This window comes from Ochotona curzoniae, unplaced genomic scaffold (assembly GCF_017591425.1).
Source record: "Ochotona curzoniae isolate NIBS_2020 unplaced genomic scaffold, NIBS_Ocur_1.0 contig_50, whole genome shotgun sequence".
NCBI lineage: Eukaryota > Metazoa > Chordata > Mammalia > Lagomorpha > Ochotonidae > Ochotona > Ochotona curzoniae.
The window spans coordinates 4,402,635-4,536,023 of NW_024466446.1; the positions used below are offsets into that span (position 1 = coordinate 4,402,635).

Below are 133,389 nucleotides of genomic sequence, written 5' to 3' on the forward strand. Positions count from 1 at the left end.
TTTTCTAAACATTGGTAACCTGCAGCCAACTAAAGACATAAACAGCTGGGTTTGTGTATTTGTGTTCCTCCTGTTGCCCATGTTGTAAGAGGCTGTATCATGCACAGTTTTAGCACTACATAAATAAACCCTTGTTGGAGCCATTCACTTAGTTTGCGAACAGCAGAACACCAAAATTGTTTTGTTCCAACTACAGCCCCAATTATTGCTTTTAAGGAAGTACACTATTTAATTAGCACCATTGGATCCCCCCGCCCCCTGCCCCAGATGGATGCAATGCCTCATGTAGCAATTAGTACTTTGAAAGTATGCTCTAATTTTTGCTGTGCAAAATTAACCTAGCTTGAGATCACAGGTGTTCTTTTGAGGTATTTTTAACCTGGTTTCTTTAAAGTTAAATGTAAGTGCAATTTCTTTCAAAAGCCTGGCAAGAAAGACCCTTCTTTTAGAACTCTCTGAGTGCTTCAAGTCAGGGTTTAGGATGGAGGTGGATTTGGATTCTGGTCTTGTTTTCACTCTGCATGACTCCCTGAGCCCAAATTCCATCATTTATGAAAGAAGATTATGAATGCCTACATTTGAGGGTTGTTGTGGGGATTGAAAGCAATACAAGGATATTTTTTTAAAGTTTGAGCAAAATGGAGTAAAATGTTGCAAAACTGTTTTCAAAATCCATACTTTTTTGTGTAATGCAATTTTTATGAGACTTCTGAAGATATCTCGTATGCACAGATGTATTACTCAGTGTTTTGGTACTAAAACAAAAATATCCAAGAGGAAGTTCTTGTGAAAGGAAAGGTTTATTTTGGTTTGCAGTTGAGATGTTCATAGTTCAGGATCAGCCGAGCCCATTAGTTCAACATCTGGGAGAGCCTGAAGGGAACAGAGGAACTATCACACACACAGCAGACAGACTCTAGAGCAAATTCAGCTGAAATGTTTACCTTCTGAGGGCACACTCCCAGGGAGCTGTAGACCACCCACCAGACATACTTCTGAGACACCACAATTAGGACAAGTCCATCAAATCTCAACAGTAAGACCCTAAAGAAAACAAGCAAATCGATTTAGATTTCAATACACAGTGATTTCAATACTGATTTCAATACACAGTGACGAATTTCAATTTTTGTCATCAAAATAAAAATTCTTGATTACATTTTTCACAGACTTCTTTAAACAATTTTCACTTTCGTTTGAGAGTGGAGGTGGAGAGGGACCTTCTGTTAGCAGTTACATTCCTCAGATGATTGCACCAACCACAACTGGGCCAGACTGCAACCAGGAGCCTAGAACTACATGAGTGGCAGAGACCTCAGTACTCAAAGTATGACCTACTACTTCCCAAACTATACGTTAGTAGAAGCGTGATTAGAAGCTGAGTACCAGAACTTGAATCAGACACACTGACATGTACTGGAAACTTCCCAAACAGAAAATTAAACACTATAACAGACACCTATTTTTCCACAAACTTTTTGAAGCACTCTCATATTCTTTGTCACTGAACTGACCCACACTATGCCTTGTTAGCATGGTTCATGATACAGCATTCTTGCTTCCCTTGTATTCCAGGTTCTCTTGAATTTAGGGGACTGTTTTTGAAAACTTTGAGCAAGAGAGGAAGAGACAGAGAGAGCTCACACCTTCTAGTTGACTTCCCAAATGCTTGTAGAAACTTAATCCTGGTTTCCCACAGCAGTGGTAAGGACCAGCCCTTGCTTTATCATCACTCTCTTCCAGTCAACAGGAAACAAGAATCAAGCAAGGTGGAGCTTGGCATTGAACTCACTCTTCTATGGAATACAAGCATCTTAACATGTATTTCAACTACTAGGCCAATTGTTCACCCCTTAAAAGTCTTGCATTTATTATTTGAGCTATGACCAGGCCTCTAGTAATCATTGCTTGATGTTACTTCCCTTCAATCTTACGGCAACAAATTGTGTCAGAGAGGAAGGGATGTGAATACAACTATAACTCTGCAACTGACTAGTAATACTAATATTGATGACACCTGATGGCAAAGAGAGCAGCCAGGACATGAACCAGCCTTCCTATGGGATGCTGCGCATGCAAGGCAAGGCTGTTAGTCACTAGGCTATTGTGCCAGAACCCAATTAATTTAGTCTTAATCGACAGAAATAGTCAAACCATAGACAGTTCTTACTGACAAATTCTTACTCCTTATGCCCTAAGTAAGCTGAATATAGAATACTCGGGGTCTATCTATTTAGCTTAATCTACATCATTTGCAGTTGTACCACTCTTACCAGAATGTGGAAATTACGCTAAATCAAAGCAGGGTCCAGGGTTATGCCGCAGTGAATGAAACTGCTACTTAGGACACTGGCAGCATAGCGGAGTGCTGATTCAAGTCCCGTTTGTTCCTGTTCTGAACCAGCTTCCTGCTATTGTGCCTTGGAAGACAACGGAACACAGTTCAAGTATTTGGGTCTCCGACACACAAGTGGTGTACCAGGGTCCCGGCTTCCGCCTGCACCAGCCCTGGCTGTTGGAAGCCATTTAGAACGTGACCTTTCTTCAGCTGGATTTTTCTCTGTGTGTCCCACCCAGTCTGTCACTCTGCCTTTCCACTACATACATCTTTTAAAAAGAGAGAGTTAACCATGAATACTATGTGATACACTGTGAAAGTAAATATACAAAATTATGAACATACACAGACACATGGAAAGTTTTAAAGATAAATTTAGTTTTTATTGCAAGTGAGCATGTATTATAGTGTCATAGCTCATCAAAATCTCACATGTCATTTTAACACAACAGAAGTTAGCCTACAAAATGAATGAAAGCATGAATGACTCATCCAGGAAGGCAAACCGGACACTAATTTTTCTTTACTAAGACATAGGAAGCTGGAAAATTATTTTCATTTTCTTTAAATAGAGCTCTTAAAGTCACACATTAGAGGTTGAAAACTAAAGCTGCTTAGAGCTGTAAAAATTTGCTTAGAGCACTGATGCCCTCGTGTGGGAAAAAAAAAAAAACAGTTAACACAGATTGTTAACTGTCAGAAGCCTGGCACATTTGGGGGAATTCCGTCGTGCTTCATGCTGGCAGCAGGTGAGGCCACTGCTGTGACACCAGCATAGCCTGAGAGCGGTATTGTGTTCCTACTATCTCACTTCAGATCTAGCTCCCTGTTGATTTGCCTGGGAAAGCAACAGAAATGAGCCACAAGTGTTTGGCGTAGCCTGCCACCGACTTGGGAGGCATGGAAGAAGGCCTAGGCTCTTGGCTTTAGCTTGGTCCAGCCATGGCCCATGCAACCATTTAGGAAATGAACTATCAGATGGAAAATTTCTCTCCCTCTCTCTTCCCCCCGCAACTTAGCTTTTCAAATAAATAGATAAATCTTCAAATAAATAATACTTGATGAAATGTGTAACTGTGCATTTAGAATATTTTTTCATTCATGTTCTAGAGATACCTCTGTTTAAAATTAGAGGCTATTCCAGGCTAATGGAAAGACAAAACAGCTGCTGTAGCCATTTTCATAACAGATAATATAGACTGTGAACAAATGGATAAAGGAAATGAACAGACTTTTTTTTTTCAGAAGAATAAGTAAATGGCTAACAAGCATATGGAAAAACGCTCTGGCCTCCCAGTTATTAGAGAAACACAAATAAAAGCCACATGGAGGATCTACCTAGCTCCACTGATATTGGCCTAACAACTCCTGCTCTCATAATGTGGGTGCCAGTTCATGTCCTGGCTGTTGCACTTCCCATCCAGCTCCCTGCTTGTGGCCTGGGAAAGCAGTGGAGGACAGCCCAGAGCCTTAGGACCCTGCACCCACATGGGAGACCCAGAGGAATCTCCTGCTTTGGACATAGATGTAAAGTGTCTACAATGCCTTCCATCGTTCCTACTTGGGCTGAGCAGTGTCCACCCTGATTCTATTTCACCACAGTTGAGCCTTTTCTGACCCCTGGGTATCATCAACCCCACTTCTGCCTCTGCTTTTCCACCTCTGTCAGAGAGATTCTCCAAAGCTGCTAGTCCATCCTGTTGGCTGTTCAATCAGTTCTCACAATTTTGTTTTAGCTCCCCTGTACTAAAGTTCATTTAGTTAACTACATGGTGTCAGCTATTTTCCTGGCTTCATGTTGAATCCTTTAAACTGTGTATCATATCACATAGGAAACTAGCTACAACTAACCATGTATTATATAGTACACATCCTATGGGACTACAGAAATATAGCAAGGGTGTGTCGGGGTGAACAGCACATTGAGTAGTCTGCCTAGAACTACATGTTGGAAGAAATGGGGGGAAAAAAGATGTAATTTCGTTGGATATAAATGCATACCTATAGGAGAACACGTTGGATGATGAGACAAAGGGCAGAAATATGTAACAATATCATGTACCTGTTACAATTTGGGGGGAAATTGATTTATTCAATGTTATTACTACACTCACTAAAAAGTGGACCAAATAGGGAGAAAGCTCTGGAAGCATCCCAGACCATTCTTGCTACAACACAGACTGAAGAAGGAAGTCCCTTTGGCATTTCATGATAGCCTGCATGGGGCTCCCCAGCCAGACATGCCCTCAGAAGGAGGTGGGGTAGGGGGCAGAACCTTTGCTGTATAATGAAGAAAAAGCAGCTAAGACTTTGTCCCAGGTCTCATCTAAATTAGCAGTTAAGTTGGGGAAAGAAAAAAAAAAACAGCCCAGCAGGCATCCTGTGCCCTATCTAATGACTCGGGACTGGTTTGTAACTGAAGGGGCAGGAGTCTAGATGTGCAGCTGTAAACCAGTGGTGACAGAAAGGCACGTTAGGAAATGAAGAGCTCCAAAGCCCCAAGGTCTCATTCTCACTCCGATTATTACACAAATCGCCAGCCAATTCAGGAGCAGTGGAGCAAAGCAAAATCAAAATGACAGAACGTTGTTTTCTTTGGAATAGAACTTCAGGGTCCCACTCCACAGGTTCCATTTTCTCTTTCCTATGAAATGGCACGATCCTTTCTTCCATGTCTCATAAGCACTTTATCGGAAAATCCACTTTCTCAGCACCGGAGCAACACTTTTTCTCTGATAACTTTGAGATAATTCTTTTTCAGACACACCAAAATATGCATAGGCTGGATTTCTGTACTGAGTGTAACCATACATGATTGCTCCCAAAATTCCGTATACTTCTTTATCCTCTAGCTCCTTTTTTTTTTTCCCCAGGCTGTCTTAAGCCTGTCCTCCACTTTGCTGATTTAAATTTTGGCCATAGAGATCCATTATTGCTTCTGATTCCTTTTGAATTTCTCTGATGTCAGCACTTTCTGTATCGGCGCTTCCTCTGGATCTCATTTTTGGCTGTCTTTTGCCATAGAAATTATACGGTGTCTCTGTTTTTAATCTTTTTGTGTTTTTCATAGCATCTTTGTCTATAATAATGATGTTAACATTGCTATCCACATTTTATTTATTTATTTAGAAATTCAGAAAAAGAGAGAGAGAGAGAGAGAGGGACATCTCTTCCACTGTTTCACTTCTCAAATGCCCACTCTGAGGGCTGGCTTGGGCAGAAGTTAGGAACTGGGCGTTCAATCCACACTTCTCCAATGGGTGGCAGGAATCCAAATTCTTGAGTCAGTCACTGCTGCCGAGAGTGTGTTAGTGAACAGTTAGTGAAAAGGAATCAGGCACGGGCTTGAAGCCGTGGAACTACTCCAGTTATGGACTGCAAGTGCGCCAAGCCCTGGTTTAACTGCTGCACCAAATGTTACTCCATGCTATCGATTTCTGATTAGTCATCTTTGAAAGATTTACATGTCTACCAAACTTTCCTAGCGTCATTGTTATTTCTTGTTTTTCTTGAAGTACTGACCAGTGTAATTAGTTGACAAAGATCAGGCATTTAATTTTAATAAGAAAATGAATACCGTGTTATTTTCAAATAAAATCATTATATGTCCAGAAAATCACCTAGGAAGTACTCAGAAAAGTGATAAAATTAGCAAAAAAAAACACAAAAAGATAAAATGTTTATTTTCCAAACCAGTTGGAAATATACAATATCTCACTTCTAATCGCCCTCTTCCTAATGCCCTATGGGAAAGATGAGCTCTTCTTTAGCACTGAACAAAAGTTTTAGGCGTCTCTTGATTGACCACAAACTTTTCAACAAGTCACTAGGACTATGGGAATTCCATTATTTTTGGCCTGGATTGGTTGTCTGTTCTGAATCTGTCTCTGTAGGATTGCACAGAATTAGTCTTATCTCGAGTTAAGGATGCAAGCACAGATCATATTGTTTCTTCATGATGCGATAAGGAGGCACAGTTGATGATGATGATGGTGATACTGATAATGACAATGAAGGTGACAGGATGCTGATGTTGATAGTACCAGGAACAACAGCAGTTGGAGTGTATTGAGTATTTAACATGGATTTTTCATTGTGCTAACTACATTTTTATCAAATATAAAATCATTACTTTTCTATAGATTACAGAGCACTCCTGTTATCATAGAAAGTTCTGTTGGACAGAGTCATGGAAGACAATGATTTGGGGAAATGCATGACTCTCTAACCCAGGCACAAGCCCCCAGCTCCACACTCCATACTCCTCTGGACCATGTGTCCTACAGAGCACAGCTATAACGGCTGGGAGCCTTGCACAGTGTTGGGATCTGAGAACTCACTTCTTCTAACCCACTCACGTTCATGAGGCACAGGCTTGGAGTCAGTAGTTTTGCTGTGTTTTTCTGATGACATTAGTGAGTCATTTGCTGTGGTGGCTTAACTTACCCACTCATGACTAAGCTATGTGTGGCAAGTGGATGAATAGCTATAACGAGAAGTATGACAATTGGGTAGTATTGACAAAGCAATTGTAAAATGCAAGATATTATAATAACAAACTTAAAAGACAAGCAACATTTTGGAAAAGATTCATACAGGACAATATTGTGATATTTTAGATATTAGCTGCAGAACTGCAACGGGAAAGCGTACACGCATAAGAAGACAGATCAGTGAAAGAGAATGGATGTGAAACTCCATGAAAGTTTAGTGTGAAACAAAGGTCTTGTTTCTAATTGCCTGTGTTCACTCCTGTCTCCCTGTAGTGCTAACCAGAGTCTTGGAGATGTAGGCACTTTCTCTCCTGGCTCTCTGAAGGCTTGCCCCTGATAGAGCCATCCGTCAGCTGGCTCCATCAATACAAGGCACCTTTATAGTTTTATAATCCCTTGATCCCATTCTCAATGAAGTCTACCTCCACCCTGTTTTCTCCTTAATTGTAATTGCCTCAGGCATTCTATTAACTTATTGTCTGTTATCAATTCCTCCAGAGTCTTACACACAAGGACAATCTTATTTGATCAACCTCACAGTTCACAATTTTTGAATGAAGCTGGAACTAATGCCTCATTAGCACAATGCTCTGTCACTCTTATAAACTTATATTTTATTCTCATAAATCTGAACCCTTCTGTCTAAAGTTATTAATTTCTCTATGCCACTGGAAAATTATGTCTCATTGAAATGCTGTCTCATTAATGTTAATTTATAACTTTTTTCCAAGTATTTCTTTATTCACAATTACACATACCAAATAACAAATATTATACTCATATAACAGTAAAGATCTTGTTAGCAGGTATGATACAGTCTCAAATGATTGCTGGTCCCCAATTGTTTTGGCATCATCTAATAATTAATGATGTTTTCCAGTCCAAACAATATCTGAATGTCCATCTGTCTTTCATTTTCCAGTGTTTTATTTGGATAAATAAAATAGCTACTTCTTGGGAGGAAAATGTGAATATTTAAAAAAAAAGCACCAGCATTACTAAATGTGTAAATGAGGTAGTCAGATATACAGAGAGAAAGAAAGAGAGGAAGATCTTCCGTCTGATGGCCAGAACGGCAGGAGCTGTGCCAATCCGAAGCCAGGAGCCAGGGGCTTCTTCCAGGTTTCCCACATGGGTACAGGATTCCAAGGCTTTGGGTCTTCCTCAATTGCTTTCCCAAGCCGCAGGCAGGGAGCTGGATGGGAAGCAGGCCTACCAGTACTATAAGCAGCACCCATGTGGGCTCCTGATGTAGTGTGCAGGCCAGGACATTAGCCGCTAGGATACCACACTGGGCCCTTGATTTCCATTTCAGTGCCATTAAAGACATCCCTGTTTGTAAGAACTTAGCTATGAATTACTTTAAAATTTTGAAAATAATTCTTCAGTATTGTTATCTACCTCCTTTGTCTTATTGCTAGTCTAATATATATTTAAGGCAGACTTCATAAAAACCCAGGAGTACATTGTCATTAGCCAAAAACAATGCTTCTTGGGGTAAGAGTCATATATTAACATATAATCAAAATCAATGGTCTATGTGGTTAAATAGCCAAATTCTAGGCTTGGCAATAGTTAATTCCAAACTATTTCATTAATACTAGTAATATAAGCGTATTAACTAATAAAGACTAGCATACATTCACATTTCCAAAGCCTTTAATAGTTAATCATTATATATTTGATTCCACACTTTTCTACATAGAATTTGGTCAACACGTTAGCATTTGCCACGAGCAGCCAGTTTTTCTGTAGGTGTTTTACAAATGTTAAATAATCGAGTACATTGTACTCTGTGACCCACTGACAACCGTGTGCAACTGCGACCTTGGACTCAGATTAGGAGCTGAGCATTTGTTCTCCATGTACACGGGGATGCTTCTTGCTCATTTTTAGCTCTTTGGTTATGGTCCCTTCACTCTCAGCTGTCTTTGCAATTCTAGTGTGCTCTATAATTAGAAGCCAACCCTGCATCAACTACTTCCTCTGGGCAGGATTGTGCCTTAACACCTCACGGTGACCTTCCATGCTAATTAAACTACGAGCGAGAATAAAGAACATTGGTACTTAACCGAAATAAAAAGCAATTAAGTGGAAACATTTGGAGACGGTTGTATGTTAATAAGAACTCTTAATCAATGTGTATACCTAGGAGACCAACAGAAGCACCTTGTAAGAATTAGCATTTTCTAATCAAACAAAATATAAACTTCTTTTGTTTCCTCAGATGAGCAAAAGCTCATGAAAGCTTTTGGTTTGCTTTATAGACAGAAGGACAAGTTGCTGTTTTTTTCTATTCTCTTCATAGTTTTCTGGAAATTACTGAAATATCCCCTTAAGCAACGTTTACTTTGTCTAATATATTAATGTAGAAAACCCTTCATTTTATCCAACACATCTAATTTTGGATTTTTAATCTTTCTGGATTTTTAAAAACACATTTGTAATTTGCCTTTAACAGTACAGAAATCCAATATGTTAAATATAGAATGTTGATTTGCTGTTCCTTTTCTGTGCACCCAAGGTTCTAGAAACAGGTGTCACATTTTTAAAACAACTGTTAATTTTTTTCTAGAAAAGTAGTGTATGTGGTCAGCAACATATGTCAAGAGCCACTATTAAGGAACATGTGGTAACCTACATGGAGATGATACTCCGGATTGGAAATACTAATACCAGTTGAAACACATCTAATCTGGACATTTGAAATCTGGAAAGCTGAAAAACCCCAGTCGTGTGGAGCACTGATATGATACCACAGATGGAAAACTGTGATGGTGCTGATCAAAACACAGACACAGGGGAGACATATTGTCCAAATCCCCCTTCATGACACATGCATGCAATGTGTAGGATGCACCGATAAATTCCATGTTTACACGAGATATTTCATTAGGCATATACCAATATTCCAAAATTAAAAAAATAAAATTCAAAATCTGCAGAACTTCTGGTTCCAAGCATTTTGCATAAGCAACACTCCATCTGTATACAGTGTAAGTACCTAAAAACAGCATGATTCCAAGCAAAATAGATTTAAACTTTTAAAACTGCTGAGTGGCCCCAGTGGTCTCCAGCAAAGCCCGTGTAAGAACAGGACTGGAGACAGACTGACCCTCTCTAAAAATGAAGTAGAAAATAATGTTTAAAACATTATTCTTTATAATACCTTACAAATCTGTTACTGTACAAATTATTTTAAACTTGAGAAAAGTTGTTTTCTCAGGCATATTTTCTGCACCGTCCTTAGCATGAGAGTCATAGCCGATAAAACTCCAGTCAGGACTCTAGAACAGTCAGTTGGGACACATGCTTAAACCACAAGCTGGCTTGTAATTTTAAGGCCGTGGGACACAATGACAGTGAAGGGATCTTATAAATGATTAAGAATTTCAAAAAGAGACAGTGAAACATTAAGTGAAGCAGGACCCTTCTTCCCTGTGCAGGGCCCTGTACCACTACACTGCTTAAACACAAATGTAGATCTGACAATGAAGACAGCTTCAACAACCACCATGAATCCAAGATGAGATAATTTTTTCAGGGCCCATATCCAGGCCTGTCCTGGAAGCAGACCCAGTGGACCTTTTGCCTTCCTACGTTCATTGCCATTGTCTCCCATTTATTTTCATATCTTCTACTTCAGACACTGTCCAGTTAGACAGTTAACCTTCACTTATTCAGAACTTGTGTTTTGCTCATCATTTCAGCATTTATGTGGATTTCCTCAGCTACTCCAGCAGGTGGCTCACTTTCCAGGGCCAGCCACCAAAAAGGATGGAACTGGCCATAGAGGAGCCTCCTGGCATGGGCATGTTGATGAGGGTAGGAAAGTGGGAATGAGGGCAAAGCCAGCTACTCTCCATCCAAGGAGAAAGGACTGGATGCTTGAGATGTGATCCTGAAAGAAGACAACGTGGAGAAAGCAGGAAACAATCTTTGTGATGTATTTTTCCCCCAATCCCTAGAACTACCAGGAAAATCTATATACCAAGAATTAGAGAAACTCTGGAGAAAGAAGAAACTGAATGCCACCTTGAGTCTCTGGCATAGGAAAGTGGGTACCGGTGAAAAGAACTGTGTGTTACTGGATGAATCTTGACAATAAGCAGACTCAGAAAATAGCTAAAAATCCTAAAAGGAGGGAGGAGAGGAGGAGCTTTGGACTGCTACAGGTCATGTACTCAGGGGAACCATATTCCTATTTCGTTAGTTCGGTAGGTTAAGGGTGTTCCCAGCTTCTAAATGACTCTCATGGCAGGAATAATGCCGCATTAGCTACCTGCCACTCTTTCAGTCAACTGTATTTGCCTGTAGCACAATACCACAGGCTATAAAGAAAACATTTGCGTTCCACAGCTGTGGAGACTTGGACGTCCACCTGCAAGGTGTTGGCATCCGGTGAGGGGCTTCTTGCAGCAACATACCATAGCACATGCCATCCACTCTCTGGTATGAGAGTGTGTGAGCTCAAGGTTCTGTTCTTCTGCTTCTAAGGGTACTAACGTCACCTTTGGGAATCCACACTCATGAACTCATCTGCCCTAACTGCCTCCCAGAACTGTATTTCAAAAGAACATTAACGTGTGAATTGGAGGACTGAGTTTCCGATGAAAGAATCTTGGAAGCCATTCCAAGTATAGAAGGTAGCTACCGCCATGGTCACCATTCCCCAAATGCCAACTCAACTATTCATTCCAACCACACTATAAGTTTATCACTTTGCAGAAGAAGAAAATAAGATGCAAAGAGGCCACTGGATTTTCCTAGGATTGGACCCCTGCTAAGTATTAGGGCTAGGACTGAAACCACTTTCCAATGATCCTGCCCACTTCAAAATCTTGCCTCCCTACATTATGTCAGGTAATGTCCATAGTGGTTCACCAAGAGAAGTTTGTATGACAGAAAAAAGATCGAAACAAGACCAACTTCCCGTGTTTACTTTTCATCTAACCCCATTTGCCTTAGCTGCCAATAGAGGTCAGTTCAGATGCCTATACAACCAAAGCAAAGCAAGCCACTTCAGCTGCAAGAGCCATGCTTTGCTCAGACACAGTGTTTCTATAACTACTTGTAAGAATGATTCTGGTAGAATCTGAGACGGGTGCCGCAATGCATTCTATACATATAATAAATACTCCTATAAGATAAATGTCACTGGTATTTTGGAATTCTGGGACTGTCCTTGTAATAGTTTTCACTCCTCTATTTGTCAGTAATCACCACGGAGAAAGGGAAGAGATGGATCTTTTTAAACAACGTTAATTTCATCCCACCGTGTTTGATTATTCCTGCTTCTGAATGATCTAGTCTCATTACATTCAGTCATCTGCTCTAAATGCTTGGCAGGTATCCAAACAGTTATTTGTTCAACTCAGTAATCTAAGTTTATTGTCCTAAATAAATCACACCTGACAAAGAGCTCATGTTTTAAAATGATCTTTAAAAGTGGATGCTGAAGTGACGTTGTTGGTGCCAAAAATCACATATGATTTTAACGTTTTTTAATAAAATAGCTTAAATTTTTGACATTTTAATTTATTGCTGTACCACTTCCTATAACTTTGATTGGTTTCTCCTACTTACTAAGCAATAATTTATTTCATGTGAAATATAATTTACCCTTTCAAAAGAGAAAAGCCCAAAGCACTGTGCACATAAGCAATATTAATGTAAAACTCTTTTTGAGGGACCAATGCTTTGCTTCATTTAATTTTCACACTTTAAAAATGTTCATATGAATGGCCACACATATAAAAAGCTTGATATATTTAAATTCCATAAAAATATATTAGAAATTCATTTTTACAATTTTGAGAGTACTTTGAGTCATGTGGAGAATAAATTTCTAATTAAACATCATAAAAATGAAAGAATAATATGATCCCAGTTATCACACATGCTGGACTTGAGACATTATGCTGGAAGGAGAGAATGCTATGAAATAGTGTCAAATCAATATATTACAGTAATGTGACACTAGAATCAGTCAATACGGTATTCAGGAAGATTTTATAATTATAATGAAGTCAAAGTTGGATATTTTACAGCGAAACTATAGCTATGACTAACTCAGGAACATCTATCATCTAAACGATTTATATTAAATACATGAAGTGCTTTGTACTTCATTTGAACGTAAGTTTTGGGACAACTGAATTTTGTGCACTTATCATATCACAGTCAAATAATCCCAAAAGGACAAATATCATAGGTTCACACTAATATAAGACAACCTCTACTGAAAACATACGACAAAAACTAAAGGTAAACATATCCTTGTTATCTCACAAATGGAGGGTGTAATGGAGGCCAGAGTACCAGGAATCAAAAAGATGGACAGCATGCATCGCTGATACTGAATAAAAGCTGACTTCCAATGAAACTTTTAAATATACCTAGACAACAAAATGTTGAACTTTTTACCATTGCCTATGCCAGCAGTGCCATGACCCACATTAAGAGCAGGAAGTTAGAGTCAAGACTGTACCTGATAGACTATTTTACTACAAAATACAGGGGACAATGCAGGGGCGAAAAGGGAATTGGGGGAAAGGAGAGAGGAGACCTTGCACCTGCTAGGAAGAAGCTGCAAACACTCCCTCTTCATCCCATCACTCAGCACAGACAGTGATGGGACAAAGGGTGAAAGTGCTCCACTGGTGACCAGAAAGGTAGAAAGGGAGAGTGTGTACTGTGTGTCACAAGGTGCTTGGTGCCACTTTCCAATCTGTTCTTACATTTCCAACTTATTTGCATGATGATTGTCAACGCGGGTCATTTTACTGAATAAGCATAGTAACTTCACCATAATAGGTAGGACATAAATTCCCAGTTTGCAAACAAAGCTTATTCAATTGAAGACCATAACGTATTGAGTTTTCAAGAGACCACTATTACGCATAACCACAGGACCCCAATGTGGAAAATACTAGAAGCCAAATTTAAATATAAATTCAGATGTTTGGATTTTAATCAGTAAATGCTAGCAAATGCAAGCATATAACATACATATAAATTTAACTGCTAATGAATAGGAGCATTATTAGGCATGTAGAATGTTCTATGAAAACATATGGGAAAATTTGGCACATAATAGGAATAATCAGACAAAATATGAATGTATCCACCTGTCGGAAACAACTGATTTTTCAAAAATATGCTTAGTACTATCTTAAGGAACAAGACAGTGTAAAAAAAGACTGCAGTAGAATTAACCCGTTGTTAAAACACCTTAACCAAGCGAATTTTTCTGTTAAGCTATTGTGAATAACACTGTTTTACCAAATTCATCTGATTTTCTTTTCATTGATTCAGTCATTAGGGATAAAACATATCTTTAAAATAAAAGATAGAGTGATCTGAAAACCAATAGGTCAGATTTCTATCCCATGCAATGCCCTTCTTAGAGATAGACAACAACTCATCCATTTAGTAAGTTATAAAAATTACATGGGTTCTCAAAGGTTCCTTTCTGAACATTTTGCATAAATAAATTGAGATATTATTTTGACTTATTCATGCAGGAAGAAATGAAAAGTTTGGTGTTTGCAATTTGGTTCGTTAAATTATTACACAATTGAGCATTGTTTCCCAGAAATCAGAAAGTTGAACTGTAGTCAATTACAGACTGTATTTTCCAAAATCGACTTCTAAAAAAAACTATGCAAGCTGAATAATGACAAATGACTAAGAATACTTCAGTAATGGGGAAAGCATATCTTGCCACAATTTTTACAGAGAACTTATTACATTTAGGATGTAAATGCTTACCTAAATTTAGATATCTCAGACAAAACAAATGGAAAATTCTATGTAGTTAACATGAGACTTAGAGACAGCATTGTGTCATAAAGTTAATATATTGCTTACAGCACTGGTATGCTATAAGAGTGCTGGTTCAAGTCCTAGCTGCTCTACTTCTAATCACCTCCCTGGTAACGCTCCCGGGAAAGCAGGGGAAGACACCCCATGTCTTTGGGACCATGCAGCCATGTGGGATACCTGGATGAAGTTCTTGGCTCTGGCTTCACCCTGGCCCATCCCTAGTCCGTGAGACCATTTGAAACTGAACCGATACATTGATCTCTCTCCCTCACCCCTCCATAACAGAGATTCAACTGTTCTGATTTGATCTGATCTCAAGTATGTAACTATATGTGTGTATATGCAGGAACATGTACACAGTGTGTGTGACAACACAGCAAAAGAAGAGAGGAGAAAAGAAGCCTTAATTGAAAAATTGGTGGGAATGCTAGAAATGACAGTTATTTTCCTTTAAGACTTAAATAAAATCAATTCAAGAAACATCTAACAGCTTACTCATTACTTTTTAATTTATTCCAATAATGCCTAAATATAATTCCTTAAGCCAGAATATCACAGTACTCATTTTTGCATGCATCCATAGACTCTCATGAGGTTTTAAAAGCTCATTAGCTAATGAAGTTGCACTGAATCAGGAGGCTCACTAATAAAATTCTCTAGTGTTTAACTAGCAAATTGTGCTTGATAATTGGCTCTTCTTAAGTTGTACTTTGATGGACCTTGTCCACCTCTTATGAGCACTTGACAGAAGGAAAAAGTCTAACTATGTGCGTGTGTTGACTCATTATATATCCATTTAAAATACAGTGTCTATAGATTTAGGTTATGAAGTTGCTGAAACACTACTTTCTAGACAGCAACTTTTTAAAGTAAAGCTCAATTTCAAGGCACACAAAGGTATCTGCGTAAAAGTATGCCTTTTATTGTTTGGATGCTAAGTGAGTTTCACTGACGTTGAAGGGATAAAGTTAAGCGTTTGCTGTGCCCCAATAACAACCCTTACCCACCTGGAAAGCTTGAGAGATGGACAAGCTATTTCTTTGTTGTTCTGACATTTTATTCAGCTTCACTAATTTATACACATCTATTGCAATCTTACTTTAAAAATCAAAGTGTTTCATTCCTACATTCATGGAGATCTAGAAATTTTGAAAAGTGTTCTTAATTTTTCTTCTCTTCACTCAATGTCACCTTCATTGAGGGGCACTAAAAGAAAAATTTTAAAGGATGTTATTAAAAATTCTTAAAGCATAAAGTAGCATATGTAGTTAAGTGTTACGTTGTTTTTGTGAAGAAATAGAAGTTGTACATCTGAACTTATGATTTGTTATGACTGAAATTTTTGGGACACTGTATTTTTATTTATCACCATAATGTGAACGAAAGGAAAATTGCATTTGTCATTTGTTTTTCTAGTGGTGGGACAAATCAAATCAGGCTATCAGAATGTGTTAGGCAAAAGGAGACACTTAAGCAGGTAGAGAAGTATTATTGTTTTGAATACTTACCTTGGTAAATTGATTGTAAAATCATCTTTATGAATTAACAAGTATCTTTCAAATGAATCACAAAAACTATCATAAATGTCAATGGACATGAAATTCTGTAGATTTAATCAATATTATACTAACTTTATATGCCAAATTACATAGAACTACCATCTGTTAAACAATGTGTTTCATCCATTAATATTGTACCATTTACTTGGGGGTTCTTGGGGGAAGCTAAGCACACAAAGTCACAGAGGAGAGAAGCCTGCCCTTGGTGAACTCCACATGGCTTCTGAAGGGAAATTAGCTTAGATCCGATGGAGCCTATTGGATTACATGAATATGGTGGCTAGCTCAGTGAATCTGAAAAGATCAAGACATAAAGAGGGGGAAGTAGAAAGCGTGGAAACAAAGTGATGAATCCTAAAGAAGAAGAAAGCAAGGTATTCTCTGGCATTAAAACCAAGGGTAGGGAATAGATGTGCTCTGCAATTCACCTGTATTATTCCAAAGCCTTGGGGCATAAAAGCACTTTCAGCTTTCACAGTCTCCTTAAAAGAGGTATTATGATTCAACTGTTAAGGAAAGTGATGTTTAGAGGGCTGTGATAAATCGCCCAAGGCTTTATAACGACTAAATGGTTATAGGGAATCAGTATTAAAACTGAAGCTTGCATGATTCTGAAGTAAAAAATATTAAAAGAGACAGTCACAGAATGAGAAAGAGGAATTAATCCAAGCTCCTATTGGAAAGATAATCCAGCAGAAAGAGAGGATAATTTCTATGATGTTAACACAGCTCTCTGCTGAAATGTTGGGAGGGAATTGCTTACTGTTCTCTGCCACTGTAATTAGATAATTTGCTAGTCTACATAACTCCTCAACGATCCTTCACTTTTAAAGCTAAAAAAAAATTTTTTTTTTAATTCTAAATTCTTAAAGTGTGGCCCCAGATTGCTCTTGCAGGCCTTATTTTCACTTGGGAACGTACAGTTAGAAATGTACATTTTTAAGCTTAAATTCACACCACTAAATCAGACGCTCTGGAGTTGGGGGGTCAGCAATGTCTGATTTCTGTTATTTAACTTATAGCACACATCAACCCCAATGTATTTTATTTATTTCTGTGTATTAGGCATCTGACATGTGTCTCAGCGAGCGTCCAAACGGATGTGACACTTTACGGAAGCTGGGGGTAATTTCGTTTGCCAGCATCTTTGGGACTTCTAGGAAACTCCTGCTTTCCTTACTCACATCGCGACGTCTTTCATTTTCAAACCGACAGCAGAGGGTCAAGAAGTCCTGCCGGTATGTCAGCACTTTTCCTTTTTTAAGCGCTCTTGGGTTCCATGATTACCTTCCTATGCTAAGGTGAATTCTCTTTTGCTGCCCAAGATAATGTATTCACAGTTCTGCACCTGAGGATTTGGCCAACATTAGCAGCCAAGCGCTCATGAGCCCTGAAGGTGCCGCTGATGACTCTATAGTCGGACATTTAGACCACAGCACCTGCCAGAGATTTGGTCCCTATGCACGTCCATAATCACATGGCTATAGCAGTCCTAGGACCTGAACGAACTCAGACTATCGCTAACAGGCGTATGTACAAATGATCATTTTTTAGGGGGAAAAAAAAAGCTCAACATCACCAGAGACAATATTGAACTTTCTCACACTACTGAAGTTTGTCACCTTCAGAAACATCGTCATTAAGGATGTGGGTGATATTTAAAAGCTGATATAATTTACTAAGGACCAATCAAACGGAGCAGGCTTAAAAGGAGCTGTTCTAACATGAGCATTTTTCATTTTAATGATGGAGCTAAATAGAAAAAGAACCAACTCCTTATCTAGTCTGGCTGAGCAAAGTCTTATCTCGAATGCTTTTACGTTGAAAGCATCAAACCTAAGATAATGGGCAGTTGATCTTATGTCATTGAACGTTTATTTTCTTACTATTAGCAGAATCAGAGTTTGGACTTAAAAGTAGAAGGTTAAGATCCCTGGTAATACTGTGTTTTGGCCAAAATTTTTTTAAAAAGAAAAAAAAAACAGTCACTGTGAACATTTCCTCAATAAGATTGATTTGTTACACTTTTTTGTACTTTCCTCTCTTAAACTTGAACTTGACCTCATGTTCACCTTGATATTATTTAACACTGAGTGGTATTTTTTCTTTCTTCCTTTCTTCTTTAATATCAGGTGTTCATAAGAACATGTTTTAGGAGTTGTATGTAGGCAAAAAGGTTAGTAAAACCAAATTAAAGCAAATTAGTACAAGTGAAAAAGGAGTAAGTAAAGTATTTCATTAAAACAATATATTCTTATTAAGTATTATCATGCGCTTACTACAAGACTCACTGTATATTACCATGTGTTATTGCTGTTCATATTTGGGTTAGGAAAATAATGAAAATAATCTTTCACCATACAACTATAAAGCAGTTTTATGGACAAACTTTGAGTGGGGAACAGTAAAAGCAAAAGGCAAACCTGATTATTTCTGAAGCAAAGCTAAAGTTGGTAGGGTTCAGGGTAGGGCATGGAGGAGATGAGGAAGAAAATAGGTAAGGGGGGAAAAAAATGAAGAAATTCTGATTTATTGGCAAAGGATCGGATTTGTGATGGTTATAACCAGACAAGGAACTTACGTTGTGGTAAACCATGATTTATGTTACTGAGGGAAAGAACAAATAATGAACCTGTCATGGTATGTACATTCACTGCTGTTAGGTGGAAGACACCCCCCGGAGAAGGAGAGTGTGCTAAAATGAAGCCAAAGGGAGTGATGGGCATCTCGTGTGGATGAAGAAACAGGGTGGGTGAAAAACTCTAGACAAATAAAAGTGCTACAATCAAACAGACCTAACCAATGGTGAGAAGAGGAAGTCAGCTGGAAGGTTTTACGTCAGTAGGGCCACCTATCAATTTTTGTATTACAGTCTGAAGCAAAAGAGTGCCTGCTTAAAATGGCTAAAGGAACCATCATATAACACATTCGAGTTGTTTAGGAACTGGGGGAGAGTGTGAGACACATGGTCATACAACACAACTTCCACACATTCTGACGAAATGTGGACAGTATATGAATCACACGTTCAGCACACCAAGGTATATTGCCTTCATTTGTTCAGTTTAAACGACTAGAATATAATTCACTGTGAAGTTGCTATGAAGAAGGAAAGCGGATAGATTAACCTTTTGGTGCCACACCTGGTCTCTGGATTTCCCAACGTGTTAATGAATTTCCTGAGATGGGAGCATCAGAGCTGCTGGCAGTACATTAATCTGAGGGAGCACGAAGTAATACATCCTCCAGACTCCAAGGTGGGTGAACTAATTTAGAAAATGTTAAATCAAATCCAAGCCATTCCCCAAAGACAGTACCAACCTGCAAAGCACAAAGACATCTGGAAAAATCACCCTTGCACAGCTCACTCAAAACTGAAGCTGAGTCCTACCTTCAGTTCTTTACCTGTGTCTGGAAAACAAAGTAGGCGAAAATAAAGTATGCCTCGCTCTGAAATTCCTTCACAAATAAAAACATTGATCAGGAACCTAAGATAACAACAAGCTATCTCTCCAATGTATCTACACACAGAGACCAATCTGTTCAATATTTCTGTCAGTCCATGTACTTGCTACAAAAGGATTAGCAATAAAATAAAATGGTTTTTAAAAACCATTAAAATGGCGGGGAGGGGGTCCTAGTGTCTAAATCTTGCGTTTCATCTGCTGGGATCCCATATGGACACAGGTTCATATTCCGGCTGCTCCACTTCCCATCTAGCTCCTTGCTTGTGGCCTGGGAAAGCAATGGAGGATGTTCCAAATCCTTGACACCCTGCACCCACATGGGAGACCTAGAAGTGGTTCCTGGTTCCTGACTTCGGATCAGCTCAGCTCCTGCCATTGCAACCACTTGGGTGTGAACCCAGCGAACAGAAGATCTTTCTCTCTGTTTCTCCTTCTCTCTGTAAATCTGCCTTACCAATAAAAATAAATGAAATAAATAAAAGAAGCTATCTTGTCATTCTAAGAATTGCATACTGAGACTAAGACTGTACTTGGCAATGTGCATTTAAAGTAGCTGCCATTAACAGACCTCTTACCACGATAGGGAGCAACCCAGAGCAAGCCAGAGAAAGATACCCACTGGCATACACATGGCATAGGTGGGGGGCAGGCTGTGCTGAACCCGTTCACATCACCCGCTGGCGAATCTGAGCACCAGAATAGAGTGTAGGTCGGGCTGGGTTCAGTCGCAACAGGGCACATTACAGAATGCCAAGGTGGGGGGGCTGTACCAGATGTGGTCACAGCGCCCAGACAGCCCACGTGAGAACCAGGAAGGGAGGCCAATCAGTCCAGCCTTCTTCCCACTACTTTTCCTTTACTTATTTCCTGAGTTCCACTAGCTCATAGTTCCATTCCTGTTTCTTTTTTTGTTTTTTTAAAGATTTATTTTGTTTCACTTGGAACCAGAGTTATAAAAAGAGAGAGACAGAGAAAGATCTTCCATCTACTGGCTCACTCTTTAATGGCAGCAATGACTAGAGTTGGGCTACTTCAAAACCAGAAACCTGGAGTTTGTTCCAGGTCTCACACATGGCTGCCTACGTCCTTGGGTCATTTTGTCATGCTTTGCCAGGCCATAAGCAGGGAGCTGGATCAGCAGTGGAGCAGCCAAGACATGACCCAGTGCACACATGGGATTCTCTATGCTTCAGGCAGAGAATTAGCCTGTTACAACATCATGCAGGTCCTATATTTTATTTTCTCTTATTGGCTTGACATCATTTTCCAGAATTTTCGCTTTGACTCATGTGGTTTCAAAGAAGCAACCGGTTCATAAAATATTTTAATTCATGTTGAACAATTTATTCATAACTTTCCTCTGTTCCCAGGTAGCATTCTTTTTTCCTCAGGACTAATTTTTGTTTCTAAATTGCGTTGTCAATTCTTACTTTTTGTTAAAACAGTATTGTAGATACCCTGGAGGTTTTTCTATTGCTCACTATTAAGCGAGCTGGGATTTTTACAGATGAATCACATACAAGGAATTTCCATAGGTTAGGAGAAGCAAGAGTAGCACCCCAAGCTAGATGCCTCTCCCATGGCAATGTGTCCCTTATTTTCAGCTGTCACAAAATAGAACAATTGTTTACAAGTAATGTTGATCTGCGACGTTTTGTAGAACAGATATTTATTTATTTATTTGAAAGAGATATGGAGAAAGAAACAGAGGCAGAGAGAGAGAGAGAGAGAGAGAGAGAACTTCTCTCTGGTTTTCTCACTCCATAGATGATGGCAATGGCCGGGACTAGGTCAAGAAAAAGTCAGGAACACAGTGCTTCTTCTGGTTCTCCTGTATGGGTGCAGGAGCCCACGCATTTGGACCATCTTCCACTGCTCTCCCAGGCACATTAGCTCTGAGCTAAACTGAGAGTGGGGCATCTAAGTCTCAAATCGGTGCGCATACAAGATGCCGTCACCGGAGGCAGCAGCTGTATCCACTATGCCACAATGCCGGCCCAAATCTGTGAGATTTTTGTATGCTGTATGGTCCCTGGTACTCTCGGTTCTCTCGGTTCTCTCTCTCTCTCTCTCTCTCTCTCTCTCCCCCCCTCCTTCTCTCTGTTTCCCTCTCTTTCTTCTCTCTCCTTTACTTCTCCTGTATTATTATAAATATTTCCAATGTTTCTTCATAAATCCAATGATTGTGGCACTCTTTACACATTCATTTATATTTTCTTCTAATTTCTGAAAAAATGCAGTGTATATGTACGTGTGTCTCACATTTCCTTGTTGCTTGCTTTTGCTTAATTTTCTACAGTGTGTACACATTTACAAGGTTGTACAGTCCTCTTCATCCTGGCAGCTTTGCCCGAGAAACTACACATCTTGTGGTTGGAAGATAGTAGATGGACTCTATGGTTTGCGCAGGCCAATGACTTGGTAAATGCCCCAATCCTGCTCTGCCTTATTCATCTCTGTAACATGAGCACCACAAAAATGTGACAGTTCTGAGTGTGACTGGGCTGGGTGCAGCAGAAAGAGCTGTGGACCAGGAAGAGACCTAATTGTTAAAAGAGCAAGATGGTTATTTATATGACCTAAAATCCAACGAACTTGGATGAAGTGATCAGCAACGCTCCTCTTTTCTTTTGTAAATATTATGTCCAATTTGGCAGCACATCAAATTTTAGGACATAGTAACCTGGGTTGTAATGATTCGTACTGAATCACCTTCTCAACGTGTCCTCAGTTGACCTTCCCTCTCCTTGTTGTGTCTCCTGGGAGAGCCAAATTTTTTATTTTGGCTTTTGCAAAAATAAACATAAATTGAAAGTAAAGGGCTGTAGTTTTCCTTTTACCTACACTTGGCATTTTCATTATTAAATGCCTTTCCAAATTAAAGTGCGTAAACCATAGCTTTGCCTAATAATTTGATTTGGAAAACAAATTACATGTAATTTCCCTGACAATCTGAAATCTATAAACCACTGAAAGTGAGCCAACTCACTAAGCAGCATGATAATCAATGCTCATAATGAAATAATTATATTTTACATTGGAAATGCCTAAAGACTCATGGTAATTCTGTATATCTTTCTGCTTACTGACATTAGGGAAATAGATCAAGTTTGCTTCATTTCAAAAAAAGCAAATGAATTATTTGCCTAGTGATTAAGTCCCATTGAAAGGCTGAAGATTCTTATATTCAATTTGTAAAAACTATTGTCTTTTTTAAAAAATGTATTTAGGGCCCGGCGCGGTGGCACAAGTGGTTAAGGTCCTCGCCTTACACACCCGGGATCCCATATGGGTGCCAGTTCTATCCCAGCAGCCCCGCTTCCCATCCAGCTCCCTGCCTGTGGCCCGGGAAAGCAGTTGAGGACGGCCCAAAGCTTTGGGACCCTGCACCCGCGTGGGAGACCCAGAAGAGGCTCCTGGCTTTGGATCGGCATAGCATCGACCCATTGCGCTCACTTGGGGAGTGAATCATCGGACAGAAGATCTTCCTCTCTGTCTCTCCTCTCTGTATATCTGCCTTTCCAATAAAAATTTTAAAAAAATAAATAAAGAAATAAAAAATGTATTTAATGATTTGAAAGACAGAGTAACAGAGAAAGAAGAATAGACAGAGAAAAAGAGAGAGAGATCTTCCATGTACAGGTTCACTCTACAAATGGCCAAAAGGCCAGGAATAGGCTGGGCAAAAGCCAAGAACCAGTGACCTTGTACAGATTTCGCACTGTATGACTCAAGTCATTTTCTGTTGTAGCTCAGGCGCATCAGCAGGGAGCTGGATTGGAAGTGAAGCAACAGAAACGGAACCAGTGCCCGAATGGGGTGCTGACATTGAAGGCTGCAGCTACCCAAACCCCCAGCCTTATCCTTCTTAATAAAACTGCCAAAGTTAAGACCAAGAGTTACATGTGATGCAGGTCAAAATGTTATTCTCCCAATGAAAGACCTGGGGAAGTGTTAAGTCTACTCACTGGGGAACAATCTAGTAAGTGTACACACATGAACATCAGTTACTAAATTCTACCATCACGTACTTTATATTGGATTATCAACTTACTGATATCAAAGATGGCTTATTAGGTAACAAAATACTGCATTTAACTTATTTGCTAAAGAACTCCTATTAGAACATTAAAGATGGAAATAGTCTTAAATACCAACCTGTCCTAGTGCCAGAAATACACATTTTCTCACCCTGCTTCATTTATTATTCATAATTTTGAAAATTCAACTTCCATGAAGTCTATTTTTTTCAGTTTGTTTTAAAAAGTAGGTATGTTACAGAAGCTACTGGATAAGGGTTCCTCAGCATTGTTTTTAATTCTTGGAGCAGCCTTTCAGCAGAGATAAAGCCATCCCATGTGGCAGATGTGAGATTCAAGAGCTGAGGAGATGAGGTTGAGCTAGGGAGCGTGGAAGTGATGTTTCCCTCTAGAGCTACCTGCTGTAGTATGCATACATTTAAGCATCTCCTGGGGAGAGAAGTATTTCCCTGAACTGTAATTCTACAGCTGGAATTTCACGAAGAGCACACACAGTAAGGTTTCAAGGTGTCTTCCAGGACAGACGATATCACTTCCTCTTCTGTTTCATTCATCAGAACAAGCCGTATGACCGTACCTGACTGTAATGCGTTCAGAAAGAGGAGGGATAACAATTCTTTGGTAGGCGGCACTGATGAAGATGCTATCTGGTCTGGTGGTCGCAACTGGGGATTATCAAGTTCCTGAAGCCAGCCTATATTTAGTGTTGAAACACTCTGAATCGCATTCCTTGGAAGGTCACGGATCATCTCAGGCTATGGGATACGACCAGATGCCCTAAGGTGTTGAACAGCAGTCTGAAATCACTCAATGCGATGCACTGTGCCACTGTGCCACTGCCTCAACAGCTATTGTTCCCAACCAATCCAACTCAGGGTTTTTGTTTTTTTCTTACTCCACAAAGCAGAACCTGCTGCACGCTTCCCCAAGCCAGTTTGTCACACCTAAGACTGGCCGAAGGATATGATCTTTTAACACTAAAAGGAGAAACTATTATCTGGCTGAGGGTGAAGAGTCCTGCTGAAGACCACTCGAGGTGAATTGTAGCTGCACACAGCGGGAGGGTGACGAAGGCTCTCCAGAGAAGAGCAGGCTGACCCAGGAACAGGTACAATTGCACGGCTGTGTAATTGAACTTGTTCTTTTTATTTAGTGGCTGAACTTTAGAAGCTCCCCAGGCGAGGGCCCCGGGGTGGTCGGTGTTGTGACTGAGAAATATGCTGGTTTCTCACACCTGAAAGCAGAGGAGGCTTCAGGGCGGCCAGACTCAGGCTTCAGTTCTCAGGAGAACTAGCAAGGGTCGCATGAGAGCCACCTTAAACCCTTCTGAGAGTAAAATCTAACAACTTCCCAATAAGCGCCCAGTACCAGCCTTTAACACATGGGTGCTTAGGCGAGGAGACGCCCATGCTGTATCCCAACCATAGCTGTGGCATACCCCACACACTCCAAGGGCTTCTGCTGTTGATTCCCAGCCTGTAATACAAAAAGTACAAAAATCTTAAAGCAAATAGGCTTGCTGACACTTCCACTGGAAAAAGAAATGCATTCCAACTCCATAGAACACCTGAAGAATTCCTCCATCTGGCCTATGTGTAGCATTACAAGTAGTTGATTCATTATCCAGAACATTGGTCTCACAATCGGGAAATCTGATTTTCATCATTTGTTTCAAACTCTGCCCCCAACGGAACTTTAACCTGAACTGCCAAGAATAACAGAATTGACAGATTTGTAATTCAACTCTCCATTTCCCCTTCCTGTTTGTTTGATGGATGTGTAGATTAGCAGTGAAATGGCCCAAGACTAGCAAGAAAATGAGGGGAAAAAATCCAGGCATGATCTGCTCATAGAACTTTGCCACGATGCCTTGCCAATCCCCTCCATCTATAGTTTTACCTCAAATATATTCATTTACCTCAAATATAGCCATTCATATGTACTCATGTGCAATGCACATACCCACGCATTCACTCTAAAAGCACTCTATGATGCTATGTGTTGTATTTTTGTTCATTCTTAATAGAAAAACAGGAATCAATTTCTTACACGTTTAACATACTTTTACCTGCATTCATTCATTTGTGCTTAAAAAACTCAGGGAGTCTTTTCCAAAAAAGTGTTGTCTTTCATCTCCGCATTTTTCTCACCATTGCAATGTGAGGAACCACTGCTGATTCCTGCACTTCATGCAATGACCTCTCACCCTTTGCAGATCCCCCGTACAATTACTCACGTTCCCTCCTGAGCACCCACGTTGAGCAACAGCCCCAGACATTGCTGTTGGCACATCATGGTGGATTCTTAAACGCAAAAACCTTAAATGTCACCTTTCGTCTAGTTCTCATTGCGCATCTCCACCCCACGTCAGCAGACCATGTGACCACATTGTGAAATCCTAGCTATAGAATTCTTGGATGCAACTCCCTCCAGTGTCTCCACTTCTAGACACCGCTTTTATCATTTCCTTTCTTCTTTTCTGATTCTGACACTTCTAGCATCTCTCTTTTTGTAATATTCATGCTATGACTGTTGGATCTTTGAATTCTTCTTTGCCTCCTGGATAATCAGAGATGCTCTTCTGAATTCACATAGCGTTCAGATTGGCCTGGACCCAAATGGCCTTCGTTTTCACAAGCTGCTCATCACGACTCGAGCTTGTCTCCTAGCATTCTGCTACCTCATTGTCAAACACTCTCATCGCTTTGCTTTCTTTCCGTTGATGGGCTCGTTCCTGGTTGATAAGCACTTCGTGAAATGTACTTCAACAATGCAACTTTACTTTGTGAATTTTCAAGGACTCCCGGGGATCTTTTTTTTTTTTTTTTTTTTGTCTCCTGGATCATTTTCACGCCTAGAACGGTGATTTCAAAACTTCCTCATTCTTTTCAACACCTACACACAACTTCATTGGGACAATCCCTCAATCTCACTGTTCCCAAAATTCAGATATAAACTTCATCAACATCCCTCCACTGAGCCTCAAATCATCTCTGTTGTATTACCTGACTCTAACACTTCCTCTTTCGCTCCATGTTGTGTTCCTTGACTGTACCGTATCTCAATCTCCGTGTCTGGACCCTTCAATTTGTTCAGTTGCATGCTGAGTTTTCTCACATCCTAAAACACTTCACTCCAATCAGGCTAAGCTTGCCCTGCTTAGTTGCCCTTGTTTGGATTTTAACTCTCCTTCATAACTCTGTACAGATTAGGTTTAACTTCTAGGTATCAAAAGCACTGTGTAGAATTGTTTTCTACAATCATTAAAATAATTTAAATTCCCAAGCCAGTTTTTAATGTGCTTACAAAATCACTTCAATATTCTTAATTCATAAATGTATGAATTCCTTGGATTTCCTTTTGAACTATCCTAACATCTTATTAGTTCCCTCAATTGAAGAAAATATTTGAGATAGGGCCTGGCATGGTAGCCTAGTAGCTAAAGTCCTCACCTTGCATGTTCCATGATCCCATATGAATGCGGGTTCTAATCCTAGCTACCCCGCTTCCCATCCAGCTCTTGCTTGTAGCCTCGGAAGGCAGTCGAAGATGGCCCAAGCCTTAGGACCCTACAACCACATGGGAGACCCGGAAGAGGCTCCTGGCTCCTGGCTTCGGATCGGCACAGCTCTGGTCATTGAGATCACTTGGGGGGTGAATCATTGGACGGAAGATCTTCCTCTCTGTCTTTGCTCCTCTCTGTATATCTGACTTTGCAATAAAAAAAAAATCTTAAAAATATATATTTGAGATTTAGTCATTTTATATAGGTTTGAGAGTCAAGCTTTCATCTCTTTTGGAAAGTACTCTTTTATTAAATGAAGATAGCTTTATCATGCTGACCGCAACCACTATCAGGGACAAAGAGCGTCAAATCTTGCTGCCAGCATGTGCAACGTTAGTCATCACTGCGAACATGCAAGAGAAACCCTACCAATACCAGAAAGGTTGTACCACTGTCCCAAGAACCAACACCCACTGCTCTGCAACTTCTAACATGTCCAGCATATGACATGAACCCTGCAAAGACTCTGGATCAGTGTAAGGACAGATGATCTGTGACTAGGAAATCCCAGGTGCCCTGCCACAGCCTCTCCCAGAGCTACTCAAGGCCTCACCACGCTAGCAAAGGACAGAGCCAAATGCCCGGGGAACTATCTATGCTTGCTGAGGAACAAGTCTGCTGGGAAGAGCTACTGCTACAGTTGAGCAGAAAATAAAGCACGACTGCACCATGCCTGAGCAAAACAGTCGGTCTGAAGGAGTGCTTCAAGTGCTTGCCATTCACCGGTCGAACTACCAGCACTCTCCCCTGACCCGACAAGCCAGGAGACAGGGCGCATCTCTGTAAGTCCTCCAAAAGGTCTCCAACATTCCCTAAAATTTGGCCAGAAACAGACTGGAGAGAGTGCTCTGTATTGGCCTTTTTTAACTGCCTTACTCTTTATCTGATTAGAACAACCGCTCTCTGGGTACAGCCCACACATATGCCTCTTCCAGCCTCATCAGCCGCCAAGGATGCTGTCAGCAAGCCCAGTTTTAGAGGTTACTCCAGAATTATACAATCTGACGCTCCTCATGTTGTGTGTCCCTCAAAGTCATTTAATTCCTCCCCTGCCCCTTTCCTTTTAATTCACATTATGAAAACATTATTCTAGTTTAGGTGGGATTTCTTTCTGCTTCATTACACTTGCCTGCCTTTTTTTTTTTTCCTTCTTCTTCTTGCACTGCCCTCCCCAATATCGGCAATGAGTACACAGCACCTCCCTTGCAGCCTCTGTGCTTTTAGCAATAATTTGCACATCATGGAACAGCCAGAGGGGATTTGATCAATGACCTCTGTCTCGGAGATGCTGTTCCTAGGGAAACACATCTGCCAACATAAAGTATTGGAGCAATCGCAGCTCAGTGAACGCAGTAATAAGCAACTGTTACCCTGGCGCCATCAGTCATGTTCAGTTACAGACCTGAGAGGAAATGGCACCTCGGGGAGCAATGTCCTTCCATAAATTTGGGCAACAATGAAGAATGATTTGCAATCAAGTAATAAAAGGCCCCCCAAAAAAGGTCCACCATGCATACTAACATCCAGTACAGCTGACAAAGGAAATAAAAAACCTTGGCATTGTTTGCTCGTTTATGTAAACTACACAGCTGTCCAAGCAATTAAGATATGATTTTGGGAATTCTCTCGTAAAAATTTGCTAACAGTGCTTCCACTTGTGAAAGTGACATTCTTCTTTATCGGTAAAGTGCATTTCATTAAGGTAATGCAGTTTCATCAAGCTTAATAGTAGGAATTGCTTAACCTTATGGCGAGAGTACATAAACAACATAAAATTAATGTCGCTCCTCATGCGGGGGTAGATTTGCATTAGTGACAGCACTGATCAAGTAATAAAGAAAGCCGATTTACAGCCGTCAGGTCCAGCGTCTCCGGGGGCAAACAGCTGCTCTCTTAATGTGCTGGGAATCTGTGCATGGCAATAAAACAGTTAAGTGTTAACCTCCACGCAGAGCATGCATTCAAAAGGAAGGGGCAGATCCAATGACTGCAAATGTGTTAGGGAAATACTTGACCTACAGACAAAACAGGGCGCCTACCTTAATGAGAAAGGCGCACAGGCCGGGGATGGGGGAAGAAAAGCAAAAGAAATGTCACAGCAGAACTGACTTGTGTTGACCCGAGTGACAAGTGTCCACTTCCACCTGTTTTTTATAACCCCCTAGCCAATATCCCTAGCTCTCCTCCTTAGGAACAGGGCTATGGCAGGGAAAAGCAAGTCCCCATAGCACACAGTTCCATTTGGTCCCTTTATTTCCTCCATTTCAAATCAAGTCAGGTTTTCCATCCTGAAGCAAATGATGTTGTAGAGTTTTAAAAACAGAGTTTGTGCTTGAACGTGATTGGCAATGAAAGAAAGAGCCCTTCCTCTGCTATCCTGAGTCCCAAAACATGGCTTACCCTTGAACAGTTTTTTTTTTCCTCAATATTTGCTGATACCTGAACAATTTGTGATAAATACAGCTGAAGCATTTTAAATTTCCTCCTCTAGTCTTCTACTCACAGTAAGGGTGGGTGGGTGGGTCGGAGAGCCAGACCAAATGGTTCAGATGATTCCCATGTTGTATTATTAACTATCATATGACTGCTTGCTCCTCCTGCAAGCACACCCACCCACCAGCAGGACATATACACCACTCACCCTCCTTTGCCTGTGGACTAACTTTCAGATCTGAGACAGATGGAGACCCCGTCTTCAGGGAGCAAGCAGCCTGGAAAGAAGGACAGATGCACAAGAAAGAGGAACCGTGATCAAATCAAACAAGTGACACTTCAGTACAATGTCAAAGACAAAAAGGAAGGCAAGTCTTCGTGAGGTAGGGGCCATCAATACAAGATCATATACTTCAAAAACTTGGCGGCAAGTTGAACTAAAAGGTAGGTTTATTTTGATGCAAAAATTTCAGAATTTATCCGCTGCTTTTCAAAAGAATTTTTTGACAAGGTATCATATGCATGGATTTTTTTTTAGAGCTCTGTTTGCCTTGTTCCAAAATAAACTTAATCTTTTAATTTTCTGCAAACATTTTGGAGTATCCTGGCCCGTGAACAGGGCAGCATTTTTCGTGTCTGAATGACACCTTCAATAAGGATGTGGAGTAACAACATGAATTGCTTGGAGAAGTACAGACTTAGGTGAGGGCCAGCACCATGGTGTGGCTGGCTAAGCCTTCATCTGTAGTGGCCGTATTTCATATGGATACTACTTTCAGTCTCAGCTGCTCCACTTCTAGTCCAGCTCCCTGTTTATGGCCTGGGAAAGCAGTAGGAGGATGGCTCCAGCCTTTGGGCCCCTACAGCTCAGCTTCAGTTGCTGGGGCTATTTAGGAAGTGAAACAGTGGATAGAAGATCTGCGTCTCTCCCTCTCTCTCTGTTAGTCTGTCTTTCACACAAAAAAATAGTGTAGATCTCATAAAGGAAAAAGATGATGGAGGAGGAGGAAGACAAAGAGGAGGAGGAGAAGAAAGATGATGCAGAAGAATGCACAGGATGGAAAATCAGCTTTTAAAGTTTTAATTTTTAAACTTAAAACCTGAAAGAACTTTGGTTTAATTATTTGTTGTTTACTTAAGTTATTATATTAGCTTTGCTGAAGATTTTCATCAAAATCACCTGGATACTCAAAAGTTAATGCTTCCGCCTTGGTCTGTGACTCTACATAATGTGTAGCTAAACACCCTTCACCCACTAGTGTTCTTAAGGCCGTTGGTGGAAGATTGGAGATGGACATTAACAATTGAGCTTTGGGAAATGATTACACAAATGCATTTACTAAAGATGAGACGTACTAGAATCACGGAGCTTTGGAAGCTTTTGGTCAGACATCTTCAACCAACTATTTTAAATTCAACATCTGTCCTAAACCCCTATGGTCACCTTGACCATGGCAGTCATCTTTCACAATGGCTCAACCACTTTGCCTGCAAGTAGAACAGACTACGCTGAGTTAACTCATTCAGTGCTCCCCATTTGTGTGAGCAAATCATCAAAAATATCAACTTCAAAACAATGCATTTATTTCCATTCCTAGAGTCATAGATCTAACATCAGGGAGCTGTAATCCTTCAAGAAGCTTCCAACGGAAGCTCTTTTCTTGTCCTCCCTCAACCCTCAGTTCACAGTCCCTTCCTTTGCACACCCAGTTCTTCACTGGTTTCAGCACTCTTGATATTATTTCTGGCTGAAATCCTTTTGACTTCCTCTAACAAGGACCTAGTGGTTATTCTGGGCCCATCTGCCTTGTCCTAGAATAATCTCACACACGATTTAGAATTTCACCACTACCTTATGCATTAGCATGTTCACACATTCTGAGATTTGGGTTATGGGCACCTTTAGACACCATCATCCCAGCACAGCAGTGTGCTTTAGATTAGGAAGCTGGTTAAGGGTCTCTCACAGAAGGTATCAGAGCACCACCTAGCGGGGCTCTTTCTGTAAGTCAGGCTGCCAGCAGGAAAATAACAAGTTTGTGCAATCAGGAGCCTCACCTCCACAACCAGGACAGAGAGTGCCAAGGGTTCTTAACAGAAAGAGCCAGGGAGATGAGCATCTTGGAGGACCTTAACCGGGCCTTTGGAACTCAAGTCCGAAGGAACTGACTGATCAATTTAAAAGCCATCTCCAAGGAAATGACTCCAGATGAGATCATTGAGGATCCTATTGATAACCACTGTCTTGGCTGTGCCATGTCATCCTTGGTCAACACAAACTAGCAAGTCAAGGATGTCCTGTAAGGGCACCGCAGTATTAGGTCTCATCATCCAACATATACAAGATTTTCAGCAAGCACGCAAAAGATAACTGAGTCGATGTTATTCTGGAAACTTTTTTCATAATTACATAAGTAATACTTTATTAGATGTGTGATATTTTCAACTTCCAGAAGTGAAAAATTTGATTTATAACTGAGACAAGTAGCCATCTAATGAATTTATCCTTTATCTCCTAGGGTAATGAATATTCTCTCTCTCTCTCTCTCTCTCTCTCTCTCTCTCCTCCCTCCCTCTTTATATGTATCTGTGAAAGATACCTGAAAAGTTCACAGTAAATGTAATTAAAGGCTAAATTTATTTTGGTACAAAATATTTTTTAAATCCTTGTATAGTCTTTTCATAAGATGAAGATTCCATAAACTTTTGAAGGTCTTCACTCTCAGCATTTTTTTTGTCATTACTAGGAACCACAGAATGCCTAAATCCTGCTTTGTATGAAAAGCATGAATTTGTCTGCATATAAATGATAAGTGTTACAACCTGCCACTGGCCCCCGTGTGATATCCTAATGGTTAAGTCTTCGCTTTGCAACTGCCGGGATCCCATATGGGCGCCGGTTCATGTCCTAGCTGCTCCACTTCCCATCCAGCTCCGTGCTTGTGGCCTGGGGAAGCAGTCGAGGATGCCCAAAGCCTTGGGACCCTGCACCCATGTGGGAGACTCAAACTCCAGGCTCCTGGCTTCAGATCAGCTCAGTTCTGGCTATTGCAGCCACTTGGGGAGGGAATCAGAGGATGAAAGATCTTTCTCTTCATCCCTCCTTCTATCTGTAAATCTGACTCTCCAAAATAAATAAATAAATAAATAAATTTTAATTTAAAAAAAAACTGTTTTTTTTTTAAAAAAGGAAAGCAAACCCTCACATCCAGAGGGCAGGGTAGCACTGGATGCAGGAATGAGACAAGGATGGAAAGCCGAAGTGCTGAATGATTCTTGTACAATATGGACCAAGTTGGTCTCTGACAGTATTCATGTCACAGGGTTCTGGAAAGGATATTTACTAAGTCAACCGCTCTGTTGGCCAACTAGAACATCCAAAGAAGACCTGCGTGACCGCTGGGAGCAGCACTGCTCTTCTTCCACCGTAGGAGGCGCCGGAGAGCTTCAGTTCACACCGGACATCCCGTGACTCTACAAAGAATCCCCTCCGGGTGGAAAACAGCAGTTACAGTGAAGCTCCAAGACAGGTGATTAATTTTTTTAAAGCAACAAACTAATAACTCTAGGAGAAAACAATCTAATCTGTATTGCCTAATGACCCACAGCTAAAATGCTAGTGATCTATTATATGGGAGTAGAAGTAGAAAATAATGAAACTTGTTTAATTACGACAATATAATATCTGCAAGGTAATAAAGACCATCGGGTAAAACAATTACTGGGGTGTTGTGTGTACATGGGCTGTGAAACTTACTCGTAGTATTATCAATTTATCTAATAATACAAAGCTAGGAATTATACTTTTTGAAAGATTTATGTTTATTTTTATTGGAAAGGCAGATATACAGAGAGGAGGAGAGACAGAGAGAAAGATCTTCCGTCTGATGGTTCACTCCATAAGCAGTTGCAACAGCCAGAGAGCTCAGCCGATTTGAAGCCAGGAGTCTCTTCTGGGTCTCCCACGCAGGTGCAGGGTCCCAAGGCTTTGGGTTGTCCTTGACTGTTTTCCCAGGCCACAAGCAGGGAGCTGGATGGGAAATGATAATGCCGGGTTTAGAATGGCACCCATATAGGATCCTGGCGCATTCAAGGCAAGGATTTTTAGCCGCTAGGCTATTGCACTGGGCCCAGAATCATACTTTTTGATGGCAGAATCACTTAAGGGTTTTTTTTTTTCTTGAAATGTCACAACCCAGAGCATTCACAAGGTTTTAAATCATGATCAATGTTACTCTGCATTTTTCAAAGTCATATACGTCATAAAGCCACAATGAATGCTTTGAAAATATGCAATTAAATACCAAATCATCCCAGGTCTATATAACTAATGAAGAAAACAGTTGATTCTTGGGGATGGGGCGTTATTAATAAAAAAATATTGCACTCGAATCATGTATTCATTAACAAATCATTTTGAGTCTCTGCTCTCCTTAAAGGAGTAATTTAAACCAAAAGATGACATTTTTCTTTTCCACAATGTTAGGAAATCTCTCCTACCGTGTCTTTTTATTTATACGAGATAAGTTGGACTATAGAAAAACTAAGACTATTTTTCTTAAACAGTTAATTTTTCAACAATGCAGACCTCACCTTTGGCTATAATTCAGTCTTTTCAACTCATTTGGCATTTACATAAATCCTGCTACTAGTTTTTTTTCCCCACCTCTGAGGAAGTGGCTAAGTTTTTAATAAGAAAATGCTTCTGCCCAAAGCCTGTTTCACATGCCAGTGCCTACCCCTTCCAGCCATTGATGTGCCATTAGCTTTTCATCTCCAAACACATAGCTGTAGCCAAAGTAGAGCATTTACAAAATATTTTATTATTATTTCTTTTTTTTTTTTTTTTACCAATAATCACTCCTGAACAACTTGATCCTGGGGGAACATGTTTTATCTTAAAAGAGATAAAAATTGAAACCAAAGCCAGAGCAGGAATCACATAGAGGAAGATACAGATTCAAGTACTAAAACTTAAACACACACACGCAATACAAAAGAAATCAATTAATATGTCAGAGAATTCTGCCAGGGTTTTGCAGCCTGACGGGGTTTCTTGGCTAGAAGGAAGCAGGTTGGATGCTTAGAGCGCGGCCCCTGCCTCCCCGCTTGGGCTGTTTCCCTTTGTTGACAAGTCCCTGCCATCCTTCTTTGTGAATTGAATGCTAAACGCTCTCCGGAGGGATGTTATATTGCACACAGGATGCCTCGGCAGATGCTGCTTCCTGCGGTACCAGAAGGCTGTGATTCTACCTGAACTCTTCAAGAACTCGACACCAAAAAATAAGATCAATGGAAGTCTTGAGAAGTTCTCTCTCTTACTAACCAGCAAGACGCACCACACCTCCTCTGCCCAACATCAAGTAGAGGCAAATCTCACTGTTTCCCACCTCTCCAAACCCATAACCCTCGCTTGTAACGGGCTTAGGCAGCCCATCAGCAGGGTTTGTTTAAGGATCGTTCAAAGTGTTGCTCATTCGGATGCCTGGTCACTGCGCGTGCGGAGAGTCGGACACCCCATTACACACAATGAAGCACTGAGAGCAGGTCTTCATCAAGGATTGTCTATAAAAGCAAATTGAAGAATTGAGAAGGCCACCTGGTGCCAAAAGTCCAAGGCTTCATAGAAATTTATCTCCGCACATTTGAAGAGAAGTTGTCCTTTTCAAAGAACTCTCACGCATGCTCTCGGCGCCAGGACTGTCTGCTCAGACACTGAACAGCCCTTCTTGGCGAATCTCAAGGACTTCTCACTTTAACCGGGGAGCTTTTTTAGATTTTTTTTTCCTCTTTCTAAATGTCCCTCATGCATTTCCTGCTGCGATTTGGTTAGGTCCTTGGCCAAAGCAAAGGGTAGTTTTCTTGCATTTGTCCAACTCTCTCTGCATATAAAGATAAAAGTATAATCACACTAATTCATAAATAATAATAAACAAAATAATTCTCATTAAAAATGAATTAGAAAAATAGGCAACACTGGTTTTTTTTTAAGCCCTATGTATGTATTTGACAGGCAGAGAGAGGCAGAGAGATATTTTTATATTAACTGGTTCACTAATGGACTTAACAGCTCAGCCAGAGCCGGGAGCTAGGATCTCACATATAAGGAGTAGAGACTCAAAATTTTGTTCTTAATATTTATTTTTTTTTTTTTGCCTGACAGGCAGTTACACACACACACACACACAGAGGCAGTTACACAGAGAGAAAGAGGTGGCACGGGACAATTAGAGAGGTCCTCCATAGTCTGGCTCACTTCTTAAACAGCCCCAGAGGCTGGAGGCTGGCCATTCCGAAACCGGATGCCAGACGCAGCTTCTGGAACAGACCCTTTTAAATATTTTTTTAGGTAATGAAAAGTTTGCCAAAATGTATAATGTCTGTACATTTTCTTGGCTTCTCGTATGTCTGGTCTTATCATATACTTTAATGTTACACTGAGAATATGTTGAAATTAAATGTTCCATTTTTTACAGGCCAATAAAATTTAGTCCCTTGCTTATAACTTCTACTCATCTTCATAAAATAAAAGGCTTAACTTTTCACCTTTTCCTCCTGCTAAAAAATGTAGATCGGATCAATACGCTTGTGTTGTCATTAGAGACAAAAGATAATTTTTTAAAAGAAGCTTATTAATAATAATCAGGAACAGTGTAGACGCGAGACTCTGGGATCTTCCAACTTGGAAATTAAAGACCAAAAGGAAGACTTTCTGGGAATACTGGAAACTTTTCTCCACACTAGCTCAGTTCCTTCTGTTCCATGATTCATGTGTGCTACTGACTGATAAACATCTCTGGGTTTGCTCTCCAGCGAGGAAGGACTCAAGTTAAAGCATTTGTATGTCTCTAAGCTACAGGATTCTGCTACGTAGCTACATAATGGAGAAGCCAAAGGGGGATTGAAGAATAATGACAGAGAGCAAGAATGAGTAGAAGAGAAGGAAATGAAAATAAGACGTGTAAAACAAGAGGCCAACTGAGACGCACGACAGCTCTAACGTAAGCTGCAGCTCTAATCTAGCCAACAGCGTTATCTTCCCACATGAGTGCAGGAGCCCATGCACTTGAGTCATCCTCTGCCGCCTTCCCAGGTCATAAACAGGGAGCTGGATTGAAAGTGGAGCAGCCAGGACACAAACCGGTGACTTCATGGGAGCCAACACTAACAGGTGGAGGGTGAGCCTGTTGACCCACTATGCCAGTCCCAGTGTCACACAGTCTTAAGCAATGCGCAGGGGACCCAGTCTTCTTTTTTTTTTTTTTAACTCTCACAGTAAAACTCTGACTTTTGCACAGCCTTTTTATAAAATATTTATTGGTATAATCCTTATTCTAGTTCATCTTCCAGTAATAGGATTATTGCGTGGACTAGTAATCTTTCCTCTTTGAAGATGTGTACTAACATATAATATAATGTAATATAATGTAATGTAATATAATATAATATAATATAATATAATATAAGGCCCGGAGCGGTGGCGCAAGTGGTTAAGGTCCTCGCCTTGCACCCCCGGGATCCCATATGGGCACCGGTTCCAATCCCTGCAGCCCCGCTTCCCATCCAGCTCCCTGCCTGTGGCCCGGGAAAGCAGTTGAGGACGGCCCAAAGCTTTGGGACCCTGCACCCGCGTGGGAGACCCAGAAGAGGCTCCTGGCTTTGGATCGGCATAGCATCATCGGCCGTTACGCTCACTTGGGGAGTGAATCATCGGACGGAAGACCTTCCTCTCTGTCTCTTCTCCTCTCTGTATATCTGACTTTCCAATAAAAATAAATCTTTAAAAAAAAATATATATATATAATATAATATAATAGCGACCGGTACCCTGGAAGTCTCAGTAACAACATTAGAAAGGCTGGAGGGACAGAAAATTTGCAAATAAACATAGTATTTGAAATCAGTTGTCATTTGTGAAATGTTGAAGTCAAATTATTTTTGCACAACATATTATAATTTCTACTAAAATAACCTCCCCTCCTTTTTTTAACTCTAAAAGCTTGCCATGTACTCAGGATGATAATTTTGTATAAATAATACAGTGAGACTCAAAGCAAGAAATTCAAGCCTTAATCATTGAAAAATAAAATCTTGTTGTCCCTTTCTTCTTAGGCTTTTGAGTATGCAGACACAGCTTCTTTTAAAGCTCTTGAAAGGACACTAATTTCTCGAGCAAAGAAAGATTCTAATTCGGACGACCTAATCATTCAATAGCATGCATATGTGTGTACCACAATATTAAAAGGGAAGACAATGCTGATACATGGAATCAAGGCAGCAGTAGCCCAGCAATTGGGACACTGGTTGGGAAGCCCGCATTTCGTATCAGAGTGGCTGATTTTGCATCCCTTCTTGGTTTCCAATTGTAGCTTCTGGTTGGAGTGCCTGGCAGGAGGCAGCCTGTGAGGGCTCAAGTGGATGGTTCTCTGTCTTGCACTTGGAAGAACTGGATTCCATCACCACTTCCCACCTGTGAGTACTTGGGCAGTGAACTAGAAAGGAACATCTTTGCTTGCCTGTTTCTCTCTCTCGCAAATAATATTAAACAAATATCTGATACTGAAAGGAAATACATGGAGCAGTGCTGAGTTTAAGCGTGCACACATGATAACACTGCCACTCTTCTCCATTTCCTTTTTCAGTAGGTCTCATTCAGGAGAAGTTCACACCGTGACACCTAGTGCGGCTGGCAGGGTTACGACAGACTGCAAGAATGAGTGAGACAAGCTGCCTGACAAATTCCAGTTCTAATTTCAGCTAAAATAAACTAATTCAGTGAAGCTGAAAGGCTCACATTTGGTCGCAGGCACCAATGTACACGCATATCCTAATTATCATTGGAATTTATTTTAAAATGTATCATGCTTATGGACCATAATTCCAGCTCAGTTCATTTCCTACCAGTTAGAAACGCTGGATCATTAATATCCATAATGAAGCAGAACTGCAATTAAGGGACTCGGGCTTCCAAGATGGGCTTGGTAGTCGGTGAGCTTTTCTTTGCTAGCAGTTCTTGATGGTTGCACATTGAACATGCCACCGGAAAGGCTTCTGAGTTCTGTGACAAGACCCCTCCAGAGAGCAGCAGAAGCTGTTTGTGTCCTCCTTAAGATGGACCAGCTCAAATGAACCAAGGGCATACCGTCTCAAATACCCACACACAGATCCTCCCACAGAGTAAATGTGAGGGGACATTGGGCTCAGTGAGGTTTTTTGTTATATTTTTTAAGAGCTTCCATTGCTGAAGGGAAAGTGTTCGGTGTAGCAGTTAAAAGCACCTGCTGAGATACCCATGTCCCATATTGGAGTGCTTGAGTTCACGGCCTAGATCTGCTCCAGATTCCAGGTTCTTGCCATCTCATACATACCCTGGGAAGCAGAAGATGATGACTGAAGCTGCTTTGTCCCTGTCACTCATGTGGGTGACCTGAATTGTGCTTCTGACCCCGCGTTCAAGTTGGTTCCAGCCCCTACTCCTATGGAAAGTTGTTGAAGGGAGATCTCAGTCTCCTTTCCGCTCCTCTCCTCTCCTCTTCTCTCCTCTCTTCTCCCTCTCTTCTCCTCTCCTCTCCTCTCCTCTCCTCTCTTCCTCCATAATTCAAATAAATACATGAATAATTTAAAGAATTATATAACTTTTAAGTTGCTTTTAAAAGAATGTAACCTGGAAGTACAATCATTTTTTAAGATTTATTTATTTTTACTAGAATGTCAGATTTATATAGAGAAGGAGAGACAGAGACAAAGATCTTCAATCTGCTGGTTCTCTCCTCAAGTGGCCGCCATGGAAGGAGCTGAGCCAATCTGAAGCCAAGAGCCAGGAGCCACACCATACCAGGTGTCCCACACAGGTGCAGTGTCTCAAGGGCTTGGGTCATCCTCTACTGCTTTCACACTCTTTGACACATCACACTAACATGTTTGGAATCTACTTCAAATAAATAAAAAAAGTCTATGTAAAAACATACTTACTGCAGCATAATTCATAATGGAAGAATGAAAACATTATGAGCTACATATCCAATTTGAGTGGATGTTTAATCTAATAGAATGACAGGCTATACATCCTAGTATTCTGCTCTAAGTCCTTGGGGTACCCTTGAGTTTACTAGGAAAACACGGCAGAGTTTCTATCATAACAACTTCTAGACACAGTGACCGTCCAAAGACCTGGATTGAGAAAGAGTCCAAAAGCATGTCGAAGGTCACGTTCAGCAAGAAGAAATGCTGCGCTAGATTAGTGCTGTCTGCCTAGGAGGAGAAATGACCGTCATTGGGTCATGTCTTTGTTTTTTTTCTACAATGTCAAGTAAAGTTGTACAAACAACTTACCTGTCATTCTAGTCAGGTGCAAATCCACTTTACAAGGAGCTCTCAGTTTCAGTGGGATTGCAACCCTCAGAACAGTGTTGGAAATTCTGTTTCCTAAGCTCACCCCTCTCAACTCACTCAACCATCTCTCTTTTCAAAGTTGTTCCTTGAATTTGGTCTTCATTACCCATCTTTGAAAGGTACACGAACCTCTTCCTTCCCCTGCAGCATCAGAAGTCCTGGCTCCAGTTCTGAAAATGTTCCTTCTATGCATGAATTATGGAATGAGACACATTCTGCAAAGGCAAAGAACTTTTGTACAAAGACAAAAAGAAAAAAAAAAGTATCATTTGCCACCAAAAGGAATATTACAACATTCTCTCCTCAAATTATTCAGAACTAATTTTTTGACTTAATTAATGCCAACCCTGCCCTAGAGCTCACTGCCATCTGCCACGAGTCATTTTCCGGGCAGAAAGGTCACGACAAAAGCATCAGGGGACAGGCTGGTTCCAGGCTTCCCTCCTCAGCATCACTCACCTTGTCTGGCCCCAGCACCAGCCAATACCGGCATCACTGTCAGTGTCAGACCATCGCCTCTCGTCAATTAGAGAAGGGAAAAGCTCAACAACTTCTCAACTTGGCTTGAAAAGGAAAGCATCCAGATGCTTACGCCCATTTGGCAAACACTTACTAAACTCCGTGTGAAGGAAAGCACATCTTTTCCAATTAGGATGAAGTCTGTTAATGTAGCGAGCAAAATTATCCATTGAGAGAAAGTCCATTATTAGCAATTCCATATGGTTCAAACGACTGGAGAATAAACAATTATCGGCACCAGGATTGGTATTTACTGATCTTGGGCTTGAACTGTAAGCTTGAAACCTGCACCATGTGCATACCAGTGACATCAACTGTTTCAGAAATGTTTCAGACTGTGTCAATTTCCATAAGTGAGGAAATGTTTTGATGCCATATAATTGCATTTTTATTGTCTATATCAATCATAGGCTATTAGATCTATATTTTAGTAGGCAAGAGAGCCTACAATAAGAGAGAAGCCACAGAAGCACTTCAACCCACCCAGTCAGACTGGAGGGGTAGACTCTTAGAGAAGAGCTTATATTGACCAGATTTTCAAGGTTGAGTAGGAAGAGCCAAATTGAAGCCCTCCATTCAAAGAAATAAGGGCAGAGGGTGGTAAAAAGTAGGACCAATTTCTAGGCAGTCCAGTTTCAAAAAAGTTGAGCATAAAAAAATCTCCATTCACAGTATCCCTGCCTTTCTCTAGCTATTCCAATTCATGATAGCCTTGTCTTTTCCAACCTTAACCAGAGCCCGTGGTTGCCATGAATGAATAGCAGTATTAAAATGCCATCAGGGAAGATTCATCATGCACAGTATCTAATTGAAGAGGAAAAATGTCTTTAAGCTTCATAGGTGTTTCTGTTTTGTCTGAGGACAAACATCATATTAATTGACTAGATAAGTACTTAGCTCAATCTTTCTGCCAATATTTAAATTCTCAATCTCATCCAAATTTTGCACCATCTCTGGCCACTAAGAATAGTACTAAACAGATTTAAAATCCACTGTCAGAAACAGAGGATACATGCAAGGCATGATATCCAATCCATGAAAAACCTTCCTATGCAGGAGTTGCAATTGCACATTGCTGCTCTGTTGGTATTTGATTATTTACAGCAAGGGAAGCCAGCTCTCTTTCTAATTCAGCTGCAGCGCAGCCCTTACTCCACTGTAGAATGACATTAAGGGCATTGTCTGCTGTGGCTGGGAAAGACCATTGGACTGTGAGTAAAGAAAACAAATAGCAACCTACACAGAGAAGCTGCCAAACACGTGTATCATTCATATTGAACTACTTGTTGCCCCAAGATCTCCTGCCCGACCTGCAGCCTCATATCCTCCATACCCATGAACTCCAGTGAGCATTCAGCTGCTAAAACCAGGAAAAAATGACAAGTACTTTACATCATTTTCAGGGCAAAAGATCATTGTAACGGCCCAATTTCACTGATATAATCAATTCAATGCATTGTTTTCGTTGTGGTTGTTGCTGGTAAGTTGGCATTTCTAGGACTGAAACTGAATCTGTTTTCCCCTTGGCTTCAATCTCCCATCTCTGCAGTTACAATTGGGGTCTCCTGGTCTGAGCAGCTCTATGAAGGCTTATCCAGACCCTCCCTGCTCCCGTTCTTGATGTTTGTGCTCATATGTCTGCTCTTGCAATCTTTCCTATCTTTGAGACCTCAATAAAGGAGCAGACAGGTCTAACTTTGTCAGCTAAAATGCCGAGATTTACACGTTTCTTCTTAGATGAAGATTTCATTTTGGTGAGGAGTAGTGGAGGTGAGATGACTGGCATAGCAGGCACTGGACTGTTTCCCAACAGGAAAGCTTAACGCAGAGAAAGAGAAGGTGCAAACCATATGAGCACGGTGACTACCTCTGTGGGACCAGCACCCAGAGGACATTGTCCTAGGGCCGCTATCTTGACTCCTAACACCACCAATTTCCTTTCCCTAAAATTAGGATAACTTTAAGATCCTAGGCATTATGCGGGACAATACACACTAACCAGCACTATCTTTGACAAACACAGATGTTTGCCTAAATATCCATCACATTTTGCCTGTTTTATGCTGACCCCTGTTCCAACACCTGCTACATTCTGCACAGTTGACAAATGGGCAACAAGCCTGCTGCAAGAGGTCAATCTCACATCAGGTTCGTGTTTTTCTCCAAGGACAACACAGAGGCTGTCTTAAGCTGTCAGGTGCAGGTGAAGGATCCAAAACTCCTCTATTACACCTGTGTTTGCCAGTTCCACACCCACAGAATCCAGCTAGACAGAGAATGCATGCTCTAATCTCCATCCTGGACTAGTCAGGGGTTACTCTGGAAGAAGCTCTTCCATCCCTCCAGACTCTACGGAGGACACACACACCCACACACACACACACACCCACACACACACACACATTCTTTTTCTTTTTCCATTTCACTGCCTCCAATCTGGGCAAAAACAAAAGGATACCTTTCCATGCCCCCAACCCCCCACCCTTCCTTGCACGCACTGTTTGACCTGCAGGCAAATGAAGCCATTCTAATATTTGCTAGTCATGTCATCTGTTCCCGTCCGACCTTGCCATTCCTGTCATGCCCCGCATGTCAGTTGAAAACATCACGTCATTAATACCCCCAGCGCACTAATGGATGCGTCACACATGAACGCATTAATGAAATGTGTTATTGTCTTCCCTCACAGGACATTAACAATCTACCTCATGCTGCGTGTCTCTGAAGCCCCGCGGAGCTGCTGAAAACCACTAGCTATCAAATGAACCCTCATTTCCGTCTCAGTAACTTTAAGTCCAAGTTTATCACTGAAGCGTCACTCATGTGAGAAGAAGATACAAGCCTTGGAGGGCTTTGGGGCCCAGCCTCAATTACCATAAAGAATAACAGGCAGCATATAGCTGCAGCGAACAAGGAGAAGAGAGAGCAAGGCACTGAAACCAAGCCTTGTCAAGATGAGATAGGAAAGATCGGGGTGTCACCACAATGATTTGTTTCTTGTTCTTTCCGCTTTGTCTGTGGGCTGCTGGTTTGAATAATGAAATTGGTATTGGTTTTCTTCTCCAGTACATCAGCACAGGAGGTCTGCTGTTGTGACAACACAGCTGACATATTAAGAGGGATTAAAGTTTCTGTACACAGACCATGTTCACATTAGCTTCCTCAAGCCCCAAAGAAATCTTTCCATCTGATTTGCAGAATGAACCCCAGTGCTGCTTTGCACCACCCAGCCCAGGTTGCTGCAACAGGAGTGCGTGGTGCTCTGTTTGGCCAGCTGTTTTGCAAAATCAGAAGAAAAAAGAAAGGTAATTCCCTTTCACCATGGCTTCAGCCAGTATTTCTTCTGTAATTAAAATTGAAAGCTTTCCCCAACAGGTTCTCGGAGGCTCTCCAGGAGAAACTGATTTCTCTTTTCCTGTGTAATTAAGCGCAAATTGTAAGGTATGGTGCTGGATAGGAGAGGAGCAATGAATGGTCAAAGGTGTTCTGTACTGGGCTGGGGGGCTTTTGTGTTTGGTTAGCGGTTAGGAAACGCTAATTGCTTTTTCCCTGGCCATTAGGCACTAATCCCCCACTGTGATGGAAATTTTGCACAGGCTGGGGGCCAGAAAGGTGAAGGCAAATGGGCAACATAAATGCCACAAAACAGAATCACCTAGGCCTGTGAATTGCAGTATGGCCAGGAAGACGATTGCATACCCACTGTTTGTACCAACAACTTGTCCCTCTGTGCTGGAGTGCAGGCTTAAGAGAGCCAGCACTAAATGTGGTCCCTGCATGTTTCAGGTCACTCAGCCAGCACCCTAAACACAAATCTTTGATCACAATGAAGCATCTAATCAAATACTGCTGGCTAGGCAACAGAAGTCAGGGCCATGTTGCAGATGCATTGCAAGGCGTTGCTGCACTGTAGGAACAGCCCAGGGTGGTTGCTACTGAAAACTTCTTGCTAAGGCAGCAAGGCAGAAAGGAGAGAGAGTCACATGACCCCTTACCAGCTTGTCCTTGGCAAGTCACCCTGGGAACAGCCATTAAAGACACAACAGAATCCAGAGGAGACAGGGTAGGGACTCACAGCCAGGGCGAATTTATTAAAGAGAAATAAATTCTCAGATGTGATCAACTGCTGCTGTGCCTGTGGAGTAAGGATGTGGCGGAGGCAAGGACGTAGTTCCAAGCCGATCTGATAAAACATAGGACAGGTTGGGACCATGGGGTGAGGGAGTGCGGGTGCAGTGTAGAGCTGAATCAGATCTTCAAGCGTTTCGCAAACTCAGTGGGGCTTCCTCCCTGGTGTCTAGATGCAAGGTGGGAAGCAATACTGCTTGTGAGAACTGCTTTCGTGTGTTTTGAAATGTAGGGGCAAGAGATTTGCTCTATTCACAGGCTGGAAATTATCATGGCTGAGGAGCTAAAATGACTAAGGTTTATGTTCCTTTAACATCAACCCTCACCCTGAGTGTAGCGAGGGAGATAGTGCTGTTGGTCTAAGTTTGGGCCAGATATTTATTTCCTAGGTTCTTGCTCTTACTTAAAATGCCCTTTAATCACAGGCACCAGCATTGCTTAAGCAAGTGGTAAAATGTATTCAGAGAGTGAGAGAGCTATGCTAACAGAGGTGCCCACTTTCACTCTCCCTCCTGGTCACGCCCAGGTAACAGTCTGTCTCCCTCACCCTTCCTCCACTGGGCACACTCCCTGAACAAGACCCGCATGTGTTCTGTATTCCTCATCTTCTGAATAAATCTTCTCATGTCCCTAAGCCATGCCTATACACACATGCATACAGCATGACTTTCAGGGGGATTTTCACACTCTCCTGTTCCAGCTGAGGATTTGACCTCTGCCTGGTAATCCTCTCTCTCTCCAGGTTCGCCACCCACCCTTCTCAGGAGATCTGCCCTGCATGGATAGTCTACAAGCTTCTTGATCTTGGTGCTCCAGACAATGGAAAGTACAAGACGGATCAGAAAGAGTGAAGAGGAGAGTGCAGTCAAAGGTATGTGTTTGCCTGGCTGTCTTCTCGCTAGATAACTTCATATTAGACTACGACCCTCCCCTCAGCATTCTCTAAGGAGGCCAATGTTATAAGAACTTCTTGAGCAGTCCAAAAACTAATCCTTCCCTTTCTCCCCTTTGGGTACAGAGGTTGTGTCAGCCCGCCTGCTACTGTCCCTTGTTTGAGAACTGCACTCACACCTTTGTAAATAGTTTTGTGTGCCATCTGTTTTCTGGTAGGTCTCTAACTCTCCACCCTCTTTGTTAAACACAACAGCACACAGTGAGCATGAGCAGAGAAGGAAACGTGGTGCTTCTCCCTCTATGCACAAACAGTCACGACGCCTCAGCTACACCCTGGGTAAATCCTAACCTGGACACAACATGGACAGGTGGTAAAGAAAAGAAAGACTTGGGGTTAGAGTATCATCCAGATACTTATCCCCAACCCGCTTCCCTTTGCTAATAGACACTCAGCAAGCTGAGAGTAAAGTCTTTTTCTGGAAGGCTTGAATTTTCACAATAACTCCTGTCTTGTGGTTTAGCCCCGTGCAAAGCTAAAGGTCAGTGCTGAATCATTGCTGTAGCACACTACTCTGCAATTGCCTAAGCACAAGCATTTGTCTCCTCCACCCTGTGAACAATTCAAGGGAAAGAGTTTTATCTCATTCAACTTCGCATTGCTAACATTTAGCATGGATGCTGTCACATAACAGACACACCATGAATGTATTTAAATTCATAAAGGCATGCTTGAATGAATGAAGGCTAGTGGAGCCAGTGCGTTCCATAATAGGAGCTCTAACCAGAGAACCTTCTTACTTTCTAGTAGTCACCATCTAGCTTCCCGTAGCAGCACAGAAATCCAAATATGACCTTGATACCACAGAAAGAGAGCCTTTCTCATCTGAGTGGCTCCCATCTGCCTGGCTACAACCAACATAAGGTCTTGAGGCTGAGACACACCTTCATTTGTTAAAGGGGGAGGGTGGAGCAGATGGTAAATGAAGGTACTAAAGCTCATTAATTCCTAATGGAGGCTTCCTCCTGGATGTAATTAGGACAAAATGGAAGAAGAGCCAAAGGAGGAGTGTTTGGGAAATAAAGCAGGCAGCTGGAAGAGTTTTATGAAAGGTATAAACCCTCAGGGAGCTTTCCATTAGAAACGATAATAACATCCACACCGCACAATTACACTTTTTAATTTTTTTACAACCGGCCAAACACTTTTGCACACATTATTCCAGTGGACTCTTGGGAAATGATTGTGACACAAGGAGAAGAGTTGTTATGTTCTTAATGATATAGTCACTCAGTGGCACTGGGAAGGGTGAGCGTCAGGCCAGTTCTAAATATTAGTCCCTCCAGCTCAGCCATCACACGTTAGACTCTCCTTTCTGTTAATTCCATTTCCAGTCCCTTAAAGATCCTTACCTCCCATGTCTTTCTCAGAATTATTTTTTTATTTATCAACCTGCAAAGCAGAGTGATACAGAGGGAGAGAGCACTTCCATCCACTGGCTTACTCCTCACATGTCCGCAATAGTCACATCTTGTCTAGGCTGATTCCGGGAACAAAAATACCATGCTGGTCACTGACATGGGTGGTAATGTCCCAAATACTTGGGCCATCTTCCACTGCCTGCCTGTGAACATCCACAGGAAGCTTCAATGAGCATCTCTCGTTTTTTAAATTCATATTTTTATCTTAAATCCACTTGAATACCATAATTTTTATACTATCTAATGGACATGCCAATATGGAAGTGATTAAACCTTAAGGGGTGATTTAGCCTGCTGGACCACAGAGTCAGCTTCCTGATGGCCTTCTATTTTGATTGACAAGAGTGACACAGAGGTGCATAAAAACCTTTTTTTTTTTTAATTTTTCTATGTCTGCAAGGGTAACTGTGTTCTAGACAGAATTTCAAGTCAAGAAAAAGAAACTATTCCTAAAGGGCATGGTTAATGTTATTCCATTGCTTCTCACCGTTCCCAACATGTGTTCACACATACAGTTTCACAGAAATTGAACATTAAGTACTGTGCTTTGATATTCTAAGGTGTGTGACATACAAGTCGGAGCTTTCAGCATTAAATATGGAGACTTTGTTATGAAGGGTTTCATGGTAAGCCTGGGTATTCATATGTCATGTCATTCATTCAAAAAGAAGCACATTATGTGCCAAGTGATGTTTTGTGTTAAATTTGCTCCTTGAAGAAGATTTCAACCTCTCTCCAAACTCCGTCACTGACCCAGTTCATAAGTGAGTGGTACAAAGACAAAGGAGGTTGTTTTCCTTAGCCAGTGTCAATAGCCTGTCGCTGTCTAAACCTCAGCATCTCTCTCCTGCCATGGAGGCAATCAGCCAACATTTTTATTGAACGCATGCAGAAATATACTACATTAATACATGCAACTACCTCTGGTGGCGTTCTCAAGGCATTGTCATTCATGAGCACAGAGAACACAAATGTATTTCTAGAAATATTGTCACTTGTATTATAAAGGTATTTTCATAAATTGTAATTTCAGGTGAATCGTAGAGTTTGGGGCGTCTTTTGTTATTTCAGTCATTTTCATTTCACCATATACCTTGTCGTTTGTTTATAAGTGTCGTGTAATTACAATGGACTCTAGTGACCTGGGTCTTTGGTGTTCTCAGCAGATTGGAACAAACATTTGATTATATGTGACCTAGAAATCGTACTGGACCTCTTTCTGCTCTTTCTGACATGCGAGTCTCTTTGACTCAAGCTTCTTTCTTCCTGAGCTGTATTCTGACACAGCTAGAGGATTCTGGACTATGATTTATTTCTGATATTATAAACTATTCAGTAATAAAACAAAAACAAGTCATTTTATTTTCAGCATGAAACCTTTCCATTTTTAGATTTTTGACACAGAATACAATCTACCTAGTTATTGATTTAGTTGTGTTTTTTTCCTAAAACAAAAATAAAACCAAACCAAACCCTCATCAATACCTCAGCATAGTAACGAGAGAATTCTTTACCTAAATACTTTCTCATTTCAAACCAATTATAAAGTGACAGCTTTCCACCCAAAGTTTCCAAGAAACAGAATAGTAAACATACCGTTTTGGAGGAGGTGTTTGGATAAACAAAGCATTATTCACAAGGAGGAAGGATGTACTTTCATCTACTGCACCGTTTTTGAAAGCAAAAGAGGAAAATAATGGATTATAATATCCTGAATTGAAGATGGTCTAGGGCAAAAATATCACTCTGTCATTTTCTTATGGTCTAGATCCTGTAATTCCAGTTTCTTTGAAGAAAGAGTGATCTAGGGGTAAATGTTGCTGCAGTTATTATCAAATGAAATCATATAAAAAGCAATATGGATGTGTAGCAGGAAAATTAATCTACGGCTCTAATTAAGAGTAGAAGATTAACCAGAAATGCATGTATACCTCATCAAAGCTTTCCAAGTTCAAAGAGGAGGAAAGTTTGCACACGCCAATAAGAGCTTTCTGAAAAGGTTTGAGCCTTCAAACCACAGAATCTATTTGGCCCTTCTTTTCTCTTCAAGGTCAGACTGGCACAATCTTGTAAATAAGAGAGAGAAGTATACTCTAAGGAATTCTCATATAAAAGGAACTTCAGCTTTTAAAATTTGATCATGTTTCTTTTATGTGATTCGTGTTTGCACGGCCACAGTTACCATGCTAAAAATAACATCCACTTTTTCTTGATTTTAGCTGGAATATATTCTTTCCTTCAATAATTATCTATTGTGTGTCTCTTCTATGCCAAGGACTGGTTTTGCAATTCAACAGAGAACAGAAGAGGCAAAAGCTCTTCTAACGGTCTTTATTATTCAACTCTCAGTACCAACCTCATTTCTTGTAAGAAATTGGGTCACCTTTTTTGATCGAAGCTAGTTCTGTTGGAATTTAATTTTTAACAAAAATATTCAGCTACATGAAAACCAACATTCTCAGAATTTGACAGCAGTTTTGTTATTCCTTTTCTACTCTTGATCATTTCCACGTTTCCTGGAAGTCTACCTTAAAGTGAAGAAGACTTTTCCTCTTCCCTAAAAGATACTTTATTCACTCTGTGTCCTTGGCAGGACATGCAGTGAATGTGAACAAGCCGACCATGTCTAATCAACCCTGGGGGAAAAAAGTGGAATTTCCTTAACTTTATTAACAGAGGACATAAGAAGAGATAAAAATAACAGCCAATTGTCTAGATCTCCAGCCTTGCTACTGCCCTAGTGTCCTGTGGCTTCACAGATGTTAGATCCCTTAGTCTCCACAGATGGGGACCAGAGGAGTAAGCCAAGGGTTTAGTGACCCCTCTACCATGAAAAGCATTGGCAAGTAGTGGTTCAAGGATCCATACTGGTGTCTGATGAAATGGAAGACCCACTTACCTGATGAAGCACTAGAGGGAGATTATCATAGCCCACAGCACACAGGACACAGGACACAGGTTTTGAATACACATCCAAGCTTGCAATCCTTTTCTGAGTCTTATCCATTTGTACTCAAACATATACACCTGTAACAGGGAGACCTTATCGTTCATGTCTGTGCAGATTAAACTTTAAAAGAAAACAGTGGTCAGGGCACATGTCGAATCATAAATCTTAGGGAAAGTAGCTAGAAATTCTTCTGCTGCTGAAGACAGAGAAATTAAGACAGCGAGGAAGTCCATTTCAGTTTCTTCTAGAAAAAAAAATAAAGACTTGATCTGAGAATAAAGAAGCAGACCTTGTCAGGACATTTGATGCTAATGAAATAAGGATGAAATTGCTTCACAATGTAACTAGACAAAACTAGCTAGGAGTAATTGAGCAGGAAAAGTTCAAAGGTAATGATTATCATCAAGATATCATTGTTGCTGTAGACATAGTTGATTCATGGGGTAATTCTATTTTCTTTTCCTTATTAAATTTAGGATCTTTTAGCTTATCAGCACAAATTTGATAAAAGAACAAGTTCATTTAGCATTATTTTGATAATGAAACATCTTTTGTGAAGACATAAGTATTTTGAATCTGAGTCCACCAGTTCCCTTGGCATCTGTACAAAACTGCCTCTGTCTAATACGGAGTCCCAGAAATGCCACCTTGCTAAACACAACAAAACAAATGCAAGTCATGCACTGGTCGTGATATGAGTGAGGCCCTAGCCCACAAGCCAAAACTGCCATGGAACCGCCCCAAGACAGTACAGTGTGAGCTAAACACCTGCTCCTATGTTTCCCAGAATCCTCAAAGGGTAGTAGTCATCTTTTCAAGTAAAACCAATAAAAGCTTAGTGACAATTTTCCATGTAACGGATTATTTAGGGATCACTGGATGAATAGATTACCAGACTCAGGTCTCTATCCCAGAAGAAAAGAGAGGGACCACATATGCATATAATCCTGATATAAAGTAGTAAGTTCTGGGATAGAGAAAACGTGCATGTTTTGAAGAGTAGCGTAAACACGGCCATCTTACACACCCTCTGATTTATTACAAATCATTGGAAGCCAGAAGTTTACATTTTCCAGAATTTTTGCACATAATGAGTCATGGAAGCAATAACCTTTTTCATCCAGGGACAGATACCCAATTCCAGTTAGGTTAACAAATGTTGATTTCTATATTTTTAACTTTAAGCATAGCTTAGGCACAATTGGATCAGGTTTTATAAGGACATAAAGCATTTTGTCTGTCTCATAGCTTTGGCTTACTCTGTAATGGCTTGCTCTCCAAAGACTCTCCTCTCCTGGAATTAAAAATAGCCCCAGAAACATTGCACTGGTGGATAACAAGAGCAGAAAACAGACCTTCTCATTACAACAACGTTAATGAGAGTCATGTATTTTATTCACAGTGGGTTACTTTAGGTTGGATTTCCATGGACACTTGAATCCCTGACAGGAGTGGAAGATGCTGATCAGACTAAGACATGCATTCATCACTGGAGCAGGTAGGGGGTCCAAAGCAGGTGACCGAAAATCACGAGAGAGTTCCCAAAGGATGTCTGAAATGCAGTTACTGCGTGGAAGAGGAATGGTTTCCAGGCAAGACAAACACCACCTGACTGTCACAAAAAGTGCTTAGTAAATGTTAGTTCATGGACAGATCGATTAGTAAGCCCGAATACATGAGATGATGGTAAACATGTTATATGAAGGAAACATAGCCAAGAAAAACTGTCAAATGAAGCTGGAGAGATGGGGAGTTTCCTGCAAGCCCTACTGGAAATGAATCAGCAGCAATTGAGCTAATCTCAATTGTTTGTACTGCTTAAGAAGAATGAGTCTGCCATCAGCAAACAAACTCTGCAAAGTCTGGCTTCTTTAGTAAGCAAATAGTGTCATAGGTCAGAAACAAAACATGATTCGCCGTGATGACTACAAGACAAGAAAGCAAAACAAAGTAAGGGAGACGCTTTATAAATCATTTCCTGGACCGCAGCACTTAATGTAATGAAAACTAGACCAGAAAATACCTATTAACCAAGCATTCCTGTATTATATAAGTAAAACTACACTCAATGGCCACAATAAAAACGACCTTCTATTTGAACTATGGAATTATCTGAATTCACAATATCAGAGGGATATTTTAAAAGCTCACATGATGAACTTACTTTTTGTCACGTCGCTAATTGCATTTGAGATTCATCCATGTCCTTATTTCCTAATGCCCCAATCAATATACAAAACCCTAATTTCTGGTCATTTAAAACTTTGCTCCATGAATAAGAATGAGCGGGCAAACATATAGCCATTTGTTCTTTGATGTTCCTGACAATGGGGAAAAACTCGGGATAATGAAAATCTATTCCTTCTCTGACCACCTCGTTCAATATTAAGTTAATATCCAAGCAAGGGAATCAAACAGACACTTAATAGAAGTAGTAGACCATTGCATAGAGTTTCTTACACCCCGAACTTTGTTCAAGAGTGTTCTACCCACATTCTTAACTCTATTGTTCTTTCGACATGGTATACGTAATCAGTTTTGCTAAATTTCTTCTCACAACTTCTTGTCTGACATTGTTAATGGAAAGCCATTGCCATATGTAAAAGACAACTACGGAAAAAAAAAACATGTAAAATTGTAAACCTCTACCTGCGAGCCCATGTGTCGCTCCAAAATCATCCAGAGTTCTTGAGTCTGAAGGTTCGCCTGCATATATTTTGAAAACACTATGAAAACAATAGATGTCCTTGCCCAAGCAAGGTCAAGCTGGCATCATTCAGCAACAAGTCCCCTCCATCAGCTTAAAGTTGACATGTTGTTTATATCTTGCTGTTTCAGATAAGAAGAAAAAGAAGAAGAAGAAAGCAAAATTTTGGCCCCCAAGGAAAGGATTTATTTGCTAAAGGTCACATCCTTGTCATCACGCTGGTATGTACTTTTTATAGATTTGAGGGTGGAAGGAACGTGGCTAGTTAAGAATCCTGTTTCATAAGGAAATGCGTTACTGAAATCTCTGCTAAGTGATGGTCAGTCTGCCCTTTGACAAAATGGTTGCCCTTTACGATGTTAATCATCTTGTCTGTTTGAATGGGACTAACACGCTTGCTTTGCTTCCTGTTTAATAAAGCCATCAAAAGGATTAATGTAAGAAAACCTCTAGAACACTCTGAAGCCACTCCAAGAAGGCAGCAGTAAAGCAGCATGTGCTGCTTGTGAACATACATTTGTCTTCTTCCTATGAACTCATCTTGAAGGACACCAGGCTTCCAACTTGCATGTAACTGGTTCGTTATGTTGTCACTCCTGAGCTTCTTGCCAAGTTACAGGGAAGAGGTTTTTTTGGAAGCCGTAGTTTCCAAACTTTCTCCAGCTATGCAGTTTAATTACATCTAACAAAATGACAAGAGAGCCATAATTAGCCTGGAGATGAATGAATGCAGAATCGGTCCAAACATCACAGATACCAAATTCAGCACAGGTGCTTAGGCAAAGGGAAAGGAGTTTTCTCAATACCCAACAGAAGGTGGACAAGAAGAGGCGCTTTATAATTTACCTCCCATGAGTTTAAACATACAGCTTGCGTAAAATGCCTTGTGTCCTTATAACCAGAATGTCCCTAACTACTTAAAAAAAAAAAATTCGGCAGTGAACAATTCTAAGTTGTGTACTTAGAAATTTGGTGAGAAGTTATATCTTGGTCCCAGCATAATCGCACAATTGGCTAATCCTCCTTTGCAAGTGCTAGAACCCCAAGTGGGCACTAGTTCACATCCCAGCTGTTTCATTTCCCATCCAGCTCCCTGCTTGTGGCCTGGGAAAGCAGTGGAGGATGCCACAATGCCTTGGGACCCTGCACCCATGTAGGAGACCTGAAAGAGGATTTGGGCTTTAGGTTGGCTCAACTCTAGCCATTGCAGCAATTTTGGGGGTAAACCAGTAAATAGTAGATCTTTCTACATCTCCTCTCTGTAAATCTGCCTTTACAGTAAAAATGAATGAGTCTTTTTGTATAAGGAGGTATATATTATATTAGCTATTCTCAATCATGTTATTCTAAATAAGAGGAAAAATGCTTGTATTTTGTGTACATCTTGTGATGTCTAAAATTCATATATACCCATATACACTGTATACCCTGACCAGGTGATGAAATTTTGCTAGTTCAAAGACTCAAAAGGCAACAAGTACCCACCTGGGAGCATCTAAAGTATCTCTGAGAAAAAAAATCAGATTAGCAAGAAAGATGCAAGCAAGTTGCTCCCATTTACAAATGTTGACCATTTCTTCTTGCTTTGATTTACTTACAAATCATTTGGGATAAATTTTATTTTCATATATATATATATATTTAAATTTTATTTTTGATGATGTTTAATGGTTGGTTAGTGGGGGAAGATCCAGCATTAGGGAAAAGTGGGTGAGACCATTGTACCCAGACTTTCTTTTTCTTCTACCTGTATCTTGGGGTAGCAGGGGAGGGACATAAGTAGAGAAATCACACCCCTGTCTCCCAACTGCCTCAGTACCCAGAGATGGGGAACAGCCACCCGATGTCATCCCAGCGTCCCTGCCATGGAGCATGCTCCAAGGGTTCTGCTCAAGTGGTTTCGATAATTCTGAAATGCTGTTGATCTCACCAGAGATGAGGAAATCCTTCCAAGGTCTCCTGGCTGACACAGCCCACCTCAGAGATTCCATTCACTCAGATACTTGCTGTCAACACTTGGCTGGGGCAGTCGACCAATTTGTTCTGCCCTCCTTCCTCTGCTATGGTACCAGATGTCTTTTACAGGCCCCAAGGCACTCCAATATTTCCATGTGAACTTGGGCATGCCGTCCACTGCTCTAACTAAGCCACTGAGGAGGCTGGTTCCCCAGCCCTGGTCCCTGTGCTTACCAATTTGTCCCACATCTCATTCAGCTCTCCTACACTTCAATGGGCACTGGAACCTAGCTCAAACCAACCAGCTCCGCTATCGAACCCACACTCATGCTGTCAGTTGCTCACTTAGTGAGAGTTGTAGAACATCAAACAGGTGCCCACAGTCTCCTTACTGAGCCCAGTCTCAGATCTTGCACTCTCCAATAGCTCTGCAGTCTAGTTTGACCCCAGCCCCAGAGCTTGTTAGCTGATGCTGCATCAAAGCCCAACCATTCAGCTTTACTGTGGCCTGTGCATACACCAATGGGTACAGTCAGTTACCCCAACCTGTCTTTCTCCCTAACCCAGTTCAAATCCAGGCAACAGGTATTGTAGCCCTGCCCAGTTCTCATGCTCGCCAATGGAAGCAATGGCCCAGGAAGGAAGCTTCCCACAGCCTGGGCTTGCACACCACCCCAGGTATCACATGTGCTGGTGGGTGCTGCGGCCCGATCTGGCATGGCCTGCCTCATCTTGGCATTTGCCTGGCCTGACCTGGCCTATCCCCAGTTCTAGCTCATGGGTGCTATACCCCAGGCCAGCCCAGACCAAAGTCCAGGCCCTAATGTGGACTGGCTGGTATTGTGGCCCAATCCAGCCTGTTGTGCACTGCGTCTTTGTTCAGTTCCTAAGGCTAGCATCACTGCCTTTCAGGGTCTGCATCAGCAGGCAGCTGGAATCAGAAGCAGGAGCTAGGGATCACACTGAGCTGTGCAGAATGAGTGCTTCGACCACCCAAACAAATGCTAGCTCCCACTTTACGTGTCGCTGCTGGCTTCATTTTATGATTTTCTGTTTTGGAAGGTTGTTTCTTTTACTCTTGTTAAATGATTCTAATACAGGCCTCCCCCCCCAAAAAAATGTATTCATAGAGCATGCAAGGAAAAACCATAGGAAGGAACAAGAAATTGAAATCTGGAGAAGACCTTGGTGAAAGATTTAAATAAAAGAAATAGATGTACATTCGTAGGCCTCCTGACTGTGTGCTTACCTCCACCAGGATATGAAGGATGCCGCTGAAAAGCCATTTGCTTGCACAAGACTGGAGGAGCGCAGACATGGCTGCCAGGAGAGGAATGTTGTCAGAGCAACTTCAGGAGGAACATAGCCCAGTTCTTCAGTGCCGGGAGGACGACCACTGTGCAGCCAGCCGTACCACCATCTGTCCGGGCTGCCTGCTCAGCACTGAGCCAAGCCAAGGCTGATGTTCCCACTCCCTCCAGAGGGAAGCAAGCCTTTAACACACTGGAATGGAGCATGGTAAGCAGAGGCGTGGGGGGGAAGAGATCCCAGACACAAAGCCCCTTTTCCGTGGGCTGGGACACTTCTTATGTAGCTGTACGTGTTTGTCATGGTGGATATGATGTGCCATGAGAATACCTTCCTTGTTCCTTTGCTACTCAAAGCTCTCCAGTTGCCCAGACACAATTGTTCAGATCCGTGTGGCTTAAAGCAAGAATGAATCGGATCTATAGATTACTTGCCAGTTGATCATTGCCAAATTATTTTGTTTCTGTGAGCCCCACTGTCCCCATTGGTTCCTGAAGGGAGTGGAGAAATGTAAGCACTCATCTGATGAATGTCATTTTGTGTCTGAAGAAATTAAGAAGCAGAAAATACAAAGGAAATTTCCAACTTCAGCCAGTAATGGACAGTTCTGCAGAATCGACACCCAGATGCCTGGCTTGAATCCACTTTTCTTTCCCGGAAGTTTCCTTGTGCTTCCATGTTCCTCATAATTCCTTAAACAGAGGCACTTAAGGAGACGGTAAGAAATTATGTTTCAAGATGGTTAAAATTCTACACAACTGGGCCCGGCACAGTGGCCTAGTGATTAAAGTCCTCGTGTTGATCACGCCACAGGGATTCCATATGGGCACTGGTTCTAATCCCAGCAGTCCTGCTAGTGGCCTGGGAAAGCAGTCCAGGACAGCCCAAAGCTTTAGAACCCTGCATCCACATGGAAGACCCAGAAGAGCTCCTGGCTCCTGGCTGCAGATCAGCACAACTCCGGCCGTTGTGGTCACTTGTGAACAGAAGCTCTTCCTCCCTGTCTCTCCTCTTCTCTATATGTACCTGGCTTTGCAACACAAATAAATAAATCTTTTTTAAAAAAGAAATATTCTGCACAAATCACCTCCACTACTGCCCGAAGCCCACCAGACAAAAGCAAAGAGTTTAAAATGAGAAAGGAAGAAAAAAGAAAGGCACCAGCAATGAGCCATAAATTTTGGACAAATCCTGGAAGATAGAAAACACATTGAGATTAAGTTGATAGAGAAAAGCTTTCAAAATCAAAAAAAATAAATTATTTGAAGTTATAAAAAGTATCCTCATCAGTTAAAACTTTGTTGAACATGCTATTAAAATATGAGGTTACTTCAAAAAGTTCCTGAAAAGCAGAACTAAAAATTACCCATTTTGATGAAAAAAAAAATTGAAATGCATGCATGTAAAGGGTCATAAAAAAAAAAGGTGTTTTTTAAGATTTATTTCTTTTTCTTGGAAAGACAGATCAGATTGATGGAGTGAAAGAGAGATAGAAAGATCGTCCATCGGGGGGCACGGCGGAACGGGAAGGAAACCGGGGGTCTGGCACGCGCGTGGTGGTCCCGGCTGCGCCGTGGCGGGGAAGGCCGGCTCTCCTCGGCCCCAGGGTTGGGCGGGTGGACGCCCGGCCCTGTCCCGCGCTGTGCAGTGGCCGTGGGACCCCGGCGCTGTGCAGTGGGCATGGGCGGTGGGGCGGCTGGCCCTTCGCTGAGCCCTGGCTGAGGTGGCTGAGGAGAAACCGGTGCACGGAGAAGTTTTCTGTTGATTCAGACGCGTTTCCGTGCTGTCAGCAAGAGGGGACAGCCCAGACTTTTTTTCTTTTTGAAAGAGAGACCAGAATCTTGCATCTCCGAGTTCACTGCCCTAGATGTGTCCAGTGCTCGGGCTGGTCAGGCCCAAGCCAGGAACCCCGGGATGCAAGGGCCTCAGTTGCTTCTGTCAGAGTGCGCCTTGGTGGTGCTGGGCTGGACCCCCTGCACAAACCTGGGATGCTGGTGTCCCAGGGGAGCTGCAGCAAAAGCCAGGCCACTTCACCCCGCCCCTTTCCTGTGTGTCTGCACTTCTCTAGTGGAAGTTGCTATTTGCCTGCCTGCTGTTTGTGGTCCTTATTGGCTGATAAAAGAAAGGAACCATACAGACTTTTGACTGGCACTGAGTACATCGTTGGAAGGAAAAACTGTGCTATTCTAATTGAAGATGATCAGTCAATCAGTCGAAATCATGCAGTGTTAACTGCTAATTTTGCTGTGACCAACTTGAGTCAAACTGATGAAATCCCTGTATTGACAATCAAAGATAATTCTAAATATGGTACCTTTGTTAATGAGGCAAAAATGCAAAATCACCTTCCCCAAACTTTGAAGACAGGGGATAGAGTCACCTTTGGAGTGTTTGAAAGTAAATTCAGGGTAGAGTATGAACCTTTGGTTGCCTGTTCTTCTTGTTTAGATGTGTCTGGGAAAACTGCTCTAAATCAAGCTGTGTTGCAACTTGGAGGACTCACTGTAAACAACTGGACAAAAGAATGTACTCACCTTGTCATGATGTCAGTGAAAGTCACCATGAAAACAATTTGTGCACTCATTTGTGGATGCCCCATTGTAAAGCCAGGGTATTTTACTGAATTTCTCCAAGCAGTTCAGTCCAAGAAACAGCCTCCACAAATAGAAAGTTTTTACCCACCTATTGATGAACCAGCCATTGGAAATAATAATATTGATCTGTCGGGGCGGCAGGAAAGAAAAGAGATCTTCAAAGGAAAAACATTTGTATTTTTAAATGCCAAGCAGTATAAGAAACTAAATTCAGCAGTTGTCTTTGGAGGTGGAGAAGCTAAGTTGATAACAGAAGAAAATGAAGAAGAGGATAGCTTCTTTTCAGCTCCTGGAACATGTGTTATTGATATTGCAATAACCAATACACAAATGGTACTTCCTGACTCTCAGAAAAAAATGGATTCACTCAATTATGGAGATGCTTCAGAGACAGGGTCTTCGACCTATTCCTGAAGCAGAAATTGGATTGGCAGTTATTTTCATGACTACAGAGAATTATTGTGATCCTCAGCACCAGCCCAGTTTAGGAGCAAAGACAACGACTCCAGGGCCAAGCCTTTCACAAGCCTTATTGGTTGATGAAAAACTAAGGCCAAGTCTCCCAGTGAACACTACAACGTATGTCGTTGACACAGAGTCAGAGCAAGTAGATACGTGTATGGATTTGAGTGAAAGGCCAAAAGAAATCCAGATGTGCAGATTGGAACAAAAGTCTGTAACACTTGCACGGGAAAGATCCATTGTAAAGGAACCTCCCCAAACAGGTTCTCATAATCAAGTATCAAATACTCTGGAAAGGAAGCAAATGTCAGACTCTCAAGGTTCACCAACAAAGTTTGCAGGTGAACATAAAGGTAGAAAATGGGCTTCTCAGCAGCAGACTGACTCCATCAAAAGCTACTTTCAACCATTGCCTAGAAAAAGGGAAAGAGATGGAGAAGATCAAGAAATGTCTTCATCCAAGTCAGCACGAACAGAAATGTCTTGTTCTCTTCTAGAACAAACCCAACCTGCCCCAGTCTTAATATGGGAAAACACACAGCAGCATCTATCTCAGAATGAGCCTCTTGACAAAGAAACAGATAACTTGATTCTAGTGAACAATTTCAAAACTGATGTGAAAAATTCTGCTCATCAGTCTCTTTGCCCGGAAAAGCTAATAACTAAAAAGAGAAAAGAAATGGATGAAATGGATAGAAGATGAAGTCTTGGAAGAGTTATTCAAGAACAGAAAACCAGAGTTGGAAATGCAAGTGAATGTTCATAAACAAGAGGACAATGTCAATATGAGAAAAAGGACCAAGATGGATCTGGAAACAGGCAGCACTCGCAATGATGAAACAGCACCAGAAAGAGACAAAGGTTCTCAAGAAAGTGAAATTGGGAAGAAGTTTAATCTCAAGCAAGAATCACTGTGGTCAGTCAAAGAAGTGTCCCTCAAAGAAGAAGCTTGCAATGGTGATGAACTTCGGGAAGATGGCGAGGAGCTTCCAAAGAAGCTGTTACTGACTGAATTTAGATCATTGGTGGTGATCTCCACTTCCAGAAATCTGTCGGATATAAATATTGATTATGGTCAACGGAAGAATTTCAAGAAATTCAAAAAGGCTTCAATGGCTAAAGCTGAGCTTGATCCGAAGCCAGGAGCCAGGAGCCTCCTGTAGGTCCCAAAGTTTTGGACCATCCTCTTCCTCTTCCCAGGCCACAAGCAGGGAGCTTGATGGGAAGCAGAGTAGCCAAGACACAAACTGTTGCCCAAATGGGATCCAGGCACTTGCAAGATGATAATTTAGCCATTGAGCCATTTCACCCGGCCCGTGACCACCATTCTCAGTCAAGTGACATTAAGCTGTTTGGGTAGAAATATTTCCCATCATTCTTTTGCACAGGTCTAGAATTTCCAGTTTGACAGAACATACGCTTTTATACGTTAGCATAGATTTCACAGACAGGATACTGAGGCTTGAGGAAAGGATATAATGAACTTTAAAACCAAACAACCATGACAGACAAGAGCAACAAGAAAGGATCTTTCCAGAAATCCATTTGATCACATGGCAAGTTTACTTACTGTATGTATACATTACACCTCTTGAGCAGAAATTTTCAGAGACCTTACTGCTACAGAATGCCACCAAGAAAAAGTGCTTTTAAATGAAATTTCTTTGCACAAATGCTGTTCAATAAAGGATAAAAGACACAAGAACAGAGGAAAGAGGGGGAAAGTCCTCAACATGCCCTTTTAAAATTGCTATGAAGTTACTGGGGGAAATTACTTGTTTTTAAGAACAAACTCTCACTCTGAATGAGTTCCAACTGACCCTCAATATTTTACAATTTAACTGAATCTCCATTGTAATTTAGTATTCCTGTCATATGGGATGTGGTGAATAATAAAATGGTAAGTTAATTTCAATTCCTCAATCAATTTTTAAAGAATGAAATTCAACCACAGTATTTCTTCTCTTACCAGCTATCCAGGAACAACTAATGCAGAGTTGGTCTCCAAAGAGAGTGAGGATAAAAAGGATTCAAGAAAATGGATGATATTTCTGGACTCAGAGATAAGTAATGGATTTTATATTTCCAAAGAGTTCATTTCTAAGCTATATAAAAATGCATTTAAGTTCATTTATGACTACTTAAAATCATATCTGATGTTCATGTTACTACCCATATTTAAGGTATGGAATATCTAAAAATAATACACTCCACTCATGATCCATCTTTCCTGAGAGCATGCAGAGTAACTTCAAATGTTAGTTAAGTCTGCTTGATTCCTTGATTCCCCTCCTTAAAATACTTGAATGAATCATTTTAGTCTAAGACTTTATAATGGTCATCATATATAAATTTGTTAAGCCCTAAATTTGTGTCAGGCGGTCATTCAGGCTAATGACATACACTCATTTGTTTCATTTTTTAAAGTATTCTCATTGTGTTTGAAAGACAGATTGACAAAGAAGAATCTGAGAAAGATAAAGATGAGAAAGAATAGAGAGAAGAGACTCATCTCCCGTCGTACAGTTTGTTCCCCAGATGTCCCTAACAGGCAGGGTTGGGTCGGTCTGGAAGGACACCATCCTGGTGTCCAACAAGAGAGACAGGGCTTCAGTTCTCAAAAGATCACCTGGTACCTCCAAGAAGACACATTCCTAGGAAGCTGGCATTAGGAATGAAGGTGTTGGAGCTCAAACCATGCAAACGGATGCCAGCTGCAGGCATTCCAAGGGATGTATTCATTGCTGCCCCAAACCATACCTCTTCCTCCTCCATTTCACTCTCAAACAAGCCTGTGATCTTGATTTTATAGATGAAGAAACTGGGGCACATGGGAATTAAAGACCGATTTTGAGCATCTCACAGCATGCAGATGTAGAGGTAGGAAATGAGAGTGAATCAACGGATTAAAAAAAAAACTCTCTCTGACTTTCAAAAATTCAAAATCTAAATAAATAAGTGGAAAAAAGTTGGAGAAAACTGTGGCTGACTTAAGTAAAATCTACAAAAATCAATTTCAGTGCATATATGAATGAATAAGTATTTGCATACATGATAAAGAGTTGACATGGCTAACCATCGTCTGAGTTGATCATTAACTCCACCTCCTTAGGTTTTCATTCGCACTAACAGGAAATCGTGACTAGAAGCGATTCTGTCCAAGATGATTCTCCAGGCCTTTCTCCTGCTGCTAAAGGCGTCTCTTTATAAACTTATTCATAACCAAGGAATCAATTGCAAAATTCCAATTCCTTCTTAGTGTTATACAAATTCCCGTCTTTAAAGGGAGTGCTTTGTTACCTGAACTCTAAAAGGCCTGCGTGGTTTTTAGCTCTCTGGTCTCCACAAGCATTCTGTTTATAACGTTCCCAGCCTCCAGGCCCTCTGTCAATGCCTGCTGAGAGCTTATGAAGACACTGTGCTCAATGGTGTCCTTGGCTTCAGCTCCACTCAATTCCAGGGCTGTTCCTAGATCAGCTCATGTATATACAAGTCACCTACAGATCTTACTGACCTGTAGACACTGACTCCACCCCTCGCTGGCCTGAGATTTTGCGTTTTGAGCAATTTACCAAGGCTGCTCGTGCTGTCTAAAATGGCAGAGTCTGCATAGCAAGAACCGAGATGCTTGTCATTTCTTCCTGACCTGTGTCTTGTATATCAGTGCTCCAGCATCCTCCCTCCACTTTCTGCCCCAGTAACCAAGCCCAGGTTATATTTACACAAGCAATTAATGTGGGCTTATTTGCATGTTGTTGGGTTTTTTTTCTCCCTGTTTTTGTGGTCACCATCATATATATATATCTATGTCCTCCTAAGGTCAAGATAATCTAGAAAATTTTCAAGGTAGCAAATTCAGGGCAATGGAAAAAGAGAGAAAAACACCAGCAGTTTCCTTTAGAAAGATTTAATCCATAAATACATAGGCTGTGAAGTTGTCTTCTTCCCAGCTTGTATTTATTCTTTTCTCGCAGGTGAAAATAGAACTCTGAGAAAATGGAAAATAGATGAGATAAAGCCTTTGCCCCAGAGAGCTTTCATCAGTAAAATACTAAAGTAATTACTGCACCTGACAAATTCCTACTCCTTGTTTTAGCCCAGTTTTAATAAAATAAAGATTCAACAATAGTTTATATTACCTGGCGTTGGCTTTAATTTCATCAAGCTTCAATATGAAGACTTGCAACATTTATACGAAAACTGCTTTTGCTCTGAAGTTCATTTATGAAGGGAGCCGCTGGGGCTTTAATCATCTTCTCTTCAGTCTTTCCCATCTAACACACTGTGATTGATAACGGCTCTGCCAAGCCTCCCACCTCAACCCCCGCAACCAAAAGGCAAATCTATCAGATTCAGCCCAGGCAGTCACTGGTAGAAAAAAAAAGCATCCTCTAATTAAGAATGGAAAGGCCATTTCAAATAGTCTGGCTATAAAGTGTTCTCATTTTATATTCGGGTACCTTCCAAGGTAAGGTCCGCTACCTTACTGGACTGGGCTATATTTCACCAAGGTTGGGGGTGGCAGGCACATCCTTGGCATTTTAGAAGTTCTGTGAAGATCCGTAGTAATGAGTTGCTGCTCATGTTGGAGAGCTCAAAGCCCTTAGAACAACCTTGTCAGTACTAGGCAGACTGAAAGAGTGCCGCCATGGTGTGAAGCAGCACTTAAGAAAATCTTGAAAATATTTTATTCTTCCAGGATAACACTTCTAGCGATAATGTTACTCAAAAAGTTCATTTTCGATGACTTTCCCTAAACACCCATAGGCAGCAAGCTTATCCCTTTCGCAGGATTTAAGAAGAATCTTAAAAAAAAAAAAAAACCCAGGGGAATTCTTGCATAAGATATTATAAAACTTTGCGGAAGTATGAGTCAGTGACTGAAATGCATTTGAAATGTGTCTTCCACAGTATCTGTGAAATAAAAGGGCTCGAAAGCCCCTCCTTCCTCCATGCTTGCCAACATCAGAATGGAAACAAATGCTTCCGATCCCTTCAAAGTATTGAGCTCAAAAACCCGCACAATAAGGAAAGAAATGAATCCACAAAGTGCTTAACCCTGACCAGGGCAGATATAAACCTCGCTATCTCTTAGATTTGAGAACAGGTATTGGAGCAAAATACCAAAGAATGTGATAGGGGAAGCCAGTAAGGAATCTTCAGAGAGGCCTGTGCCGGTGAGGAGGGAAAGAGTATAGAATGGTACTACACTGCCAGCATGGTAGAAGAGGGGTGGCAAGAGCTTCTGTGGAACTAATCGTTGCCTTTTAATCAAACAGAGAAGACCAAGAAAAACCCAGTGTTTAGTATATTTAGCATGTCTAGTTGGCCAATACATCTCTCAACTTTGTAAAAAGCTTGAATTGCCCCAGGATTCACCTGTCTGGGGCCAGAATTCAGCACTAAAATTATCAGTAAGCAAAAAATTCACATAGTGACTCTCCACAGCTTTGTCACTGACCTCGCACTTGGCCCTACGCACACTGGTTACACTCTTGATGTGTGTTCCTTCAACTGGAACATGAAACCATCACAGTCAGGGTTCCTCATCTTCAGGGCTGTGAGAAAGGGTTGTAATGAATTCCTTCTCCATGCTCAAAACTAGAATGTGAGAAATGAAGACACAGATGCTTTCGGGTCCTTCAGCTGAAGTTAATTTAGCTTCCAAATGCAATGGCAGACATATTTCAAATCGTGCGTATTACCAAACCTTAAGATGGAACAGAGGCGCTTCTGCAGCCACGTGCTTGGTAAGGAGCCTGGGGAGTCTTGACCTCACTTCTCCTGCCATCTCATCACACACTCGGTGCGTGAGCTCAAGAAAGACATGGACCCTGCCAATCTTTCCCTTTTCCCTTCTTCAAAACGCTGAGTTGGATTCACTGTGGCTGAGTTCCCTGCCAGGCCAGAAGTTCAAGCATTTTTACCATGGTGAAGGATCTGTCCCTGTTCTGTGATCAGGCATTCAGTGGTCAACTAGAATAAAGTTCTATATCCACCAAATTTGCAGACAGCATTTTTGGAAAGCAAATAGCTATCTTGTTTGATCATGATAAAATGAATTCCAAAATAAAGTCACATGGACGTATTTTCGGAAAGGGGCAGTAATCTAATCCCTTCTAGTCGGCAAGTAGCATCTATTTTAGTTACTACATTATATTCTGCTAAAAGTTTGTAGGATAATACATACTTCCTTTTGATGTACTTACATATTTGCATGTAATTCTGACATACATACACTTATATACTTCCTTAATCTAACCTGCCTCACCTAAGAGTTCCTGTTCATATATCTATATCTTTGTACACAAGAATGGCTGTTGTAGACTGATGAGCCTAAGAGAGGAGCTTAAAATGGTCATTTCAGAGGTGTTTCGGTACGCTTCACAAGCCAAGTTGCCAGCATGCACTGCTTATTAGCACAGCAGAACATGCTGTCCTGTAAGGCGGATGAGGTGTGTCTGTAAGTTATCATGTGTAATGAAAAGATAATTAGCCATTTGCCTCAGACCGATAATATGTCCTGAAAAAATGTCTGATGCCTCTGTTTGTTATAAATATTCATTTAAAGACATCACGTGTCCTAATCAGTTTGTCTGCATCCCCATCACGCAGCTGCACTGAGGCACGAGGGCGATCTAGGCAGCGGAGCGGAAGACCACTCTATTACATGGATAAATGCCCCAGGGTTACTGAAGCAAGACAAAAACAATCACACGGAGTTCAGAATCTGTGGAAGCAACCATGCTGGAGCGGGGGCACCGAGGGTTGCTCATAAACAGGAAAAACAGGAAAGCATTGTTTTCGCACGGTAGTAGCTAGCTGGTTTGATTCAGGCCAATTGTCCTGCGAGGCACTCTGCCTATGCTGTTTTAAATCCGTCGACAAGCCGTGTGCTTTCGCAGATAGGTATAGGATGATTTAGAAGACGATTTTCTTTTAATCACTCAAAGGTCTACGAGAGTGGTTGACCTGCTTCCCTAATAAAATTTAAATAGCTTTTGCTTCAGGTCAAAGTGAAGTCCTCTTTCCTAAGTTCAACTGTGACATGCATAATAGCTGCCCAGTCTCAAGAGGTGATTTGAGATGACTGCTTCTGTCAGGAAAAACAAATAAATAATAGCAACACACACACACACACACACACACACACACACACACACACACAGAGGCAGTGCAGGACCTAGTTTCCCACCCAAAGCAAATTTCCGTTCATATCTGCATCTTGACTTTACTAAGTCCCCAGGGAGCAGCACAAGCACCTCCTGCAACACCACTCTTCCAGGGAGTCATGGAAGATAGAATTGATGCCTATATTGCCCCGAACAATTTGAAATCCATGAGTTTTTTCCAAAGTGTTGGCATTTTCTAGGAACTCTTGAAGGTCTCCTAGCATGTGCTCCTGGCTCAGTGGCCATTACAATTTCCTCTGTGTCCACTAGAGGGAGCAGAGTCGCTCTGGGGGAAAGGAAGCAGCTCGGGGACCACTGGCAGGCTCCATTCTCACCCTACAAGCTCTCAGGCAATGACCTTCAGACTTGACCCTGTTCTCTCTCGACTTGATTCATGCCTCTGCTTAGTTTTTTTCCTCGGCCTTAGCAGTGCTTTCAGCCGTGAGTTCGGGAATCACCACTCCGGAGGCCTTTCTCACCGATGCCGTATCTCCATCCTGTAGAAGACTGACCTTACAAAGCTGAAGAACTGAGCCGTGCGTGTGACATCCAAGTCAACAAATGTGTCTGAACGTGTGCGGACGCGCTTTCCTGCTTGATTTCACGAAGTAAAGCTCAAAAGATTTCCCCAGGACGTGTCTTCTCTTTTCCCACGTCTTGAATCTGTTTTCTCCCTAGGGGCATTGTTAGTATCCTCATGGTGTCAAGACAGTTAGGGTAGCTCAAGCTCAGCAGGAAAAAGTCTGTCCCTGAATTCTCAGAACACAATGGGCTCTATTTTACTGCCTTTCAATCTGTCTCAGGATGAGCACTAATGAATTCTCTGAGTGATCAGACTCGCTCTAAATTTGTATGGCAAGGATTTAAATGAGGAAGTAATTTAACTAAATAATTCCAAGCGCAAAATCAGGTGGTAGGAAGTCTTAGCAATTACCTGGTTACAGTAGGCTGTTGAAATTGTGCTGAATTCATAAACTAGCAAATCCAGGAAATTTATTACACCTCAGTTTCTCGGGACAGACCCCTGGACCAATGCTGTCAGCATGTGCATTTTATAAGACTTCTTTATGTATGATAAAGTTAAAAAAATCAATGATACAGATTAAGCATGCAACTTATAGTTCTGGAAACCTGGGCGAAGCAAATGAACAATCTTGCCCCCAATCATTCAACTATTAAGGAAAAGAACTGGTGCCAGAAAGGCTGGGCATGTACAGAGGATACCGTGCGAGCTGGCAACCCTCTGTGCCGTGGCCTCGCCTGTTCATCCAAGTATGTTCATTCTGTTATCACCAGAGGTTTAGAATTGTAATGTATAACCCCACAGAATCGTGACTCAGATATACAGCTGTGCCCTCAAAGAGGTCTGAATTTCAATCTGACCTCCAGTATTTCCCACCTCGAAAATGTGGACGGGTGAGGCCAGCATGGTGGAACAGCAAAGTTAAAGCCACCTGCTACAACAACAACATTCCTCACACTCGCAATCCTGTTCACTCCTAATGCACCTGTGAAAGCAGAAGATGACTCAAGCCCTTGTGCCACTGGAAGACCTGTACGGAGCTCCTGGCTCCATGCTTCAGTCTGGGCCAGCCCTGGTCTTTCCAGCCCTTTGGACGGTGAAACCAAACAGGTGGACGATAGCTCTCTCCTCTCTTCTGTAACTCTGCCCTTCAAATGAGTAATAATGACATTAGCATAAGGAGAATAAGGCCCCACAGAGCCCGCCCTAGGATGGGAGCCTAGCAGCTCCTCGAGGTAAACCAATGAAAGCAGTTCTGGAGGAAGGAACGTGCATGTGGAGTTGGCTACCACTGGCTCTCCAGATTACGAGCACCAACCAGAAGCTCAGCGTCACGCAAGGCAGAGCTGAGAGCGATGTCTGAGGGAGGCTGTGGGTTTTACGGTAATGACCATTTGTTTGCCTCAGAATTCCCATTCAAACTGGACTGCCACAGTGATTTCATTTGCTAATTCCTGGTGGCCATTGCTATCACCAAACCTAGTTAATAAATCCTGAATACATCCTAGACTTGTATGATGAAATTTCTCTCTCACCCTACAGGAGGGACAGAAGTAAGGAGCCTACGTTCCAGGATGCAACATAGCAGAGAAGACTCGAGAACACACATTCCACGTAGCAGCCCTTCAACGACACCATCAGACAGCCTGCAGTGCAAGCTAACCTGGTCCTGTGAGTGGTAAATCCCTCGGAACCTGGCCTGGACCAGCCCCGTTTCATTCCACAGCCAGGCACAGGGAGACCCCGGGAGGAGAGCCGGGCTTGTTGCTAAACCTTTCCACTAAACCTCAGTCTCCAATCACGATTCTCCTGCTCGCAAATCAGCCACTTCTAATAAGGACACCCAACCTGATGCGGCTGATGAAATGGCAATATGCCGCTGGGTCACAGAACACTTCAGGATGACTGAGCTACGAACAGCCTGAAGCAAAACAAATCCATCTGTGTGTCCCTGCATGCTGCTTCCGAGCCACCCAGAGGTCTGAAATCAGACTTCTGAGGAAGAAATCGGCTACAAGGCTGAGTCCCAGAGAGCCGCTTTTAACCTCTAGCAAATTTTCACAGCTGAGTAGCAAACTCCTCCCCCGCCCCAACAACATTTCTAATGGGAGGCTGACAGACTTCTAACACAAGCAGTTCCAATGTGCCACTATAATAACCTACTTCTTTTGATTGCATTTATTTTTAATGATTATTTTCCCCCCTCGCATGCCAATCCAACCTGTTCTGCTAACCCAGAAAGCGGGGGAGGGGAGGAGGCCGCGGATGGATACTGTTGTGTTGGGCTGCACTGCCCCCTAGAGGTGGCACTGAAGGATTGACCTGCTGTCAGCCACAGAAACTGTTGATTGAAAATGAGACCTTTCTTCTTGGTGCATGGCATTGGATAAAAGAACTGAAAATCTTTGGGAAAACCGGCAAAGTCACAAAAGTAAGGGAGAAAAGCATTTTGCAGCACAAGTGTCCCACCGTTCTTGGAATACACGCTCAGTTGCAATGGATAAAGCTAGCCACAGTCCACTGTTGACATTTTTAGATATTTGGTATGGTCACCACATCATCCCAACGCTTGAATCACTCAGTCCTCCGACCGTACTGATGGAGGGTACTATCATATTCCCGTTTTGCCGATGTTCCCGGAGTCTGTGCGGGGAACTACTGCAGCTCCCAGCGCCTTCGTGATGAACTTGTCTAGAACAAGTGAAGAAACTCGTGATTTTTTCCCTGTGTCATTAGTGGAGTGACTGTCTTCACTGAGTGCGAGTTAGTTGATACCAGAAGCTACCGGGTGCAGATTCCAGGTCGGGACAGGTCACGTAGCAGGTAACAGATTCCACGGACCCTGATCGTTCTTTTGACATCCCATCATTTCTGCGGCCAGAGCTTCCTCCAGGTGGAACTGTCACTCCAGCAAGAATTTTCTTTTCCCATTCCGTGTTCGCAAGTGCTTCCGCCTCCCAGGCTTTCCGAGGCCAATTAATGTACCATGTCTGAGGTGGGTGTTCAATAAATATTTGAATAGGATCGATGGAGGCGTTTCCGGAGCTTAATCAAGCCAGAGACATGTTCAATGTTGATGGAGTTCGCGACAGCACTTCTAGCCCCACTCAGCATCCCTGGTGTTGAAGACGGAGTGTGGTCAATTGCCTACAGGCTTTGCTTGTTCCTCCCAAGATTCCCTGTGGGAAAACTGTAGTACGAGAAACTCCAAGAATAAGAATTTCAGTGGCTCAAAAAAGATCAGCGAAGGCAAATAAGGCTCATCTGCAGAGGCCATTAAACTAAATGCCTCTTTGTTGTAGCTTGTAGATCATTCCCTCGGCTGAAGGTGAAATTAAGGTCTTTGTGACTGCCAGAGCTGTTGCTACTCGTGCAGTATCTTCATTTAGAAGCCGATTTGATGATTAAATCTCATACTATCAGGATACAATGAAATCTAAATCATCCATGGAATTAGACAAAAAAAAAAATAGAGCCGTGGGGCTCTCAGGGCACATTCCTAAATATAAAATTTCACCGGTCTTTAGCTTGTGATTCTCTGGGTTACAAAATGGAATGAACGGATGAATGAAAAGAATCAACCTATCAACCAACAAAGACAACTGATTATGAAAAACCTATATGGGATCCCAACACCTGCAAGGCAGGGTTTGATTAACCAGTTAAGCCAATACACAAAGCCCCCATGTGTATGATGCATCTTCAAAAAGTTGGTGGAAATTGTAAGTTAAAAATGACATGGGATTTTACATTTTTGCTAAATTAAAAAAGATATATTCATTGGAAAGGCAGACTGAGAGAAATAGGGACTCAGACATGCACACAGATTTCTCTTTCATTTACTGGCTTGCTCCCCGCATGACTAGGACGACTAAAGCTGGATGCGTTGAAGCCATGATCTAGGAACTCCTTCTGCAAGCTGGTAACCTGTTGTCTGTTCCTTCCAAGTGTGTTAGCAAGAAGGTTCAGAACAGTTGATCCAAACCAGCACTCTGCCACATGTGCACACTGAGCCACGGTGCCACCTCCCAGGCTTATAACTTCATTTTGCCATGAGCTTCTTGAGGTGCCCTCATGTATTGGCTGAGGCAGAGTGTCAGTGCAGACTCAGACTGAACTAGCTTCGAATTCCTGCTCTACCATTTATCCTTGATTTAATTGAGCTGAACCACTCTCAACCATGTCTGTTTTCCCATTTTAATTATTTTTTTAAGATTTATTTATTTCTATTAAAAAGGCAGATAGAAGGAGAGACAGAGAAAGATTTTCCATCCACAGGTTCACTCCTCAAGGGTGGCAATGATCAGAGCTGAGCTGATCTAAAACCAGGAGCCAGGAGCTTCTCCCAGGTCTCCCATGTCGACGCAGAGTCCCAAGGCTTTGAGTCATCTTCCTCTGCTTTCCCAGGGCACAAGCAGGAGAGCTGGATGGGACGTGGAGCTGCCTATATGAACTGGTGCCCATTTAGGACCCCCGATCTTGCAAGGTGAGAATTTAGCTAATTGAACCATTGAGCCTGGCCATGTTTTCTTCTGTTGAAACAGGAGCTGTTGGAAGAATCAAATGTGAAAATGTGTATAATGCTTATAAGGCACAGTAGATGATTCGGGAGTAGCCTCCTATCTGAAAGAAGAAATGTGTGTGTCCTATTTATGTCTTGCCAGAATGTGAGCTAGCCAGAAGTTTGACTGATGCCTCGTTGGTATTCCCCAGCAGATTTCTAGAATCTTTTATGATAGACCCTCTGCATACCACCAGTTGTACATGCTTTGATGTGATTTTTGCCGGTCTGTCTCTGAACTTGCTCTGTGCTTCCAGTGAAATTCTATTGATTCTAACATCTCAGGAGTTATGTATTCCTAAAGGGCCAGGTGTGTGTAAAGCTATTTAAAAACTTCGCAATGCATAAGAAACACAGAGTACACCTGAACCCAGAGTCGGGGACGGAGGGTGAAGAATATTCCTATTGGAATATTCTGTCAGTTGTTGGGATTTATCAATGGTTCCATTCCCCCGCCCCCGCCGCCATTTCAGTGTCTTTAACAACTAAATGACATGTTTTTCAGAAATATGCAACACATATTTCTGCTTTTTTTTACTTTCTCCCAGTCTTTCAAAGAGTTTTCTTCCTAGTCAGCACTGTGCAAATGTTCAGACAGACTGCAACTCTACGTCAGGTTGCAGTCATTTGGACAGGTTCATTTATGAAGCGATAAGTCCATTTTCTTTTCTCAATGGGCAGTTAGACATTTAAAAAAAATCAGCAGCACACCTCACAGATTTTGGCTGCGTACATGTTGACAAAGTTCATAGATTAAAAGGAAAAGTATGCTTTAAAAAGTATTCTTCCTTTTCAAAATTAAAATCCTCCAATAATTGAAAAGTATGCAGAGACAAAGATAATGGTTAATTATAGACCATACAGTCTGAGAAAAAGCAGTGTTGCTCGTGTAAGCATCTCTCGAGAGAGTTCTACTTCCCACTGACACAATGTGGGGTTTCATGTAAAGAAATAGGGTGTTTAGATACTTCTAGGGGAAAAAAATGATAATTGCCTACCACAGGGCCTGTGGTCGGATTTTCCAATGTCTTATTAGTTAAGGTATTTTAAATACTTTTGTGGAGATCAATGTGTCTTTAGGGATTGAAAATAGAAGCAATGGCTGGAATGTTTTTGGATGAAATTTATTTTACGAGGTCTTCAAACACTAACCTTCCTCTTCCCGCTTCGTTCTATTCATTTTCTCATTCCACACCCCTTGTATTTCTGAGTCAATGTATGCTTCTCAGCTTTGTAAGAGTTTATGAGGCCTTCCATACGTGTTGGTTGAAAATTGATGCACTTCTCGACATCAGAGAGGGCAATATGGGAGGGCTCCACTGTGAGCTGAGCCCCACGTCCGGCAGGTCAACAAGGACAGTTTATAGCTGGTGCTTTTTCTCTTTTTATCGCCTCCCTCCCTCCTTCCTTCTCAATTCCTCTGCATGGCTACCCCATCTCCACGGAGAGGTAAAAACATTATACTTTGACAGAGTGAATTGAGTGACCAAGCTAAGCTATCAGGGCATGAGAAGACAGGAGGAACTTTGTACTGTGCATTTCCTACGAAAGGCAGATAAAAATCTGGGTCAGGCTGCCCCGGACAGTCTGTGCTCAGACAGGAAAAGAGAACAATGCCATACTGTGATGACAGCTGTTTTGGGACACACTGCTACAGGCCAAACCAGCAAATCTCTACCCAAAGTGGTCTCTCATCCTAGGACCTCCCTTCACTCTTTCCCTAGGGTTTTAACTTTAACATCATTCTAATATTCTAAGATATTCTAATATTCTAGTATTCTAACATCATTCACAATCTAATATGTGAAAAAGGATAGTCCATCTCACCCTGTAAATCATTATTTCAGATTCTTAACCAGATTATCTTTGATTTTAGGCACAATGTGCCAATTTGTAGATGTTTTGCTGTTGGATTAAATGTTGTACTTTTGCTTTTGAGAGCTTTATATCTTTTCTTGCTTCCTTTGTTGGTGCCTGCAGCTATAGGAAATCTAATTAAACCAGGCTAGTTTCAGAGCCATGGCAACCAGTCAGGATGTGCGCTAGCACATGTTCCTGCAAGGGTCACATTTTACTTAAACTTCAGTGAATCTATCTAATGGTCAAGAACTATCAGATAGTTCTTGTGTACTCTTTTTATCCATGACTTCAATCTTGAGATCATATAAAGCAGCATCTATGATGTTGACACCAGGTCCCTTTAGGGGACTTTGTCAGTGTTCTAGACATCCAGCATGGGGTGTGCAGGACACATCTGCTCCCTGTAGTGAGCTTACAAGATGACATGGGCCTGAGCTGGGGGAGGAAGACAGTGCAGCCAAGCCAAGCTTGGAGTCTAGATTACTGCATGAAAATTCTCACTTGAATGAGTGTATTTGCAGTTTGGATGTAGTTTGCATTCCTCACTCTGGATAGCAGTGTTTAACGTGGCCTCATGGGCTCAAAAGACAAAAATCTACAATTCCATTTTGGATGGGAAACTACAAGTGTGTCTTCCCTAAGTTCTTAGGTTCAGCATCTAACATAAAATACTGACAAACAAACTCTGTATTATCCGCTTGACATTGTGTCACGAATATTTTTACAATTCACATATATTATACTCTGGTTTCTCTTCAGATCGTATAAATATTTCGCCTTTTACAATTTGCATATATTATATAATTCATGTTAGGTAATGCATATTATCATATGCATTATATGACTATATGCATTATATAATATATATTTAAAACACAAATTATAAATATATTAAATCAATTAAATTGTATATATTAAAATCATACATTTATATGTGAATTGTAAACATATTAATATATTTATAATATATACCTATATTTTATTTTATATTATACATTTGTTTTTTTTTTAAAGATTTATTTTTATTATTTTTTCATTGGAAAGGCGGATATACAGAGAGGAGAGACAGAGAGGAAGATCTTCCGTCCGATGATTCACTCCCCAAGTGAGCGCAATGGCCGATACTATGCCGATCCGAAGCCAGGAGCCTCTTCCGGGTCTCCCACGCGGGCACAGGGTCCCAAAGCTTTGGGCCGTCCTCGACTGCTTTCCCGGGCCACAGGCAGGGAGCTGGAAGGGAAGCGGGGCTGCCGGGATTAGAACCGGCGGCCATATGGGATCCCGGGCGTGCAAGGTGAGGACCTTTAACCACTTGCGCCACCGCTCTGGGCCCTATACATTTGTTTTGTTATGCATTATCTTATGTTAATAGATTATGTGTGCATGACACACATATATATATATAAAGCAACCAGAGTTAAACACTACTCACTTCCTTTATAATCCTATACATTTTTTGCTGCTCATTTAAAAACATGGTTCTGATTCAAGAGGTTGATGGTAAAGAAGACTCAAGTCATTCACTGACCAAGAGGGATTAGACGTTTTCAGTGTACTAAAGTGTGTGTCTGGGTTGGGAAGAACTTACCACCAGTCAACCGTGTTGTGGCACAGAAAGCAAAGCAGCTGCTTGCAATGCCTGCTTTTGTATTGGAGTATTGGTCACCCCACTTTGTGCTAATTCATCCAGGGAGGCAGCAGATGGTTCATGTTTTGGGCCTCTGCTGTGCATGAGGGACATCCACATGGAGTCCCAGGCTCCCGGGCTTTCCAGGATAGAGCCTGGTTGATGCAGGGATTTGGGGCGTGAAGGAGCAGATGGAAGACATCTCTCTGCTTTTCAAGCAAGGTGTAAATACAGTAACATTAAAATGTCTACTTTCCAGTTACCGTGTCCACCACCATGTGTGTCTATTTTCCATGGTGTGTGTGTGTGTGTCTGTGGAAAGTCTCATTAGTGTCTGCCTCATTTAATCAATTATTTCTCCCCTCACCAATGTAACGTTAAAGTACTAAGCTCTACACAACAGAAGGGAAATAGCAGTAGACAAAACAGCCATGGGCAGGAGGCGGATGTCTAAAGAAAGAAGCATAAGGTCAACAGGGAGGTTGACAGGAGTGCTACAAAAGTGAGAGCAGGAAGCTAAAGTATGAGGGTTCAGGAAAAATTGGCTGAAGGAATGGAGGTGCCAGAGAAAACACGTGATGTGTCAGAGATCACGAGGCTGGCCAGACACATCCTGAAACTCTACACAGAGCGTCACTGTTCCCTGCTCTCATGCTGCGAGCTGGCCCACCTGCCAGCCCGTCGGCAAAGGTCACTGTTGTGCGACAGGCCTGCACACCACACTGTCATTCCTCTCTCCTTAGCAGCTGGCTTGCCCTGGCTTGAAAAGACAAGTTTGTATGGAAACAACCTAGAATTAAAATCACTCCAGGGATCTCTGCAGTAAAAGGAACACCCCCAAGGCCAAAGAAATCATGCTTTATTGGATTTACAAGGCGTAAAATATTTGTAGTTCCTTAGACATTTGTATTGCTATAAAATTAGACTTTATCATATAATTATTAATGGTTTGAAGAGAAATAAACAGTATAAACAAAATATGGCCTATACTATGAAAATGTAAACTACATAAATCAAAATCATAAAACAATTATTCAATACCCAGAGGCCTACTTAGTATATACATAATCAATGGCTTATATACATGCTCAATAAAAGCCCCACAAAACTATCATTTTGAAGTCAAATATGAAAATAAATCTTTATCTTTAACCTCAATTTTATCTTCAGCAAGAGGGCTGTGCAACTTGGGTTTATGCAAATCACATGTAGTATTAAATAATCGAATGTCATATCTGTCATATAAAGCAGCGCATGGAAAAAAATAAATTATGAAAACGCACAGGGCTTGAAGTTAACAGTGAAAAATATCTCCTCATCTGACACGATTTCCTATAATGAAATTAAAATATTATCCAATGTGTCAGGATACATAAAAAAGAGAATATTATAATTTTAAAAGCTCTCAAAGGAAAAATAGAGACAAGGTGCGTTACTTCTGTAAGAATATGCAAATATTTCAAATAAAGTCTATGATAAAAGCATTAACTGTTCTTACCAAAACACATTTTAAATTTGATGCCTCTATGAAATAAAAAACAATAATCATGATCTCCCAGCAATGCAGCAAAGAGCTTTAAGTAGTTTTTCTTGAGACTGCTAACAAAAGTTATAATTCGAGATTTCAGAGCCAAAAAATTGATCCAGATATCTAGGTTAAAAGAGGCCTAATTTGTTTGTCAGTGGTCCCTATGAGATCTCATTGATTTGGCTGTACTGGGGGTGCAATGCAGAGACACAAACACCAGAATAATATTTCTACATTAGGAATACTCATATTCACAAACTGTAGGACAAATACAAAGAGACACTTTGGAGAAAATAAATAAAAATAACGGAATAAAACATACACTATTACAGTTCTGTGTAGCTGCACCAAACACGTGTCACATTTATCAACATGTACATACCAGGTCTCCTCTCACCTGGGCTCAAGACAAGCCCGAGACAGACAATGATTATTTCATCAAGCCAGTCACCCACACTGTCATGTTCCCTTTGACAATGCTCTGTAAGCACAGAATTCTTTTTAGATAAAGAGCTGCTCTTTTTCTCTGGAACCAAAGCATATGAACTAAGGAACAGGAATTCATGGTAGCATTATTGAGGAGTAGTTTCAAGTTTTCAATAATAAAAATAGTAAATAGTTCAACAAGGAGAGTCACATTTTTATAAGTCAGTGTTGTGGCCATTTAAAATCTTTGTGTAAAATGTATCTTGATCACTTTTTTTTTTATTTTTTACAAAAGATTTTTTTAATGGGAAGGCAGATTTACAGAAAGGAGAGACAGAGAGGAAGTACTTCCATCTGCTGGTTCACGTCTCACATGGTCACAATGCCCAGAGCTGGGCCGATCCCCAGCCAGGAACCAAGAGCCTCCATCCTCTGCTGCTTTCCCAGGCAACAAGCAGGGAGCTGGATGGGAAGTAGAGCACCCAGGAAAAAAAGAACTGGCACCCATATGGGCTCCTTGTGCTTGGAAGTGGAGGATTAGTCAGCTAAGCCAATGAACCAGACCCCAGTCCCAGGCATTTTTTTTTTAAGGCAGAGTCAGTAGGGAGAAGAGAGAAACAGAATATTTTCCTTCTTCAAATAGTTGCAATGGCTGGGGCTGAACTGGTCCAAAGCCAGGAGCCTGGAACTCCTGCAGTTCTGGCTGTCTTCTGCTGCCTTCCTGGATACATCAGCAGGGATCCAGGATTGAAGTGGAACAGCCAGAAGCCAAACCAGCACCCATACAGGATGTCAGCACTGCAGGTGGAGGCTTAGCTTGCCACACCAACGCACTGGCCCTTAACTTTCCATTAAAAAAAAAAAAATGAAGCTTAAGCCATTTGATGATTAAGGCATAAAAAAAAAAACCCTCACTATATGATATTAATTCAACAAAAGACATTAGCTTATATAATTAATACCATCTAAGTTTTAAATTGGCTCGAATCTCCTGTTGTAAATAACTTTGGTTGTTTCAGATCACTGGAAATCAAGTCACTGGCTGTTAGAAACATGTCTGTGGGGAGTTTGGGAGGTGGTGCGCATCCTAGGACAGCAAGACCTCCCAGGTCATTGAGAATGAGTCACTAGTCATGTAAAATTACAGGCTACATGCTGTGGTTTGGATGCCAGTTTGGGTGCTCCATAAAGGATCATGTATTAAAGACATGGTCCTCGGAGAAGTACTATTCAGAATCACTAAAACCATGAAGAAGTGGGTTCTAATCAGAGATACTAGTTCACTAATGGTAGGCCTTGGGAAGATAACTTTTGGCTAGTTATAAAGGCTGGAGTTGAGCCTGGCCACTCTAATTTTTCCCTTGACTCGCATGAGATCATTATTTCTTCCATACATTTCTACTCCGCAGTCAACAGGATGCCCTATTCAGAAGCCAAACCGGCAGAGCCACCTGAGCTTGGACATGCATCTCCAGAAGATTTAAGGAGAACAACACTGGTGACTAGGGAGGCAGGAGTATCGCATTCGGTGGAAGATCACCCATTGAAATCTTGAGAACGTTTGGAATAACAATGAATATTGTCACCTGTCAAAAGGCGACATCATTTTAAGCGTTGATATTTTCTAAGTGAGGTGGCAATTCACATTCTGTAAAGCTTACACTTTCAGAATATGCAATTCATTGGCCTTCACTGCATTCAAAAAGTTATGTGACTTTTACCACTATTCAGATTCTAGAATATATCCACTAGTTGTCACTCTTGGTTCTGTCATTTTTTCAGCCCCTAGCAACCAATGTCTGTTATACACACACATATACATATACACATTTTTTAAGAAAGATAACTTTCCTAGGCATTGCTTATTGCATTACATGTTCTCACTAGAATTTAAACACTATGTAAGCCATGGATTTCATACATCTGTGACATTAGAAAATACCCTTTCTAAATAGAACTACTTCTGTGTCAAATATATTTTCTTTATGTATATAAAAATATTTTTTCTGCTTCCAGTGGAACCTAAAACATTCTTTTTCTCTACTAAATTCCTATTTCAGAAGAAAGACCCATACAGAGATCCTAAAAAATAAATAAATAAATCAGGAAGAATTAGTCCTGTAGAAACTTTGATTCTTGAGCTTCTTCCTGTGGCTTGAAGTTTTAGAGAACTTTGGAGAGGCTGAGGCCTTCAGAGATAAGCTAACTGATCCGCAGATGTCAGCTAGGGATAGGTCCAGGATCACGAGGCTAGTTAACAGCAGGGCTGGGATGAGAACTCCCTTTGACCGCTGCCCTAGTATCAAACATTTTAACTGAGCATGGTCTTAGGTTACCAACAGTGTCAGCAATCACACCAATTTGATTATCCCATTATGCTTCTCCTAAAGCTTTGATCTGTGCATGTGAGCTTTCTAATCACATTAAAATACGTACACATATTTTATAAGACTCTGTAAGGACAAGTCTATTTAACCAGAAGATCCAAACGGTCCATTGAGGTATAGCAAAAAGCCAAGGTCGCAGACAAATCCAAGGGCCTGGTTCTCATTTCCCGGTTTCTCTCTCTCTTTGCAGGACCGCATCAGGAGGATGCTCCACTCACTGAAGATTCAAACCCATCACAGCAGGCAGGAATGACAACTTCACATCCCAAGGCCATTCAGCATTTAACCACTACAACAATTCTTCATCTGCACTGACTTTTTGGAACTGTTTCCAGTCAGGTTGGTAATGGATTTGCTATCCTCCTCCTCAGTTCGTTTTTTCACTTCCCTGGAAGAGGGAAAAGAGAGTGAGAAAGGGTTTAAAACCACACTAAGCCACCATCAGCTCTGTAGATACAAAAGTAAGTGTAGCAATGTCGAGTGCTGGCTTGAACTAAAGGCTGTATGGGTGTTACCTAACCTATGCTTCACAAGAACCACATGGCTTTATTGTGCTTAATTTCATACATAAGGAAATGAAGGTAAAAGAGGTTGACTTTTCTTTAATGCAGAAATGGGATGCACTTGTTTTAAGTATCAGCCCCTATCACAAAGTCAATGCTCACACAGGTGCACATGCACACTCTCTCCACTTTGGCTCTTTTCTGACAATACAAGCTGCTGTATAGTCTGCCCTATACATAGCTCATTTCTTAACACATCAGATCGTGCCTTCCATCTCCAAGCAAATCTCACTGTTGTTAACAATGTTTTAAAGATTTTTATCGTAAAGGCAGATTTACTGAGAGAAGGAGATACAAAAAGATTTTCCCTCTGCTGGTTCACTCCCCAAGTGGCTGCAATAGCCAGAGCTGAACTGATCCAAAGCCAGAAGCCAGGGGCTTCTTCTGGGTCTCCCACATGGTTGCAGGGTCCCATGGCTTTGGGCCATCCTCTATTACCTTCCCAGGCCACAAGCAGGAAGCTGGGTGGGAAGTGGAGCAGCTGGGGCAAGAACTGGTACCCACATGGAATCCCGGCACATGCAAGGCAAGGATTTAGCTACTAGGCCATTGTGCTGGGCCCAGCAATGGCAGTTATTAAAATCATGCACTACTTACACAATAAAGAAAAAAGGATAGGTAAAATTAGGGGATGGTACCTTCCTTTTGTCTCCCTTAAGTTTCTTGTTTTATTTAAAGTTAGAGTGAAGAACAGAGAGAGACAGGATCTTCTAGCTGCTGCTTCACTTTCCAAATGTCTGCAATGGCCATAGCTGGGCTGATCTTAAATTGGGAGCCAGGAGCTTCTTCAAGGTCTCCCACGTGGATGCAGGGGTCCAAGGAATTGGTCAATCCTTTGCTACTTTCCCAGGAAATCAGGAAGTGGAGCATCTGGGAAACAAACTGATGGCATTATGGAATGCCAGTACCAGCGGGCCTCCAGAAAAATTAGCTTTTGATGCCAAGGTGCTAGCCCTGCTGAACTAACATTTAAGGCAATCCTGACAAACAGAAGTCTCTCATTCTTTAACATCTTAAAAACTCCGAAGCAAAGATCCTTCCAAATGTTGCCCAGAAGATGCCTGTGGAATGGGAAGACGCTGAAGTCCCACCTTAGACATGAATGGCCATCCCATGGAGAGATAAAGTATTACACCATAACCCTAATGGTCTCAAGCAATGCTCCCCTCGTCAGTGGCTGCTGTTCCTCCATCATGAGGAGTCCTGCCCTTCTCTACTCTGACAGCACTCAGCTTGCTGAGAACAATCTGCAAGTCATGCAGTGACTGCCAAGCCCAGGCACCATTTCTGACCATTTCAATTTCCTTTTGCTGGCTTCAGCTGCCTTTGAAGAAATCCAGATTCCTCAATGGACAAAGGCCCTCGAACGGCAGTAGAGAATTTGATGCAACATGGGTAGAACCTATGGGAAGAGGAGTACCCTGGAGTTGGGCATCCAGTCCGAGTCCCAATCTCTGTGCCATCTGACCACATGTCAGATAATAGTTGAGGAAGCTTCCAGCTAACAACCAGCAAATTCTATCTGGAAGATACTTTAAAATATTGGGGAGGACACAGTAGCAGGGCAAATAAAGCCTGCCTAAGGATTGACATTCCATCAGGACCCTGGGTTAAGTCCTGGCTGCTCCACTTCCGATCCAACTCGCTGCTAATGTGCCTGGGAAAGCAGCAGAGGATGGTGGTCCAAGTGCTTGGGTCCCTGCACGTACTGGGAGGCCCAACTGAAGCTCCTGGCTTCAGACTGGCACAGCTACTGTTACCAAGGCACTTGGGGCATGAACCATCGGTTGAAATATCAAGCTCTCTCCCCAACTCTCTAAATAAGTAAATCTTTTTAAAAAGAAACTGTTTTAAGCAACTAAGTTTATGAATATGCAGCAGGAAACTTGGGACTCCTGGGAATCTGCCTATTTACAGTATAACAATGCTGTTGGACAGAAACACAATTTTTTAAGGTTTTTTTATTTGAAAGGCAAATTTTACAGAGACTGAAGGAGAGATAAGAGACAAGGTCTTAATTCACTGATTTCCCAGGCCATAAACAGGGAGCTGAACTGGAAATGGAGCAGCTGGGACACAAACTGATGCCCATATAGGATGCCGGTGCCACAGGGTAGAGGATTAGCCTGTGTGACCATGATGCCGGCCCCATGTAAATTGGGGTGCCTGGCCCCAAACCTTTACCCCACACCACTCAATGCCATGTCTGTGTCCCCTGCTTAGGTGATGACATGGTGTAGTTACTCAACAAAATGTTTCATCGCTACCAATGTGATCTGAAATATGTCGCTTTGCATTTTATAGCCACACTAAGTTGAGAAATACACAAATTTCAATATTGTAATACTTCAAACCCAGCAAATATATTTCAAAATGTAATCAATTATTTTTAATGAGTATGTAATGTATATACTATGTTCAAATCCCAGTTTATATTGAAGATATTCAGTACAACTGACCACAGCAGGGTCTCCAAAGACCAGAGAGAATGGTTTTGGAACTGGATCTCTGATTGCCTTAAAGGGACCATGCAGTTTTGGGTGGATTAAAGAAACTACACGCTAGATGAAATGTAAGTAATATCATTTTTTTCCTCCATGATGTCTGCTCCAGGTTTGTTAATGTCTCTATTACCTCTGCTTAGCATCTTCATAGTCCCATGTGGAGTTACCAAGAGAATAAAAGACAGGATTTGAGCATTAACATCAGCAGAAAAAAATGAAAAGCTTATGGAAAATGCTCATTATCTTTTATTTGTATTTTCCTGCAATCTTTCATATAAATACTCCTAAGGTATGTTGTTGGAAAAAAAGCCATTGGATTTCCCTGAAGCAAGAATCGCAGGCTGTTGTATGAGAAGGGTATGATTATTATACGCATTTTACAGATAATTAGGGATGAGAATGCTTCATTTTTGTACTAAACTGACACGTGGCCTGACTTTGTATTTGCCTCTAATATCCGGCCACTGATAAATGCCTTTTGAACGGAGCCTAATACAAAAAGTTTAAAGCCTCTGATTCTGGTGTTGACTCCTATATCAATGGAAACAATCTTTCAGCCTAGCAAGGAAGTGGCACTTCTGGGAGAAACTTTACCTGGGATTGAGTTTTCCAAGAAAGAGCCGAGCGGTTCAGTTTGTTAACCAAACACTTATGTCCTCTATTCAAAAATCAACTCACTTCCTGTCAATGCAAACCTGTGCATTCGTTAGTCTAAGTTTGCTGACATTTCTTGGCATAGAAGGAACAGAAATTTAAATCAATAATCTGCAAGTTTTATAATGTAACTTTCCAATGATTATAGGACTTTAAAAATTGATCATTTTGTCCACAAATACTATAACATTTCCATTTAGGGTGTGGTTATGTTGACAAGCATCTCCAAAGGCAGAAAATATTTTCATATGTCTGCTTTATTTCTACATTTAACAATATTTATATAACCAGAGGCTTGAAATCAGGCCATAAAACAATAATAAAAAAATAATGTGCTACGATAAATGATTCACAAGTTCAATTTCTTTGTCTAAGGCTTAAAAATAACTAACCTGACACTACTCGGCTGAAATGACCTTGTTATCTAAACACCTTTGCACACCAGTTGGTGTAAGTAAATAAAAGTTAGTGTCTTAGCCTCTCCAACAGGGCTGATGTCAGGCTGATCAAACAAACCACACAGAAGGAAGGCACAGGCAGTTTAGGCCACTCCCAACTTTATGATATAATAAAGAATCGATTCTGCAGTATGGGTGGGGCTGGAACACTCTGGAGCCATTTAACCTTCTTGTGATCTCCTAAGACAACCGAATAGCAAGCAATCAGTATGTTATTTAATGGAGTACAGGCTAGAACAGAAACGATCTTCAGAAAGCATGCCAGGATAGTGCTGCCTTGAGGATTTATGGATAGGCTTCACATATTTGGACAGACCCTTGTGGGAGACCCAATGGAGCAGTTCTAGTGATGACTAAAGAGATGATTTACATGTTAGTCATTTCACCCACCTGAGAATCTATCTTGGGGTTTCAGACTCTTCACTATGACACAATATGACTACAGGTGTCCAAGAGAAAAACAGGAAGCAATTTATGCCCTCATCCTCATTTTTAAGGTATAGAGACTGACCTCAGGAAGGACCCAGGCTATGCAGCAACTTCCTCCTCCCATAACCTTAGGATAACATCTACAGTTCTCTACCAGGTTGAAGCCTTAGGTATGGGGAAGAGTGAGCCAGAACTAAGCCCACTTTGCCCAATTGAAGGCTGCCTTGAATCAGGCTCTCATGCTAGGGTTATCAAACCCAGTCCTTAAAAATGGATGCGACTTAAGCCTGCCAGCTGCTGCCCAAGGGAATCTCCATGACATGCTTCAAATAGAAAGATAAGAACACATATCCAACATTTTTTGGATGAGGTCAGACAACTCTGGATCCAGGTCAAACAGGGTTGGAATTTCTGGCCCAGCAGTGGGTCATGGTAACCCTGGCTGTTCTGTTTCTTTGGATCCCATACTCTGATTCTCTTAACATCATTTATCTTTAATGAAGCAGTTTATTTTTGTCTCTAACAAAGCAAAATCGGTCCAGCTCCAGATGACTGTGAGCCATAGCTTCCAATCTATCCCATCGCCCAATGGGACCCGTCCTCCTGACCCTGCAGGTTAAGCTTTTCCAAGGTCATCTTCAAACATTACAGGACAGACACCAAGAGAACAAAACTCACCAGGAGCTCTGTGCTCTCATGTCAGCTTGATGGCCCATTCTACCCCCTTATGATTACAGGTTACCTCTCTTGAAGGGAGAGTGTTAAGGTAGCTAGGTGTGCATAAAAAGGGTTGAAGAAATTCTTGAAGAAAATTGGAATTTCTTTTGTTCTGTGGAATGATGAAAAATACTCAAGTCTTGAAAAGCGGATCAGCATTTATACATCAAAAGTCTTGCTCTGATTGGATCAACTTGTTGGGTGGGTTCCAGCCATCTCCTGAGGACAGCTTGGGGGACCCTTCCAACTCCTTCATAAAGGGGGCTACAAAGTTAATTATGAAGCTCCCAGGGGAATTCCAGGAATTATAGGATGCCCCCCTAACCCAGTGATATCACAGATGGGGCCAAGGTAGGAGGAATGGAGGACCCATAATTTAACCCAACCTGAATACAGACAAGGTTGTCGGTTCTTTACTAAGATGTCCTCTTTGCTCCCTGACCTGCCAGGTGTACACTCTTCATTAAACTTTGCTAACACAATGAAAGGAAGAAAGAAGAGGAGGAGGAGAGGGAGAGGGAAGGAAGGAAGAAGGGAAAAGGGAGGGAAACTGCATAGATTTCACCTTTTTTCATCAAAATAAAGTTAACTTTGCATTCCATTTTCTGAGAACATCTGAAGTCCCTTCATCATCAGAATCAGACCGTCACAAAAGATCTGAGATAATTTTATTCACCCCCTTTTCCTCATATATTACAAGATAGACAGGAGAGTTTCAAGACTTCTTAACTGTTTAAGGAGAAGACTCAAGAAATTCCAATCTCTTTATATTGCAACTATTAAATATTATGGACCACAGTAAGTTATCAGTATATAAAAGGGCTTCCAAAAAGGTTGTAGGACAAAATTTGCAATGTTTATTTTAATACAAAGATATCTAAAACCCATAAATATGAGGGTTTTTCAAAAAGTTCATAAAAATTGGTTCTATAAAAAGACTACGCAGGCATTCGAGACTGTTTTGCAACAAAATAAACTTTTGATTTTTTTCACAACTATTTTGAAGCATTCTGCCTTGTGCAATATCAAGCTCGTAACTTAAACACTTGAGACCAGAAGTGCTTCACATGTCTTAGCCCAGCACCAGCTGAGCATCACTAATCCACAAAGCAAAACTCCAAAAAAGCTTCTAAAAGTTATTTGAGAGAGAGAGAGAGAGAAAACTCTTACCAACTGGGTCACCCCCACAAGTTTATGTAATAGCCAGTACTGAACAAAGCTGAAGCCAAGAGCCAGAACTCAGTCCAGTGCTACCACATGGGTGGCACGAATCCAACCACTTGAGCCAAACGCAGCTTGTTTGGTTAAAATCATTGGTCTTCCCTATGAACTGAAAACCTGCAGAATCTGTTATCTGATTCACCATACAGACTCATGAAACTTCATGGTTTTTTTTTTTTGTCCCCCCAAATAAGCTTGTTTTTTCATTCCACTTGACACAAACTTGTTTTAAAACAAGTTTTGTTCATTTTATTTGAATGTCGGAGTGACAGAAAGAAAAGTCTTCCATTCACTAGTTCACTCTCCACATGGCCTCAGTAGCTGGAATGCGACGACACAGACTTGGGTACCAGGGTCTTCTTCCAGGTCTCCCACATGGAAGGACTGAGGGCCTGAACCATCCTCCACTGCCTTCTCAGGCCAGAGTCAGGAAGTGGGATCAGAGTGGGGTAGCTGGGATTCAAACCGGGGTCCAGAAGAGATTTTGGTACTGGATATAGAGGACTAGCCACTACGCTGGTCCCTTCCCACAAAATTCTTAAAGCACCCCCATATATAGGTTTTACTTGGGTACATTTTTACTAATGATATTAGTTCATGATTTCCTTCCTAATTACAGGTCAAAGAACTTGTAGTTATTTGAATCTGTATATTTGCCTTTTTTCCCTTCTGTTACAAGAGGTAAGCTCTTCCTGCTTTAAACAGGAGCAACGGACAGTGTTGTTGGGGGAGGAAGGGAGATGGCATATTTCTTGGACTGATGTCAAGGGGAAAAACGTTCAGAGACAAGTTTGCATGAGGCTCAGGTCTTCTTCCAAGTCCTGCCACGAATAACAGCAAGGAGGTCACCTGAAGTCCTGACACTTGTCTCCTGCTTGTCTCAAGTTAGGGCAACAGTCCACCCTGAGGTTCTAGTTCAAACATTGCAACAGAACACTCGTCTATTCAGCACTATAAATGCCAAGGCATTACTTCAAAACCAGCATTCAAAATACAGTAACCGTCAAGGTTTACTAGCTGCGTAGGTCAAGGGTCCCAAAAAGAATCTTGCCAAATCTCACAAATACTCAAGGGTGTAATTGTACATTAAAAATTACGCTTTTGCTTTGTCTGCAAATAGAGATTGTTGTCACAAACGTTGTTAATGCCTACTTGGAATTTTTTCCCTTTTGTGTTTTGAAAATTAAATTCCTGTAGGCCAGCTGAGAATTTGCTGCAGAAGACTAAGCAAAATAGATGAATTTAACAGCTATCATTGTCATTTCTTAATAGTACTTCAGGAATTAAATATTTGGAGCCTGACATGATGGCCCAGTGGTTAAATCCTCTCCTTGGGCTTCAGTTCTTACCCCAGGTGCTCCACTTCCCATCCAGCTCCCTGCCTGGGGTCTGGGAAGGCAGCAGAGGATGGCCCAAAGTGTTAGGATTCTGTACCCATGTGGGAGACCCAGAAGAAACTCCTGGCTCCTGGCTTTGGATCAGTTCACCTCCAGCCATTACAGCCACTTGGGGAGTGAACCAGCAGATGGAAGATTTTTTTGTATCTCCTTCTCTCAGTAAATCTGCCTCTACAATAAAAAATAAATCTTTGAAAAATGAATATTTATATCCAAGTTCTTAAATGATGTCATTTGTATTATAATTCATATCAAAAACCATTACTATTAACACTAGACGTCAGCCTAATAGCTTCCTAGGCACTAATCATTCTGACACTTGCACACTGTCCCACTATTTTTTCAACCTGGGAACATGTTATCATAAATAGCTATATTCATAGTCTCTTGTGTTTAAAATCTAGTTCTTAAAAAAATCAGTGCTGTAAGTCAACACTTAGCTTTGTTATGACATGCCCAACCATGTCAGTGGCACCTCGGCTGGACCTGCTGTGCTTGGCAATGAAGCAGCTTTGCTAACGTTCACAGAGGTCAGGAAGCATCACACCCGCGTCTATCTGCTTCACGACTGAAGCAAATGGCATTTCCCACCGGATGTGAGTACTTCAAAAGTTTACCAAAAGCAAGTTCACAGATTGTGGTATTAAAAGATAAGCTGATTTTAGGGTGAAAACTTTGATATCAAAGTCATCGAAAAATTCACACACAATACATTGTATAAAAACACTGTGAATTTTAAAAATTGCACTAAAGTCATTTCTTTGGGGCCTAGGGTAGTAACCTAGTGGCTAAATTCTTGTCTTGCATACCCTGGGATCCCATAGGGGCACCGGTTCATTTCACAGCTACTCCACTTCCCATTTAGCTCCCTGCTTGTGGCCTGGGAAAGCAATAGAGGAAGGCCAAAAGCCTTGGGACCCTGCATCCAGGTAGGACCTGGACGAAGTTCCTGGCTCCTTGTTTTGGATCTGTTGAGCTCTGGCCACTGTGGCCACTTGGGGAGTGAGCCAGAGGACAGAAGATCTTTCTATCTCCTTCTCTGTGTGTATCTGCCTTTCCAATAAAAATTTTTAAAATCTTTAAAAACTCATTTAGTTGAAAGACAGATTGAAAGCAAAGAAAATCGGATGTACAAAGGACTGATCTTCCATCTCGTGGCTCACTCCCCCAAATTGCCATATGATTTAGGGCATTAGCATGAAGTTGGCAAGTGGGAGCAAAGTGAGGATTCGAACCCATGTGCCCCCATCATGACAAATGGCATGTTAACTGTTGTGCTGGATGCCTGTTGCTAGTTTTATCTTTTAACTCCTTTTCTTATTGATTTTTTAAGTGTCTGTATATTCTACCTACATATCAGATTTGACATTTGTACTACCTATGGGTAAACTCAATCTCCTATCCGATTTTCCAAATACAAAGCCAACTGTTACCGAGCAAGATGGAGAACAGCTTCCACTACATTGGAACCATCTTTGGCACTTGTTTCACAGAATAAGGCACCATAGGTCTGTAGAAAAGAAATACACACATAATTAAACTTGGATTTCCTGTCATTTCTAGTAGATAAAATGAAGTAAAAATATGTTTCCTTGAGCATATTAAGAGTAACTAATAGGGAAGAAATTCAGAGTTTCAATATTTAAATAAGAATCTTTGGATGTAGGCATCCCAGGAATAGTTTCTAAAGTCCTTCATTTTACATTAAAATCATGCAGATTGTATGTTTCAAGTTTTTAATCTCCAGCAATCATACCAGTGCTATTAAATGTCATCCGATAATTTCAAGGAGATAAGAAGAAAATGGCTAAAGGTCCTCACTGAAGAATGAAGACAGGTTGCAGTATGCATCTCTACTCCTGAATAAGAGACTCCCAATGAACCTGTTAAACACACACTGACAACAGAATACTCGACTCTCTACTATTACCCTTACCTACAATGCCATGATATACTTAAACAGCAGCATGTGGGGTTTGTGGCTGTTGCAGAAGGACACTATACTACTGTGATAATATGGAGGGAATCGGTGAGGGAGAGAGGAAGGGGAAGTGGAGGGGAGAATCCTTATAAAACCGTTTCATGGAAAATAATAATCATATTAATAAAAGTAAAATGTCTACCAAAGAGACTTTGTGTTTGCTCTTGGCAGCAGTCCAGGAATATTCTCCTTTACACCATCATTTTTCTACCAGAATCGGTCAGCCCTGTCACACTAAAACTAGCATGCATTTTCTACTCTTCTTATCCAACCTTCTGGAAGCCATGATTATGTTACTGATCAGATCACTCTCCTGCTTCAAATCTCTCACCGACTCTTGGATCCTCCCGAGATGACGTTCAACCGATCGTCTGTTTGTGTAAGGACACATGCCTCATCGAACACGGCAGAGGGGCCTGTAAGGATCTCTTGGGCCAAGGCAGGCAAACGTGAAAAGCCACCAACTCTAGGAACTAGAGTTCTATAGCAATGTAATGGCTTCTATAGGAAGTTCTATAGCAAGCCAATTATGCTCCTGTAGTCCCTGCCAATTCAGACTCACCCTCATGCTTACCATGGCCAGTTTCTCTCCAAAGTACCCCGAGATACACTTTTGCCCCTCTGCAGAAGCGGAGTCACGAAGGTCGGCCTTGTTTCCCACCAACATGATAGGGATCGTCTCACGGGCTGCATCCTTCCCCAAAGGAAAAAAAAAAGACAAGAAAGCATCCAACATAAGCCAAGTGAAGATAACAATGAGAGTGGTATGAGCTGTGGCAGTTGCCATTTTCCAACCGTTTCTTGTACGCCAAATGATGTATTTGCTACTCTGAAGTAAATGTGTCATGTAAATGTGTACACTTTCATCATGTTCATAATTATTGTCTTATTTCAGTAAAATCAAGTATATTATGTATCCTTCTCAAAGTCTTGTTGTCTACTGTGATAGTATGATTGTTAATATTGAAGGTTGTATCTTTAATTCTCAGACTATCTTAAGCAATTGACACCCCCATTTACAGGTTAGGAAATGGAAACTTACAGAGATTAAATAGAAAGGTGTGAGGGCAGGGACCCAATTCCATGCTAACTTCATAATCCTTGCTACTAGACAAGGTTTCGTCCTTATGCTAATGACGAGAATAGGCCCTGGGACAGTCAAATTTGTGCATAGGAAATGTGTATTTGCTGATTTCTAATTTTTAGCCCCAATGTTACAAATCAATATAAATCAAAGAAATATGACCACAAAGTTCCATTTGGCTGTGGTTCTCACATAATTTTTTTAATTTTTAAAAAAAGATTATTTTTATTGGAAAGGCAAATTTACTGAGATAAGGAGATACAGAGAGCAAGATCTTCTGTCCACTGGTTCACTTCCCTAGTGGCTGCAATGGCTGGAACCAAGCCAATCCAAAGCCAGGATCTTCTTCTGGGTCTCCCACTCAGGGACAACGTCTCAAGGCTTTGGGCCATCCTCTACTGCTGTGCCAGACCAAAAGCAGGGAGCTGGATGAGAAGTGGAACAGCCAGGACACAAACCAGCTTCCATATAGGATCCCAGGGCATGCCAAGTAAGGATTTAGCCATTAGACCATCACAGCAGACTCCTCACATAATTTTCTATTTCAATGGTGTTTACAAGTCAACCTTTTTATCCCAAGTACAAAAGACACAAATACTTTTTCTACTAGTATGAAATAAAAACAGTTAAAAGTTCAGTTCCTAGCTCCCGGCTTCATACTGGTTCAGCCCTGCTTAACAAAAAGCAGCAGAGAGGATGGTCTGAAGCGTTGGGACACCGCATCTACATGGGAAACCCATAAGAAGCTCCTGGCTTCTGGCAACTCCGGTCACGTTGGCCATTTGGGCAGTGAACCAGCAGATGGGAAGCCTTCTATTTCTCCTTCTGTCTGCAAAATCTGCCTGTCAAACAAAAATGAATAAATCTTTTAAAAATTGAAGGGGTTAAAAAGGGTATGACCCACCTCTGCAGGCATTTATGAGAAGATGCCCTGAGTGGCACAGTAGAAAAACCTAGTTCCTAGATGTGAGGGGTGACCCCGACACACACATGAGAACTACTTTCACGGCATCTATAGACAGTGTTCATTCAAGGTTGGAACTACCCCCTGATGCTGGATCAAGAAATGAGGCTTTAAAATGAAATTGACATGGCAGCATGTCTCTTCAGTGTTCAACAAAAGCAGAAGTAAACGAGGGAAGGGAATGAGAGGCTCTCCCAAAAATTCACCCATTAAGATGTTTATTAGATAATGGTAGATAGGAAACTTTTAGACACCAAATGCTGCACTAAGAAGCATAATGATACACTTAAAAAACTGAATGATGGACTTACTACAATAGTCTTTCAACAACAGTTACAGTAGAGGGGAAGGCAGTGTGGAGAGGTAAGGAGAGAGTGGAAGAGGAATTCCCTGAGCTTATGGAACTGTGCCATAATTCAACAGAAACCAAAAAGCATGTTCATTCCCTGTGTTCTTTGGTGATCTCCCTCAGGATTCAAGGCAGGGTACCACAGAGGAAACTCACTCAAAGAAGCAAAGAATAGGAGCCACTAAATGACTTTCCTAGCTCACGTAGGTAGTACTAGCACCTTTCTCTTCATGTCATGAGTAACAACTGCTTGATGAGCTACTCTTACTTCTGTTTGTTGCTTTTCATCTGTATTCCTCATTACAAGCTCCATAAAACTAGGGCTCTTGTGTTTTATCAACAGCTCAAAGAGGACATGCAAGGGAGTTACTCAAAAAAATATTTTTCATACGTAAGAGGAAGAGATCTTCACAGTCACCACTCAATTTCTACAATACTTTTCAATCAACCAATTATTCATCACAGTAAGTAAATGGCCGTAATTTTAATGTAACCATAATTCCACTGTAAGACTTTGCAACCCAGTTGCTTTGATCAAAGTGACTTCCAGGTTAATGTTGAGAACACGGAAGCAGCAGAATTTGGATGTCAGCACACATGCATGTCCAGGTGGTGTTTCATCTATAATTCCACCAAGCGTGGAAGCCCCTCTGTGCATCCAACACTACTACATATTAGCCACACCACCTCACTGTTCACAAAATCTTGTTCTGTATAGGTAACATGTGTTTGTATCTGCTCACAACAGAGTGATGAGCTGATTTACAACAGAAAAGACAAGTTTTACCCCCAGAAGCTCCTTCAGCAGTGAATCTCGGGGGAGGGGGAGGGAACTTGCACAATTCCTTAGAAAGGAGCCAAAATGCTAAGTGCCTTTGGAAATGCATCACCATTTTGATTTCTTACCTCAATCATGCCCACCCACTCTCGTACGTTAAGAAAGCTTTTCTCACATGTGACATCGTACAGCAGCAAAACGCCATCTGCTCTTCTGAAGTAAGACTTGGCAATGCTTCTGAATCTGTGCCACAGAGAAGGATACAAAACCACTTCAGCAGGACCCTTGGACCATGCCCCACATCGGGGACCTGGGATGGGTGGGAGGCTGAGTGGGACTTCTCCCTCTATCTCTCCCCTTACCCCAGATACAGAAAAAATAATAATAATGTGAAAACAACGGATTTACCCACTTTTCTGCAGCCCTTGACCCTTTGTGCCCTAATTAACTATACAAAGATTATCAAAATAAAATGATTACAAAAAAAGGAGCTGTGCCTAACCATGCCCATGGGAAATGAGTGTGAGGTAAGGTTTGCTTTTTAACCATACATGAATCGGTGGCTACGCTTATGTCTCTACGTTGAACCAAGGTGAGCTGAGGGAGCCTCCTCTCCATCATTTATAGTTGCGCAGCTAAGGAGACCACACCACATTCCTGCATTTGGAAGTGCTGTCTCATCTAAATTAGTAAAGAGCATTCTTTTCACACCAAGAAGATATCAGCTCAAAGGAACCATGAACATCTTTTGACACAACTGACAGAAGTGAAGAAGAGAATGTGCATAAATGCCAATGTTCATGGAATTCTAATACACAAATACAAGGATTAAAACATACTGTTTTATGGAATGATTTAGTGCAACACACCAAGCACCCTGCAGGGCCTACACGCACAAAGCTAAGCAGAACTGGGAAAGTTCTTCAAGCACTTGCCTCTCCTGACCAGCCGTGTCCCAGAGTTGTAAAACTGTTCGTTCTCCATCTACAATCAGAGTTTTCATTTGGAAATCAACTCCTGAGAAGGAATATGAGAGAAAAAGAGGCAAATGATTTCATGGGATTGTACAATCAAGCAACCCTTAGTTGAGACAAAGAGGAATAACTATGACCTTGAGGGAAATTAATCTTTAAATGAGGTGAAGATACACCTTGTATAATTTGGTTAAAATGCTGGGGGGGGGGGGGAGGGGCGCAGATTTGGTCCAGGGACAAAGGGAAACTTTATTTTTCTAGATGATTAGAGAAAAACTCAGAGAGATGTGTATGTGTGCAAACATGCAAGAACATATATGTACAGATCCTGCATGTATAAGGACACATCAAAAAACTGCAGAAAGTAGAGTTAAAATATAGATTTATATGGGTACAATTTTTACATACATACAGATGAGGAGTCTTAAAAAGTTCCTGAAAATTTGATGAAGAAAATCCATTCATGGATTTTAAAATTTCCCAGCACCAAAATAAACTGATGTTCTTTCACAAACTTTCAGAAGTATCCTTGTGTGTGTGTGTGTGTGTGTGTGTGTGTGTGTGTGTAGGCAAATCTGTGTGTCTGTGCATATATGTGAATGTAACTTTGTAAATGCACTCGTATGTATGCTATAGTTTTAGCAATCAGATCATATACTGTGGTCTTTGTAGATATTTAGTTGACGTGAACTTTTAGCCGTTTTAATTGGAAGGGTGCTATCAGAGAACCATACATTTACATAGACATCCATCATAAAAAGTGCAATCAAAATATCTCCAGGAAAGTAAGGGAAATAAATGATAATCTGCATACATTAAACTTCTTTTACCGATTATTACACAAATACGTGGAATCAAAATTCTCACTCCTGTTCTGCTGTGAAGATGGATCAGGCATTCAGCTGTGACTTTGATCCTAACTATAAATTGGCCATAAATACTGTCACTTTGTCATCAAATGGTACCTTATCAGAAAGGTTTTCCTCGGTTACCCTGCGTAAAAGTTATATCCATCTCATTTTTTTAATTGTTTCATATGGGAGTAGGTTCCTTAAAAGGACAAATTTATACAGATGCTCACTCGCACTCACACACACACACACACACAGATTGAGAGAAATCTATATTCTGCATTAGAATCCATTAATTCAAGGCCAATCTAAAGATACCTTTTCCTATTATTTGTTGGAATAGCATACCCAGAGTGGCACTGATATTTCCTCGAAATTCATTCTTGCAAAGTCTCATGAGGAAACTGGACTTCCCCACGGCAGCATCTCCAGCCAGCACAATCTTGTAAGCCTTCTGTGCGCCAGGGAAGTTGGGGCTGTCATTTTCCGTGTCTGTCTATGGGGAAAAAGCCACAGTGAGACAAAACCGGTGCCAATTCCCTTCCTAAAACACAATATGGCAAAGTCAAGGAAGTGTCCTTGAGTGTCTCAGAGACTACCTACAGGAGCTGAAAGTGCCGAGATAGGCTTTCTTGCTGAACTAACAATGCTGCCTTCATTCACAGACCCTTGGGACTTCCAGTCTAAGACAGAAGCCACATCTTCTGAACCGTAGGTTTCTTCATCCCTTATATCAGGAACCTATTTTCAAAAGATCAACAGTGCAAAAGTCAAAGAAAACCACACAGCTGAGCCAAGAGTCATTATTACAACAGAACAGAGTTACAAGGAGATTCTTGGTGGAGACAACATTTTGACTTCAGTTCCTTTGTATAACATTCCTAAGACAGACAGAACTATGTCAGAAGATTTCAATGAAGGATAAGGGCTGTGACAGCACTGGGTTCCAGAGCTTACGTCTGTGTCGGAAGCATCACCCGCCAAGCTCTCCTGTGCCCCGTGTGACCTCTTAAATTCCTGCTGGGGCTTGTATTCCACCTCCGAGTCATACTCGTTGGGATCCCTCAGGGTCGACAAGCCACTGTCGAAGCAGCTCTCGGGCAGACTGTCCACTTCACAACTCCTCCTGTGCATGGGATCACAGAGGGCCAACGGGTCACAGTCCTCATCCACATAGAAGGAGCGGGATGACCTGAAAACACAGGAGGAAGGGGCTTGACCTAAGGGCTCGGAGAGCTCAGCGCTGCACACAAGACTGCACAGACGGAATCAAGATCCGCATGCGCACGCTTGCAGAGAGCCGTGAGGAAGTCCACACAAAAGCAACGGGGGCAGTCACATGTTTCAAGCAACACCAGAATTTCTATGCAAGAATCCATTCACACATTGGTTCTCCAGTCAAGCATTTTGGAAATGGGGCTAATTTTTAAAGCTCAACTTGATGTCCTCATTTAAAGACGATCAAAATGCAAGTACAACCTCAAGTTTTATTAAGAAAAATCTACATGGAGCACATGAGTCATTGTATGTTAATGGTAAGTCACAACACATTCTGATTCATGTGTTAAGAAGATCTCTACCTAAAGGGCAGGTTAAGAACCCAGGTGGGGAAAGGCAACCAGGACGATTTAAGACTTAAGGTTCTTGGATTTGAGTAATGGCTACTCACCTATGTCTTAACAGCTGCCTTCATCAAACACTTAAACGGATGACACATATGAAGACATTTTTTTTTTCAGGTTGCACAAGAGAAAACAGAGTCAGGGCCAGTAATGTGGTAATAGGCTAATCCTCTGCCTGCAGCACCAGTATCCCATATGCTGTTGGTTTGTGTCCAGGCTGCTCTGCTTCTGAACCGGCTTCCAGGTTCACGAAGGCTTAGCTCAAGTCCTTGGGCCACTGCACCCAGGTAGAAAGAAGCTCCTGGCCTCTGGCTTTGAATTGGTTCAGCTGCAGCCTTCGCAACCTTCTGGGGAGTGAACGAGCAGATGGAAGATCTCTCCCTCTCTCTGTCCCTCTCCCTCTTCTGTTATTCTGCCTTTCAAACAAAATCTTTTAAAAAGAAAGTAAGAAATAGAGCCAATGGTAAACTTGTCTGGAGATCATAAGTCTTGGTCAGCAATGTTATGTACTTGAAAAATAAAGTTACTGAGGGAGAGGGGAAGACAGACATACACACACAGAGAGAGAGAGAGAGAGAGAGAGAGAGAGAGAGAATATCTTCCAATCTTCCACCTGCTGGTCACTGCCTAAACAGCTGTAACTGTTGGGGCTGGAGCAGCTGAAGTCAGGAGTTTTCATTCTTTCTGGGTTTTCCATGCATGTGGCAGGGTCTCAAGTGCTGGGCCACCTGCCAGTGTTGTTTCTCAGGCTGTTTGCAGCAAGCTGAAGCAGAAGTGGTATAGCTGGGATACAAACCAGCACCTACATGGGATGCAGGCATGGAGGGGTAGCTTTACCTGCTGCTCTACAACACCCACCCCTAGCTACTTGTATTTTTAATGAAGAGTGAAGGAAACGTGAGATCCTGTGTTGAGGGATCACCCCCACAAATATCTGAGTCTAAATTTAAAATATAGGGACAACTTGACCTTGTCCAACTCAAACACATATCTTTTTGTTAAACCATTCAGCTCTACCCTGGGAACACTTCCTTTACTATCATTGAAACATGTAAAAATATAAAATAAGTTATATTTCTGATAAGAGATCTTAAAAGCAGCAGATTTTTCAAGTTATGATCAAATAAAGCTGTCAAGCACGAAAATTAAATGTATAAGATCCTTCTAAGCTTCTATAGTACCACCAAAACTGTACCAAACTATCCAGCCCTTAGCAAGGAACAGACCACGGCAGCCTCTGGCTATGGTGGGAAACAATAAGCTAGCTCCCTGCACCTCTGGGGAACTGGTATTGGGATAACCGCCCTTCACCTTGACCTCCGAGAACCTTGCAGTCCTATATTTACAAGCCTTGCTTTCTTTAAGAGAAAAATTTTTTAAAAAATGATGAAATTTTAAAGGGATTCTGAGTTATGTATCTGCCTATTTGCTTAGAACTGATTAACAGTCCAGAAAAATAGATTCACACAGATGTATGTTTAAAAACCGATACTACTCAATATCAGGATATTTAGTTGACTATAAAATCAGGAAGTGATCAAAATGCTTTACTCAACAGCTCAATGAGGTATACCATCTTGTATCTGCAGAATATTTTCTTAGGCATGATCACCAGTAAGTCTTGCTTTCTTGAATGGCAGGCTGACCGTTTGCCTGCCACAGGGAATTCATGGCACTCTTATACCAGCTGACCCAAATGAAAAGTGGCTAAGCATACAGTCATAACATTGCAAAGACACAGAGAACTGGAAACCTTTTGTTCTTGACTTCACTTCTGTTCGTAAACTTGGAAATCTTCCAAGATTCACTTTTTAAATAGCAACTCTAGACATATGTGTACACACACACCGAGCAGCAGTCTTCGTGCCTTTATGAGTAGGTCATAAATAATAGCTCTACTCTTTCACTTGATTTCAGTAAGTTAGACTAAATTCTAATGTTTGTTCATTTTTGTGCTTCCTTCAGTGTTGTAGCTTACAAACACCCACTAGCAACATTTCTGTTTCAAGGGTTTTATTTCTCTGGGACACAGCTCACATGAACTCTTAAACATTTACCAATCACAACAGTTTCAACATGCTACAATGCATGAGTTCCAGCATCATATACGGTAGGTCCATGGTTTTCCCTAAAATAGCTCTTAATCTACTTCCTGTAAAATGTAACAGGGGGTAAAGCAATGAGGAATATTGTACCAAACCACGTCAGAACAGCGTTAAAACCTTACCAACTTCAAAGGATTTTACTTTTAATAGGATTCATGTTTCAGAACTTTAAAGTGAGTTTCAAGAAAACAGAAATTACAGCCCCCAAATACATTACACTGCTTGAATTCATCTAAAAGGAAATATACTTTCTTTTTACTTTTGATCTAGGTTTCAAATTCAGCAACAAAATGCAGATGTTGACATACCTGTCGTAGGCCAGAGGTGGAGCCGAATGACCGTTACATTTAAGACTGCTTCTAGAAATTGTATTCCCTGGTGACACATTATTCATGCGCTGTGATAAATAAATAATTACTTGTTATTTCATGTAAGCACTCCTCACTCATACACATAGTTTTCAAGAAGTCCATGGAGAAATGAGACCTCAGCAAAGATAATGCACATTCTTTCTCTGCCATCAAATCAGGTCTAAATCCTTTTGTATATTCTATAAAGGATTACTCTTCTTCCCCAGATTTTCCAGGAATCTGGAATATCAGTTTCCTTGGACTTACATCTTTACAAACCATAATTTGGCCTAGTGATTGATTTTTTTTTTCATTATACAAATATGATGCTGAAATCTTCCACTTGAATTTGACCTCCTCATGGAAAATGCAGTCTTGGGAAGGTCCTCAAACTTCCAAATGGAGTTTAGTTTCTGAAGGAAGGTTTGAAACCCACAGCCCCTAGGCCACTGCACCGCTATGGCAAGGAGCATTCGCTGTGGCTTGACACACACCCCTACCCAGAGCTTGCTTCTCTTTCAACTGGGATGTATTTTATTTCTTCCTCCAGGTGATTTCCAACTTATACTGTCTGCAACTCCCCATCACGCTATGAACTTGGGCAAAGCTCACACTTTAGACTGTTTTTAGTTTTCCAAAGCGTTCTACAAGAGAGTTGATCAACGTGGAGGCATTTATTGACGTAGAAGGATCACATTTTTTCTTTTAATTTGGAGAAATACTGCCTTTCTATCCTGTGGAAAGAACTCATTATTGTAAGGACCTACATGGAAGTATCTGGCAAGAAACCAAACGGTTTTTACCACCTTCAAATAATCCCAACACCAGAGAAACTGAAAAGCATCTTAAAATACAGCATACCAAGGATCTATTCAACTTGCTGTAACTGTTTTCGAGGGCGCTTCTAAGGCCGTCATTACTGTCATGCAGCTTCCGGTTAGCCGTTCTGCACAGTAGAGAGACAGAGATAAGGAGGGTATTAGTGTAGCTCAATGTCACCACGATTTTTCAGGTCCTGGCATTCAGAATGTGACATTACAATGCTGTGCAGTTTTCTACCATGCCCCTTGGAAGCTCATTCACTAAGATCCAAGTCTTTGTTCAAAGTGCAGCAACTGAATTGACCAGAGTGTTTTAGCAATGAATTAGCAATGCTATAGACCTTGCCCTTCCCTCAGCTATCTCCGTCGTTTACAGACTGGGTTTCCCAGTGGCCTGAATGCAGAGGGCCCGTTCCCCATCTTGGCAGCCTCCTGCCGTTCCACCCAACACTGCTCACATCAGATCATCACACTCACGTTGATCTCGGACAACTCAGGGCTCACATCCCAACACAGGTCCTTACTTGCTTGTAACATAATGGAGGTTAAGCTACACGTCAGAGCCATGGCTCCCTCTTCTACACAAGGAGGACAGCGGCAGAGTCCTTGCCTCACTGAGTGGCTCATCTTCCCTCACCTCCTGCCAGTTCAGCCTTCAGATGTCAACTCAGTTGTCACCTCCTCCAGGAACACCGTGATGACCTTCATGGGGCGGTCGAAGCCTTTGAGGTCAGAGGTTTTCCCTACCACTCCTCTCCCATTTAGCATTTCCTATTCCTATCCAAAACTTATCAGTTTCTGCTTTCCTCCCCAAATTAGCCTCACATAGAAGGCGGCTTTTTTTTTTCTTTCTGCTTGTAGTCATTTTCCTAGCTCCTGGCATATGGAAAAGGTGCTACTGAACAATATAAAGCCTGGCTTTTGCTTCTTTGAAAGAGTTATAACCAGAAGAAAAGCCGGCCTGGGTAGAAAAAAGAAAGTAGGCGGGGAGGTAGAGGTCAGGTGGGACTAGAGGAATAGAGTGTTAGTATTACTGTAACTTTGTTATGAAGTGTTCAGAGCAGGTGTCACATTTCCACATACAGAGAAAAAAAAGAAAAACATGCCCTCACCAAGGACAGTAACTTGAATGATTTCAGAGGTGCCAACATGAGAAGCCTGGCAAAATAGCAAGATCGAGAGCAGCAGAGGAAGCAGCGAGATCAGAACTGTTCTTTACTGAGACAATCAAGACACGCTTGACACATAAGCTGCCTCGCAAGGACTTCGAGATACTGTATTTCTTGCATTTGATGAATGCACTTCAGCAGACATGCTGAATATGCTATAGAGAAGAAACAGACCTGCGATCCTAGGCTCCAAATGTGACAGCGTGTGTTGCACGTGGCACGTGTTTTACTAAAGGAAGTGGAATGAACATGGAATGAAGGTTTTACATGAGAACTTACTGGAGTATTTCAATTTGCCTCTCAAGATTATTTCGATCTTCTGTGTATTCTCGGATTATTTCCAGATCCCTGCAAAATTATATTTTATGTTTGAATGAGAATCGGGTGGCAAGTCCTGCTTTCTCTATCCCTTCCTCTCCTGTCCTGGGGTCAGCCTTTCTCAGAGATGGCTGTCCTTGATCCTGGTCCTGTTTACCTGTGCTTCCTCTCTGTTCATCTGAGATTCTACGGAGTAGACTTTAAAAAGCTCATAGAAAAGAAATCAGGAGATACATTTTGGTGCAAAAAAAAAAAAATCTGAAGTTCTTAGATCTGGTTTCTGCTTTCTTGTAATTCCTTCTCCCCTCCCTAACGTCACTAACTTCATCTCCTATCCTGCTTCTCCCCCCCAACTCCACCCAGCCCCATCTCACCCCAAACTACAGAACCAGGCTCTCAGAACAGGTGTACTCCCATGACTGCCCTAGACCCATTACTCAGCAGCCAAACCCTATCGTAGCTGTCCCAAACTCTTGGGAGTCCCAATTTTGTGCACAAAAACGTGTCCGTCTGCCTCCCAAACGCGGAAGCCAATTTCTCAGCTGTTTGTACAAACCTCAATTCCTTAACCAGGAATTCTGAGTCTTTTAGTTATAGAATCCAGCTAAGTTCTAAACTACTTACTTCACTTATACTTTCTGCTTCAAAATGTCTCCGGCGTGACAGCCTCTCCCCAAGCCAGGCTGTTCCTTCCCCGTGTTCTTGCTCCTGCTTTTCGCTGTTGCCTCAACTGTAATATCTGTGACACTCTCTTTTCTTGGGTATAAAACATGGATGTTGAAAGCACTTATCTCAGGAAGGGGGAGGAGGTCTGTGACTTGGAGTTAACCTAATCACGCTGAGGACGGCTGCCAGCAGAGGGCAGTGCCTCTAGCTTGGAGCTGCTGCAGGAGCTTCCGGGTCCGACTACTTAGCGGCACAAACATGAGCCTGGACTCTGCTGCATTTTCAATTTTTAAAAAATGTACCGATATAAAGTGGACAAATTTCACACATACCACAATACAGACTCAGGAACCGAGTGAAACTTAACCCTCTTTTAAATAAAATGTCCTGTGATCCCATGACAACTGTGACACTACAGGTGGTATGATTTCTGACACTGTTTTAAAGTTATTTAGCTGTTACTGCTTCTTCCTTCCCAAATATTTAATTCAAGCATTGTATGTTTTCTGTTAACTGATTAAATCTTGTAAACAAAGCAAACAACATGTTCTTTCCCACACCCACCATGTGGTTATATACATGTTTGTGTGTAAGAATACAGCAAGTGCTAGTAATACCATACTTCAAAGAATTAAAAAATATTTCCCTAAAAAGTCTACTTTTTATACATTTTATGATCAGAACTCCTGGTGGCAAAGATGTTAACAAGCTGCCTCTTGATACTGAAGGAATATTTTCTTCTAGCTCCCAGTTAATTCAACCACTTATTAAGCAAGCTCTGTACTATGCTAAACAGGCAGCAATTAAACAAGCTAACCTGTTGAAGATAATTAGAAACAAAGAATTATGAATTGTGGCATTCAAAACATAGCAGTTGGAAAGTAAGGAGCATGATAACAAATTAATGGTTGCCCTTTAATATCACAGAGTATTCATACAGGTGATCAATTCATCAAACATTATACCCCAACTGTAAAACAAAATGCAAACTTCCATACCTCTCTGAGTTCAGACTCTGATTAGCATAATCACTTCTCAAAGCATCTAGTTCACTCTGAAGAAAGGCTATGCTTGTCTGGGCTTCTAAAAGGTCTTTTTTAACTTTCTGATTTTCCTGGAGAAAAGAAGCAGTGCAGGACATTCGATTCAGCGGCATGAGCCTGGGAGAAACGAAGTGAACTGGACCCTCCCACACATCACTCCCACTTTGCCTTCATTCCTCAGATCCTGCTCTTCCAAGAGCTGACTACCAATTCAAAGAAGCTTCAAATTACTACAAGTTATTCAAGTATCAAAACCTTACATCCTCGAGCCCATCTTCATTTTTCAGACTTGACATCAAGTATCTAACTACAATAGTCTAGAGATTATACTCCAGAAAATTTTTGGCAAATTGACAAAATGTCTAAACACCTCTTTTACCTAATGAGCACTACAAAGGTACTATTAAACATTTTTTGTGAAAATGGTGCCTATTATATTATAGACTGCTTTCTTAGACTGGCTAGTTTTAACAATATTTCCTGTAACTTTAACATTGTAAGTGTTACACTGATCAATAAGTCAGTGGGTTAGAAAACACGTTTCTTTAAAAAAGAAAAAAATAACTAGAGGCCTTTGGTTAGAGATCTGTGCTAAACACATGATTTTTTTTTCCCAACATTAGCAATGAAATACCAAAGGAGATGAACAGCAGATGGATTCGTGAACAATGAGGTGACTTAAGCACACGTACAGAGGATGGAAATGGAATGACACTGTCCTCCCTAGGAAATGCAAGAATGTGTTGCACGCTCTACCACAGAACAGAGAGAAGACCAAGTGGCCGGATGTCCCCACCAAGCTGCAGTAGAGTGAAGATTGGAAATAAGCTTGAGACATCTCTCTGCCATTCTCCTGTCCCATGCTAGCAAATAGCAGACAGGCATAGCATTTCCAAAGGCAACAACAGAGCACCCGTCAGAGGACCAAATGAATCAGGTAAGAAAAGCCAGAATTTCTCTTGGCATGTTCTTTCCGTATCTGCAGCTGACAGTCAGCTTTGCACCAAGCCTCGGGGACAGGTACAGCGATGAGGAAGCCATTTGTCTGGTTGCATAACCTACAGTAACTCCCTAAAGTGATGAGTATAACCTTCCACTCTAAACTATGAACCAAGAGTTGTCCAGCATTCACAATAGGCAGCACTTTGAGGGGTAAACCCTGCACGAATAGCGTATAGGTAGGTGAAGACCTTCTCTAATATGGTATTAATTTCTCTTTAAGCTTCTAATTCTGGAACACTGACATGATGATGTATATGTTGTCTAACCGAAAATGTAGTTTAAAAAAAGGGATTCTTACCATTGACAAATCATAAATTTGTTTTTTTAATGCAGTCACATCTTCCTTTTGACTTACGTGTTTTGACTGTTCTTCAAGCTGAAAGAGCAAATCAGTTGTGCAATTACACATTTCACATTGAATTACTTCGGTGAGATTTTAAAAGTATCCTTGAATGAAGATATTAAAACTACAGGAGTTAACACACACTATTTTGCATATTGCCAAACTACATAAAATGTATAGGAATTTGAAGTCTTGTTTTAAATAATTTAAACATTTAGAAAAGATTTCATTGTTAAATGAATTTTCTTGAAAATAACCGAAAAGCCGATTTTGGAAGCCACTCAACTGTTAAGCAACTCAACAACTGTGTAACTACATAAGCATTGTTTGTTCCTTGGCCCATTCGTATACCTGGACTAAACTAGTTCAGGAACACTTAAAATGTGGAAAACAGTCTTCCCAACAAACAGCTTACTCCCCTGGGAATCATGTGGACTGGGGGTGTGCACTTAAGGCACATTTATGCACTGGTCCCAACGCACCCCCATTTCACCAGGTAGAAGAATCCTAACACTGGACTTGCTGCATCTTGCTGCATGTAACAATTTATTGCAGCCAGCTATGTATCAAGTTAGCAGTTTGGAATCAGCCATGGTGGGAGTATTTTATACCATGGAAGTCAGCAGAGTTAGAGCCACCTGTTAAAACACTGGCCAGCACATTAGTGAATGAAATAACCAGAACAAAGTACAGCAAAATCCCTAACCCACAAGACTCCTTTGCTCACACCTCAGTGATCTCTGCAGAGCAGGAGTCCCCGAGATCTGGGTCTTTTTACTTCAGAGAGCAATGCTGATTCAACAAACATCCACTGGCTACTCATCGAGTACCTTGTAGTTCACCAGGAATAGGGAGCCAGGTGTACACAACCCAGACAGCCCCGCTGCCATGAAGCATGCAGTGGACATGGAAAAGGGGACTGCAGAGCAATCGGTTGGTGAAGACGCAAGAAACCAAAGTGGGGTTTGATAGACAACTGTTCATGGGATCAGATTTATGCAAATGCCAGAGAGCCCCCCCCCCAAAATAGAAAAGAAGCTGAGGTGTCCTTAACCTTTTTAAGAAGCCAACTTGACTCTGAAGTCTGATTCTCTCTGCCATTTCAATGCATTTTCATGTTTTAAGTCACCATCTGAGACAGACCCCGAGGCTGCTCCTGAACATCTGGCTATCGCAAGCTTACCTTTTTTAGTTTTTTTATGGTCACCTGCAGGTCCCCTACTTCTGTTTCATACTGACGTCTGAGGTCAGTGAGCGCCTCCTCAGCTTTGCGTTTTTCCTACAACAAAATCAGAAAGATTTGGACGATTTAAAAAGGACCAGCCTCTTAAACGATCTTCAAGCACCCGTGAGGTGCAAAATAATGTGGTTCCCATGAAGGTTGACTTCAATTCTTCCACGTGGCGGGGAGAGAGCACTAGAAAGGGATGTTAGACCAAAACCAGGGACTCCGAGCATACAACAGTTCCGGAATTGGAGACTGCAAAAGTACAAGAACTGCGCAAGCTCCTTCCTAATCATGCCTATCATACCATCCCCGCTCATTTTTTTTACTGCATTCATCACTGTATTTATCTGCCTATTTATCTGTATAGACTTGATAACGATCTTTTCTTCCTCCATCTCAAAAAAAAAAAAAAAACACCTCCAGCAGAAAATTCATGACAGCACTGGTGGAACCCTGGATTTGCTGGATCGACACCCAAAAGAATGCCTGGGGCCTTACACATGAAAGAAACCATCCTATAAAGAATGCTGGATGAGTAGCCAGTCCCACACACTCACATCTTTCCGCGTCTTATGTTCTGCAGCCTGAATCCTCTGATCCATTTCCTCTTCCAACTCACTCAACTGCATGGCTGCCTTGTCCTGGGCTCTGAAATGCAAAAAGGATTGCACCTTCCAATTGCAATCTTGAACTCATTACACAAACGCAAAACTTTAAACGCATCCATTTGGGGGCCCCAGAGAAATATACCATTCAAAATAATATGACATTCATCTTCCATGCCATTAAATGGAATTGGAAACATGGCCAGTTCAAAATATAATACTGTTAAAATTAGATGTTAAATAAGTGAGGTTAGATTACATTAAACTCAATTGTAGTGGGGAAAAAAAAAACCTTCTGTAAGTTACCAAATATAGTCTGAAAATTTTTAAATCTTTTTTATTATGGTTGAGTTACAATCCTGGACCAAAAACAAAACAAAAAAACTTCATGGCAAAGAAATGACTAGATTTAATTTTGAGTTTGTTTGGATTTTTCATGGTGGCCATAATATTTTCCAGTCTCCTGCCAGCTGCTTGATGTCCTTGACTTTTGTTGCCTTCTGAACACAGCTGCAGATCCTCGCAGTCTAGCGGGTCCTCTCCTAGCCAATGCCACTAGCATGCATGTTCCCCATCCCCTTTGCAACGATGCTGTCCCCACAGTCCCCAGCACACAGCAACAGCAGCCATGCATGGCCCAGTAGATCTGCTTGTCCTGTTCTGGGTGACTGTCCTGTGCTTCCTCCTCCTCACTTTGGTCCTCAGCCTTACTGTTCCTTCAGCAACCTACGGCAACAGTGGGCCAGGTGGGACAGTTCCTTGGAAGCACACGTGAAGAGGACTTCAGGTTTTAATGGGTTGGTGGGACCCAGGGGTACACACAGCCATGGACCCCTAAAGTCAAATCAGGAGGGACTAAAGCAGGAGCAAAAGGCAATTTTGCCACAATTATTTTTGCCCCTCCCTCTTTTCCAAATATAATGAATAAACAGCTTCTCTTGAGGCCGAACATATTGATTCTCCAAAACAAAAATTAGAAATGAAAACGGGTGGGTGAAAGGAGCCCCACCATTTATTTAGCCATCATCTACTACAGAGATGCTTGCCAGGCTACAATGGTTGAGGTTTCAGATTAAGCCATATATAGATAGTATATTTAGAGATACATCCCAGTAACATGATGCTCATGTCGAGAGCAGAGCTTAAACACCAGACCTCCGTCTTCTGGTTCAATGGACCTCTGATATGCCAACCCATCCCATCTGGTTTTGACTCATCTGTTTACAAGGTGCGCATTGCTTTAACTGCTACAGGAAAGAGGGCTGGAGACTCTAGCTCTATCCATGTGACAACAGCACTGTTTCTGAGCCAGTTTAACCTCACCTGAAGGTCAGCCCAATATCTCAACCAAATTTGAAGATTCAGCGACTTTATGTTTTTAACATCTTCTATTTGAAGGTCAGAAATTACATACCTCCACAGCAACTTTTTTTAAAAATCAACTCTGGTACTACAAATAAACTAAATATCTTCTCTCTTTGCCATGATAATTTTTTTCTAGGTCTTCCTTTTAGGCATCTGGTCCAAAACATCTGGAATTACTCTTCAGTATTTCCTCTCAGCCCTTTCTAAGCTACTATTTATTTTCCTGGTAATAGTGTTAACTGAGCAATTTCTAATTCCTAGCAAAAAGTCTCACATGCTGGGACTATCCACTGTCACCTACTCAAAATTCCCAGGATAACACGAGGAACGCATTCTTCGGGTGCAAGTGCAGATCTAAAAAACCGAGACCTGTCTGCAACCAAAACAGGAACCAGGATCGATGGTCCTTGGCTAAGAGTCCAGGGCATGGATCACAAGTAGCCAAACACTTCAAAGTCTTCATAAGAAGGAGCCTTTAGAAGAGGGAACCCGAGTAGAAGAGGCAGCCTAAAGGAGAAGGACCGCAGCAGTCCCCACCTCTTGCCAGGCACCGTCTCAGGGGCTGCATCCTAGAGATCAATTCCTGGGTCTGACCCCTGCCCCCACTGCCCTGGGTGTGACTATTTCCATCCTCTTTTTCCATATGCAAGAACTGAGACTCCAGGAGAATCACTAAGCTGCCCCAAGGTCTCACACCTGTAACTGACCAGCGTAGGCTCCCAATGAGTCTGGCCTAACTCCTGTTCTTCCCTATACATTTAGAGTGGTATACAATAAACCTCTGAATTGTTGTGTATCAAGGAACTGGTCTCACCAATGTTGACAAGTTTAGTAAGTCACTGTCTGACTCAGCTTCCCTATATTGGCTTAACTGAGAATGCTATAAATTCTCGAGTTGCATGAAGTCCACCTATACCATCCCATGACACTCAGTCCATTCTCCACCCAGTTCAAGGACAGGCAGCAGCTCAAGGGACCCGTATGCCTCCCAGGAAGGAAGGACTTCCACACCTCTTCACAGCAAGGGCCAAGCTTTCCATTTCTGAGCTTTGAAGTTTGAGCTCACGGATAAAGTTCCTTATGACATGTTCATAGGGCTGAATGAGTCTTGGTTCAACGAGGTTGATGTTTTGGTACAAGGTACCAACTTGTTCTTTCCTAAAAAAAAATTAAAATGAAACCGATTAAAAACTAAACAAGCAAAAATTTAAAGAATACTTTTAAGGAAGAGACACATAAGCAAAGAGCCAAGGAAGGATTAAAAAAAAAAAAAAACAGAATTATCCGAGTTGGGAAATGGACAGCAGTCAGTCCTGTTGTGTGTTCATCTCCAGATTTGAAGTGGGATGCCTAGGCGGGCAGGGGACACGCACAGCAAGGGATCACAGTCAAGGATATTCCTTTTGGTTACTGCTGCTGACTTCCAATAGAAAAGTAAATAAATCTGCAGAGAAGTTGGCCACAAACCAATCCTGTTTTACTGATATCCAGTAAGTCACGCTTTAACCTTCATGGGCCCAAGGGTGAATTTATGCATTATTCTCCAGTCAGTTAAAAACTACTTCATTGAAATTCATATTCAGAAGAGGAGTGTTTAAAAAGTTCATGGAAAATGTGCATCATCTTTTATTATTTGCAAAATATTTATATTTGCATTTTTTAAAAGTATTTCTAATACTAAATGTATAGAGATTCACCTCAATCCAACCAAATCTCCCTATTTCCAGGCACTAAATGGCAGCCAGCAATGTGACTTCATTCTGATACTGTCTACCCAGACTGCACACGGAGCCCACAGGTGAAGAGCTCAGTCCCAGGAAAGTGTCTTCCAGCTCTCAGACCAATCGTAAGTCCCAGATTATACTTTTGACCAACCTGGGTTCCCATGAGCTTCTCTGTAGTTTATAACTGGTGGAACTGCTCATAAAACTCGAACAATTTACTTAGGGTGTGGGTACACAGAGCTCTTAGGGCCTGCCTGGTCACATTGTCTTGCCAGCACCATGATATGTTCATAACTGAGAAACTTTCCAAAGTTCAGGGATTCTTTGAGACTCCGTTGCATAAGTTCGTTACATTTAATCACCACGCAGTGGCACCCCTCCTTTTCTCCAGGGTCAGGGATGGGGCACAAAGTATCAACCCTCCAATCATCCTTGATCTTTCTGGTTGGCAATCTTTAACTTGAAGCTAGCTAGGCGCCCGGAGCCATCAATCATCTCACTGTCAACTAAAATACACTCACTCATTACTTCAGAGATTCCAAGACTTCAAAAAGTTGTGTGCGAGGAACCCGGGGCAAAGACCAAATATATGTTTCTTATTGAATCTCAACATCAATGTGGCAATCCTCATACTTGTTACTTAGCACCTTTTAGATCAGATAAAAAGGTGGGACTGTCATTGTGGCTCAGCAAGTTAAGCTATCACTATGACACATCCCATACGAGTGTCGAGTGTCGGATGAAATCTAGGCAATTCTACTCCCAATCCAGTTCCCTGATAGCGTGCCTGGGAAAGCAGTGGAAGAGAAAAACAGTGTTTGGGGTCAGGCCACCCATGTGAGAGACCTGGATGGGTTCGGGGCTCCTGGCTTTGACCTGTTTTTTTTTGTAGTCATTTAATAAGTAAACCCATAGATTGAAGATGCCTAGATGTCTTCCTGTATGTTTCTTTCTCTCTGCCTCCCTCAAAGAAAAATGATAAGATTTTTGTATCAAATAAGGGCAAAAGAGGCTAGGTGCTGAGGTTAGCGGTGCTCATGGCTTACAATGTAGGTGATGCGGGTAGGAGGGACGAAGATGCACGAAGCAGAATCTTACGACTATTTCTTTAAGCCTTTATGACGCAGCTGCTATCACTGGGGACCACTGTACTGTGGGGGCCTAACAATTACACCATTCTCCAACATGTTCGAACCTTTCCCTGACCCTTGGGCTGTATGTCCTTGTACAGTGTATCCCACCAACCATGCAATTCAACCTTCCTTTGGATGCAGAGCTGTGCTTGCTAGCATCTACGCTATTACTGCATGAGAGTAGGAGCACTTCTTCCAAGTGAGGAACATGGATACCAGGTCAAAGGAATGCCAGAACGTTAGAGAAAAATAGCAATTCTTTGGGGGCCCAAGAAGATTACTTCCCATAATACTACAATATGCCAATTTTTATCAAGTCTAGAAATGTTAGGAATCATTAATGGTCGTGGGGAAGTTGAGCGCATTCGTAGACTTCATTATTTAGCAATTACCCAGTCATTTCTAGCGTATGATTTTACATTTCTACAATTTTACAGTCACTCCCCTGACAATGCAAAATGCTTCTGCCTACCACTCCTGAAAGAGACCACTTTCTCCAGGTGCCGTCTGACCTTGACCACTCGGAATTCTCAAGGCCAAAATGCACACACATCCCTCCATTCCACACTGCCATCTCTCAGTTGAAGACAGTCCATGAAGATGCTAAGTGTTCAGGAAACAATATGACAGCTGAGGCTTCATTCATGGAAAGGGCACATCTCCCAACCAGAAAGCATGTATATAATGTTTACAGTAAAACTAAGGCTGTATTGAAATGTGCTAAGATTAAAATGTTTTCTCCATTGCACCTCAGCCCCATGAGCCAGGATTAGACACGTATGCTCTGCAGCCTCTGTTTCCATGCTGCCACATGGGAGTGGAGTAAGAATGAACCCTATTAAAGCAGAGGACAGCAGATGGCACACGGGGTCATCAGTAAGCAGACAACCATAATCACTGCTGTTCCTCAGGACTATCTCATCAACTTTCAAAGAAGTTGACACTTGTTTCCCTTCTGCATCTGCTGAGTAAGAAAGGCTAAACGAAAGCAAGGCTTCAGCGTGGGCACTGGTTGGAACTGTGCTCTAGGCTCAGGTCTGAGGTCTGAGGTTCGTCTACCAAGGTTACAGTCTGCATTTGTTTTTAACACCAGATAGAAAAGTATTTTAGGCTTTGTGTGCCATCTGATCTCTGTGGCAACAAAGCAGCTTTATTACCACAGGGTGAAAATAGTCCAGGACAAGCTTCAATGGGTGAATTTGTCTGTGCTCCAACAAAACTTTATTTACACAATCAGGCAGAGTGCCAAACAGACCTTGCCTTGCTGGATGTTGTTAACCAGGCTGCAGGCAATGGAACAGGGGATGGGTAATACAGAACTCACCCTTTTATATCCAGGAAAATATGCTTTTGTTTACAGCTTGTTCCTAGGTCAGATAAAGACCTCTTCCATACATAGACGCTCATTCTGTTAGATCACAATATTTTTTAAAGATGTATTTTTATTGGAAGTCATATAGGAGCGAGAGGAAGATCTTCCATCTGCTGGTTTACTCCCCAGGTGGCCGCAATGGCCAGAGCCGAGCCAATTCAAAGCCAGGCATCTGGAGCCTCTTCCAGGTCTCCCATGCAAGTACAGGGTCCCAAGGCCTTGGGCCATCCTGGACTGCTTTCCTAGGCCACAAACAGGGAGCTGAACGGCAAGGAGGGGCCACCAGGACACAAACTGGTACCCATATGGGATCCTGGCATGTGCAAAGCAAGGACTTCAGCCACCAGACTACCATGCCAGGCCCGTTATGTCACATTATTAATGTGCTGTAAAGCTATGTGCCCCTTCAAAAATTTCAGGGTTCTGAAAAAGGTTTGGAAAGTAATTCAAAAGAAAATTTACTTTGGTGCAAAATATTTGAAACCCACATATATGAAGTGCTTTCAGAAACTTAAAGTAGTTTAAAATGTCTATTTAGGTATGAACATTTTGTGGTCCATGCATAGTTTTGCATAATACAAAGTATTCAAGAATTCTTGAAGTACCTTCATATTTATTTTGCAAAGCACACTACTCTTATCAACTTACCCCGGGTCACATTAAATGTGGGCATAATTCATTTAATGTTAGTACAAATAGGCTAAACAGTTATTTTTCTCTAAAATTTCTTTTCTGGCTAGAAATACAAGTGGTAGGTAGAAAACAGAGCATAATATCAAGTTTTTGTAAAGTTTCTCCTTAAGTGGTATCTCTTCTTGTTAGGACAGTCCAGTTAAGTTCATCATCCTGTACCTTGTTCATTTGAGCATTTACTGAGAATTTTTTCCTGTTTTTAAATCAAAATGTTGCATTAACATATCAGCCATTATTAAGCTCTAGATTAACTGTGTGACATTGGCAGATCTCTACTTTTGCCTAGAATTGTATGAGACATCCATACACAGTGACAGAGTTTCCATTAAAGCATAGTTAAATCCGAAGACCATCTCTGATAAACCCATCTCTTTGGCAGATCCTTCCAAACACAACTAAGACCTCCTTACAGGAACAACAAACAGAACACTCACTGATAAGTTGATCACAGGTTAGATGAGAAGGTGACAGACAACTCCTTTAAGGCTTAGATGGTGGTGGGTCAAGACTGGAGGCAGGTGCCTCTGCTGGCTACCAAGAGAGCCAGCTACTGTGCTGAATCCTGCAAGACGTCCAAGAATCGTAAGCACATCGGCCAGTCTGATCATGGGAAGCTGGGAAACTACCAGCACCAGCACACATGAAACAGGCACAGAGAACAGACCTGGGAGGGCACTGCCTTCCAGAGCCCAAGAGAAGCGGCAACGTTCTTGCTGCTGCAACGCAACCACTTTTCATGATTTGATGTGGACGCTGACATTTCTATGTTTTGCGGAAATGACATTAAAGAACACAAAGTACATACTTGATACAACACTAAACACCCGATTTCCTTTCCTCAAGAAAGTTGATAAACTTGTAACAGTTCAAGATGTTTAATGGTCACAGCGTAACAGCACTACGGTAGCAGCAATTTCCCAGTGCTATCCCAGTCCTGAGTTCCCCAAATACATCACCAAAAGTCAAGTATCAATGCAAATACACATAAGGTGGTTTATTCAAGTTTGGCATGCGAGAGCTCGGGACTGGTCCATCACTCCATCACCGCTGCAGTAACATCACCAGACAGAAAACGGCAGGGTTTTTATACAGTTAACCAGCCAATCAGAATCACAGGTTTTCATTATCTTATTTGCATAGGGGCAATGGCTATGCAAATGACTCTTTAAGTGATCAAGTCTTATCTAAAGCGCACACCAAGGTATTTTTCCCCCTTGAGAAAGGACTTGTCATATGCAGGCTGCTAGGCCTACGAACTCGCACACACAACTTCTTAGTCAAGCGGGATTCGGAGGCTCCTCGTTCCCCCTCTTTTTAGTAATTATGGCAGCCAATCCCGGCTCCAAGAAAGGAATGTGTCTCTGATAAGGTATGGGGACAAGCATATTTTACATTTTACAAGGTTGCAATAGGTCTGTTGGAACCTAGAAGATGAAGCATTCACTGTTAGAATTATAAAAATAACAAATACAAACATCTAATTACACAGCACACTGTGGAGCCACCTGTAGGACCTTACACACACTTGTACTGTTTAGGCCTCTAGGCCTTGTTCATTAGGGTAACACTTGTGACTAATAATGCAATAAAATCATTACACTTTAGTGATGTTTTGACATTTGTACCAATAGCAGTCTGTTACATTAACATTTCATTATTATAACAAAGCTTATACCACTTTACAATTAGACATCTTGACCAATATACATTACCCACTTTTAAAATTTAACCAAGAATCTTTGTAACCATGCAAATACTCGCTTCAATAGAACACACAAGTTCGCATACAGAATTTGTTCCTCTTTATAGCACCACTCTGTGCATACACACATGACATTAGGGCAACAAAATTAGCAGTTTTATAACCTCACAATGTACTTTGCATGGTCTAAATTATCATAAATGACCATCCTACCATCCAAGTTTTATTCCGTTCTTTAGGAGTTCCAGGGATACTGCTAGAAGTCTCCCAATCAGAAGACTTGTTTTAGAACTTTAAAGAACTCAGAGGTCCAAGTAAAACAATCCAAGCACAACATAATAAAGGAAACCCCGGAACTGGAGGGGACTCCCCCACTCCTGATCAAAAACAGCAGCCAGTTTCCCTTTATTAACGTCCAGGCTCAGGCTATGCATCCTGGTCTTTACCTCTCCAAAATTGCTTATCAGGATAGAGCGCGGGGCAGTCACGGTTCGTCCCATCTCGTCTGTCAGTCACGCACGCACTCAATTCAAAACAAGACCAGACCACAGAGCGCAACACAAAAACAGAAGAGGTTTAAGAGGAGGTTTTCAGTCTTGTCGGTACACGCACAGTAATACCAACACGAGCAATAAAGCAACAATAATGAGCATGCAAACAATTAAACAATCACCAGATACTTCAGAACAGACATCACTGAATTTCGCACATGAATACACCACAATAAAGCAATAACTAGAATTAACAGCGCCACATTACGCTAAAAGCCTATCAAAGAGAAACACCTCAACTGGAGGGAGTTAAATCCATTTCCTAGGCGTAAGGAAGAGAAACACCTGAACCAATGGAGACTCATTCACTCACTTAGGCGTGCGAAAAAGAACCACCTGAACCGGGGGGACTCACCCACTGCCCAATGAACCACCTCAACCAGGGGGACTCACCCACTACCCAATGAACCACCTGAACCGGGGGGACTCACCCACTGCCCAACGAATCCACCTGAACCGGGGGGACTCACCCACTCCCCAAAGAAACACCTGAACCAGAGGACTCACCCATTCCTGTAGGTGTACAGATTGACACTGACACTGTCTAGGCAAGGACTTTCATCCGTAGAGGGGCCAGGGATGGCTCCTCAGAATCCCCCGGGGCTGAAGGACCCAATTATGCGTCTGCCTAGACCCCGTATTCAGCCTTTAAAATTTGGAGCTCAAAAAATACCTTAACCAGAGACCCACCCCACGCGGAAACCCACTCCTTGGGTTTCCAAAGAAACCAAAATGTAATTTAGAGAGGAGGACCCTGCCACAGTCCCACTTTAGGTTGATCCAATTAGGTAACGGGCTCTTTCACAGCCCCTTACAGTTCAGAATTTCGCGGCAAAATTCAGCAACCCAATTTAATATTCAACAATTGGCCACAAACACAGACAACGCAACAATTCAAAGACAAAAACGAGGCCAAACAATGAGCCAGCAAACAGAAACAAAGTGAGGTGAGACTCACCACACACGCCCTTCGAGTCGAGTCCCGATGAACTTGGGGATCCTGAACGAGGCCCCATATGTTGTGTCCGGACAGCGCTGAGGCAGCAGCAATGACCACAGCAGCTTCACAGTCCTGAGCTCCTCAAAGGAACCCCAAAGAGTAGAACATTGTTGCAAACGCACAAGCGCTGCGCATGCAATACCTCATCACTGTCCATCACCGCAGCTCCTGGAGCAAGACCCCAGAGCGCTGAACTGCAGGGCTTTTATACTGTTAGCCAGCCTATCAGAGTGACAGTTCACCAGCCAATCAGAATGACGAATCTTTAACATAGTCTACTGGTTTCCACAGTTCCCATTCCCTGTGGTCTGAGCTGCACTAATCTCTGACTTGCTTGTATAATGTCCCTTCTGGGCAGGAAAATTGGTTCACATGCCGCTAAATAAAATGGAAATAAACGTTTAACAGTTGCTTTAAATGTAAGTGCTAAAGAGGGAGCCGTAATAAAATTACTGCAGTCATTCACTTGAATGGGCAAGGACAATCAACAAGGCACTACTAAGTAGTAAGTGCTTAGTTCCACGGAGAGTTTTGGGGGCATTTTCCCCTAAGGTTAAAAATAAATAAATAAAAATAATTTCAATGACCAAGTAATAGGCTAGAGAGGCCTACATATAAGATGAGTTTCCCCTGGATTCATTTATTCATGGGCATGTCCCCTTGTGGCTAGACAACTACCTTTTTTTTCACCTAGTAATTAGGAAAGTAATTAATTAGTCTTATTGCAGATGGAGGGACACACAGGTCTCTCATCCACTGCTTCTCTTTCCACGTGGCTGCAGGCGGCAGGCTCTTGTTTAGGTCTCCCTTGTAGGTATAAAAGACTCAACTATGGGGCCCGGAGCGGTGGCGCAAGTGGTTAAGTCCTCGCCTTGCACGCCCAGGATCCCATATGGGCGCAGGTTCTATCCCAGCAGCCCCGCTTCCCTTCCAGCTCCCTGCCTGTGGCCCGGGAAAGCAGTCGAGGACGGCCCAAAGCTTTGGGACCCTGCACCCGCGTGGGAGACCTGGAAGAGGCTCCTGGCTTCGGATCGGTTGTTGCGCTCACTTGGGGAGTGAATCATCGGACGGAAGATCTTCCTCTCTGTCTCTCCTTTCTGTATATCCGCCTTTCCAATAAAAACATAATAAATCTAAAAAAAAAAAAAAAAGACTCAACTATGTGAGCCATCTCCTATTGCCTGTCAAGGTGTGCATCCACAGGAAGCCAGACACATGAACCCACGCCACTTCAACATAAGATGCAAGTATTCCAACCAGCAGCTCACCCACTGCATCAAACACCCACCCTGGACATCGGCCTTACAAAGGCACCTCAGGAAGGTTTTCGGTTTTTGAAAAATGAAATTACAAGATAAGTTTATTTTGGTCCAAAAAATTTTAAACCCAGGTGTAGTCATTCCACAATATGCATTGTCCAGGAAAATTATGAAGAACCTTTGTATTTAAAAAAAATAAAAGATTTATTTCTATGGAAAGTCAGAGTTGCAGAGAAAAGGGGAAAAAGGAAAGAGCTGAAAATCAGGGATTTGTTCCTTTGTGTTCACCACTTAGTCATTCTCCACACGCTTGAAATAGCAAGAAGCCAGGAATTTCATCTGGGTTACCAGGAGGGTTGCAGGATTACAGGAACATGAACCTTCACCCACTGCCTCCCAAGTACGTTGGCAGAAAGCTGAATGAGAAATGCAGTGTAGCCTGAACTTCAAATGGAACTCCGATACGGTTGGCAAGCATCCCAAACTCTTGGCTTAATCCACTGCACCACAACGCATTTTCAACCATATGTCTTGTTCTTATCTTTCCAGATAGCACAGTCTTTACAAACAGAACTTAGACATGCAGGATACACAAAAGAGTCATGTACATATTGTGAAAATACGACATTGTACGGATTTCAAGAATGTTTATCTCAAACTTATCTTTTAATTCCATTTTCCATGAGATGTCTGAAATAGCCTGGAACCTGTAGAAATGCCAACATAAAGTACAGCGTAGTTAAAGAGTAAAGAGGAGATACCACAGAGAGCAGGAAAACTGCAAAGAAGTGTCAACGACAATTCCAAAATTACGACAGCATTACAACTACCTGAAATCCAGACATTAGACAATACAAAGAATTCAAATATGAGGTTGAAACTGAGGGAGAAAGTTTCCGAGACACCTCTCTTCAGTATATGAATTCATATAAGGATTCTGTAATGCAGTTCCAATGCTGTTGATTTGATTTCCAGATCTACAAATAAAAGAATCCATGAAGAAAGTACTGACAATGGTAAAAACGTAACCTGTCACTCTTTCCCTTCCTCTTTCTCTCTTTCTCTCTGAAACTCTTTCAAATAAATAAACAAACTTACATATCACTGTGAATCAATCCACCAAGAACCCGGTGAATCACAACAAATATAACTTAACAAAAAAAAAAAACTGAAAAGTTTTAGGTCTGAATAGAAAACAGAAATTAGATCCCTCCTTCGTCTTCCCTTCCCAAAGCCCTTAATCAAATGCTACACACACACACACACACACACACACACACACACACACATCACACACACATCACACACGCCCTTTTTCCTTCTTAACTTGGCAATCTCTGAACCATCACCAGCTCACACCCAAACTTTAAAAGAGCAATGAGAATCTGAAAAGCACAGAGACAAGGCATGCAGCATGAATTCAATGAGTGTGTTCTCTCTCTTTCTCTCTCTCTCAATATCTCAGGGAACTTCAGAGAGTTCACTGAAAGAAAGGTTAAAAGATTAGTCTAGGGACTGCTGGTGCAAAGGCTCTGTTGGCTGATCCTTGGCCTACAGACACCAGTTTCCCATATGGGAACCAGTTTTTTTTATCCCAACTGTTTTACTTCCATTCCAGCTCCCTGCTCAAGCTTGGAAAAGCAATGGAGGATGGCCCAGTCATTGGGACCCTGCACCCATGTGGGCAACCCAGAAGAAGCTCCTTGCTCCTGGATTCAGATCAGTTGAGTTCCAGCTTTGGCAGACATTTGTGGGTGAGCTAATGCATACATCCTCTTTTCTCTATAAATTCGCCTTTCCAATAAAAACAAATCTTCATACCTCAAAAAGATTCGTCTATTTGGGTACGAAGAAGGCCAATATTCATGTATTTGTAGGGTCTTCAAAAGATCATGGAAAAATGCATTATGAAAATAAAAAGTTCAAAATATTTTCCACCAAAATAAATTCATCCTTTAATTCCACTTTCCACAAACTTTGTGAAGTACTCTCATATGTGAACCAAGGAATCAAAGGATAGAGCTTTATCCGGTTCATTCAGCAAACACCAACTGAGAACTCCCTTCCACCAGCAGAACAACTGTGGCTGCAGAAGCCAGCTGGTCAACATCCCGTGTCTGCTCCCTCCTCTCACATCCTCTCCCTATTGCCAGGATGTTTTTCTCGACCTAGTAATGCCCTTCCTTTCTGTATCCTTTTGCAAAATGACGTTGCCTTGCTGCTCTAATTTCACCTGCTGGCAGACCTCACTGAAGTTTACCAGGAAGTGCTAACAGACCATTCTAAACTTCTAGACCTTTCACACCTGCCAGATCCAGGTTAACAGGTGACAGGATTTCATGGGCCATGCCCCTCTCCAGCCCTGAACTTAAGAATATGGAGCTTGCATCCCAAAGGTCACTTTCATCCGATCACAATATAAAATTACTTTCTCTCTAATGTCACAATTCCTAGGAACTAGCGTGTTTAATTCCAAGTTGCTTAGCATTTGACCTGAGGTATCTTTGAGATGAAACTTTTATCAACACTACCACATTTTCCTCTGCAGGAACAAATCCGTCTTGTATCTACTGTTCGTCTTCTTACACGGAACTTTAATACCCAAAGGATAGGTTTGGAGAATGCCACCAGGGAATGAACGACCAGGTAGGTAACAAAGGTACAAAGTGGGATGGTGACCCTTAGAAAATTCTTCCCTTAGAACACAATATTTTATGCTAAAATAATCCTCAATATTCTATGTTAGAAAGTGAACAGTTAAAAAAATTTTTTTAAGTTTAAAAAATCAAGATTGCAGAGAAGGTTCAAATTTCTGGAATCTACTGGATTATGTCCACAACACCAGTTTGTGGCGTTTGCCGCAAATAATTGTCTTGCCTTTAAATGTTCACTGCTATATTTTTTAAGAGATGTCATTCATACTATGACCTTCTTGAGGATATAAACTCCCTCTCTTGAGGAGATCATCCCTCTCTTTTTTCCTTAGAAACACAGGACAGCGCCTAACACCGTATCAAATGCATAGCAGACACTCAATGATGTTTGTAGAACTAATTTTGCTGAAATAATGGCAATGACCTTATGGTTAGCAAAAAGATTTTTAACACATTTGGATAGAAGTAAGGAAAAGTAAACAGCTCCATGAGGAAGTAAGGTAGAAGCAATCTAATCTACCAAAACAGCTCATAGCTGCCATGGTAACAATCAGATGAGGTAACTCACTTTAGTTCTTTTCTACTTGAACAAGTGCAGGAAGGCAAATATTTTATTTGCTAATTTCAGATCAGAAGGAGGTGGGGCTTAGGACACAGGTCTACCAGGTGACCTAGCATTACATTCAGTAACCTGTGAAGTTTTGGGGGACGGCACCAGGATATTGATAATGACACCACTAATATTAATTTGTACAATAATCCTAAGAAGGTTATTCAAGCCATTTAAGGGTAAGAGCCAATATCTGCTGCTGAGACCTGCTAAGTAGATTCATATACACACGTGTATACTATCTACTCTGATGCCAACTCACCCTGCCTCATTCCTAAAAATGTTGCCTTGAAGAAAGGCAAGCCAAGGTACATACTGACTCCAAGAAATATGCAGCTTACAGCAATGCTTAACTTTTCTACTTCCTTGCAATTTAATTCATTTGTAACCAAATACGAAAGATGAGCATCACACCCACTTTCTCCACACAACCCCTCTGGTGCCACAGTGAGTCACTCTCCAGGCAAACAGCAGAGAGAAGCTGGGAAGACAAGAAGCGAGGACCACAACAGGTGTCAGCTCTGAAGGAAGGGGCACATTGACAGTTCCTGGGACTGTTTCCAGTTCTGATTCTCAGATGTCTGATAAGCAAACTGCGTGCCCATATGGGAGAGATTACTCAATTTGTAGAATCTCAACTAAAATCCCAACAGAAGACAAACATGATAGCACTGAAATGGGTTGAATTGCCTGAGGGATGGATGCAACCGGCAACTGGAGACAGATCATAATAGCAAAGCTTGAACCATGGACGGACGAAAGAGGCAAATGGATCTCCTTGGGGATCTCCAATAAGATGGCAAAGTCACGCCTGTAGGCATCGCCTTTTATTCAGAGTGCCTTCTTTGTGACATTTCTAGCGTCCCAGACTATGTTGCACGATTTTTATCATTGTATCCAGTAGTAGGAAAAGCGAGGTGGGATCAGTTCAACAGACCAGATCTCTGCTTTCCAATTAATTGAGCGAACCCTTTACGGTCTCTCGGTCTACGGTTTTGGATCTAAGATGTTCCCTCAAGCCAAAGACAAGCAAGCCCAAAGATATGCTGCAAAACCCCAAGGAGCGAACCCTGTAAAACGTCAGCCACATGGTAGGCACCAGTGTGTATTCCGTGCACAGTAACTTAAAAAATAAGTGCCCAACACCTTTTATAAAGGTAAAATTCCAGGATGTAAGATTGGTAAACTGCCAAAGACTGCAAGCCCGGGGGTTCAACCTGGAGACCTTGGATGAAGTAACCCAGCTGGAGAGGCGCGGGAGCTGGACGCGTGCGAGTTTGTGCTAGAGGCGGAAATGTCAGCCCAGCCGGTGCAAGAATCCACGTTGGCCAGTGAAACTTTCTCCACCAGACGCTGACTCTGTGAACAGGTGAACTCCCCTTAACTGAGAGGGAATTGCATTTGGGAAAAGTCAAAGCCAGGTGGTAAACCCACAAAAGCAACTAGGAAAGATTCGGGAGGACTCCCTGGGGCTACACATCCGGCACGTTACGCGGAATCAGGGACACACCACCAGGGAAGGCAGCATGTACCTTCGTCATCTCGCTTCTCCAATTCACACAACGTACCTGGGGATGAATTTGGCTTCCTCTCCGAGTCGCACCTGGAAGTCCTGCCAAGCCCGGCCGGGCCTTGCCGGATCCCACCGGGCACCCAGCGCCACTGCCGCGTCCTCGTCGCTCCCCTCTTCTGCGCTGTCTTCGGGCTCCAGCCCCGCGTCGGCCGCAGCGGGAGAAGACTCCCTGGGCCCCCAATTCCTTCGGCGACCCCCGCGACGGGACCCTCGAAAGCCTCGCGCAAATTCCTGGAAGGTGATGGCGCCGTCGCGGTCCGCATCCAGCCGCTGGAACACGGCCTCGGCGTCCGCCGGCCGCACGCGCAGCTCCGCGCACAGCGCGCTGAACTCCTCGCGCTCCAGACGTCCCGAGCGATTCGAGTCACAGGCAGAGAACACGGAGCGCAGCCGGGCCAGCTCCTCCGGGTCCCCGTCCGCTTCCATCCAGCCTGGCGCGGGCAATCCGAAAAGCCCTGGAAGCGATGGGGAGCGCTGCGCTTCAGGACAGGGTTCAGGGCCACCTGCTAGAGGCCGGGCTGCGCGGCTAGTCCGGCTTGTCGGGCTGGTTTGGCCACTTGCGGTAATATCCACGCCAGGGGAGGCTCCTAGTTGGGTTCGTGGCGGCCGGGGGAGCGTAAGCGGACGCAGGACTCCATGGGACCCCCGGGAAGCCCTGGGAGCGGTGGGTGCGCCCTAGACCCCCGGCACCGTGCAGTAGCTGCGGCTCTAGCGACTGATGGCTCGCAGCGCCGTGGTCGTCACCGCACGCTGGCCAGTCCGGCCCCGCCCCGACGAGGAGGAGGAAAAGGAGAGCCTGGCTCCAGTTCCCACGCCTCCCTGAGCCGGTCAGGAGTTTCTGTATAGGAATATGGACACACCAGGCTGCGGGGTGTAGCTGCAGCCTCGCCCTTTCCGGTAAGCCCAGCGCCCAGCTGACCCGGGGTTTGGGGCTTTCCTGAGCCTGGGACCCTAACTGAACCGAACCGGGAAAAGTAGGTGGTGGAAGAACACCCTTTGTGTATTTCCTTCTTTTTAGTTCAAATGTCTCCAATAGGACGAACAAGTTCTTAAATTCTGCATACAGCGTCTACCAAAAGACCCCATTTTCTAATTTTACTAACTTTTGTTAACTCAAATTTGACGAGCGTTAAGATCCAGTTAGTTCATGTCTATTAGAAATCATATAGACCTTCCAGATCTGCTAATCCAATTTTTTTCTCAGTCCTTGTTCTGGAGAATGTTAGCCAAAGTCACTTGGCACGATAGTTTTGTTTCTGTTTTTCTTAACGTGTCTTATGGACATTATGTGTTCCAAAGAATACTATCATTTGATTTAATAAAATCTTTTTTAATGTTTTTTTCAGAAGGTGGGGAGTTACAGAGACACAGAGGGAGAAAGATCTTTTATAGATTAGTTCACTCCCCGACTGGCCACAACAGCCAGAACTGTGCCGATCTGAAGCCTGGCACCTGGAGTTCTACTAAATGTCTTAGGCATACGTGTTATTTCTACTGATTTTAATCTACTTCATGCCTACTATATGAGTGTATCTATTATTCCCCAACTAACATATAGCATTTTTACAACAGCAGGCTTTTATTTATTTGTTCAGAATTACATTGTTATCAGTTTGGGCAGGGCTCAAGTTAGATGGTTCTGTTGACTTGTCTGGGAGCACCAAGATGGGTGTGAACAAAAATGACTTAGTGTGGCTGGATGATCTGGCTAGCTTGTGTGTGTGTGTGTGTGTAAGTTGGTGTTGGTCGTTGGCTGCTGGTTGGGCTTACTTATCTTCAAGAGGCTAGCATAGGCTTTGCCACTTGGTTACAGGATTCTAAGAGGCTGGATTTCAAGACACAAGAGCTTTTCACACTTTTATGTTTGCTGGTAGTCCATTAAGCAAAGCAAGCCACATGCACAGGCCCTCAGTCAGTGTGGGAGTACAGGATGCAAGGCAGATTCAAGGAGGTAGAATGTATCCTAGGGACTTTACTATAGCAGGAACTGTGTACCCTGCTCAGGTAGCCTGTAGGATTTTCCCCCAGGTCTTTTCCCTGCTCTTGTTTCTGTTGGTTCTATAGCATCTTAGTAGAGCATTCCTTAACAGCAATTATTCTCACAGTTCCCTGGTCACTGGCTGTCAGCCAGGAACACCTTGGTTCTCTGGACATGTAGCCTTGTCTGGAGAAATATTGGTTGTCTCATTTGAAGAGATGCGATTGGCATCAGATAGACAGCAGAGAGACTGCTGAATATCTTTTGACACCAAGTTCAACACCTCCTCTCCCTCCCATGACCAAAAAAAAAATCCTCTGCTTGGAGAGGTCAGTAGTGGTGAGGTTGAGAAAGCCTGCCACCCTGACTCAAAACCTCCCAGTTATGGCTCGAGAAAAACAAGCACTAAACAGTTTCACCTGGGTACCCAACTCCTCTGCAAGCTGATCTTGCAGTTCAGAGCCAAACAATTCTTCCTTGGAATGGCACTTCATCGCGGGATTAACCTAAAAGTTCCTTATCATCACACAATGTAAATTAGCAAATAAAAATTATTCTCTCTTCTCTACGCAGCCAATCCATGATCTTTCCACTGTAGAAAAATTGCACCTTGCTTTTCCTACCAAATGTTCCACAGTTTCAATGAGAACTGTCACAGATGCAGTATACATAACAAGCATGTATTATGTCAGCTCAGGAGTACGTTTGAGTATCCCCAGCAATATTCTAAGGAGGAAGCCAAGGTTCTATCATCTGTCTCTATTTTTTTTTCCAGAAAAAAAAAAAAGAAAGAAATAGGAGGTACTTTTTTCCCATTTTAGCTGGGAAACAGAAACAGTTAGCCAGGAATTGGCTAAAACAGAGCAGTCTTTGAGGAACAGTGAATTGGTAGGTAAGACAATATGGTCCACGGTTATCATCATGACTTTTAGATAGATCAGCTTGCTTCTGGCTGCTCAAAGACCATGCACATCAGAGATAATCTTGTTTCTCAAAGGAGTGAAAAGAGATCTTTGGAAAGAAAGAGTTTTTGTGATCGAATACATTTGTAAAACACAAATAAATTTAGAAAGGACTCCTACTAAATACCTCCTGGATGAGATAAGGAACGCAGCTTACTATTTCCTAAATGTATTTATGTTAGCTTTTAGTTTGAGATTGCATTACATTTAAATTGCTTTGAGCTTTCTGTAGACTAAGTGCTCTTAGGAATGTACTTTATGAAACTTTTTTGTTAGGTATCAGTGACTGTGGTGGTGCTGAGTCCTGAGAAATGCCCCACTATTGCTACATAATAAATTGGCCCAACGTCCTGTAATGGAAATGAACACTACTTCTTTACTGCTCATTCAGTCGGGAGTAGGAGAAGCTTTAAATGAATGCTTCTTGTAATCCATGAAGGGCTTTCCCCAAAAACCAGAGCCTTTCACAGAGCATGACTTAACACTGCAGTTACACTAAAAAAAAAAAAAAAAGCTACTATCTCACATTAACTGTAAAGTTCTAGGTTTACTTAACTAAGTACATTTTTCCAAGTCTTTGATGATGGAAATTTTGTGTTTCTGAGCAAATTAGCAGGCAATGTCTCAGAGAAGTCATACTCCAAATAATCCTTAAGATTATGTTGCTTTGGTCAGAAGTGATTTTGCAGCCATGAATATGGGGAATCTTCAGTTTAACAAAACAGGATGGAAACAAAGGTGTGTGGAATACATACAGCTGTATCTAGACTCTGCACAATCAACAAACCCAAAGTGTCTCCTGTAGCCTTGATCAGTGTTTTCCGTTTCCGTAGGAAGCCTTCCCCCAGCTGTAGGCAGCAGCCTAGGATGCTTTGTACCTTGGCAAGTGCTTGCTGCACTGCTGGGGGAAAAGCAGCCTGTAGGTGGTGGGTATCCTGGACCTGGTTAATGACAAATTTGTGTTAAATGTACCAGTATTCCAGCATAGTTGCTTAGTCCCTTTTTATTCTCTTACTTTACTTCCCTTCTCTTCTTTTCCTTTTCAATTTTTTTTTTTTGTCTTGTTTTGAAGATAAGCATATAAGGTGTGTAACTCCAGGCCAGGTCATGCCACCCTATCCTCCAGTGGATGGGGGTCGCAGATGACCCAGAAATAGGGTCTGAGGATATGGGGATATATTGGGACAGGAATGGCTTAGGGCATGTATGACAGGGAATGGGTGATTTCTCGGCTTTTACATGGACTAAATTGATACACTCATAGGTGGGCAGAGGAGCTGGGATCGAGTGGTTTGGAGGGAGGAGGTCAGAGGGCATGTCTGGGTCAGGCCAGGGCACCCATCCAGGTGGGAGACCTGGACTGGACTAAATAGCATCATTCATTGGCCATTGGCGCTTGTAAAATCTGGGACCTGGGGGCATGAATGGCTGGCTTGGGTTTCAGTGCCTGCCCGTGAGTGTCTGAGCAGGGGAAGGCCACATCATCCGCCAGAACATGAGAGAACTGGATGTGGGGGCAGATCCTGTAGGGTCAAACGCTAGAGAAAAGTGGGTAAGACTACTGTTATCACATTCTCTCTCTTTTTTTTTTGCTTTTTGCATCTGAGGGACGGGAGAGATAAGGGGAAAAGTCACCTCCAGTCTCCCAGCCATCCCAGGGTCCCCAATGTGTGGCATGCTCCCAGGGTTTTGCACAAGTGGTTTTGATAGTTCAACAGTTCTGAATTGCTGCTGATCTCACCACTCTAAGCACGATGAAATCTCTGCAGAATCCACTGGCTAACATAGTCTCTGAAGTTCATGCTGTTAGCATCATTGTCATGTTGCTGATGAAGAAATACAGGTTACAGAAATACAGAAATACAGGACGGGTTTCAATAATTAGCTAAGGACACACAGCAGAAAAAGGGTTTGGTTGGAATCAGTCTCCAACAGCCAACTTGCAAAGCAATTCTGCCTCTCGACTTAAATGAAATAAATGATTCAGACTACTGAGAAAGCATGAAGTAAATCTTCTCTTTCATATCTTAGAGATAGTGTTTACAGCAACAGTAATCCATCTCAGTTTTTTAATAGTGGGTTAGACATGAGTCTGTTTTGTGTAATTGTTCATGTTCATTTCTAACCCCATCCTAAGCAATAGCATAAAACCCCTGTCATGGCAGGATAGGATGCTGACACATATCTGTGGTGCATTTTTTCGCAAGCACAAGGCTGGTATCTTAGCAGCTCTGTCTGGGAGGTACCAATGGCCTAACACTGACAGAAAATCAGTAAAATATCAATTTCTAACACTTGGCTTGTATTTACCTGTTTGGTCACTTTCTATAAACTAGTGAAGTATGGCTTAGGTACATTCATCGGTGCAACATTGACTGGTTTTGAATTCATTTTAAACCAGCTAAATGCTTTGCTTAACAAAGGGAAGTGAAACATAAATGGGAGATCCTCAGGAGGCATGACCACATAATCTTATAAGAGAGCGCCAGAGAGCCAAGAAAATGAGAGATGTTGCCATAGTTACCAAGAAACGGCCTAGACGCTCAGTGTCAGATACGGAAAACGAAGTAAAATAAGCTCTGAAGAATGGAGTCTTTCTTTTCTCTGTACTTTAATTAGTGTGATTTTGGCCTTTGGAACTGAGCCCAAAGAGGGAAAAAAACACATTTTCATCCTGCCTATTGGCAAGCTTCTACCCTGAGAACATTTTCTGTTTGGAACCTGTATTGTGATGCAATATAATTAGAGGCACAGCCTCCTGCAAACATGAAAATAATTTTCTAGCTATTTAATTAGAATGGAACTGATGTATCCATCACTAATAGAAGCCCACCTCCCTTGGGCTCAGGGAGAACCCTAGTTCTCGCTGAATAAAAACACTTATCAGCTCTATATCACGTGCAGGAGCTACTTTGGTCTTGGTAGACAAAATGAGTCATACAGCCCTAACACTGCCCTATCGTTTGCCGCATCAACCCTGTATCTACGTTTTTCTTTATTATATTTTAGCCAGACTTAAAAGCAGAATTCAAATATTTATAGGGAGTAATAAAAGGGATTCTAACCACAAGATGTAGATATTCGCAGATGAAAGACAAAGGGAGAGGGGCAAAAAGCCAGGTGGTAAGACCTAAATTAAAAGTGGACTCAAGACTGTGGTCAACAGGTTTGTTATGTCTTCCTTTGTGTTTAGACTGCTTTTCTTATGTAAAGATTCACTGGACTGCCAATTTCACTCTTCCTACCAACTGCTACACAATTTTTTTAAAAAAGTAAAGAGTATGAATGTAATTACAAAGAGAAATGATATTAAAGGAATAGCAAAAGATGGTGGAAATGTAAATTTAGTTAAATCTAATAGAAGATCCTGGAACCACTGATTCATACAGATAGGGACAGATACTCCTAATAAATATATCTGCAGAAAATGAGAAAAAAAAATCTTTGGGCATTTTGAATACCCATGACCCTGATCAGCATGGTCTTATATTTCCATATATTTCTAGCTCTTTATACAATCAAATAACCAAAAATGCAAATACATGTAAAAGTATGTTTACTGCTATTACTTCATATAAAAAACTAGAATTAGAAGCAGGTTTAATAGGATAATATGTGAATAGGTTATTTCACAGTTATACACAATATTAAGTAAAATCAAAATATTTTTTGAAAAAGTGATGGATAACAAAGTGGACATAGGACAAATTTAGACAGAAAAAAAAGACAGATATAAACTCTATAAATTCTATAAACTCATACCTTAATTAGATCCAAACTGTAAAGAAAGTTTAAAAAAAAATCCTCACCATTTTCTTTCGACAGAAAAGTTGAAAACTACAATTAGACTGTGAAATCCCATCGCTCATGTTCCCTCACAGGCTCTAGAACTAACAAGATATGTGACCACCCTTGCCACGTACCCGCACTTATCAGTAAAGTGAGGAAAACGATATCTACCACACAGAGTCGTTCTAAGGACTCTTTAAATGCTAGTTGAAATTTTCAATGGTGATTATTTAATAATATAACAGTAACTGATGCATGTCCAGCACTTAGACCATGCCTTGCCCAGGAGAAGAAATGTTACATATTTTTTTTTTAAAAATACATGACTAAACTACTGTGTGAAAGGATGGCAGGTTAGCTTTTGGAGCAGTATCTTCAAGTTCTTTGCACAGGAGCCACCACGCCCGTATTTGTAACTCCGGATCAGCTGATAGTCATCACCGCCAGGAGCCGCACGGAGCAGCTCCTTGTCCTCCGTGAGGCTCCAGGACTATCGCAGCTTCTCACGTGAGCTGCTGAATGAGTAAAACCAAGCGAGCATGCGTTAGAATGCTGTGGTCATGGGTGGAGTAGAACTTCTCTCTCTCCAGAAGTCATGCAGACTTTTTTAGACTCTGATGTCTTCGTGTAAATGATTGTTGGCTTATAGAAAGTTGATTTAAATGTGGTATCTCAGAGTTGGGTCTGATGAGGGGATATTAGATCATCAGGGGTGTGGCTTCAAAGGGTGGTTCTCACCAGAGGGTTGGTTATTTGAGTTCAAGTTCTGTCCAGCTCTTCTGTTTCCTGGCTCACCATGTGATCCTTCCTCCACGTCCACCAGGGCCAGCCTCCTCCCGGACACCAGAACTACAGCTCATCGATCCTGAGCTGTAACCTCCCAACTCTAAAGCTGCAGTCAGCCTTTCCAAGAAGCTCCACTCCAGTGTCTTAACATCATGAAAAGCAGACTAATACACCTTTTGAATTCCTTCGGAACAGGACGTCTTCAGCAGGGGATTTAGTGACGAAAGGGATAAAGAAGTTAGCAGCCAAGGTGTGTAGATCTTAGTAAAAGGGCAAGGAGGGTATCCAAGCAGTTAAGACCAGCACATTTCTATGTGGGTGCAGGGTCCCAAGGCTTTGGGCCGTCCTCGATTGCTTTCCCAGGCCACAGCAGGGAGCTGGATGGGAAGTGGAGCAGCCGGATTAGAACCGGTGCCGTGTGGCATTCTGGCGCATACAAGGCAAGGACTTTAGCTGCTAGGCTACCACACCAGGCCTTCTATTATTTAGATTTGTGTTTCTGATATACATGGACAACTTGGTTTAAGGGCAAAAGAAGCATTACTTTTTCTGTATTTTGTAATTTTAATAGTGTGTAAGTGGTTTAAACCAAAATTACTTAATTTGCTTGGAAATATTTAAAAGTTTGTTAGTGCCACAAAATGATGTTTATAAAGAGCTCTTAACTGAGAAAACAGTAAGGGAAATGATCGTAAAATTTTATAATTTCACAAATTTTATAATTTTTATTATGCTTCTCAATGCTCTATAAACGTGCTTTCAACAAAAATGTTTTAATTTAGTGGCCTAAAAATGTATTTCAGTAAGAAAATTTACAGAGAGGAAAACCAGGACACTTTCTTCTTAGGGTTCGGGGTAGCTTTCTTGGGTGATGTTAACTTTATCGGGATGTAGCGTACTTGTCAACACTCAACAAATTATGTTTTAACTGTGTTTTTCCCAATAGAATGAGTTGATACATAGGTGACAGAATGGATGGAGAACTGCACAGTAATACATCCTGTAATTGTAAATCCTATACAGTAAGTGGAAACGATACAACTCTCTAAACTTCTAAGCATTTCTGAAACTTTTCACAGTAACATGCTGAAAAGATCCACACAACACCTGATTCTGTCTGAGATTGAAAATGTAGCTAGGTGCAACTTAGAGCAACAGAGCTTAGAAGTACTGGTTTGCCAGTTTCTGGTAAATCTCATTTGCAAAAATTATGAATTATAAAACAGGCATTTTTGATAAAATTATTGTTTTTTTTAAAAAAGGATTGCACAGCTAATTTTAAGTGCTAGTTTTTCCCCGAGTTCTGTTTATCATGATGCCTCATTTTCTCCCTTAAAATTGTTAGTTTTTCACACCTCAGTTTCCATTTGGCAACAACAGGAGAACAGGTCATGAAATAGCTCAGAAATACACAGATTTAGCAGTGAGGATGCTGGAGTCTAAATCCTTGGGGAGCTAAATAGGCCCCCACTGAAAGTCACATGGCTTTCAGCAAGTTGCTTAGCATTTACACATTCATTTTCATACATGTATGGGGGATATATCATTTACTTCCATGGGCTAGATATTTACGTACCTCCAAAATTCAACTGTTGACGTCCAAGCCCCAGAGTGATAGCATGAGGAGGCAGGGCTTTCTGGGGAGACTGGCTCCTGAGGCTGAAGCTCCCATTAATGGGATTAGCACCCACTAATTCCACTTGACAGGGAACCAGAATTCTTTCTTTCCCGTGTGAAGATACAGTGAGAGACAATCCTGTGTCTTTGTTCTGTGTTTTGTTTTTGTTTATGTACTTAAAGAGCAAAGAGCCAGAGGCAGAGAGATTTCCCACCTCCTGGTCTGCTTCACAAATGCGACATACACTGGGAGCAGGCCAGGCTAAAGCCAAGAGCCCAGAACTCAATCCAATCTCCCATATGAGCATCAGGACTCGGTTTACCTGAGCCATCATGTGTTCCCCGCCAGTGCACACATTAACAGGAAGCTTGAGTCATGGGTGTGGCTTTGAACTTGAGCCCAGGCACTCCCATATGGAACGTGGGCCCTAACTGCCAAGCTAAACACCTGTCTCTAAGGTGGTTCTTTACAAGAAGAGAGGCCCACAGCAGAAATCAGAAGGCGTGTTAAACTTAAGAGTCCCTAAGCTCCAACACTATGGGCGCTAAGGTTCTGTTGTTTAAGCCACCTAGTCTGGGATATTTTGTTATAACAGTCTAAGGAAACTAAAATTCAAAGCAGAATAAAGCCCTCTACGCTTTCCCTTTGAAACGTTTCATAAAAGGACAGATATCAATGTATATTTCTTCCCAGACCTTAGATGGGACTCTTGGGTTTCCACTCTCATTCCTATTTTAACAGAATTAAATGCTCAAGTGGGTACCTCACACACTATAGCTTCAAACCTGAACCAGACAATTCACAAGAAACTCTTCGCTGTCCAGATGGCAAGTCTCAGTCTTTGAAATTCAAATGACGTAGGCACAGATGTCAGAGTATGGTTAGAGTATGTAGTAATGCATGGGTTGGCACCCTGGATGCCCAGGTACTTGGGTCCTTGCATCCAAGTGGGAGACCCAGAAGAAGCACTGACTTTGGCCTGGCCTAGTCCTCTGGTTGTTGTCACTTCAGATGTGAGTCAGCAGATGGAAGATCTCTTTCTCTATAAATCTTTCAATAACTGTTTTTTTTAATCTTAAAAGGAAAAAAAAATCAGCGAAATAACAGAAAAATCCTTCAGTTTGGGGAAAAATATGAATATCCAAATAGGGAAACACACAGGTCCCCTCTGATCATGATACATTATTATCAAGTTTTCAAAAGTGAAAACATAGAGAGTAGCATTATATTTGCAAGAATAAACTGTCAAGTCGCAGTTGAAGGAATTGCTGTAAGATTTGCAGCACATTTATCAATGGAAACCTGTAAGATTTGAGATCATTTGTGCCATATCAATATTTGCATTTCCATCATAAATTTGTGAAAACATAAGTTAAACCAAACTCTACAGACTTTTGCTTTCCCTGGAGAATTTTTTCAGGGCCTTTAGTTTGCTGCCATCATGCTCATTTCTAAGATTGGCACTGGCAATCTTTTTCCATTTATTTTCCTAATCTTCAGTTTTACATAATTTTCAAGGGATAACGAAGCCAAACGTTTGACTAAAGTCATCCACTCTTCTCATTTGTAAAGATTTCTCTCCTCTGCAGTGATTTGAGCTACTAATAATGAATATTTCACTCCTTCATGATAATAAACTGAAGAATAAACAGTTAATGACCAGCTCTCAAAACAGCCACCCCTTGGAAACTCCTGTGTGTGACGTGAGCTCATTTCAGCAGTATCGGAGAACAAACAGCGTAAACTCTGAATGCCATTGTTTGCATTACTAATAATAGCTGCAGGATGTGCTGTTCTTTCAACGGCTTGGACGGACTTTTCAATGCACTGGAATCTTCATCACTCTCCAGTTCTTCTGCATCTCACTTTCAAACTGGAAAACCCTAAGGGAACAAAAAAAAAAAAACAAGACAGAGGCAGGAACTGGGAGGAAGTGGGAGAGACAAAGAGTGAAAAACTCATTCTGCACCAGATCGCTTTGAGAAGAAAGGAGGAATTCTACAGAAAGCTCAACTCTAGTGTCATATCAGTTCACAATGTTGGGCCCCTCACGGTAGCCTAGTGGACACGCCAGGATCCCATATGTGCTCTGGTTCTAATCCCGGCCACTCCACTTTCCATCAGCTCCCTGCCTACAGCCTGGGAGAGCAGTCAATGATGGCCCAAAGCCTTGGGACCCTGCACCTGCGTGGGAGACCCAGAAGAAGCTCCTGGCGTCGAATTGGCTCAGCTCTAGCTGTTGCGGCTGCTTGGGAACCAGCAGACAGAAGATCTTTGTCTCTCTTTCTCTATCTGCCATTCCAATGAAAACAAATAAATTTTTTAAAATAAAGTAATTAATTAAACAGCATGTTTTTCTATCGAGAAAGTTCTAAAAGGCCAAGGATGAAAATTAAATTGCTAATAATTTTGAAAGTGCTGTTAATTTCTTTTTTGTCTAAAAATTTAGTAGTACTAAGAAATAAGTTGGTAATAGCTCATCTTTAATTAAATATTTGAAATCATAATTATGCCAAAGGGGCCAAATCTTAGTAAATATATGACAAGGGAGTATTATTTACTGATTTGATACAAGAATAGGCAAGGAGTTGCTTGTCTGATTTTCATTTAGTCCCCGCATGACTACATCCAATGAGGCAGCCCAGGACTGAGTCTCTCACAAATGTAATGCCAATCTGTTTTATGCTTCATTCACCTAAAGAATTCTAAAGACAAGCCCAGCACCATAGCCTAGCAGCTAAAGTCCTCACCTTGAACGCACCAGGATCCCATATGGACACTGGTTCTAATCCCAATGGCTCCACTTGTGGTCTGGGAAAGCAGTCGAGGACGGACGGCCCAAAGCCTTGGGACCCTGCACCTGCGTGGGAGACCAGTAAGCGCTCCTGGCTCCTGGCTTTGGATAGGCACAGCACCTGCCGTTGCAGTCACTTGGAGAATGAATCATCAGAGGAAAGGTCTTCCTCTCTCTCTCCTCCTCTCTGTATATCTGCCTTTCCAATAAAAATAAATAAATCTTTATTTTTTAAAAAAAAGATATACATGGCCAAATATTGCGTGACTCTGTTGGCATGTGAAGCACTAATCAAGAAAATAAATGTAGACAAAAAGTAGATTTATAATTGGTAAGGATGCTGGCAAAGAGGAATAAGGAATGTCTGCTAAGAGAGGGTTTCGTGTTAGATGAAGTGTTCTAAAATGAGACAGTTATCCTGACTCCACAGAACAT

General features: G+C 41.8%; 1 protein-coding gene and 1 pseudogene across 2 annotated transcripts; one reads left to right on the top strand and one right to left on the bottom strand.

The window, feature by feature from the left end:
* The first annotated feature begins 58,024 nt into the window (after window positions 1-58,024).
* LOC121162010 lies at window positions 58,025-69,550 on the top strand (annotated as a pseudogene). The gene is made up of 2 exons (XR_005884749.1): window positions 58,025-60,217; window positions 69,389-69,550. The product of XR_005884749.1 is annotated as a nibrin-like (transcript).
* Window positions 69,551-79,477: 9,927 nt separating this feature from the next.
* RASEF (RAS and EF-hand domain containing) lies at window positions 79,478-121,453 on the bottom strand. The gene is made up of 17 exons (XM_040988732.1): window positions 121,023-121,453; window positions 107,768-107,914; window positions 105,344-105,434; window positions 104,742-104,837; window positions 103,514-103,591; window positions 102,169-102,284; window positions 100,466-100,534; window positions 99,058-99,142; window positions 98,155-98,243; window positions 95,077-95,311; window positions 94,723-94,860; window positions 94,468-94,615; window positions 93,230-93,311; window positions 92,423-92,537; window positions 89,694-89,813; window positions 88,572-88,648; window positions 79,478-79,583 (listed from the first exon to the last, which is right to left on the bottom strand). The coding sequence occupies exons 1-17, from the start codon at window positions 121,451-121,453 to the stop codon at window positions 79,478-79,480; spliced, it is 2,223 nt and encodes a 740-aa protein (XP_040844666.1).
* Between the last annotated feature and the right edge of the window lie 11,936 nt (window positions 121,454-133,389).

Bases quoted from the DNA above. Each gene is read 5' to 3' on its own strand.
- RASEF (XM_040988732.1), bottom strand. From the start codon at position 121,453: ATGGAAGCGGACGGGGACCCGGAGGAGCTGGCCCGGCTGCGCTCCGTG. The intron at 100,535-102,168 runs GTATGGAAGTTT...ATAATTTTGCAG, and splicing joins CAGAGTCTGAACTCAGAGAG to GGATCTGGAAATAATCCGAG. The intron at 94,861-95,076 runs GTAAGCTCTGGA...TTTTGAAAATAG, and splicing joins GTGATGCTTCCGACACAGAC to GTTCCTGATATAAGGGATGA.